Source organism: Eschrichtius robustus, chromosome 1 (assembly GCF_028021215.1).
Source record: "Eschrichtius robustus isolate mEscRob2 chromosome 1, mEscRob2.pri, whole genome shotgun sequence".
NCBI classification, from domain to species: domain Eukaryota; kingdom Metazoa; phylum Chordata; class Mammalia; order Artiodactyla; family Eschrichtiidae; genus Eschrichtius; species Eschrichtius robustus.
This window is the reverse complement of record NC_090824.1, coordinates 82,652,524-82,774,419: the sequence shown is the minus strand read 5'-3', so window position 1 is coordinate 82,774,419 and position 121,896 is coordinate 82,652,524. Positions and strand designations below refer to the sequence as shown.

The 121,896-nt window shown below is 35.4% G+C and overlaps 1 protein-coding gene across 3 annotated transcripts; it reads left to right on the top strand.

Moving 5' to 3' along the window:
* The first annotated feature begins 2,219 nt into the window (after nucleotides 1-2,219).
* AQR (aquarius intron-binding spliceosomal factor) lies at nucleotides 2,220-118,282 on the top strand. Of its 3 annotated transcripts, XM_068548856.1 has the most exons (36): nucleotides 2,220-2,490; nucleotides 4,865-4,921; nucleotides 7,020-7,060; nucleotides 13,228-13,263; nucleotides 17,170-17,290; nucleotides 19,317-19,457; nucleotides 21,170-21,238; nucleotides 22,292-22,392; nucleotides 24,786-24,862; nucleotides 28,048-28,112; nucleotides 29,246-29,362; nucleotides 31,117-31,230; nucleotides 32,724-32,827; nucleotides 38,026-38,128; nucleotides 40,686-40,806; nucleotides 44,081-44,222; nucleotides 47,118-47,296; nucleotides 50,804-50,971; nucleotides 52,336-52,505; nucleotides 55,821-56,062; nucleotides 58,061-58,207; nucleotides 58,997-59,066; nucleotides 61,352-61,462; nucleotides 63,907-64,016; nucleotides 76,096-76,231; nucleotides 78,116-78,325; nucleotides 80,139-80,276; nucleotides 83,769-83,840; nucleotides 85,227-85,414; nucleotides 86,121-86,292; nucleotides 88,260-88,430; nucleotides 91,268-91,353; nucleotides 101,278-101,452; nucleotides 104,781-104,894; nucleotides 107,925-108,287; nucleotides 118,091-118,282. In XM_068548856.1, the coding sequence occupies exons 1-35, from the start codon at nucleotides 2,416-2,418 to the stop codon at nucleotides 108,237-108,239; spliced, it is 4,458 nt and encodes a 1,485-aa protein (XP_068404957.1). In that variant the 5' UTR covers nucleotides 2,220-2,415; the 3' UTR covers nucleotides 108,240-108,287; nucleotides 118,091-118,282. The 3 variants fall into 3 exon arrangements, with proteins under 3 accessions (XP_068404957.1, XP_068404954.1, XP_068404965.1); XM_068548853.1 differs by lacking the exon at nucleotides 118,091-118,282 and having other exon boundaries at nucleotides 107,925-110,255; XM_068548864.1 differs by lacking the exons at nucleotides 2,220-2,490; nucleotides 4,865-4,921; nucleotides 7,020-7,060; ... (4 more) ...; nucleotides 22,292-22,392; nucleotides 118,091-118,282 and adding an exon at nucleotides 24,612-24,692 and having other exon boundaries at nucleotides 107,925-110,255.
* Nucleotides 118,283-121,896: the final 3,614 nt, after the last annotated feature.

Here is a 121,896-nt window from a genome sequence, read left to right as displayed (position 1 = left end):
ATTTAATAAATGTTAATTGGCAAATAAATTGCTCATCACTGCCCAGATCTCATCCTGCTACCTCAGACTGTGTCTCTATATGACGGAACTATCTTTTCCTCTTAAAATCTACTTCTACCTTCTGTCTTCTCTGCTGGTACAGGGTTCCACTATTCTTTCAACTGCTTAGGATGAATTTCTCTTTACTCTGTTTTATCAGTGTCTTCCATGCTTATTCCTTCCTCTTCAATTTTACTGCCAGAACCCAAATTTAGGCATGTTACTTTTGCTTTAGATTTGCAATAGTCTCCCAACTGGTATTCCCATCCCCACTTTACCTATTCCAACCCATCTAACAAACTACTGAAAAGTCATCTTCCAAAAGTAGATTTCCAGTCAGTGGTTTCCCCATTGCCTTCCATGATAAATACAGTCTCCTTTCTCTAGCTTTTAAGGTTTTGACATGTTAAGCCTGATGGCTCACTCCCAACATTCTCCCAGCATGACCTGCTTTCATGGCTTTATCTGTGCTATGACTATACTAGAAATATTGTCCCTGATGTTTTTGATTATCAAAATCTTATCTACCTTTCAAGATTCATCATAAAAGCTATTCAGAAAATCTTATTTTACCTCTTGTTGTATAGACTCCATTTGTAAATAAAGTGTAGTTAGATACTTTATGTATTCAAAATCTGTTGCATTTAAAATTAGGATCATGCAAATTTTCATCTTTAGCTCTATAAATAAACTTTATACAATAACAAGTAGAAGGAAAAAAGGATTCCACGTTTAATTTCTATATCTACAGACACTTTTTTGTTTTTTCCATCACAACTGTTTATTTTCAAACGGGCTATAGATGTTACAAAATTCAAAAGTTTCAAAAGGGTGTAAAATGTAAAATAAGACTTCCCTTGCTCCTGTTCTCCCCTCCCCCAGTTCCTCCTCCCTAGAGGCAACCATGTTACCAGTTTCTTGCCTGTGTTCATCCAGGGAAAGTTTACTAGAGGTACATGTTTAATTTATATATGGATTTGGGAGTGGTAGAGGTATGCATTCAAACTCAGTAATAAGAAAACATGCAATTCAATTTAAAAATGGGCAAACAATTTGAATAGAGGCTTCCACAAAGAAGATATATGGATGGCAAATAAGCACATGAACAGACATTCAACATCATTAGTCATTAGGGAAATACAAATTAAAGCTACAGTGAGATATACCACATAGCTATTAAAATGGCTAAAATTAAAGAGACTGACCATATCAAGTGTGGGTGAGAAGGAAGAGGAACTGGAACTCTCATATACTACTGGTGTGAATATAAAATGGCACAACTACTTTGGAAAACAGGCAGTTTCTTAAAAATTTAAACATACACATACCATATGATCCAGCTATTCCACTCCTAGGTATTTACTTAAGAGAAAGGGAAACACATGTCTACATTAAGACATATATACACGAATGCTCTTAGCAGCATTATTTGTAGTAGTCAAAAACTGGAAACAATTCAATGTTCATCCATAGATGAGCAGACTAACAACCTGTAGTATGTCCATAAAATAGAATACTACTCAGCAATAAAAAAGGCACCAACTATTAATACCTGCATCAACATGGATGAATCTCAAAATCATTATGTTGAGTGAAAGAAGAAAGAAAAAAGGTACATACTGTATTATTTTCATATTTATAAAATTCTATAAAAAGGATACTAGTCTATACATCTATAGCGACAGAAAGCAGATCAGTGATTGCCTGAGAATGGGTGGGTAGAAATGGGATAGGGATGGATTGCAAAAGGGACTAGGAAAATTTTAGGAACATTGGATATGCTTATTATTATGACTTTGGTGATGGTTTCACATATGTATGACTATTTTTAAAAAATCAAATTTTACACCCTGAATATGTGCAATTCATTATATGCTAATTTATATTTCCATGAATCTGTTAAAAAACAGTTAAAATCAAGCCTCGCATTCCCCGTTTAGGTTTTTTTTTCACTAATGCTTTTTATAGGGTTGAAAGAAACTCCAAGTCTCCCTTTCCCTCCCTGACCCTACCACAAGAAAACCTTAACCAACACGATCTACCTGGTCACTGAGACATCAATCCGGTCTCCCTGGGTGTTTTCTCTCAGCTTCCCGCTAGGGGGCAGGAGCGGGGGGAGGTCGAAGCCCTTGCCTCTCTAGCTCAGAGCCAGCGCTTGCGTGCACTTCCGGCCCCGTTCTGTTCCGCTTCTCGAAGAATGTACAAGCTGCGGTGCGCGTTCCTTATGGTCTATAAGCGTTGAGGATATTCTGCTCCGCGGGTTTTTGCGTCTCGGAGTTAGGCAGCCTCAGTCGCTTCTTAGGGGGAAGTGTATTGGGTTCACCGCTGCTCGGAGCGGTCCATTTTTTTCCACTGGAGCGGAAGGAGAGTGCTGCCATGACGGCCCCTGCTCAGCCCAAGAAAATCGTGGCCCCTACGGTGTCCCAGATCAACGCGGAGTTCGTGACTCAGGTGCGCTTGGGCGAGTCTGGTGTGTGTGAAGGGGTGAGGACGCTGAAGCCCCGAGGCCAGGAGGTGGGATTTTTCTTGGGAACGGGAGCACCGAGGAGGCATTCGTTTGTCAGTTCATACACTCAAGTCTTTTTACTAAAGAGTACGTGCTGTGTGCCAGCAACTGTGCTAGCTGTTGGGGAGACCGTGATGAAAGAGGCTCTGCCCTGAGGAGTTCATGTTCCAGGGGAGACAGACACATGAAAAGAAAGCTATTATGCGAGCTTTGCTGTGTTAAGAGTTCGTCGCAGGAGCGATGGATTCACAGAAGGAACACCCCAGTCACCTGAGACGGGCAAGAAGGTTTCATAGCAGAGGTGATACTGAACTGAGGGTCGAAGGAGGGATAGGCTTATTCTTAGCCTTAGAGCAACCTAGATCTTTGAAAGGAATGGTGAGAATCTGACAAGACACCTGCTCCAAATACATGCATCTACGAAGAGAGCAATTCCGTGGTCGGAGAGCGTTCATTTAAAACCTGTTTATTGTGTTGCATGGTGAACCGCGGTTGGCTTTGAATGGGGAAACATAGCCCTGTAGCGCTCAGCAACTTTCCTAATCCTTATTTGTTGCTTTGGGTGTTGGATAAGAGTGCAAGTAGCTCTATGCAGAACTTATTACTCACTTGCTTCTTTCTTCTCTGTGCCCTGTTTCAGCAGATTTGCCAAGGCAGAAGCATAAGAGTCATTTTGAATCCTTCCTTAAAGAGTTCTAATTGCCCTTAGGATAATGACTGGAATCATTCACCTTGTTTTGTGATCTGGCGCATGCTTATATCCAGTTTCCTCTCTTTTTTTCTCCTTTTCTTAGCCATACTGAACTGCATTTATTTGTGCCATGCAATCTTTCACCTCCTGGCACCTCCTTTCAACATTGTTCCCTCTACTTCATTTTTTTCCCTACCTTTTCTTATATGGTTAATTCATTGTCATCCATCTACATTAATTTGGAGAGGTTTTTCTGGACAAGTTAGACTAGAACTCCCTTTTCCCATATGCTTGAATTTTTGTGGTAAAAGTTATTAGTTTCCTCCCCTCAGGGAGCTTACATTTTAGAGGGATGAGTGAGACAAATGAACAGTGTAGTTTCAGACAGTGATTATTGCTATCAGGAAAATGAAACGGCATTGTGGCAGACTGGGTGGGGTTTATGAAGAGCAGTCAGGAGAGTCCTGACTAAGACCCGAATGAGCTAAGACCTGAATGCAAAAAAGGAGCCAGTCTGGGGAAGAGCAGGGAAACAGTCCAGGGAGTAGCAAGTGGAAATGCCTTATGGTGTGTATGTAAAGAAGCCAGGAGAGCGAACTTAAGAAGTAAGAGGGAGGATGGTATGAGATGAGGACAGAGAGTATGTAGGGATCCTACCATTTCCCTGCCCCTCCTCCTCCATTATTTCTGAGTACCTGGCACACCTGACCAGAGAAGGGGCTTTTTAATTATTATTGAATGAGTGAGATGTAGAGGTTAAAATTTAGTTTTAAGAAGATCAGATATCTGAACTCTGTGATCTCACTTTTTTAAATGATGGTTAGCATTTTTTAGCAGTAACATATTTTTAAATTAAGGTATGTACATTGTTTTTTTTAAGACATAATGCTATTGCCACTTAATAGACTACAGTATAGTGTAAATTATAACTTTTATATGTACTGGGAAACCAAAAAATTCATGTGACTTGCTTTATTGAGGTAGTCACTTTATTGTGGTGGTCTGGAACCAAACCTGCAATATCTCTGAGGTACCCCTGTATATGTATTTAAATTCACATTTTTCAGGTAAAACCTGCTTTGCTGAAATCTAACATACTGACTCTTTTATTCTTGGTAATAACCCACTGATAAACTACAATTTTTTTTAGGTTTTGTTTAGGTGTGCCTGAGTGTGTACTAATCACTTAAAGATTATTGTTTTGCAAATCAACATTCCTGAGGATTTTGAATCTGTTTTTTAGTACTGGCTCACCTGTTAACTAATTGTAGTCTAGGGCAGCTCATTTAATCTTTCTAGACCTGGGTTTCATTAGCTCTATGCTGAAGATGTTTGACTGTGGTTATTAACTTCACCCTATTGTTTCCATAGGAGTAGTTTAAAAAGTACATAGTGGCAGGGTGCCATGCAGGGCATTACTGGCATTCAGTGGTTTGGGCCCAAAGATGCTAACTGGTCTGCAAGCCCATATAGTCCCCTTAATAGGTAAATTACTCTATCGCCTCACCCTGCACCAGTAGCGCCCTGTTAAGAAACAGCTTGTCACTGAATGATCTCAGTCTGTTAGGGGTACGAATCTACAGTGGTATGAATCTGTGACTTACTGTTTATACTGTTTACTTTTGCAGTTAGCATGTAAATACTGGGCTCCCCACATCAAGAAAAAATCACCTTTTGATATAAAGGTAAGTATTTTTGGTTTGCCACATCCCTTTTGAATAGGTATGCTCTTTGTATCTTTTTCAAGAGCTAATTCGACAGAAGCTCTTTATAATTTTTTTAAAAGTCAAAATGAATGGTTTTCTAAACTAATAATTACTCATAATAGAAAATTTGGAAAATACAGAAGCTACACATAAGAAAATAAAAATAACTACCCAGAGATAACCTCTACTATCATTTGTTTTATTTCCTTTAAGCTTTTTTAAAAATGTGTGTGGATTTTGCTATTTATAGATTCTTAGATTGTTCTGATTTATCATTATTAGGTGATCATGTAATGAATATCTTTGTAAATACACATCAGTTTTCCTACAGTTTTTTTGACAGTTCATCTAGGATAAAATCTATTGTTTTCTCTTTTAGTTTTAGGCTGATGAACTGAAATAAAGATCTGTAATAATGGTGGAAGAGGTGGGAGTTGTTTAGAGAATTAGATGACTGAGGGCCAATCATATTCAATTAGGGAAGGGACTTAGGATTCAGGTGACACAATTTAGAGTAAATGAAAGGCAGAATTCCTAATGGAGGATTAATTCTCATTGACATAGGTTCTTAAAGAGAGGTCTTATAGAGCTAACATATGCATGCCATTTAACAAGTAGTGAAGACTCACTTTAAGTTTGCCATTGTCAATTGAATTGTGATACTCTAGGCACTCTTATTAAAACTGAACTTAATCCCAAACTTCTCACATTATTTGAGCTTAAATGTTTTATTTATAAATAAATTTTTGTTTTGCCAGCAATCCCATTTTATTCATCAGGAGGATATTCATAAACTTGACATACATTAATTACTCTTAATTATCAGCCAGGTTGCTTTATCTTACTATATGCTGTTTGTGTATGTTTGTGCTTGTATATGTTGGGTCTGGGGGTTTCTAGGGTTATTTTTCATTAATAACAAAAATATCTTTACGACACTACTAGATTGAGTTGAACTTAATTAGATCAAGGTTTTTAGAAATTAAATTTATATTCAGATCATTTTAGTTAATACTAGATGAAGCTATGTATGCCTGTTTAGAAGAATTTTATTATAAGTTGGTATTTAAAGAAGATTATACCCTTCATTTTATTATTTAATTTGGATTTTGATAAACAGAAAAGCAATGACAGAAAATTTCATACAAATTTAAGACTTGCTTGCCTCATTGTCTTCCTCCCTTTACCACCCACAAACATTTATTTGAGAAATATACTTTGAACAGTTAAAAGACATAGTTGCCATAAAATAATATTATACCATGTTAAAGTACTTCATAATTTTAGAGTAAGTTTTTTTTTTAACTACTCTTGTCACTAGCACTGCTATTACTTCTGCTACTGATAACTGTTATTAAAGGCTTACCATGTGCCAGGACCTGTACTGAATTCTTTACATGTGTTGTCTTATAGCAACCCCATGGGGTACTTCTTATTATTAGATCCTTTTTGTATACTGGGAAACTGAGCCTTAGAGCAGTCATGCATTTGCAAAGGTTGTAGTCTTCAGCAGTAAAGGTGGATGGTTTGAACCAGGCTTCCAACCCCAGAACCAGAATTCTTATGTATTATACCATCCTACCCACCCTAACCCAAGTAAATGGAAATTCTGAGGTTTTATCATATGTGCTTGGAAAACAGGATGTAATGATTAGCATTTGCTTCTGTTATGTCTTTGCACTTTCAATTTACTTTCTGGTTTTTGAAAGCACTTAACTTAGGCGGAGCCTGATAACATTTATATACTTTGTTAAGTTTTAAAAAATATCCTGATCTTGTGAATTTTTATTTTCCCTAGAAATGAAATAAATACATCATTTTAATAATTATTTCTAGAATTATTTTTATTTAGATATATTTTATTATTATTTTTTTCTACTACTTTGCTTTCTGTTATTTTACATTTTGAGGGATATAATGGGATTATAAAAAATCTCTTAAGTATTACTTCAATAGCAGTGATATTTGATAGCTTTCCTAAACTACCTTGTTTTGTGTAATCTCAGTAATTGAAAACTCAATTTAGAGTCTGAAAAAAAGTTATTTGAGATATTAAACATTTTTATATTTTTAACAGGTGATTGAAGATATATATGAGAAAGAAATTGTCAAATCAAGGTAGGAATGAGTTTAATTTTCATACATAGGAAGTAGATGGGACTAACTTGGATCTCATCTGAACTTCTAAACTAAATGTAATCATAAACTTGGAACTTTCCTTCCTTTTTTTGATTTGGTCATCAAGGAGATGGTGACTAGAAAAACTATATCTAGCTGCTGAAGAGGCATAAGATATTTTTTTGCCTTTTAATTTTTGGCTCAGATTAGAGGGATTAAGTTCTTTAGGGTTTATTTTGTTTTTGAAGGAATGTGAGGAAGAGTAAATATGGAGATTTTAAAATTTCAGTTCAACTAATACTAATTTTATTTTCTGATAAATCTTTTTGAAAGATTATTTAAAAATTGGAAAAGTAAAATATACATGATAATAATTAAATACAAAATAATTATGTATTTTGTACATAATGTACAAACTATATATATAATAAAAAATAAAAATTATTTTGAACAATACACAGAAAGGGTAAGTTTCAGTACATCTTCTTCCCTGTCCCTTAACTCTCAGTTTCTTTATTTATGTATACATCTGTTCCAGTTCCCTACCCCTTAGATTTTTTTTTTAAACAGCAAAGAGTTTATACTCTACATACCATTCTGCATCATGACTTTTTTTTTTAAACAATGTGTCTTGGGCATATTTCCATATCTGCACCTGTAGACATATATGCCCAATGAGTATTTTAAAAGGTAACTTTTAATATGAAATAGGAACATTTGTGTTATGAATGTCATAGACCTTATAAAATCTCAGATTTTATTTTTTTCATGTGTTTGAGTCTTAGGAGGTAAATTTACTAAATATTGTAAAGGCAGTGTCAAAATAAGAGGCCAGTCGTTTTTTTAAAATTTTTATTTATTTATTTATTTATGTTTGGCTGCGTTGGGTCTTCGTTGCTGCGTCTGGGCTTTCTCCAGTTGTGGCGAGCGGGGGCTGCTCTCCGTTGCAGTGCTCAGGCTTCTCATTGCGGTGGCTTCTTTTGTTGTGGAGCACCGGCTCTAGGCTCGCAGGCTTCAGAAGTTGTGGCACGTGGGCTCAGTAGTTGTGGCTCCCAGGCTCTAGAGCACAGGCTCAGTAGTTGTGGCGCACAGGCTTAGTTGCTCCACGGCATGTGGGATCTTCCCGGATCAGGGCTCGAACCTGTGTCCCCTGCATTGGCAGGCAGATTCTTAACCACCAGACCACCAGGGAAGTCCCTGTGCAAACTATTTTAAGAAACAAGTTTTCAGGCAAAATGAAGACAAGAAGAATCTAAGAATGCAAACAACATAAGTAAAAGCACTTAAAAATAAAAGACTATTTTACTGACATTGATGATTAATGTAAGCATGTGGGATCTTCCCAGACCAGGGCTCGAACCCATGCCCCTGCATTGGCAGGCAGATTCTTAACCACTGCGCCACCAGGGAAGTCCTCTAGTTGTTTTGTTTTAGCAATCGATTCTTGAGCCTGTAGAAGTAGGTAGGGCCAAAGACCATATTAAGGTTTGTTTGTTTGTTTGTTTTAAATTTGAAGAGAAATAGGAAACCAGTGAAGCATGATGGTGGTATTTTAAAATTTTGGAGAGAGCAAGAGGCAGGAAATTAGTTAGGTGAACATTGTTGTAGTCAGATTGAAGATAATGATGGCACGGACTGGCTTGGAAAGTTGAGATAGAGAGGAGTTACCAATCTGAGAGAGATAGAAGTGGTTGGTGGTTGGATGTGGTGAACGCAGGAAGGGAGGAATCAAGGATGACTCCAGAATTTTTGGCAAAGGTTGTCAGGTGATTTGGTGCCATTACTGACTTTTGCTGTTGTTGTTGGTGGTGGGATTGGGTGTAGATCAGTAATCACCTTTGGAAATGTTGAATTCTAGCCACTAAAGAGCTATAGAGAGAGATGTAGAATAAGCAGTTGGGTATTTAAGTGTAGAGTTCTGAAGAGAGGACTGGGTTGAGCCTACTTTGTATCAACCACCATTTCAATGCTAAGCGTGCATCAATGAACATGGCAGATGAAGCCTCTACTCATGAAGCTGTGTTCTAATTCTTATCTAGACAGACAAAATATATACATATATATACAGTATCAGCAGGTAGTAAGTGCTATGAATTAAAGTGGGATTAGGGTATAGCGACAGGACTGCTATTTTAGATTGATGATCAGGCAAAGATCCTCTCTTAGAGTGAAGTAAGTCAGAAAGAGAAAAACAAATATCGTACATTAACACACATATGTGGAATCTAGAAAAATGGTGCAGATGAACGTATTTGCAAAGCAGAAATAGAGACACGTAGAGAACAAATGTACCGACACCAAGGGGAGAAAGCGGGGGTGGGATGAATTGGGAGATTGGGATTGACATATATACACTACTGTGTATAAAATAGATAACTAATGAGAACGGAATGTGTAGTACAAGGAGCTCTACTCAGTGCTCTGTGGTGACCTAAATGGGAAGGAAATCCAAAAAGAAGGGGATATATGTATATGTATAGCTGATTCACTTTGCTGTACAGCAGAAACTAACACAACATTGTAAAGCAACTGTACTCCAATAAAAGAAGAAAAAGATATCACATTTGAGCAGATATGTAACATATGACTTGTTGGTGTGAGTGTGGGTATGGAGGAAATTGCCTGAGGAAAGTTAACTGAAGATGAGTGGGTAGATAAATTCTAGGACCCTTTTTTATTATATATTAAGGATATACCAATCTGGAATTTACCTTGAACCTTCAGAACTAGTTCTCTGCCTCTTTGTAGAACAGGGTTTCACTCCAATGGATTGCTTAGGGTTTTGGGGGTTTTTTATTTAAACCTTTGCTACTAATATTGCTTCCTTGAATATAATTTTTATATAATTAACAACTAAAAGCTGCTGGCGACTTTTAAGTTACGTAGACTTGGCTAAGTCATTTTTAATTGCTGAAAGTAGTAACAGTCGTTGGCGGGGCTCCCTGAATCTTATCACGGCACTCTTAACAGCCATATTCTCATCTTGTACACATTTAAACACTTGAATAAAAGTGAACTGATTGCATTTTGCCCCCAAATCTCTAAGTTCAAAAAAGTTAAATAATGCACCTGTGTAGCACAAAAACTGTAGTGTATATTTAAAAATTTAAATGACCATTTTTTTTTAGACTAGTGCCTTGTGGAAGCTGTTTTGCAGAGTTATATGCTCGTAGCTTCTTCATTATTGGGGAATGGCTTAATGTAAGATTTATTAACTTGTTTGTAGGCTATCAAGATGGGCAGTTTATAGCCATAAGGCACTCTTAATATGATACATTAAGGTTCTTATAATATACATTTTTTTGTACATCATCCCTATTTCCCTAGGAGGCATCTGGGAATTAAATCAATCAGTTCTTATATTCTTATGGTATAAATGATCACTTCTAGAATCTCAAAATTAGATAGATCTTAAAATACCATACCATATTGTTCAATCCCCATTGTAGTATGTGGTATATTACACAAAAGATTCATATTTGCTATCCTTACCATTATCAGATTTGGTGAATTTGTCTTAATGTATTTTTATCTGTTTGATTTTAAAATATTTAAAGTAACAGTAATTGTCATTTCTGGAGTGCTTACTATGTGCCAGATTCTGATCTCAGCACATTGCATATAGCAGCGTATTTATCCTCACAACAATTCTGTGATAGTTACTGTTATCCTCATTTTATGGATGATGAAACTGAGGTATAGAGAGATTAAGTAACTAGCCCAAGGTATTTTACCACAGATACAGACAGCGCCAGGTTGTTAAATCCTTGTTCTCTGGCTCTTATCCAATACTCTGTTCTTAAATAGGCCAGGGTCCATTTGCCCTTTAGGACTCTCTTAACCCACACACTTTGGTATGATTATTAATCCATCCAAGTGATTTTTATACTGAAAGAAAAAAAAGGGATGACTTTTAGAGCAATTTACTTTTGCCAGTGTTTATATTTCTTTTTATTAAAAATGTTTAAACCTTTTTACTATGAAATTAACAGAAAGCACATAAAATGTACAGAAACATTTAGCCTTCTGAATTTTTACCACCACTGAGGTAAAAAAAACCCAACCTTTTGGCATCCCACAAACCCTTATGTGCCCTTTGCTTTACCATTTAAATATGTAAGTATGCAAACGTGAACACTATAGTTTAGTTTTGCTTGGTTTTAAACTTTAAATAAATGGAATCACATGGTATGTACTCTTTTATGGCTGGCTTCCTTTGTTCACAATTATTATTTGATTTTTTAATCATCTATTTAACAATAAATCTGGAGTAGGTAGTTCAGAAGTTCATAATGTGAGGGTCTTTGTCAGCCTTTTAACAAACTTTCTGGCTTTCCCTATGTGGTTGCAAAGGGGCTGCCACAGCTCCAGACCTCATGTTTTCACACAACCATATCCCAAGAGAGATAGCAGAGGGCAATTATAGCAGCAAAAAAACCCCCCTTTGCCTACCCCTCCCCACTCTTTTTTTTTTTTTTCTTCAATCAAATTTAATCATCCAGTTAACAATACAGTTAATAGACCCAATGTATTGTACATAAATTATCCAGCTTTGGGAGGAGTTAATGAAATGCATGTTAAACCCTTGACCAGAGTCAGGCTTTACAAAGCATGCTCTCAGTAAATATTGGTAACTTAATAAAATAACCGTCCCCAAATCCTTTATTTATATTTCTCATTATTTCTTATAACTTTTCATCCTTATCTTTAAAGATTTTCTGGCATAATATCTAGTCTCTAGACCCATTTTTATATCTTATATGTATACCTTTAGTTAAGTTCTTTATCTGTCTCAGGAAGTTTACTGGCAGAAGTGTAAAACCCCCAATTTAATGAATACCACCAAGATCGCTATAAGAGAAGTTGAGTGTTTTTGCATTATCTTGCCCCATCAAAACTGATTTTTCACTTGTCCAGTCATCCATAGGAAAAAAAAATTGACCACTTCACCTCTTTTGTACATGAGGAAACTGGGTCCCAGGGTGTTTAAAGATGTTGCCAAGGTAACACTAAATCATGACTAGAATACTGAACTATCTCGTGAGCCAAGATTTTCTTTCTTTCATCAATGAGGTCCTATATGTGGCTGAAGAAATGAAGGGTGCAGGTATTTGCATAGCAGGCCCTGAATTCTGTTGTCCAACACACATATAAAGTGAAATGCCTGCAGCTGGAGATCTAGAGTGTACCACACAAGCTCTTGTATCCTCTCAGTGGCTTGGCTGGCTGTAGAAGCCAGTGCCTTGGCAGTGTTCTGTCTTTGTGCTATTGCACAGTTAAATCCTTCATTTCATTCTCACTAAAGTTCTCTGACATTGCTTGCTCAGTGAAACTATTTAAGAGATCAGAAATCAGTGGAATAGGATTTTGACAGGATAATGGTCTCTTGGCGTATTATAAATTTATAATGCATACTCATTTAATTTTCAAAGCTGGAGGCTAATATCCAGTGGCATGGTTCTGGTCTGGCTACTTTATTTTCAATATACAAAATGATAAAACTAAATTAGTGGACGTTTGAACCTACCTTTGGAAGGATACCCTGTAACTACTGCATCATTTATCCATATAAAACAAAACACTCTGATTTTTAAAGTGTATAAAGAGATATCTGATATTCCCGCCACAATTTTCTAATATTCTAAACTTAATGTCAAGGCTACAGAAGCCTGATTCCCATGTTTGTGATATAGATACATGTGTCCCTTGTGCTTATAGGAGGGCATGACTTCAGCAGAATGTTTTCATTTGATTATTAAATGGAAGAATGTTAGTCAGTGCTTAAGAAATTGAGACAGGCTAGCTTTTGGCAGTTGTGATCTAATATTATGAATATTGATGAGCACTTGTGTTTTGATTAAAATTACTTGGCTTATTAATCTATGTGTTGTATCCTCGTATGTCATGGTGCTGATTGTGTTTGTTATATGGGTAGGATATAAGTAACTGTTCTTAGACAGTTTTTAAAAGTAAAATAAACTATCTGAAACAAAATACAAACAAAAAATAAAAAGAAAATTTGCTTTTTTCAATGCATAAATAAATATAATTATTCTGATATGTGAGTCAATATTAAAACAAGATTCCAAAATACATCTGCATTAGTAACTCAGAAATGTTTATTTTCTCTATTTAAATATTTTTACTATTTATTTTTATATTTTTAGGTTTGCCATCAGAAAGATAATGCTCTTGGAATTTAGGTGAGTTTAAAGGCTTTACTTGACGAAGTTAAAGATGACAGTGTGACTTAACTTTTAGCTAAGTTTTCTGTACATTTCTGTGAGTGGATAAGAAAATAATTATAAATTTTAAAAGATTTATATTTTTGTGATTGGCTTATTTTGGAATACGTGTATGATAGCCTTTGTTTTCAAAGATGATGTTCCATTATTAGTGTAACTAATATTGTATTTTGAGTTGTTTTTCACTAATTAAGATAGTGTGTGCCGAGCAATTTCTGAACTCTTCTTTGGTTCCTCTAGTGATAATGGGAGTAAATTGGAATGCATTCTGTAGCCATTTTTTCCTTCCAGGCTAACTTGTTATTACTAAGCCAGCATTGTTCTGACCTAAGCCACTGATAAATATTTCAGACAGAAGAGAATATATAATTTTTAGGTTACAATTTAGATTATATTACAACCAGGTGTTGCCAATAGGCTGGAAGTAAAAGCCAAGGTTGCTGTTGATGATAGTAGTATCTGCCATTTATTGAACTTTGTGCTAGGCACATTGTTAAACATTTTACATACAGAGCACTCACAGAAACCCTGCAAAGTCAGTATTATACTCTCCACTTAGTGAAGGAAGAAACTGAGGTCAGAGCAGTTATTTGTTGAAGATAATGCATTTAAGTAATTGGCAGAGCTGGGATGCCAATATCTGATGCCAAAGCTCATGGTTTTTCCACTTCTCCACACTTCTTGAGGTCTAGTCTGCATCAGAAGTCAGTCTCTATTAACAACTGTTTCTCCCTACATACACTGATATGATCCTCACAAAAAATGTTATGATGTAGGTGTTCTTATTATTTTACAGAGAGAAATTGAAGTTTATAGCTATGAATTAACTTGTAAGTAGACTCCTACTATATCCTAAGAACTGTATTGTCACTGAATACTTGATCTCATTTAATCCTCATAATAATCCCAGTAAGAGCTTCCTTATTTTATAGAGAGCACTGAGGCTAGAAATTGGGTCCATCTGGCCCTTAGATTAATATGCCCTTTTCATCATATCATGCCATCTTTCAGAAGAAAAGTAAATAAAAATCAAGAGGATGCTGATATATGATTAGGATAAAACCAGAATTCTATGGTCCTGGCAAATATCAGATACTAAGAGAATTGCAGGAACTGAAGGAGAAAGCAGCAGAACATATTGAAGGCACCAGTGACAGTGAAAGATGTTTAATAACTGAAAAAGGGGGTTGTTACCTTCCAGGAACTTTTTTTTTTTTTTTTTTAGGAACTTTTATGTATAATAATTTCTGGGTGAGAATGCCATTTTCTCTGTGCCAGCCTCCAGACATAATGAGTCTCAAGTTTGTAGTAGAGATAATTGATGGTCTCTTGCTAGAGTGGAAAGTGAGATGGCATGGAGGAGGTGCCTGGGTACAGGAGAGTGATGAAATCAAATCTTTGATGAAATGTGTCAGAGGGACATGTTATTATATAGATTACATTTGCTGCGATTGCCAAAATAGAATCAAGGAATTATTGAACAGTCATTAAGTTTGGGTTAAAGAGATGTAGTTTGGAGTCAGGTGTGTATCATCTGTATATCATGGAGATAACTGCATCATCTTGGGCAAATCATTGACTCTAATATTCTCAGATTCATCATCTGAAAAATGTAAAGAATAGGTTTGGAGTTTGCTGTGTAGTCAGATAATACCCAAGACATTACTGTTAAAAACTGTGGCAAGCCAATGATATCTGTGGGGCATCTGGCAGGAACAAATATAAAGATATTCTGAAAGGATATATATTCCAACTATACTGCAAAAAAAATCCTATAGCTAAAACCCTGGTAAAGATGAGTTCAAACTCCCAATTACAAAGGACATTAAAGCAAGATTTAGTTGAGACAATAAAGAATAGAATTAGATATCCCCCAGAAAATCCCAGGTAATTATATAATTAATACACACTATCAAATCATGTTTGAAATTCTTATAGGCATAAAAGAACACATAGAATATGTGAACAAGAAACAGGACACTAAAGATGGACAGTTTGGGGGAAAATGAAAATAAAAATCATTGAAATTACAAAACTCAATGGGCAAATTAAATAGATTAGACACAGCTAAAGAGGGAATTAGTGAATAGGGGTTTAGATCTGAGGAAATTAACAAATAATAGCAAAGAGAAATAGAGATGGAAAGTATACAAGACAATTAAGATATCTAGATGCTAGAATGAGAAGATCCATTAGGAGTTTCAGAAGAGATTTAGAGAGAATGAGGGAGTATCGTTTTAGAAGAGATGATGGTTAAGAATTTTCTACAGTTGAAACATACGAGTCTTTTAGATTCAGGAAGTATATATAGCAAATTGTGAACAGAGCAACAGTGACAGGGTAAAGATCTTAAAATCTCCTGGAGAAAAAAAGACAGATTACTCAAAGAGGAAGAAGAACAAATTGATTGTAGACTTCTCAATTGTAATGACAGAGAAGATAGTAGTATGAGACTAGTACATAGAAAAAAATTAGAACTATCAACCTAGAAAGAATTCTATCACCAGCTAAACTGCCATGAAATGAAGAGATTTCAGACAGATTCACACTAACAGACTTGGTAATGGAAGTTCTAAAGGGCATAATTCAGGAAAAAATTTAAGCTTGTAAGAAAGGAATGATACGAAGTTTCATGCATTTTATTTATGAAAGAGTAGTCTCTAACTTGGAGCCTTTTGGCCATTGTTTAGGATAAAATACTATTTACCGGTTTCATAGGCTCTTGCAAATTAAGCAAGAATGATTGCTAAAGATAGACCCGTAGAAATACCAACGTGAGCAGACCTTTGAAGCATAAGAGAAAGTAGAAAAATTATATGCTACAGCAGAATCTAAAATGCATAACTCTGTGTGTGCATGTATGTGCCCGTGCACTTGTAACCGATTGAAAAAGTAATACGTGTGGAGTGATTTAAAATGAGAACAAAAAGTTCTTCTTTTTTTTTTTTTTTTTTAAGAGTATTAGTCATTTTATTTTTATTTATTTATGGCTGTGTTGGGTCTTCGTTTCTGTGCGAGGGCTTTCTCTAGTTGTGGCAAGTTGGGGCCACTCTTCATCGCGGTGCGCGGGCCTTTCACTATCGCGGCCTCTCTTGCTGCGGAGCACAGGCTCCAGACGCGCAGGCTCAGTAATTGTGGCTCATGGGCCCAGTTGCTCCGGGGCATGTGGAGTCCTTCTTTTTTGCATTAGTGCTTGAGAGTATTTTACAACCCCGTACAGTAATTAATGTTTATAATTACTCTGAATAAGAAATGGCTAAGCTTTGTTTTAGAAATCAGAAATGCTTATTTTGTTTAGGAATATTTTCACCAAAGTCTTAGAATAAGAATTTTGGCATCTTGAGGTGGAAATGCCAGTTTCCTTGAAAACTGACTTATGTTGAATACCTTGTAAATTAAGTAACAAATCCTCTTTTTGATTGTTAAGTCTCTTAGTTTCCAGAAATCATTTGGTCCTGATGTGAGTTTATGTTAATTTCTCAGATACATTTATCTGTGAAGCTGCCCATCATATCATTTCATTTTAGAGCTGATACTTGTCAGATATTTTTATTTTTTACCCCACGAAATGCCTTAGATAAGGGAATATCCAGTGCTCTAATGGTGATAATTATATATGTCAATAACCTTTGAGGTCTTCCTACTTTGAAAGTTTAAGACTCATTCTCCAAAGCCACATTTGCTACATATGTTTGTAGTAGGTAGCACTGACCTACATTATAGGTAAATTTGTGAAGAATTCTCAAACTATAAATATAGATTTTCAAAAAGTTATAAATAATTAGGCTTTTTCAGGGAAGTGATATATTACAAAGAAGTGGTGGTAACTAATGAAATATTCTATGCCTTTTCATTCTTCCACAGCCAGTATCTTGAAAATTACCTCTGGATGAATTATTCTCCAGAAGTGTCCAGCAAAGCCTATTTAATGTCAATCTGCTGTATGGTGAATGAGAAGTTCAGAGAAAATGTCCCTGCATGGGAGGTAACAGATTTAAATTACTTCATAGCTTTCGTACTGTGCTCACTTAAGCCATTACAAAGTAGCAAACTTTTTACCAATAATAAATAATGTTTTTAGAACAGAACTTTATCCAATAATAAATGTTGAGAAAAAGAATGGATGTATGAAAAATAATATTAGATTTCTTTCAGTTTCAATACTTTCTTTAAACTAATTTACTGTGAATTGAAAAATTATGAATGTGGAGTTATTTTTCTGCTTTGAACTTAAAACAGAGTGGCATGAGTTATAAAGACTTTTACATCAGATAAAGTAAAATTTATATTAAGTAGCACAAATAGATAATGCTCAAATGAGATAATATTTTTCAGTGCCTTGTTTCACAGCAGGGGGTATATATTTGTCGTTTTATGTGAATAAAGTAGTGTTTCCAAAGTCGAGACAGATATATTGTAATTTCAATTTTCTCTTTGTCTCTGATTTGTGATCTGTTTTCCCTTTTTGACATTTCTAATTGACTGTGCTACTGTAGCTACTATAGTAGCACCTCTACTGTAGTAGAGGTCTCAGCTAGTAGAGGTCCAAAATCTTGGCTTTCTTTGGCCACCGTGAAATGGTCAGCTCATCAAAAGAGTTTCTTTCCCTCCAGTCGTACTTTTTTAAATGAAGGAAAGGCATGGATACTTGTCATCTCTTTTGAGGGGATGGTCTCCAAAATGAAAAGGTGTTAACATTCTTTAAGATAAAACCATGGACACTTCACTCAAATATTCATTAAGTGACTATCATCGTATGGCAGATTAGAACCCAGAGTAAACTAAGGGCCTTGTCTTATTGAGAGATCTTAGGGATTTCTTGAAGTTGCTTCGAACTACCAAAGGAAGGGAGAGGGAAGCCAGAGAATGACTTGATCAGTTTGCATGTTATAAAGACCACTTTGGTGATTAGAGCTTGAACCAGAGAAAAGACAGTACAGATAAAGAGAAGAGGTTACACACAGATTTGGAAAGTAGAATTGATTGGACTTGATAATTGAAGTAGCTTTAGCAGGGAGAGGTATTATTTCCAATAACCTTCCAGGCTTGGGCAACTAAATGTAAAAGATGAGAGTGCCATTTACCAAGATAGGTAGAAGAGGGTTGAGGAATACTTTGGAGGGTACAAAATTATTGAATTGAGTTTTGGACTTACTGAGTTTAAATTGCTTTTGGAATATCTAGGTAAAATTGTCTAGTAGACAAAGGAATCTAAGGGTCTAGAGAAACCTGGACTGAAAATGTGTATTTAGAATCATTAGCATATGGTAGGTGAAGTAATGGGAGGGGGAAAAGAAGAATGAGGCTAGAACCCTAGGAACACTGCTCTGTAAAGTGACAAAGGAGGAGGAGCCTTCAGCACATTGAAAAGGGGTTGAGTGTTGGTAGGAGTCCTTTGGACTTGACAGCTGTAACAACTTCAGGGAGTGCTGTGGGTGGAAACCTGTTGTAGAGAAGTAAGTGAAAACAACTAGTGTAGGCCACACATTTGGAGCACATGCCTGTGAAAGAAGGGAGAGGTAACAGAAAGAAACTAGGTGGGGAGGTAGATCACAGAGAGGCTTGAATATATTTACATTATTTACCTTTTTTTTTTTAATGTTATATGTTAAGAGTAAAGAGACAATATAAAGGAAAGGCTGTCTTTGAGATTAGAGTGGGAAGACTTTAGTTTTTGCTAAAGATGTTGTTTCTTTTGTTTAAATTAGAAGAGTTAAAACACTTTAGATCTTTAATAAGAAAAGAAAGCCTAAGCTAATTACCAGCCTAATCCTTGAAGAAAAAATAAAAGAATTGAAGCCATTATTTTATTAGCTGAACGTTTCTGCAACTCTCACATAGTCCTGCCAGAAACCTATATTTGACTTGCTACCGTTAATGAGAAAGCAAATAATCTTTTTGTAATTATTAGGTATTGTTAATGGACTACTAAAAAGTCCACCAGTGTTTGCTTAAAGGAGAAAAAGAGGTGAGCAAGCCATTTCAAAATGAATTTTTATTTTTCTTTTCAGACTTTTAAGAAGAAGCCAGATGACTTTCCATTCTTTTTCAAGTGTATCTTGAAAGCGGCATTAGCTGAAACTGATGGTGAATTTTCACTCCATGAACAGACAGTCTTATTGCTTTTTCTTGATCATTGCTTCAATAGTTTGGTAATTTTACTTTATCTTTTGGGGAAACGTTCAAGTTTTCTTGTTCTTTTCAGTTGAATGTAGATGAGATTACCTCTGTAGCCAACTCTTCATAGTAGTGGGGAATGAGGGTAATACTAACAGCTTGATTTCAACCCCTTCTCAGTAAAATCTTTTTATAAGATCTGTTTGCTTTTTAATAGATTTGGACTTGATCCCTCCTTTTTTCTATCTAGCCTCTAAGTAAAATGATAATAAGAACTGAAATTCTCCAAACGTAGAGCAGCAAAGAGTCTAATATGAACATGGAGTAATGAGATCTGTGTGTGTAAGCTATACACAAAATCATGGTTTCATTACTTCTCAGTCATACTTCATGCATAAGCTGGCAGGTCAGCAGGAGAGTTATGTTTTGAGTTGACTGTTTAAGGGTGGTTATGGATGATCTTTGAAAGTCTCTTGGGTTGTGTATGACACATTTTTCCTTCTTCATAGGATTATCTTCTAAAAAATAAATATTTACAGTAATTACTATTTCATTCGTGCTTCTCTACTGTGGTTATCTGAAGGTATATACCTATTTATTTAAAGATAGGTGCTTCTGAATTGATAGTGCATTTAGACCCATACAGGAGAATGCATGGGGTTTTTTCTTACTCTGAAAACAGTGGTGTTGGTAGATGGATGATTATTATCTGTTTCCATGTAGTACCTCACATGGATCTTGTAAAGACATAAGAAAAAGATTTATGATATGTCACTATTATCTCTGTAACATTTATTAAATTAAAAAAAGCAAATATAAATAGATGTGATTCCTAATCAGCAATTGAACAAAAACAACATTTAATTAGTATTAGTAGTTTGGTGCTAGGTTTAATTAACTTAAAAGCTAGCTTATTATTGAAATACTTTATTTTTTTCAGCTTACCATCAGTTCTCATTATTTGAGGTAGCTATGCTCTATAAAGTAGCTGCGAACACTGAATTAGCTATAAGTGAACCATTGCTCTTGGGGAAAATACAGGGTTAGGTTCATGCAAGCCTCTGGTCACAACAAACTGATCAGCGTATAACTTTGTTTTATGTGTTTCTGTTTAAAGTCACCTTATGTAATACATGTTGTTGATTCATTAACATTGAACTCATGGTCAACAGTGCTGTAACTTAGAACAAACCTTATCTAACACACATATTTCCTCTGTAAGGCACATCACAGCCTTCTTCTGCCCAGGAACACTGGACGACACTTCAGTCCTGTGCTTGGGGCCATTTTAAATAGCAAAATCACCAACAAAAAACACAATAATGTGAAAAAGTAGCACTAAGTAGACCAAAAAAAGATGCTAGTGTATAATATGAGAGCTGAGGCAAGAAGACAGAGCATCACCTTGTCCATCCTCTGCTGGAAATGTGTGTGTTGGGCAGCTCACATTTTTCTCTGCTCTGTGCTGACAATGGATGACAGCAAAAGCATCGGGAATATTGAATTGGGGATTACAAATACATTTTTGCAAGTGGATGAATTCACAGATGTGGAACCTACAAATAACGAGGCTTGACTGTATCTTTTTTAAAAAATATTGAACTTCTTAATAATAAAATATCATTAATTTGAAAGTACGATGGCATGTTTCCCCCCAGGACTTAAAAAGGCAGTACGCGCCTTATGTAAAGACTTAGGTTAAAGTGCTGGTGTGTTTATAAACTTGGTTTCTTCATGCTTTAAACAGGAAGTAGACTTGATACGGAGTCAAGTACAACAGCTTATCTCCCTCCCAATGTGGATGGGCTTACAGCCTGTAAGTATCTAATTTCAGAAACTTACATATATTTATAAGTGGAACATGTGGTTTTAGACTGTGTAGCTTTAATATGGATATAAAATGGTAGCTAAAAATCCCCTTTCCTGCTTACAAAATTTGTCTAATTTACTATGCATTAACTTATCATAGATGTAGTTTTTTCAGTTTTAAAGTTTTTATATGTAAGCTAGTATATGTTTCACCTGATTTCATTATTGTGAGGTGAAATAAGGTAATATCTATTGCGCTCAGAGAGGAGTTAATTTAGTAAAATATTATTGCTCGTATATATGTCTTTGGATGAGACTAAATACAGACTTGAATTTTTTATTTTCCTTGATTGGAATGTACATACAGCTATAGGAGAAGATCAGAATTATGTTTAGTATTAGCAACTTCATTTTTTTCATCAAATTCTTGTTGGATAATATGTGCCAGTATCAAATTAACAGATCTTAGGGAATAAAGTTAAAACTATCAAATTTCAGTATAATACTGTATTCAGAATTCCATTTCCTGCTCGTGGGTGGTTTTGTAGATGCCCAGATATGCAAGCTCATTCATAGGTACCAGTTGATGAAGGTGAAAACAGGCACGTATAAATAATTAATACTAAGTTAAAAATAGATAAGTGCGGTAAGAAAGAATGTGGTGGTGTGGACATTTCCTTATTGTGATAGCTGTTTTATGTTCATTGTTTCAGACCCTTTTTTTGAACTTTAATGCTAAATGTTAATGCTCATATTTTTCAAATTGAAGTCCTTAATTTTAGAAATAAGAAAAAAATTTATTATTGAGCTTAAAATCTTGACTAGAAAAGGCAGTTTCTTTTGTCTTATTTTTTTCTATTAACAAGTGTCCGAATTGAACAGTTCTTTAAAATATAGGTATTCGTTTCTTAGTTTTCAGATTTTGTCATGTTACTTTCTGGTTTTATCCCATTGCTCTATATTATATCCATACATTAGAAAACTACCTAATAGTTGATCTAATCTTTATCCTTGTAAGCTTTGGGGTTACTGATGATTTAATGTCACATCACTCTTTCAGGCACGATTGGAATTAGAATTAAAAAAGACACCTAAACTAAGAAAATTCTGGAACTTGATTAAAAAGAATGATGAAAAGATGGATCCAGAAGCAAGAGAACAGTATGTTGCCAAAGCTTTGTTCCACGTTGGTTTCTTATGCTGAGTTGTGAGTCTTAGATGTTGCTGACTTGATTTGTTGTTTCCTTTACATACTGCTGAACCAAATAAATGATTAAGAAGCACTTAGACTGTCACAGGAATATTTTTCTCAGAGGTCCAAGGGAGAAGCCAAAACATCACCACATTTTTCTCCTTTCCCTTATCTCTGCTCCAGTCATAAGTGTATCACTGGGTCTTCCCCTTGCCTGTTGTCCATCATAGTCTCTGTCGTGGATGGTTCTCAATTTTCTCCACAATCTGCAGGCTGTCAGTCCAACTTATCTTTCTTTTTCTCACTCCTGCACTCTTAACAATGACTAATACACTCCATTTTATACAGTTCATTCATTCCATAAATATTGAGTGTTTATTATTTTGCTGAGTACTATTATAGGTATAAGGGTTGTGGCAGAGAAGAAAATGGAAAGTAATTCCTGCTCTTGTGGAGCTTACATTCTAGTTGGGGAAGGCAGCAAATAACAGATGAATTATATGGTATATTATATGGTGGTCCATGCTAAGGAGAAAAATAAATCAAGTATCACAATTAAGGAAGCAGATGAGGGTTGCAGGGTATTTTAATAGTAATTATTACCAATTGGATAAAAGGCTGGCAGCAAGCATTTATTTCATCAAACAAAGTGCTGTTAGGACACAGGGGAAGAATCTGTTTACTCGTGAGAGATTTGTTCCTCTCTCTCTTTGAGGCTAGCTGATCTAACTGTGCTCTTGCCTTATTTACTCTCTGACTCTTCTAGCAGTGATCCTTTTTCTTTCTTCATCTTTAAGTGCTCTTTTCCACTCACTGTTTTTTCCCTCTGCTTATATGCTTAGGACTCGCTTCCCTTGGGCCTATGATAACTTCTTCTGACTCTATTTTTTCCTCCACTTAGGAGAGTAGTCTGTATACACCTGTAGATAGTAATTGAAGTCATGAGTATGAGTGAGATTATGTAGTGAGTATGTAAACTGTGAAAAGAGGGTTGAGGACAAAAGGAAGTGAAGCTTGGAGTTGTGCTGGTGATTACTGAAAATGAGAAGAACTGAAAAAAGCTGGATATCAGAGAAACAAGTTTGGGAGTAAGGAAGTGAGAGCTCTAAGGACAGGATATTAGGGTCAGAATAGGAATATCCTTTCTTTAACTTCGAACTCCAGTCTCATCTCTTCCATGGTATCTTTCTAACCAGTAGGCTCTTGATTGGGCTAATTACATGATATCTTTGCATTATTTGACTACTTCTAAAAAATTTAAACTCTCTCTTCCCGTTACCTCAATATGATTTAATTCCAAACCGATAGACTATTCATTGTTTTGTAAACATTCCTTCCCTAACTACCCTTTCCACTCTACTCCACTTAATTGAAGGGTAACCTTCTAAATGCTCTTCCACACCAACTACTTTAGGCCACAGTGCTTTCTTCTTCTGAACTCCTAAAACAGACTGTGTTTCTTATTGAAACATCAGTTCTTTTCATAATGATTAGACTATGTATAGTTGTTTAGAGTATAGGTTCTACAATCAGACTTAACTAGGTTTTACACTCACCTGCCGTGTAACTTTGGGCAAGTTACTGCACCTCCTTGAGCCTCAGTGTGAAATCAGGACAGTAGTACCTGTTTCGTAGGACTGTCGTCAGTATGAGATTATTTTGTATGATGTACTTAACACAGCTCACATCCTGGCACAGTAAGTGCTCAGTTAATGTCAGCCAGTTTTATTACTGCTGGCTTGTGCTATTAATTATATTTTATGACTTGTCATTTCAAGTATATTTTAGTCATTCTCCTTCTTTTTATTTCCACCAGGACTGGCATAATCATTTGTAGCCATCCAGTACCTGATGATTGTTTTTTGATTAGTTGGTACATAGTGCATCTTAAATTAGTAATGAGTAAAAAGTTGTTTTTTAAACTAACATTTAATTTTTATAAATTGTAATACTCTATTATGTTTAATAGTTTCAACATATTAAAGTATGTAATTGCTTATCTCATTTTAACTACATACTTAAATGTTAGATTTTTAATGTTTCAAGAGCAGACTGTAAATGAAATTTTGTAAACTTTCTAGTCCTGACCTTTAAATCACAAGTGAAAACTTTTACAGTAAGAAGATAGAGATGCTTTCTTGGCTGGTTTATTAGGCCAGTAATGAGGCTCTTCTTTTCTTCATGTAGTGCTGTATTTACATTCAAAGAAGAAGCTGTGTGTTTAAATTATGGTCCTGATTTCAGAGAGAAATGGAACATTTTGAACAGTGTAAGGAAGGCTGTTCAGCATTTAAATTTTACTTTTGAAATAATTATTTCTCAAAAATAATTTGGTCACTGTTTGTTATCTCTCTGATTTTAGAGCCTATCAAGAAAGAAGATTTCTTTCACAACTCATCCAGAAGTTTATCTCTGTGCTGAAATCAGTCCCACTTTCTGGTAACTATATTCCTCTTCTCAGCTCATTTGTGAAGTTACCATTTAGATGCCCATAACAGTATTTACTAATCTTTAGTCTAAAAACTGCTCTCAGAATGATTTTAAATTATATTGACAAGGGGTTATGTCCTTCCCTTTTCAAATAAGTTACCAGTCTGAGTATTGTGGCTGCCTTAGAAATTCACGTAATTTAGGGGCACCAGCATGGTTATTAAAATGTTCATTTATTTATTTTTGGAGCTTGCTTACAAGCCACAGGTCCTGAACAAGGTTCTGGGACATGGTGAACAAGACAGTCACAGACCCTATCTACATGGCATTTACAATTTGCTGAGTAGTGTCTTCAAGCAATATCAAATATTGTTAGGAGGGGAAGAGGAGAATTATTTTGAGATACGAGCTACAAGGTGAAATGGGAAGGATTTTCCTCCATCGTGGCCCCCATTTATTGATGAAACAAATATAAATATATGCTATGTAGAGTATAAATTTCAAAATATATCATGATTATACTGTATATAGATAGATTGTGTGTGTGTGTGTGTGTGTGTGTGAGAGTGTGAGAAAGACCTGTGTGCCAGGAAGAGCTAATTACATTATTCTGGGTTGGCAAGATCTTTATAAGGATTTATGTATGCTATGTATGATATGTCATTGGTTGTTAATATTTTATTTTCTAACTGGAATATAATCTAAGAACAATGCTGTAGGTGTACCATATTTATATGCAGCAGAGATTATAGCATATATATGAATCAGATTGTAGCTTTGTTTAAACTGAAATACAATTATTTACTTATAAATGTTGCCCCCCCCCCCCGCAAGTAATAGTTTACAACCGAAAATCACACCTGTAATTCAGTGATGAGTAGATACTAATGCTATAAATGCTAATTTATGGTACCTGATTTGGGGCATAATATCAATATTACTACATCAGTATAAAGAAAAAATTGTCGTATGCTTGTAATCTAAGTCACTTAATATTTGTGTATTTAAATCTTTCAGTTAAGAACCTTAAACCTGGAAAGAGGACTTAGATTTGGTTTCCTTGGCACAAATAGTAATAATGAGAACCAGTAATGTCTGTAACAATTAGGGTCATAAAAATTGATGTCATCTTGGGAATTCCTTTGTGGTCCAGTGTGTAGGACTCAGTGCTTTCACTGCCGTGGGCCTTGGTTTGATCCCTGGTTGGGGAGCTAAGATCCCACAAGCCACGCAGCGTGGCCAAAAAAAAAAAATTGATGTCACATAGAAAGGTTTGAAAGTCAAGTAAATACAACAATATAGGGCCTGCAGTAATTTTAATATCCTATAAACTACTAACTGTTGCCATTGTCATAATATATTGTCAGAAAACAAAATTTCTTAGATTGATCTTGAGCTTTAATCAAAATTTGTTAACTTTCTGGCAAAGGAACCAACAAGGTGATGAAAATAGTGTGCCAGTTCAGAGAGGGCATAAAAACAGATAAAATATATAGTTAGGAAACAGAAAACTAATTTATAAGAGAGTAAAAAAGATTGTGTGTAGTTTCATTTTACAGGGTCATTACAGACAACCTGTCCATATCAATTGTTATAAAGGAAATCTGTGTAGTATGGTCTGAGATGTCAGGACTGCTATCAGAAGAAAGGAAAAATACACAATACACATAAAAAGCAAACAATACGGATATATTGGTGTCTGAAACTGAAATAACAGGGCTTCAGCTCTGAAGAATTATGCCTAGTAGGGCCAATTAGTGTAAAAATATGCTGTTTTATCCACCAGAACGCAGAAATTGAGTACCAAGCATCACGTTCTAATCTTAAACAGGCCATTGCCAGTAATTTTCTCAAGCAATAAATAAAAATACAAATACAGCTCTTGTTCACTTTTAAAATTTTGGACAAAATTATTTTCCCTTGACAGTAATAAGAACAAAAGATACAACAGAGGACTGATTTGAATGGATTTAATTTAAAAGTCGCTCCTTTAAATTCTTTAGTTTTAGTGGCTGTGTGACCTAGACTGTGTCTCAGAAAACCTGGATTCCAGTTCTCACCAGCCATTACTTTGTTCTATACTTTCATCAAGTCATTTTCATCTGGTCCTCAGTTTCTTACCTGGAAAATGAAGAGCTAGTACAGATGTTCTCCGAGGTCTTTTCCAGCTGTGAAATTCTATAGTTATGTTATTTTAGGGTTTGGATTATGGGCATGTGTTAGTCACAAAAGTATTCATATTTCTTTCTTCACATAAAGCCTTCTGTTTTCCTGTATGCTACAAGTAAAAAAGTGGATTTATTTAAGCATTTGTAGGATGCCTTCTACAGGTCTAGCACTGGTTTATTCGCTGCTGGGAGTCCTCAGCCTAGGGACCCTGAAATTATCTCCTTTTCAATTGAAACAGTCTTGTCAGGATGGTTTCAGCTGGTAAAATAGCAGAACATTTTCTGACATTAGAAAAAAAAAGACATTTGTATTCTGAAAGCATGTCATGTCACAAGGTTGTAATTCTTTTAAAAACAAAAATGTTTTTAAAAATAGTACATTAATGCTCGTGAGTAACACAAGATAGTGATTTTTAAAATATTTTATTGTTCTATGCGTCATTGACATTTTAATGTCAAAGTTAATACATGTACAGTGAAAAAAAGTCACAAAAATTGTCCCTTTAATTAGTTTGTTTTGTATCTTCCCCACCCATTTTCTGTGCATTCTAAAGATAGATATATATATATATCTCTTTGTGTGTATACAGGTACACATACATGTATGTGTTTATGCATATGAAAGAAGTTCTAGATGTTTAGTATGTGAAGAAAATAAGGAAAGTAGGTCAATAACTGTGATAAAACTGCCTTTCTAGTTTTTCTATTCAAGTTTTTTCAAAATCTAATCATTTGGTACAGATTTTTAAAAATTAACACTTTAAAAATATTTTTGCAGGTCTGATTTTTAAAATGTGTCTCTCATTTAAGCTACATTTTTCATTTTCTCATATTTATAGAACTTACTGTAAGGGTAAGCCCTGCCCTTTTTGAAATATATGTGAGGTCTGTGCTCTGAACCATAGTTAGTCCAATCCTGATGAATGAGACAAATAACCTTGTTTAAATAACTGCCAATTTTAAGATATAGTACCATAGAACACCCTAAGTAAGAAAGTTTTAACATGTTTTCTCTGTTATGTCTAGAACCTGTCACTATGGACAAAGTTCATTACTGTGAAAGATTTATTGAACTTATGATTGATCTAGAGGTAAGAAGTGTACAGTGACTTTTCTGTTACATTATCATTAAGGAGGCTAAGATTAAGCCTATGACTATATATGAAATATTTCTTCATCACCTCAAACTGGCCTTAGTTTGTTTGTACCTATTTCAAAATGTCTTATAGAGAAGAAAGTCAAAAGTGATTGACCCTTGAAGTTTTCAGATGACTGTCAAATGGCTGCATTTGTGTAAAAAACATTATTTAGTGTAGTTATTAAACATGAGTCCGGCAATGGCAATTTATTTTGTGTCACAGTTAATACCCCTACGTAGAGTTTTAAAAAGGGCTGAAGTTATAGATTTATGGCCATCTCTTTAATAATTTCACTTTTCTAAATGTGCCTAATATTATTGATGAAGAAAGATACAGCTGCTTGCTATAGTCAATTTTTAAAATTAAGATTTTTAAAAAAGATTTCATGCTACTAGGTGCAAGATTTGGATACAAAGTTCAGATGCAGAGTTTGTATAGTTCAGATTGAATTCATTTCCTTTCCTTTCCTCTCCTTCTTTAATGCAGGAAATTGAAAGAAAATCCTTTCTGTTCATTCCTTATCAGGAGAGCTAGGGTGGTTTCTAGACAGGAGGATTAGAGTATTGGACTATCAGTCATTCATGAGATCCTCATTGAGATTCCAGCTCTGCCAGTAACTGTAATCTCTGAGGATCTCAGTAACCTCCCCTTTAACATGAGGGTATTTGACTAGATTAGTGGTTTCCCAACTGTGATTGTCATAGTTTCTCAGTATTGTCTTTCTGACTGTCATAGGATGATATGGGAAGAGGAAACTGAGAAAGGAATCTCCATTTAGGGTTTTCCACTCCCTTTTCCCCATTTTTAAACCTGCACACAATACATATTGGGATTTCATATAGGATTTTGTTTGAAAACTAGTGGCCAGGATATCTGAGATTTCTTCCAGTGCTGGATTTTATTTAGAAACATTACCACTGAATTTATTTACAGTATGGACCAGACCCTTTGCTTTGTGCAGAGTGTCTTTTGGGGGGCTGAGGGTACTTTGTATGTGACTAACACTTCTGTGCTATGTATCAGTAGACATCACCTGTAGCTGGGAGAGCATGCAGACTTATTGCTGTGGTGATTATTTTCTCTAGGCCCTACTCCCCACAAGACGCTGGTTTAATACCATCCTGGATGACTCCCATCTTTTGGTTCACTGTTACCTTTCCAGTCTTGTTCGTAGAGAAGAGGATGGCCATCTTTTTTCCCAGGTGAGCACTGGTGGATCTGAACATACTTATTGTTTTCATTTCTAAGTCAATCTTTGCTTTCTTTGCCATGCACCTGGGAGTACTGGGGCATGGTGCAACGTATATTTTGCTAAATATTGAATTGAATGATGTAAATTCCTAATGAGTCATTTTAAAGTAAAACCAAGTCTTAATATACAAAATGGATGCCTTCTTGTATAGGTGGCCTGTACTAATTTTAATTATAACCTTTTTTCTCTTCTGAATATTCATTTTAGTAATGTAAACAGTAAAACAATTAAGCATTATTAAATTTGAGGGGAATAGGTAATTCAAATAAACGTTTTGTTAATCATATGTGATTTTATTATTAGACTAAATTATGTGTGATGTAGTCCCATATACTCATATATATTTTGATTCTATGTCAGTAACCACTGTGGACTATAATAGATGATAAGCATTAATTTCGAGTGAACTATGCCCTAATATCATGGCTCTCTTTGCATAAGACGATGGTGACAGAGGCAGTTGATAGTGTGGAAGTACATATACACTTAGACTGCTGCCTTGAGTTGGAAGGCAAGTGAACTTTGTTTACTGCCTGGGGTAGGAAGACACACTATTAAGGTTTCCCATTTCCTGTAATGTCATCCAGAAGAAAAGTCTTCTAACAAACATCTAACACTCGCCTTTCAGTGAGATCACAGCTGGAGATAAAATTTTCGTGTGTGTATTTGCACACTGTTCTAAGAATCCTTTTATCTTGTATCTGTGAGCATTCCTTTTTTTTCCTATTCTCTTATTAAATTTTACCCAGTGATTTGTTGCATATATTAAAATACATTAAAATCCTAATATGTGGGGGGTGAGGGATAAATTGGGAGATTGGGATTGACATATAGACACTACTATATATAAAATAGATAACTAATAAGAACCTACTATATAGCACAGAGAACTCTACTCAATACTCTGTAATGACCTGTATGGAAAAAGAATCTAAAAAGAGTGAGTATATGTATATGTATAACTGATTCACTTTGCTGTACAGCAGAAACTAGCACAACATTGATAATCAACTATACTCCAATAAAAATTAATTTAAAAAATCCTAATATCTGATCTGCCATAGATTAGAATTAAGAATATTAAAAATTTGGAGCAAATGGAGCCCCAAATTCTGTTGATTCTGTTGATACTGCCAGCACAGGGGGAAAGCAGGCCTTCTTAAAGCACCAGGAACTAAGCCAGAGAAAGCTTGATGGCCATGGAGACCGAAGAGAGGAATGAATAACTTAGCTTTTCCCACCTTGCTGTTTTTTCTAATAGAAGCATAGAGAAGAGTATCTCTAATTGTGAATTGCAAAACCCTCGTCAGAAAATTTTAAGTGGCATAAGACCTCAGGAATTCCCTCTAATGGTATAGTTCTATGTAGATAGATTTTTTTTTTCCATTAAAATGATTGACTTCCTTTGATTAGTTCCTTAATGTCTCTTTAGTATTGGGATTGCAGTTGAAGTTCTTTCCTGTAGAAGTAGACCATGTGTATGAAATAGACTTAACAGTTTGTTCACAAGGCATATACTTTATACTCACATAAATAAAACACGTTTGTATATGTGCTGAAATGTTTGTTGCAATGTTTACATTCCAAAGCTTTTCAGTACCTCTAAGAAGGTATGTGGACTTGTTTATTATTTTTAATACTGTCTATTTTTGCTTTCTTGTTCTCATGTTTACACAGTTTATTAATTTAAATGTATCCTTTCAGCTTTTGGACATGCTTAAGTTCTATACTGGTTTTGAGATTAATGATCAGACTGGAAACGCTCTGACAGAGAATGAGATGACTACGATTCACTATGATAGAATTACTTCTCTACAGGTAATTGAAATGCATTATAGCCTTTGCGTCTGCTGCATGAAGTTGAGTCATAAATAATTTAGGTTTTATATAGTACAAATAGGAAGGATACTAATTTAATAGTGTGTTCATCTTGAATTTTTAAAATATTGCTAATTCTGATGGATTCATGAAAAAGAATGCTTTCTTTTATAGTTCTCAATCTTGAGAATCAGTATATTGATATTTGACACTCAAAAAATATTAGTTACTGGGCCAGTTTAGTGTGTTTAAGTATCAGTTTTATTTTATGAAAGAGTATTTCAACTTGACAAAGTATGTGTAAGTGCTTTGTACATTTTAAAGATAAACACATGTAATGGGACTGAAATTTACAAATGCAGCTCAGATATGCCCCAAAAGTACCTTTGTTTCTATTACTGAGCTCATTTTGCTCTTGAACTCAGTTTTGTCTGGTGGCAGCTTTTACTTCTCAATTTAAAGTAATTCAGTTCTTTACATTTTAAAGAGTCTTTTTCTGGGTAAAGACTCAGCCAAACTTAAGTTCAAATTGTCTTTCATAATCAGCTCAGACATCTTTTCCTGCTTTTCTCAGAACATTAGTGTTTTTGTCCTTCTGCCTCTGCCCTTGAAGTGACCACAGCGGGTGTGGTATGTGGCTGTTCTCATGGCCACCAGCAAGGCACAGTGACTGCTGCCTCGGAGCTGGGTTGTCAGCCTACTGACAAGGCCCCAGCCCTTGTTCTTGTTGGTGCTGGAGTCCCCCTGGGAGCGGACTTGCCTTCGTTTCCCAGCTCAGGCAGCTCACTTTCAGGCTTGGTTTCAGGGTCATTTTGCCATTGCCTGTAGTTGTTTCACGGCAGGCTCATCGATAACCTTGGCAACCTTCTGTGTCATCCAGTACAGAGCACATGAAAACTTGTGGATCTTCCCTGTGCCACATGAGCATCGTGGAGGACTAAGAATGTTATTTCACACACACTTAATCAAGTCAGCATAATGCTGCTCTTTCTGTTTTCTTGCAGCTTACCCCACGTTGGTTGGAGGTGTTACCCTGCGAGGTTCTCTCTTTCCAGAGTTCCAAAGTAAAGCAGGGCACAAGCATACTATGCTGTAGGCCTCTCCTTTGAGATACCTCTTCACTGGGAGTTGCCCTTGAGACTTTCTTATAGTTTTGTTAGGCCAGTTCTTGATCATAAAGTGTTTTGTTTTGTTCTTTCTCTTCTCCTGCCAGTGAAGCTGGCCTTCCTGGCTATTTTCTTGTATATTCAAAATACAGTTTTAGAAATCAAAAACTGAACATTGATTCTTTGTACTCTCCGGCTAGAACAGCCCTGGGTTTTTTCCCCATTGTATCTAATGCTTTTGAATAAGGCAGAGGTCACATATGAGAAGCATATAAGAAAGAGAATTGCAGTAATTAAAAAAAAATTTTTTTCCATTATGCGGTATATAAGTTGTAATTTATTATATTAATATGTAGGCATTAATTAATTAATTCTGTTCTTTTCTAGAGAGCTGCTTTTGCACATTTCCCTGAACTCTATGATTTTGCCCTCTCAAATGTTGCAGAAGTAGATACTCGGGAATCCTTGATCAAGTTTTTTGGACCTCTTAGGTAAGGCAATATGAAAGGACAACTGAATTTTAATTTTCTTTTTTGGTTTTAGTTATTTTTGCACTACTTTAGGTGATGTTACTTGTTGCACTACTGTTTATTGACAACTAGAACTAGTGCTTCTCTCTAGCATTTGTTATCTTTGAGTCACTTAAATATAATTATACATCTTCTCTTTATTTTGGTAAAATTTTTATTTTTTGTAGCATATATTTTTCCTAGATCCTAAATTTTTTTAGAGTAGAATATAAGCTGGTATCCCATCAGTCGTAAATAACATACAACAGAAACCAGTAAATATTCATCCTATGTGATGTTAGAGGTTAGGCATAAGAAAATTTTTGCATGTTTAAAATTTATTAAATTGTAATGTTCTCTGGCATCTCTGTGAGTATACTTTTTTGAAAATAGCAATAATAGCATACATTTATTTACTTTGTGATAGGTACTCTACTAGTATGTAAATAATTAAATCCTCAAAATATTCATGTGAGAGGAGTAGGTACCATTTTACATATAAGGTAGCTGAGGCACAGAAGAGTTGAGTACTTTGACTAAGTCACACAGCAAGTAAGTGGCAAAGATAGGATTTTTTTTTTAATATAAATTTATTTATTTATTTTATTTTATCTTTGGCTTCGTTGGGGCTTCGTTGCTGCGCGCGGGCTTTCTCTAGTTGCGGCGAGTGAGGGCTACTCTTCATTGCAGTGCATAGGCTTCTCATTGCGGTGGCTTCTCGTCGCGGAGCACGGGCTCTAGGCGCATGGGCTTCAGTAGTTGTGCCACACGGGCTCAGTAGTTGTGGCTTACGGGCTCTAGAGCGCAGGCTCAGTATTTGTGGTGCCCGGGCTTAGTTGCTCTGCGGCATGTGGGATCTTCCCAGACCAGGGCTGGAACCCGTGTCCCCTGCATTGGCAGGTGGGTTCTTAAGCACTGCGCCAACAGGGAAGCCCCAAAGATAGGATTTTAACCTAGGTAGTCTGACTTCTGAGCCCTAATTATTTTTTTTTTTTGAGGTATAATTGACATAAAACATTATATTAGTTTCAGGTGTATAACACAATGATTTAATATTTGTGTTTATTGTGAAATTGATCACCACGAGTCTAGGTAGCATTTATCTCCATATATATAGAACTTTTTTGGTCTTGTGGTGAGAACGTCTAAGATCTACTTTCTTTGCAACTTGCAAATATGCAATACACTGTTACTAATTATAGTCACCATGCTGTACAATTGCATACCCATGACTTACTTATTTTATAACTGGAAGTTTGTACATTTTGATCTCCTTTACCATTTCACCCACCTTTGCCTCGGGCAACCACCAATCTGTTCCCTGTTTCTGTAAGCTTGGTTTTTTGAGGGGGGGGGGTTTGTTTTAAAATTCCACATATAAGTGACTCATTAAATTCCACATATAAGTGACCCATACAGTATTTGTCTTTCTCTTTCTGACTTATTTCACTTAGCATAATGGCCTTAGGGTCCATCCATGTTGTTGCAAATGGCAAGATTTCATTCTTTTTTATTCTGAGCCCTAACTTTTGACGACTGTGCTCTGTTATCTCCTCATTTTCCTTAACTCTGGGGAGAATTTATGTGTAGTTAATTGGCTATTTAAACTGAAACGAACTGAGATTGGTTTGGTCATTCATTTTCATATGAGGATATGTAATAACTTATAATAATACACAGGTCTACTTCCTTCTTTTAAATAACGGCATTGAGTTCTGTTGAACAGGTCTACCATACTATTTTTTAATCACTCGCCTGTTGACGGATCTTTAATTTTTAAATTTTTGACTATAACAAACAATTAGACAATGAACATTCTTTTTACTTCTATTTTAAAAATTTTAGTACTGATTCCCAGAAGCAGAATGGCTGTTTCAAAGGGGTTATGTGTTTAAATTTTGTTACATATTGCTAAATTATCTTCCCCAAAAATGCCAATTATACACTTACATCAATAGTGTATGAGGATTTATTTCTCTCCCTTCCAACACTAGGTAAATTCGTTTTTCATTTTTGCCAATCCAAGGACAAAAAAATTCTCATTGTTTTACTTGCATTCTGTGATTATATGTTACTTTCTGGTTGTCATCCTTTGCTATTTTGTATTCCATTGTTTGTCATTTTATTGATTTTTTAAAATAAGGAACCTTTATTCTGGATATTAATATTTTGTCTAGTTCTGTTGCAATTATTTTGTCTCAGTTTCTCCCTTTTAAACTTTGTTTATGGTATATTTTGTTATTACAGATGTTTTAAATTTTTAATCACATCTTTCAATCTTCTTTTTAATAACAATAGCATGTTTTATTTAGAAGGCCTTCTTCACCAAAAGATTACAAAAATATTATATTTTCAAAGCACTTTTGTAGATTTTTTTTCTTACATTTAATTTAATAGCTGTATAGTCTGTCCAGGAAATTTATTTTTGTCCACAGAGCTCCTTTATACTCTTGCAAATCATTGAGGATCACAGAGAACTTTTTTAATGTGGATTATAGCCATTATATTTACTACATTAGAAATTAAAAGTAGAGGAATTTTAAATATTTAATTTATTTTAAAAATCAAGTAAAATCCATTGTATATTTCATACATATTGTTAATGAAAAATATATACTCCAAAATGAAAATAGATACATAGTGAGAAGAGTAGCATTGTTTTACAGTTTTGCAAATCTTTTTAATGTCTGGCTTAATGAAAGACAGTTGGATTTGCAGATCTACTGTTGGTTTCAGTTTGTTGTAAGATGTTATTTTGCCTGAAGTAAATGAAGAAAATCCACTCTTACACAGAGGGAAGTTTATTTTAAAATCTTTTTCAAGTAATTAGGAATATTATTCTTTGATACATATCAAAACTTGACAGTTGGTAGATTTCTTGAAAGTTAGTTTCATTGTGGTATCTGAAACCATGTTAAGGAAGTCTGTGCAATTAAAGTGAATTGATTTTAAAAATGGAGAGGTACACCTTGTTCATGGATGAGAGGACTCAGTTAAGGTGTGGATTCTGCCCAAATTGATCTATAGATATAATTCAGTTCCAGTCAGAGTCCCAGCAAGGATATTTTATAGAAACTGACGAGCTTATTCTAAAACTCATATGGAAAGGCAAAGGAACTAGAATTGTCAAAACCATTTTGAAAAAGAACAAAATTGGAGGATTTCCACTACCTAATTTCAAGACTTACTATATAAAGTTAAAGTCATCAAGACATTGTGGTATTGAAAACAGGGTAGACATTATAGATCACTGGAACAGGGTTGAGTTCAGAAATTGACCACACATATACATATGGTTAGTTGGGTTTTGACTAAGGTGCCAAGGCAACTCTGGAAAAGAGATAATTTCAGCAGTGGTACCGGAACAATTGGACAGCCATATGCAAAGTATGAAACTTGACCCATTCCTCACATCTTACACAAAAATTAACTCCAAAATGAATCATAGACCTAAATATCAAAATGAAAACTTAGGAAATATAGGAGAAAATCTTAGTGATTGTGCTTTGTGCAAAGATTTCTGTAGACACCAGGGCACAGTCTTTAAAGGAAACAACTGATAAATTGGACTTCATCAAAATTAAAAATTTCTATTTGAAAGACATTGTTAAGAGAATGAAAGACAAGCCCCAAACTGGGAGAAAATATTGGCTAAATACATATCTGATGATGGACTGGTATCTGGAAGTCTCAGAACTCAATTATAAGAAAACAACTTAGTAAAAAAATGGCTATAGATTTGAACAGATACTTCACCAAAGAAGATATATAGATTTCAATAAGCCTATAGAAAGATGCCTAACATCATTAGTCATTAGGAAAAGCAAATTTAAATCATAATGAGATATCATTATGTACCTATTAGAATTGTTTATAAAAACAACAGTGTATTAACTCTTGACCGGGATATGGAGCAACTGGAATTCTCATACATTGCTGATGAGAATTCAAAATGGTAGTGCCACTTTGGAAAGATTTGATAGTTTCTTGCACAAACATGCGCTTACTGTGCGATCTAGTGTTCTCACAGACATACCCAAGAGAAATGAAAACTTACATTCACAGAAAAATCTGTACAGAAATATATATAGTGGCTTTATTTATAGTTGTCAAAAACTGGAATATGTAAATATGCTTCAGCTGGTGAGTAAACAAACACATTGTGAAATATCCATATAATGGAATATTACTCAGCAATAAAAAGGAACCAACTACAGATACACACAACAGTGTGGGTGAATCTCAAATGTATTATGCTGAGTGAAAGCAGCCAGCGTCAAAAGGCTACATAACGTATGATTCCATTTATTTGACCTTCTGGAAAAAGCAAATTTATAGAGATTGAAGACACATTAGTGGTTACCAGGGACAGGGATAGAGAGTTTGAGGGGCTTTGGGGGGTAATGAAACTGTATTTGAGTGGTTGAAAGCTGTCAGGTAAGTAGTGGCAAATGCAAGTTTTTCAAATTTTCAGTTTTTCACTCTGAAATTCAAATTTTATCTTTGGCAACATATACTGTCCGTTATTTTCCTTAAGGTTAGGTTTATTTTGTTCAGATTTTTTGCTATTATTCAAGTCTGAATAACTAGTTTGTCAGTCGTTCTGACAAACGTTCTTTTTACACAAGTAAAAATTGTGTGCAAAATGTGTACTTCCCACTCTGTCACACAGATTTTTTAAAAAACAGATACTCAAGTCCAAATTTAATAACCTTAATAATTTTTTACTGTTTCATCAAGGACATTTTTAAACAAAACTGGCGGGGTTTTTTTGTTTGTTTTAATAACTGTGTGTCACAGTGAGGAATGCTGTGACCACTTATTGTACTGGTTGGTGCCACTGCCTTGATCCATGCCACCAGTTTTATCCATTATCGCACTGTCACTGTATATGTAAAGACAGTGAGAAAAAAACTTAATAATGTCTTGGTATTAATATGAAAAAGTATTGTCCTTGTAGCTTCCCTGAAACAATCTTGGGGACCATGAGAGGTTTGCAGAAGACACTTTGAGAATTCTGTATTAGGGGTTTAACTCTTTGCTGATTTCATATATTTGTTGCTTGTGTCATAGGATTATATTTTCTACGTAAAAATTTTTAAGCCATCTGTAAAATTATGTTTCAAAAATGCATTAAGTTGTAATAAAATATTCTGATCTGAATATTCTTTATTCTGCAGTTCAAATACACTCCACCAGGTGGCATCATACCTCTGCTTGTTACCAACTCTTCCTAAAGGTGAAGACACAACTTCTGATAAAGAATTTCTTCTAGAATTGTTGGTAAATATTAATGTTCTTTGAATTTTGCATGTGGTTTTCCCTACTTTTTTGAATCATTCTTAAAGATGTAGGTTGGTACAGATTTTTTTGGGGGCTAAAAAATTGGTAGGTAATGCCTACTTGTTTGGGAACTATATCATCTTTTGATTTTGTCAGATTTCTTTTTCATCTCTTAGATTTCTTTTTTCAAGTCTCTTACCTCTTAAAACTGCTTTATAGCATGGATTTGTTCCATGCAAATATTTACGAGCAACATCTGTGTCAGGCACTGGATTCAAGCACTGGGGATACAGAGATGGCCGACACTGTTCCTGCCTTTAAGAGATCACAGTTATACCTACACACACACATACACACACAGATAATACGTATATATTCATATTTATTTATCTGTTTATTTTTAAGTTATTATTTAAATATAGTACCTTGAATATTAAGCCATACCTTTATCACTAGCGAGCTCAGGAATGTTTAAAACTAGAAAAAGTTATTACTGACTTAGTGGTTTAAGAATTCTAAGGGATTTCTCAATCATTTTGGGAAATGAGTATTAGTTTGAGCATCAACTCTTAAACTAATACTTTTTTGTGTGAGGTTTTATTTTTTTTAGTACAGTTTCAGGTTCATAGCAAAACTGAGGGGAAGGGATAAACTTTATTTTTTAAACTTCCGTGAGATATTTCATAAAGTGGATGAGTATTTAACCATACGCCACTATGAATATCTAGGTTGTTTGCATGCTCACTAGTACAAATAATGATGCAGTCCTAATACATGCCTCTTTGTGCCCACATGTGGACATTTAGGAGAGGTACCCAGAAGTGAAATTATTTGATGTGCTTATTTAAAAGATAAAAGATGCAGCCAAACTGTCCTCCAAAAGCTGTATGTTCCCATCAACAGTGTATTAAAGTATGTCTCCTTAAGCTTTTATCGGCGTTGGACGCTATCAGTCGCCTCAGTTTTGCCAGTCTCATGGGTTAACAAAAAAAACTTGTTTCAATTTTTTGTTTGCTGACTGCTATAAGGTTGAGTTGTCTTTTATATGTTTCAGACATTTTTTATACCTATACAAATGTACACTGCATGGATTTGTAAATACATTTTTTTTACACATATGGAACAATAACGGGCACATGTTTTTGTAACATATTTCAAGCTAATACTTCTAATACAGGTATATAACTGTATAAAATACAGTTCCTTACTGTAGAGAGGAAGATAATATGCTTATTTTGGGGTAGTAACAGGAAACTATTTGTAGCAGGTGTTTTAAGCCTGGTGACAGGTGTTTAAGTGCCATTTGGAGAGAAATCCTTGGGAAGGGTTTTAAATTAACTCAAGTACAGAAAATACTTTTTTATCGATATATTTACTTGCATGAAATGTATGTCTTGGGTCACTATCTTTCCCTTCCTTCTTACAAATCACTTTTTGTTGTCTCTGACTACAAGTGCTTTCTAAAAATTCCTTGTCCTGTTTTCTGATAATGTTAAAATCTTCTCTGGTAAGTCAGGTTTCGGAGATTAATAATAAATCCTTACTATAGAAAGAAATGAGGACTTTTCCAGGAACCTTTCTAATGGAAAATAGGTTTGAGTATAAAGTTGATCCTATCTATGCTTTTTAGGGTCTTATAGCTAAGATTTCATCCTTAAAATTTAAATAGTTAATGTGAAAAGAAAGCAGTTTTAAAAATTTATAGTGCTACAGCATTATCTTTCATTTCCTCCCCCTCTTAAAGGATTTTTTCAGGCTTTGGATTCTTCTAATATCCAACCAAATATGATTAAAAAATTCAACTATGCATATTGTTTAGATGATATCACACTGTCTTCTTTCCTAAAACAATGCTATCTCTACTGAAAAGAATGTGACACATTTTTCAAATATATCATTATTTTAGCATCTCTTAATTAGGTAACTAACTTATTTCTGTATATGAGATAGATCACTGTAGTATTAACAATGGAGGGGTACATAGAGAACATCAAGTACAACTCTCTCGTTTTACAAAGAAGACTGAGGCCAAGTTATTAATAAACTTATCCAGATTATTTAGCTAGTTAGTATAAGAATGAAAACTGTAACCTAGGACTTAGGGCTCCCATTTTTTTTCTTACATTGGTGAATGCTGTGTTGCTGTGGGTTTTAAGGTCTTGGCATGTGCCAGACACTTTGACATTATTTTACAATATTCCACTTCATTTTCATAAGAAACCTAAGAAGGGAGTGGCATTTTAATCTGCTTTACTGAAAAGGAAACTAAAATCAGGGAGGTTGCAGTAACTTGCCCAGCTTTCACATAGCCCATAAGTAGAGGTGCTAGGAGTTGAACTCAGATCTGTCTGATTCCAAAGTCCATCACAATCAGTACCTCTTTCTTCTTTGATTTGTGGAGAACATGAAAAAAGGAAAAAAAAAATACCTTCTTAAGTGGTACAATAACTCAAAGACATGAAACTTCTCATTCCATACTTTGTGTTGAATTTCTCCATAAATTATTTTGATTGAAAAAAGATGCTTCTAACTTTCTTTCTAAACCTGTTTCCTTTAGGTATCGCGTCATGAGCGTCGAATTTCTCAGATTCAGCAGTTGAACCAGATGCCTTTGTATCCAACCGAGAAAATCATATGGGATGAAAATATTGTCCCAACTGAGTACTACTCTGGGGAAGGTATGGTAACGAAGTACAGTATTCAGATGTGACATGAAACTTAGTTTAGAATTCATCATATATAACTGAACATACTCCTATCTGCTATATACATTAGGGTAATTTTCTGGTACCCTCAAGTTCAACTTTAGAAGCTAGAAACTATTCAGTGTTTTGAATGCTTAGCATTAAGGATTTTTATTAAATTTAAGCATTGCCTAATGAATATGGGTTTGTGTGTGTGTGTGTATCATCCTGTATAAAATGTGCCCATAAAGCTGTGTTTTCAGGAGACCTAATAATACAAGAAGTGTAGCTTTCATTATGTCACTCTAACAGGCTTTGGTAGTGTTTTATTTTTCAAAGCCTTTTCTAGAGGCTCTTTTGAATTCCTTGTAGAGCCAGCTAATGACCTCCAAAAGAAAGACATTGTCATTAGTTAAGATAAACCCTTAGTTTTGATCCAGAGTAGTATTGCCTAGTATGTTCATCTACCTCTTTCAACAGATTTGTTTCTAAATGCTCATCCTCTAATGATGAGAATTTGCCACATTTGAGTATATGCCAAAGTGCATTCTGACACATTTTGAAGGCATATTTCAAAAAAAAATTCCTGGAAGATTTTTGAACAACAGTGTCATGATTAGTAGAGATGTGGCAATTTTAAAGAGATCGCCAATGTAGGTATTGGTATATTTATTTAAAAGAAAATTGTTTCTTCAGAGTCATATCCTGGAGCCATAATTCCAATAAACCCAGTACACTAAAATTGTACTAGGTTTCAGAATAATCAGTCTTCATATCTTTCTATATTCTGACAGTGATTAATGCATTGTTTTCTCACTTTTCTAATTTGTTCATACTAAAAGCATTTGTGACCATATATGTATGAATATCACTTAAGAATATTTTGTCTTTTTTTTTTTTTTTAATTTTATTTATTTATTTATTTATTTATGGCTGTGTTGGGTCTTCGTTTCTGTGCGAGGGCTTTCTCTAGTTGCGGCAAGTGGGGGCCACTCTTCATCGCGGTGCGCGGGTCTCTCACTATCGCGGCCTCTCTTGTTGCGGAGCACAGGCTCCAGATGCGCAGGTTCAATAATTGTGGCTCACGGGCCCAGTTGCTCCGCAGCACGTGGGATCTTCCCAGACCAGGGCTCGAACCCGTGTCCCCTGCATTGGCAGGCAGATTCTCAACCACTGCGCCACCAGGGAAGCCCAAGAATATTTTGTCTTTTTAATGAAAAGTTTGTGTCCTTGAAAATGTAAACAGTCTTATGTCTAGCTTTTGGTACTATTCAGTGATGTTGGTCTGAGTTTAAAACATATTTTGCTTAGTATAAAGTGTTGCTTTTCTTTCGCTCCTATGATTAATGAAGTTAAATGAAAAGAATGACTTCTCAAAATTTGTCTTTGCATCTTGTCTTGCCATGGTTCTTCACTGACCATGGGTGAAACTGTGCTTGTGGGGCACGGTATTCAATGCTGTGAGATAGGCAAAGATCAGAGCTAATCCAGCACAATTATGTAAGGTGCTTCCAGCTCCCAAGGAGAGAAAATAAGTGTGGAATTGGGACAGATATTTTAAAAATATAGTATAAGAATTGTAAAGAAAGTCTTTGTAAAGTGTTGCCTTTTTATTGTAAAATAAACACAAATATAGAAAACCCACACAAAATAAAGATAGAGCTTTACTAATTATCTTAAGGGAAATACCCTAAAACCCTTACAATCACCTCGTCAGCTATCCCAGAATCCTCCTATGTATCCCTTCCTACTTACTGCTTTCTTCCTCCTCTGGAAAGTAACCATTTTTTGACTTTTATAGCAATCACTGTCTCACTATTTCTTCATAGTTTTATCACCCAATTGTGCATCCCTAGACACCATAGTCAGTCCTGTACATTTTAAGATGCCTTTTATTTTACAGGTACCCACTGTATCCCTTTCTCTTCTTTCTGTTGAAGACCCTGAGTTGTTTGATCTGTATAGTTTTCCACAGTCTAGATTTTTCTAATTGACTACTCACAGTACAGTTCAACATGTCCCTCTGCTCTTTATTTTTTCTACAAATTGGCTTGATCAGGCGGAGATATTCTCTCTTTGGCAAGATCCTTGTTGGTGGTGTATTCTTTCATCAGGAGGCACATGATGTCTGGTTGTCTTTCTTTTTGTGATATTGCTCTTTAATACCTAGATTTGTTAATTCAGGGAGGGTTACAAAATAGTGATATGTTAATTTTTTTTTTTTTAATATAAGTATGCTATCAAAAGAGATGCTTTCAGCTTCTGGCTTGAAAGAAATTGAACTAGATTATAAGTCAGAGTTTACTAACAAATGATGTGAAATTTTTGTACATTGATGTTTCTTGCTTTTAGGTGCATTGTTTCTTTGGTAAGTATGGATAGGGATGATGAAAATAATATGATTTGCTAGTGAAATGTGTTTGGGGCTTCTTTTTTTTAAAGATTTTTTTGATGTGGACCATTTTTAAAGTCTTTATTGAATTTGTTACAGTATTACTTCTGTTTTATGTTTTGGTTCTTTGGCTGCGAGGCATGTGGGATCTTAGCTACCCGATCAGGTATCAAACCCGCACCCCCTGCACTGGAAGGTGAAGACTTCACCACTGGACCACCAGGGAAGTCCCTGGGGTTCTTCTTTTTTGACCTTTTTGATATTGGTGCTGAGTGCTTGGTTACTTATTATCACAGGGAAATAGTGTTAGGTGAAGGTAATGGAAAGGATGTGGTTCATTAATGTTGTCAGAGAAGGGCAATAACTCCAGGAATAACATACAATCAATGCCTTATCCTTAAAGTCTAGCAAAGGTTCAGAGCACAGTAGTGATCACTGAAGACAGAGTTGTGTAAGGTAATATCCTAATTCAGTTTTCTTGGTAAATTTGGTCATGGGCTATGTTTATGGTAGCATTATTTACTTTGAGATTTGCCAAATACAAATTAGGTGGTAAAGAAGAATTTTTAAACTACTTGTGTTAGTTTTAAGTGTCTTTAAATACTTTTTAGAAGCACTGTTTGCATATGAGTCATTGATGTGCAGATTACGTGTATTAATGAAATTCATCCTTTATTCCCAGTCTTAATAGATGGCATTTGTTAACTTGGTTTCAGTTTCTGTGTGGAAGTAAGAACACGACCTTATCAAATATGCTGTATTTTAGACACCATTAAACTAGATTCTTAACAAATTTGTGCTGCCTTGTTTTAATACATAAAGCAGATGTCTAATTAAAAAAAATAATTCAAATCTGGATGTTATTTTCCTTTTCAGGTTGTCTTGCTCTTCCCAAGTTGAATTTGCAGTTTTTGACTCTTCATGATTACCTCCTAAGGAACTTTAATCTCTTCCGCTTAGAATCAACTTATGAAATTAGGCAGGACATCGAGGATAGTGTCAGCAGAATGAAGCCATGGTTAGTAAATTGGTTCCACTTGCAATGAAGAGATGCAAACAGTGACTGACATACTTCTGTCAGAAACCTCACACGTGTAATTAGAAATAATATATCTGTCGTGAAGATGCCCTTTAAAATATGAGATACTTACTCTTTGAGAAGTTCTTGAATGTGAATTAGATATATCCAAAGTGCTAAAATAGAAAATATGTATCTGGGTCGTTGGAAGTGGGGCTGAGGGTAAGGGAAGAGAGGTCATTGTTCTGGGAAGTGGGGCGGGAGGGAGAAATGTAGGGGGGAGGAGGTTGGGCATTAGAAAAAGGGTAAAGAGGGAAGGGTATGGGCTGGCCAGCAGGCCTGTACTAGGCAGGGCAGTTTAAGTCCTGGGAGAAGCTTATGGTAAAGGGGTATTCTGTTACCCCAGCCGCTCTTGTGGCTGTCACCACTAGTCTCAGTCAGCCTCTCTGAAGGACCTGGCGGGAGATGAGGGGCATAGCTGAACACTGCACAGAGCGGAACATTGGAACATCTTCCCTGCCCTCCATCCATAGGTTGCCCTGAAGAGACTAAATCATCAGCATTTACTTTTAGGGCCTGTTGAGTAGGTTTCGTTATTTGAAGAACTTTTCTGCCTAAACTCAACTTTCCACCTGCTAGCCTCTGTCTGGAACTCCTTTAGCTAAGAAAAGACTTTCATTCTGTTGTAGGCAGCTCTGCATTATAAGATTTGTGAAGGTTCGTTTTGCTTTTTAGACATGACTAACCTTGGGTAAATGCCCTTCATTCACTATTTCATTCTAAGTATGAAATTATTGGAGATAAGTTATATATCACAGTTGACTGTAAATGGGTAAAATAATTCTGTAAAATGAATTTTCATTACATTCTTGTCACACCATGCATACATATGTACAATTATACTGCATTCTATGTGAAAAGCTTAACATATTTTGAGTGTGAACTGATTCAGGTATCTTCCAGGCTTCTCTCCTTACTAATTACAGAGAGCTGCATGGACACTGTGATTATGATGTTTTTTTCACTTCCATATTTTATTTCATACACAGTTCTAATTTTTAATTAATTATTATGTGAAAAGTTATTCTGGGTGAGAGTCTAAAACACAACAAAGTATTTTTGACTTAATAATCAGTTGAATCAGTGGGCAGGCTAGCGCTGTACAATTTGTATACCCACTAGCTGATGGTTTCTGCCCACAGCTTTGCTGAAATTATTGCCCATTGTTTGGACCCCAGGGGAGTGCTTGATTAGAAAGCTCCCTTACAATTTATGGTTACCTTGCACTTATATGCTCAGATTCTGGACCTAATTTTGGTCATTTTGCAAAGTAGGGACTTAGTAACTAGCAGCTCATCAAGTAGAATGCATTTATATTTTACTTAAATGCCAAATAAAGCAGTAATACTTGGAGTTCTTATGGTTTATTAATAAAATAATATTTTTTAATTATTTTCTGCTAGTGGAAGAAAATGTTACTTTTTGGAGATAACTGTTGGTAATAAATTTTTCTAAATTTTCATTCCTAATTGCCTATTATTGGAAACTGTTAAAAAATGAGATCTAAAGGGGTAAGGCTTCCTTCTGTTTCATGTCTTGAAGGTGGAAAAGTAGCAGAGGCATTTTTACTTATTGCGTAGTTCTAATCATTTTTCAGGCTGCTGAAACTACTGAGCAGTGTAAAAGAGGATGTGCTTATAAGGATCAGAAATCTATACTCTTTTAATGCCTCATGTTGCAGGTAGATTTTATAAAGGAGGAAAGAATTGGGGAGAGTAGATTAGTGGTTGCTTGGGAGTAGGAAGGGTTGACTGCATGTAGACAAGAGGGATCTTTTTAAAGTATGATGAAGATGTTCTAAAATTGGATTGTGGTGATGGATGCACAACTTTGTAAATTTACTAAAAGTTATTGTACATTTACAGAATGAATTTAATGGTATATAAACTATATTGTAGTAAAGTTGTGAAAAATGGGGGAGGTGATAGAAAGTTATTACAAAAGCTTTTAGACACAAGGTAATGCCTTTTAGAAATTGTTTTAATACTGACCAAGTCATTGGATTGCAGAACTTTTATTTTTAATTAGTTTCACTCTTTGATGTTATGAAGTTTTATAATTTTTTGTTGTTTACAAAAGCCTTTACTTAGGATATAGATTCTCTTTATCTTTGTAAGCATGTCATTTTTGGCAGTACTTTCCAATTTTGGAGTGTTGCTGCAGTTTTTATATTACAGATTTCCCAAATACACTATTTAATGTAAAAGCTAAAGCACCAATATAAGAAGAAAGAATGAATATTTGCTTGTTAGTGGTTCTGGTTATTACAACTAGCTTGATGATTCCCCACACTCCCATCCATAGCAGTGTCTTTTCAGTGTTTTAAATATTATGCCCGAAAGAAAGCATTTGCATAGATATTGTCATTTGCTTGTTTTTAATTTCTTAAAGTCTAACTTGTTCTAAAACATTTTTGAAGCAACTTATAGAAATATTTATAATACATAAGATAAAATGTAAACAGTTGAGGCTATCCTGATGAAGAGGGGAAGAGGGTAAGAATATAAAATAAAACTGAATGTGCTGGATTATTTCATTCTTTGACACAATGGCTCAGCTCTTACGTACATAGAGTTATATGTTTTTCTGGGGATGTGGGGGACATTCCTCTACTTCCCTTTCTTTTCTGGACCATGTTTGCCTGTTTCATCCTACCATATATACTTCCCAAATATTGAGACTTAGGGGTTTTTTTGAGTTTAGAAATAAGAGTTACTAATGTTAGGGCTTAAATACTAGCTAACCATGTATTCTTAGTTACTAGTTTAACTTGTCCAAAGTTGGGCAAAAGTTATTTTTTGCTTGGGTAATCAGTCTTCTGCTTCTGGTTTCCAGGCAGTCTGAGTATGGCGGGGTGGTATTCGGTGGCTGGGCGCGAATGGCCCAGCCCATCGTGGCGTTCACCGTGGTGGAGGTTGCCAAACCCAGCATAGGCGAGAACTGGCCAACCCGGGTTCGCGCAGACGTCACCATCCATCTGAACGTCAGAGACCACATCAGAGATGAGTGGGAAGGTAACTTTGCCTTTCAAGAAGTGGTCACCTTTTGCTTTTTCAATTTATAGACTTTGGCTTAGAGCATTAGCAGAGCACATTCACCAGATACTGCCCTTGTAAATTTATTAAATTTTATCTTTAAAATTTGTTTTAAAGAATGGCAATTGATTTATAGTTATTACTAGTAAAAATACCAAAGCTCATACAAGAATAATTACATACCTTAATACTCTGATAAAGAGCATAAAATAGCACGTATATCAGTGTTTTGAAAATTGCAGTTGGCAGAGCTGAGAGGAGAGCATTTTAAATCGTAAAATTTAGGAGGATAATGTTTATGAATTTATAGGATCACTATAAAAAGAATAAAATATTTGTGTTCAGAAAAGAAAGGGGGGAAACCCACATATAACTTGCACACATGCAAAGCAAGTAAGGAAAATTGGTATTTTTAAGAGATAAAAGCAGCCAAAGTAAAGTGAATAGGGATGTTATTACAATTTGTGGAAAATACAGATGCAAAATCAAAATTAGACAAACTCAAAGCAACTCAGAAAGAAGCAATAGTTTATTTGTACCAAAGAGAAGAAGTCAGATAAAAAAAATCAGTGAAACCAAATGTATTCAAGGATAAATAATAATTGCAGGAAAGTTATTTTCCCTATTCTTTACTAAGCAAGATTTTAGGGATGGGAGTTCTATGTCACAATTTTATTTAGAGGCAGATATGTTCTAAGTTACTAAGTCAAATGGAGTTAAAACATCAATACCACCTGTGCCAGAAATGACACGTAAACTGATTTTTAATTGGCACTTTTGTATTTTTCTCCCAGCTGTCTATGAGAGCTCTTGCTGCCCCATTATGAGAAACAGGAGCTGGTGGGTTTTATCTCCTTCTACCTTCTTGGCATGCCAGAAGGAAAGGGATGGTCCCTTAATGGATCAGTTTTCAGAAATTATTGCTCTCGATATAGCTGTTTATAACCATAGGGACTGTATGATATATTTATCAAATAATTCTGAAGGAATCCAGCAACAAAGCTGGCCAAATGTTTAACATATGGCCACCATAGTTGGTATAGTTTGTGACAGATTGTTTTTGTGGCTCTTGTATCCTTCAAAATTGTTCAAATCTGGTGCATTACACATCTAGAATAATATGTACCTTTATTATTGCTGAATTGTGAGAAAGTCATTCAGTTGCTGAAGAAGGTTTTACATTTATTGCCCCTTGGAGCTTAAAGAGGTGTTAAAATAAACACCGTTTTATGTAGTGGGTAATGAACTGAAATAACTTATTGGCCACCCCTAGAAGCAATGATGGCTAGAAGTAAAACCTGAAGGGAAAAAAAGACCCTTTGTTTGTAGAAATGTATAGATGACAGATGACAAGCCTGCATTATGGTGTTAAGGAAAAAAAAGGATTTGTTACCCCAAACCCCTTACGAGTCTCTTACCTCCATTACTTTGGAGACTGGTAATCAGAAGGCCATCAAATAGTCTCTCTTGTTTTTTTAAACATAGGCCTCTGGTAGATGAGAAATAGAATGGGTAAATTTTGATGGGCAAGATAGGGAACAGTAGGGTATTGTAGGACAAGCCATTCATCCGGGGCATGGTGGGGAGAAGAGTGTTTCCTGGGAGGCCAGAGCCAAAATGCAGGCCCTTTATTGATTCCAGATAGAGCAACCAAGTAAAAAATGAGAGGGAGGTTCTGTAAATAGCAAGGAATACTGTCCTGTAAAAACAGAAAATTTTTGAAGAATTTAAGCTAAATACTGTAAAACATTGTTGTCACTTCAAGAAGGTGTGAAGCTCGGGCCCTTATCTTCTCCATTACCCCATTTAAAATTAAGGAAACAGAATTAGTGAAACTGAAATGTTGGATTCTGCCCTAGAAGGCACAGCCAGGAGTAAATGCAAATGGTTGAAAGGAGAGTTCAGCTTATTGTAATACAGGTATTTTTAATGTGGATGTAAGACGTCCCACAGCATCCCTCTGTGATGCCAAAAGGTAACATTGGTAGGGATTAAATTACTTCTCAGGCCCACTTCTTTGGCTCTGAGACTGGGAAGTTTTAATGAGTTGTGCAGATCAGAAGTCATATAGGCGGTACAACTCACATAGTAGATCATTTCCCCTTAGTTTGCATTGTTCTCCTGCTTCTTTGCATAGAATTTGTTGGGAAGTAAACAATCAAGTCATAATTATGAATCAGTTACTATTTCTAGCACACTTAAACCCTATTCCATATTGAAACAAACCAGAATGGTGCTAATACTATAAGTAAAGCACTCACATGGCTGATTTGATTTAGTTGTATCTCTTATTACCAAGGTTATGAGCAAGCAGACTGTTTAAATTTGCATTTATACTATACAATGACTAACAGAAGTGACTCGGGGGACTTCCCTGGTGGCACAGAGGTTAAGAATCCGCCTGCCAATGCAGGGGACACGGGTTCCAGCCCTGGTCCGGGAAGATCCCACATGCTGTGGAGCACCTAAGCCTGTGCGCCACAACTACTGGGTCTGCGCTCTAGAGCCTGTGAACCACAACTACTGAGCCCACGTGCCACAACTGCTGAAGCCTGTGTGCCTAGAGCCCGTGCTCTGCAACAAAGAGAGGCCACCACAATTAGAAGCCTGCATACCACAACGAAGAGTAGCCCCCGCTCACTGCAACTAGAGAAAGCCCGCGCGCAGCAACAAAGACCCAACACAGCCAAAAATTAAATAAATAAATAAAGAAAGAAAACTAAAGAAAAAAATGAATCGGGGGAAAAAATTGAAGATTAAGTGGTGTAACATTACGTGCTGTGTGGTCTAATTTTGTGTCCCTCGTCTTCCAGTGTGTACTTTTAATAGAGCTGGGAATCCAGTTGAATCCATTATTTGAGCCAATGACTGAGAAACTACAGACTTTGGCACAAGTCTCCTCCTTCTTGACATTTGCTTATAAAAATTTCAGCATTTGCCAACTGAAGCAATATATAATTCAGCTGTCTTCTCAAGATGCTATCTATAAACAATGCTTTTGTGCCTTGATGAATTATTCTAGACTTGACCTCTTCTGGTGAAATACAGTTAGACTGTTGTTGAAATGACACTGATGGATAATTTAAACTGATGTTAGAAACCTGCTAAATACGCTATGGATGGATTATATGCCAACCATATTTTTGGTTACTTATTAAGAATGTTATAAATAAGAATGATGACAAGCATCCAGTTTTGGAGCTGTAGCATGATCTGGAGGACTTATTCAGTAATGTATATACGGCATAAAAGTTTCTAATTTTAATATAAAGAGAAATTTTTATTTAATTATTGCTGTCAAACATTGAGTATTGAAGGTTATAGGAAAACCCGTAATTGTATTACAAAGCGCATGTAATCATTGATCACCTCTGATATTTTAAATGTTTTTAATACCTTTTCAAAAGATAAGAGGATGAGAATTTGCCAACAGGAGACAAAGCAGTGTCATTCTAATAAGTGAAAATGTCTTTTGTGTTTTACTAGGACTTCGGAAGCATGATGTATGCTTTTTAATCACTGTGCGTCCCACAAAACCTTATGGTACCAAGTTTGACCGGAGGAGACCTTTTATTGAACAGGTTGGCCTGGTTTATGTCAGAGGCTGTGAAATCCAGGGCATGCTGGATGATAAAGGGCGTGTCATTGAAGACGGTATGGTGATCTGTATTTTTGAAAGAGTGTGTATACATAATGATAAATTTCTTTGCCTTTTTTCCTTTTTGTGTCCTAGGTGATTTATTTCAGTTGTTTTATATACTAAATCAACACAAAGAATTATATATAGAAGTGTGTAGGGTACCTACCACCTGGTTTTAGAAATAAATAATATGGTTTCTAAACTTCTGTTTTAGATATTGGACAGGATCTTTTGAAATTGCCTATATTTAAAATTCTTCCTTATATGATACTTTACAATATTGCTTTCAAAAACCTCTAAGCACCTCTTATAGTTGTTCAGTGATATATTTTTCTAATTTTTCCTTTTTAAGTTTTACTGATTTGATTCATGATAGCAGTGGTTCTCAAATGGAAACAGCACTACCCTGTGTTTCAGAATACATGGTGGTATGTCATATGACTGGGGTAGAGGAAGAGGATGGTGAGCTATTGGGGTTTGATGGATGGGGGTCCGGGATGTTGAGTATCTAAGCAGAACTGTCTTCTAGAAGGAACTGTCCTGCCCAAGATGCCAGCATTACCCTATTTAGAAACGCAGTTTGATTTCTTAGACTTAACTGATTGTTTTTTGAAATTCTTTCTTTTGTTGTCCTGACTTTTTTGATAATACTTACTATTAAATTATAACTGCATCTGTGTCCAGTGCTTATTTTACAATTTGTTTATGAAACTTCTCTCAGAACTTGAATCAGCTTCTACTACCCGTGATTTCAAGATCAAATCATTGCTAAGGGGCTGAAAATTAGGCTACTCTTATCACTAGAGTAAAAGAAAATAGGAGAAGAGAATGGAGGACAGGTAGAATAAACATAAGGCCACGTCATGGGACCAGAGTTGGAGGTCTAAGGCAAAAAGAGAGGAGAGAGGGCAAAGGGGCAAGAAAAAGCCTCTGAGCTTTCAGCCATTAGTATATGAAATTTCCTGTTATACTAGTGATGTTACACATGGAATGTGGAAGGACATAAAGAGTAATCAGCCGAGTACCTACTACATGTAAGGCAATAGGAGGAGCTATGAGTAACTGACACAAGTAAAGTTCTTTGACCTCTAAGGATCCTATTCTAGTTGAGGGCATACACAAATAATTGCAATTCATGGCATGGCACCATAAACATCACAAGACTGTTCTGGGAAGAAATAGTGACAGTTTAGAGAAAGGAGAAAATATTTTCAGCTTGGAACTCAAAATGGATGAGTGGAAGGCATTCTATTTGGGGGAATTGCTGGAGTTAAATATGGACACTTTACTCATCATTTCTGGAAAAGGAATTCTGCTAACTTACTATGATATTTGAAAAGAATATATTTCATTTAACAAACTTTAAAAAAATGTCTAGGACCTGAACCCAGACCCAATCTTAGAGGAGAATCAAGGACATTTAGAGTGTTTTTGGATCCAAACCAGTATCAACAAGATATGACCAATACGATACAAAATGGAGCAGAAGATGTGTATGAAACTTTCAATATAATAATGAGGAGAAAACCGAAGGAAAATAACTTTAAGGTAATTTGGGGGCTGTCAACTAAAAGTAGTATTTCATAATTTGAATAACTTTTAAGACATAAATATATAGATCCTAGGTTAAAAAAGATTTGTTAGAATAACGATCACTGCTTTTGTTTAGATTCTAAACAAATCTCTTAAATTCTTAACATATAGATTAAATCTAAAAACTTAAGTAAATTTATTTGCTAAATCTTACTTTTTCTTTTGATGAGTTTGGAAACTTAAAATATAAATTAATCCAGGTGTTATTTTAAAAATCAGCCTCCCTTCTTGCTTTTTGTATATTAGATACTCAGTTTATGCTTCAGTCTGAGATGAAGAAAACTGCTTGTTTGTTTACTGAGACTTCTTTTTTAAATCAAATGTAGGTGTATTTTCAAATTACTTTAAGAGTACAGATGTGGAACCTCAGGGTTCTAAATTACTCTGTGATATTTTGTATTTATACTTTACTCATTAGTGGGAGAAGGGAAGTTTGGGGGCTAGAGAGTTTTACCTTTATAATAACTTTATGGAGAGAAAAGGAGTTTTAGTAAGGAAGAATTTGGAAGTATTATTTGAAACTATATTATAAAACTTAAACATTGAGCAGTTCTAGCATGTGATAACACTAGCTTTTGCACAAATGCCTTTCTTTTCTCTCTCCCCCAAAACAGTGCTTCTTATACATCATCACTTTATTACCGTTTTTAAAAAAAGAAAATCTCATATACAAAGGAATTTATTTTCTATCTCACACTCCACATCCAATCCATCAATCAGTCTAATTACCTCACCACCTCCACCGATGCCATGTGCAGGACACCTTCATGTCTCACATGCCTGCTTCTCTTCTTGACTGCTCCTCCCCTTCTACTCTTCTCCACATAGTGACTGAATGTGAATTATACCTTGGTACCCCTGTTCACACCCTTTAGTGGTCTCCCATCGCAGTAGAAAGTTGTTACCGTAATCCAAAAGTCCAATTATTATCTGTCCTCTGGCTGCCTCTCCAACACCATTTTCTAACACTTTTTCCTTCTTCACTCCATGCCAATCACACTGACACTTTTGCTCCTCTTTAATAATGCAGGCTTCCGTACGTGGTATTTCCGCTTACCTAGACAGTCTTCTCCCAGGTATCTACATGGTTTTTTCTTTCACTTTACATGGGCAGCTCTGTTTAAATGTCACCTCCTAAGAGAAGTCCTCTCTGACAACCTTATCTAAAGTAGCATTTCCCTTTCTCATCGTTCCTTATCCAATTATCTTTATTTTTCCTCACAGCTTTTATTATACCTGATGATTATATATTTGTTAGTTATCTGACTTTAGAAGGACTTTATATTTGTTATTTCTCTGGCATTAGAATGCAAACTTATGCTGGCAGGGCCTCTGTTTGGTCTGTCTCTGTTTTATTGCTCAGTAATGAGTGAATTTCAGTTAGTTTACTAAAAGAAAAATAGTTCCTTTCTTATAGTCATTTCTTTCACCATTTTATTTAATGTCTGTTGTGTGTCTAGTATTGTAATAAGTTATATGGAGCTAATAAAGATGAGTAAGACACAGCTTATACCTTTAGGGAGCTTAGACTACTAATAAGAGAAGTTAGAAATATAAACAGGTAACTACTGTGAAAGGTTTGCAGTCATAAGAAGGATGCATGGAAGTTCAAAAGAGGCATTCAGTTTCTGATTCAAGGAAGAGAGGGAATGATTAACTTGCCTATGTTGGGAAAAGGAAGAACACTCTTTTGGTATCTTTGGTGTTTCACTGTATAGCTGGGCAACATCCCTCATCTATTTCCTTCTCTCTTTCAGTATCCTGTCCTAACCCGGATACTCTACCTCTTGCCTAAGTAGTTGCATTAAATAGCCTCCTGTGTCTCTACTCTTATTCTCCTCATAGTCAGTCACCTGTTTTACATTCACTTCTACTGATCATTTCACTCTGCTTCTCAAAACATTTCTGTGACTATCCATTAATGGTGGAATAAGCTCTTCCACAAATCTTTTACTTGAACTAAATTGAAATGCCACTGTCCTGCTTGAAACCTTTCCTAATGTCAAAAGTCTCCACTACATCCATTTCTCACCCACTTTGAACTGTATTCCTATTGTATTTTGTAATATTCTTTACAATTTGCCACTTTCTGCTGCTTTGTATCATTGTGAAAGACATATTGTATCTCCCTACTAGAATCGTAATTACCTTAGGGAGTAGAGCCCTCATCTGGGGGCTCCATTATGTGAACATACTCATTTATCTGTCCATCTTTCCATTTACCTATCCTGTATTTAAGCTGTTCTAGATCCCTGCTCTCATTGGAAATTGTATTCTGATGGGGTTTAGACAAATGATAAACAAGTAACCAGTTCTCTAATGACTAAGAGAATTTTAGGTAGAGGTAAGTGCAAGAAAATAAAATAAGGCAATATAAGTGTGATTAACATACACTATCCTGTTATTTTATTACCTTGTTAGATGTATAGCATTTATGATATAAAAATGTCTGGTTTGGTTATTTTATTCTTTGAAATTAATAGCCTAGCCTTCTGATTTCCATATGTGGCATAGATCACTTTGTTGAAATAATTATTGGAAAGTTTAAGAATTTGCCTTAGCTTTTAGCAATTACTCTTGACAATGTATACATTAACTGCTATAATGACCTTTTATTGTAGTTCTGATTCTTTCATTCTGAAATTTTGACGTTTCATTTTTATCATTGTTCACTTTATTTTTTATTTCTTTTTTCTAGCAATGTTAATTTTAGTATTTCTAAATCGTGGTGTGTTTCACAATCGAGGCATACATTAATGTGCCTCTGGTTGTATGTGGTCTTAGCATTGAGGAACTATGGGCTATAAAGAGGAGAAAACTCCAGTAATTTCTAAGAGGAAGCATTTTTTTAAGGGTTTGCTCTATAGTGGTCTATAATTATAGACCACATCAGGTCTATAATGTGTAGACCTGATCAGATTTTCATCCTGCTCAACAGAAGTCAAGTGGTAAACTCATCTATGACATTCTGTCTAAATGAACTACTAATGGATAAACTGTTCTTGCTAAGTTTGGTCTTTTGTTTAACTCAGTGTATGGTATCAGCTGAAAATATAGCTGTTGATTCAGTCTAGCCAAGCACCTGTCAGCAGAAAATAGCTTCTTGCCCTGAAACACTCAGGAATTCTGGTTAGTGCAGCCCGCTCGGCATTCCATTGAAGTGCAAATGTTTGAGATGTCTTCTCCACAAAATCCGTTCGGCATTCCATTGAAGTGCAAATGTTTGAGATGTCTTCTCCACAAAATCCGTTTTTGTCCTCTTACTGACAGGCTGTGCTGGAGACGATTCGGAACCTGATGAATACTGATTGTGTGGTACCTGACTGGCTGCATGACATCATTTTAGGTTACGGGGATCCAAGTAGTGCACATTATTCCAAAATGCCCAATCAGATCGCCACCCTTGATTTCAATGATACGTTTTTCTCCATTGAGCATTTAAAAACCAGCTTTCCCGGTCATAATGTTAAAGTAACTGTGGATGACCCAGCTCTACAGATACCCCCTTTCAGGTAAAGTCAAAACTGGATATACTCCTTTTAAGCTTTCTGTAGTCAGTCTGAGTTAGGCCATCAGGACTGTAGCTAAAGTAAGTTTTGAGCATCATATCTGGGTTATGTTTGGGTAGTCTTTACCCTCACCATATAATCACTGGGATAAATTTATGTTATTTGACTCTGTTTCTAATTCTTTGTGTAGTAGCTATTTTAAGACCACAGTGAAAGTAGCCTCATGTCTTACAAGGGTTCAGTAAATGCTTTTTGTCTGAAGAGTACTATATAAACGTAGTTGTAGTGTTTGACTGAAGAAATATGTGCTAATGAATACACATAGCCATGTGATTTTGAACTTTCTTTTGTTTTAGGAAAAAATTCTCTTTTTTTCTTTTAACCCTGATTGCTTTTACAAATTTTAAATATTCATAATATAGTTATACTCAAAGGAGCTTTGGTTTAATTTGAGTAGAAAAAGAACAAAGTACCTGAAGTGCTGATTGCTTCATGAATTCCGTCATATGGATTAGTGGCGAAGCACTAAGTATACCTTGGTGGTAGCAGAGGACTTAATTACTTTCTTAGTTGCGAATTAGAACGTTTTTAGTTAACTGTTATATATAAATATAATAATTCTGCATATTTAAAAGCATGTATGCTTTATAACTCCCAAACCTAGTCTTCCTCCGTACTTTCCTCATCTTGTTAATGGCAAAATCATCTTGAAATCTCAGCAATGTTTTGTAATCTTTCTGTTCCCATAACTCCTGCTGTGTCTTACACATTCTGCCTTAAAGGTACATTTTTTTTCAAATGTCAGTCCTGACTGCTACCTCTCTAAACCCTCAACACTTCAGTCTTTATAATGGCAATGTCTTTGCTCCCTCTGTCTCCTTGCTTAAACCCATTACATGCCTTACTGCTAGAGTCATTCCACTGTCTAACTAAAAATTTGATTTTTCCTGTTGCTTATCAGAATAAGAGCTGACCATTTAGCTTCTTTGGTTCTTAGCTTTTTTTTTTTTTCTTTTTTTTTTTTTTTTTGGTATTGTCTGTTTTTTCAGAATGTGAACAAAGACTGGAAAAAGTACAGAGAGAGAATTAATTTTTTAGTTTAATTTTAGGGTATTCATCGACTTCCTCAGGTACCTATGGGAAGTTGCCTCCTGAGGTTTCCCTGACCCCAGGCTAAGAACTTCTGCCTTAAAGGCTTGATATTCCAAAGGTGTCAGAACAAGGCTCCAGCCTTTCTCTCTAGCCTTATTTTCTCTATTGTATCCTACACTTCAGCGGAACTGGCTCCTTCTTTCTTCCTGGAATGTCTTTTGAAATTCATTTTAGATGCCACCTTTCCCATAAAGCCTTTTCTGATTAAATGAAGGACAGTGTGTAAGGCACTTTACAGTGCATGTGCCGTAAGTATATAAATTTTCTTTTGTGAACATGCTAAGTGAAAGAAGCCAGACAGAAGAAAACAAATATTGTATGATTCCATTTACATGAAATGTCCAGAATAGGACAATATAAAGACAGACTGATTGCCAGAGGCTGGGTTTAGGTTGGAATACAGAGTGACTACTTAATTGCATTGGGTTTCCTTTGGACTGATTGAAATATTCTGGCATTAGAGAGTAGTGATGACTATACAACATTGTGAATGTACTAAAACCCATTGAATTGAACCTTTAAAATGGTAAATTTTATATTATGTGAGTATTACTCCAATTAAAAAATAGTTAATTATTTCCCCTAAAAAAAACAAAGTAAATATATAAATAAGTGTTTCTTCTTTGATTCTCCTTTAATCAGATGACTTTTTCTTAATCTAAACACCCTTAACTACATTTTAATGCTTTTAAATATACTTTTTTCAAAATTTATATGCAGATAGTAAGTTCCTTTAAACTATAAATGCTTCTTACTCATCTGATTATCCTCTGTACAATGTCATGCACAAGATAGGTGCTTGGTAAATTGTTGTTAATTGTAAAGATGAACAAGGTTTTGGTCTTATAGGATAACTTTTCCAGTAAGAAGTGGAAAGGGGAAGAAAAGGAAAGATGCAGAGAAGGAAGATGAAGACACTGAAGAGGCAAAAACCTTAATTGTTGAACCTCATGTTATTCCTAATAGAGGTCCTTATCCTTACAACCAGCCCAAACGGTAATTTCACTATTTCTGCTAATTGTAATAATGAATAATAGTTTGCTATTTCAAGTGGATTAGTAATATTTAAAAATTTTTCTGATTTTAAAAATTATTTAGAAACTTCTGTTTCTGGACCCTGTTTACTTCTCTTCTGTTAGTTTTGGCCATTTGTAGTAATATTTTTGGCCACTCTGTAGTAATATTTCAAAAAGAAACACTTTCAGGTACTATGAGAAATAAATATTAGCAGTCTACCTTAATGTGAGCACAGGGTTCTTACTTCATGACCATGTGTTGCATTTAGCAGCTACCCTTGTGCTTGTGTGCCATGACTAATAAAGTGGCATTGTATTTGGTGTTAGATTTGGAACTAGAATTTTGACACTCCTGTTAAGATCTGGGCTGGGCTAAACATATTGAAAAATAACTGTAGTCTTTTCTTTCCACAAAATTCATTCAGTTTTAATTGGTCTGTGGAGGGGCGGAGGTAAAGAGAGTCATTCAGAAGAGATTGGGTCAGCCATGTAGGATGTAAAGTTCTTGAGATCTGCTGTGCAACATTGGGCTTATAGTTAACAACACTGTACTGTACATTTAAAATTTGTTAAGAGGGTATATCTTATTTTATGTACTTTTTACTGCACACACACCCACAGAAAGGGCTGGATTGGGAGAAGGAAGAAATTGGGAAACAAGGGGCAAATATAGAGCAAATGTTCAGACCTCTGGTCATTGTTGTCTAAATTCTTACTAACGTCATCCATCTTTATTTTTAACAAACTTCTTATCAACTCTTATTTGCAGGAATACAATTCAGTTCACTCATACACAGATAGAGGCCATCCGTGCTGGAATGCAGCCTGGGCTAACTATGGTAAGAGAGTTACTGTTCTGCAAGTTCTTAAATGGATTCAGACTAGAAGTGTCAGATTTTCAGAGTGTATTCTGTTTTAAGCCCAAAAACCCAACTGAATTAAGTGTTTATAAGTAATTGTGGCATCTTATGTGTATGGACGCTACTCATTTCAACGTTCATAAATAAAGTTTTGTTAGAACCTCGCTGTGGCCATTCATTTATGTATTGCCTATAGCCATTTTTGTGCTACCACAGCAGAGTTTAAGTACTTGCAGCAGAGACTGTATGGGCCACAAAGAGTAAAATGTTTACTTGCTGGCCCTGTACAGAAAAAGTCTGTCGACAATGATTTAGAAATGTGTTTAATTTCCAAGTATTTGAAGGTTTTCCTGTTGTCTTCCAGTTACTGATTTCTGGTCTAAGTCCATTATGGTCAGAGAACATACTTTCTATGATTTCAATTTTTTAAAATTTATTAAGGTTTGTTTTATGGCCCAGGATATGATCTATTGGTGAATATTCCGTGTGCACTTGAAAAGAATGTGTGTTCTGTTGTCTTGGGTGGAGTGTCCTGTTTATGTCAATGAGATCCATTTGGTTGATGCTGTTATCCAGTACTTCTCTATCGCTGATGGTATTCCACCTACTGTTGCTGTTACTGACTGAGAGAGGAGTATTGAAGTCTCCAACTATTATTGTGAATTTGTTTCTCCTTTCAGTTCTGTACATTTTTGCTTCATGTATTTTAAAGCTTTATGGATATGTACATACACTTTCAGGGTTGTTGTGTCTTCTTGGTGAACTGACACTTTTGTCATGTATAATGTCTATCTTCATCACTGGTAATTTTCTTTACTCTAAAGTCTACTTTGATATTAATATAGCCACCACAGCTTTCTTTTGATTAGTGTTTACATGATATATCTTTTCCCATCAGTTTACTTCTAACCTACTTATTATATTTGAAGTGAGTTCCTTATAGACATCATATAGTTGGTGCATGTTTTTTTTTCTCCATTCTGACAAGTCTCTGCTTTTAATTGGTGTGTTCAGTCCATTTACACTTAATGTACTTATTAATGTGTTTGGGTTTAGGCCTACCATTTTATTATTTGTTTTATGTTTGTTCCCTTTTTTGTGTGTTCCTGTTTCCCTTTTCCTGCCTTCTTCTGAGTTATTTGGATAGTTTTTAGTGTATCATTTATATTTATCTATTTTGTTCTTTTAGCATATCTCTTGTATAGGTTTTTCTTAATGGCTGCTCTAGAGAATTACAGTGTACATACTTACCTTCTCACAGCCTACTTAGAATCAGTATTCTGTCTCTTAAATTGATTGGAGGATCCTTGCTTCTGTATAGGTCCCTTTACCTTCCCCTTTTATGTTGTAGTTGTCATATGTTTTACCTGTAAATACACTGAAAATACCATCAGGCAATATTAGAATTTTTTCTTGCAGACATCAAACATATTTTAAAGAACTCCAGAGGAGAAGAATAGTCTGTTATATTTACCATTTGTCCTTTATTCCTGATATCTCAAGTATCCTCTGGTATCATTTCCTTTGTCTGAAGGATTTCTTTTACCAGTTTTAAGAGCAGATCAGCTAGCAATGAATTACCTTTATTTTCCTTCATATGAGAATGTCTCTAATTCATCTTCATTCTTTAAAGATATTTTCACTGGACAAAGAATATTGCATTGATAGTTTTCTCCTTTCAGCACTTTAAAAATGTTATTCCACTTCCTTTTGGCTTCCACGGTTCTGATGAGAAGTCCACAGTCATTTGAAACATCTTTTTGCTATATGTAATATATCATTTTTCTCTGGTTGCTATTAAGATTTTTTTTCTCTGTCTTTTCCAACCATTTAATTATTATGTGTCTGGCCTTAGATTTCTTTGGGATTATTCTGTTTATGGTTAAATGAGCTTCTTGAATCTGCGATTTATGTCTTTTGCCAGATTTGGGAAATTTTCAGCCATTATTTCTTTAAATACTTTTTCTACACTGCATGCTTTTCCCCCTCTTTCTAGGATTTGAAAGATATGTTATACCTTTTAATATTGCCTCATAGATTCACAAGGCTGTGTGTATTATTTTTTTTATCTTTTTTTTATGCTTGTAGTTCAGGTTGGGTGATTTCTATTGATTTGTCTTCAAGTTCACTAACTCTGTCTTGTCCATTCTGCATTGAACTTACCCAGCGAATTTTTTAATTTATTTTACCTTTCAGTTTTAAAATCTCCATTTTCTAGCAATGTGATAACTTAGTAGTTTGCTATGTGTTCATCTGCTTTTTAGGTTGTGGGCCCACCAGGTACAGGAAAAACAGATGTGGCAGTCCAAATCATATCCAACATCTACCACAATTTCCCAGAGCAGAGGACTCTGATTGTTACTCATTCCAATCAGGTAAGAGAGAGAGTGTGTACGCACGCGTGCGTGCACGCACGTGCACACATGCATGTATGAGGTGGACATGCGTGTATGGAGCGGGAGATGCATGAAAGCACAATGGAGATTTCTGCTTATATGATAACCTGATTATGAGCTCACAGAATACCAGGAAAGGCTGATGAGCATAGTGTTTGTTTATCACTGGTCATAACCAGCCCATATTGAGAAAAATATAAAAACATTCTTTTATTTCGAATAGAGGCAGTCCAAATGTGGAAAAGCTGAGCAGAATATTTGGATATGTGGTAATTGCCTTTTTCTCCCATCATCCATGCTTACTTTGAGATCAAAAGCATTACCCCTTACTAGTAGTATTTTTCTACTAGTAGAATGGATATTCCTAAAAGACTAAATCCAGATCATATTAATACTGGATTGAATTTTAAATCCTTATAAAATATGCATATGAATATGTATATTACATGGAAGGACAATTTTAGGTTGCAGGTCTAACACATAAGGCATTTATAAATAGCTAAAACAAGCAAAACAAACTCCTTTCTTGTAAATAATGGATGAAAAATGGTCTTTACATCTGTATGTGTGCTGAGGTAATTATTCTGAAGCTGTCACTACCATAGAAATGAAAAAGAACAAATGATATTAACTCATGTAAAATGTGACAGGGAGCTAGCTCTCAGAACATTCTGAAACATGTTATGAAACTCACATGGTAGTCTAAATCTCCAAAGGTACTTGTTTTCTCTGAATACGTGTTAACAATAGTGATTTCAGTTGACCAGTTCTTTAAAAAAGTTGGTCTACAAAGAAACACTTCATTTTTTAGAAGGCTAAATGTTATTTACAGTTATTCATCAACTTAATCTCAGGATTTTAAAATTAATAGTATCCAATTCATTCACTTACGTTTTTATTTCTTTAAAGTTTATAAGTAACTGGCCTGGTGTACTAAAATTGTGCACAAGAGAGGGTTAAGACTTTATCTTGATAAAAGAAACAAACTGTGTGAAGACTTTTTTCTTCTATTTAATAAAATTCAGTCTGTAATAATTTTACCTATTTGCAGATTCTTAGAATGAATAAGGAATTATTCAGTGTTGTTTTAACATAATATTTTTTAGTAAATTTTGTCATAACTTGATAATGACTTTCTATAGTATCCTCTACTTATGACTGTCTTGTGTAGCACAATTATAGAGAAGGTTATTTTGCAAAAATAGCCAAAGACTTCTTTGCTCCTTTGATAATCAGACCATCCTCTTTAACGCAAACTGACGTTGATTTTTCACAACTCTTGTTTACCAGATCTTGGTTCCCATCTATAATTCAAGCAGTTCTCCAACATCACTTTAATTCACGATGAAATCTTGCAGTTTTTTCTGAGATTGCAATGTGCTAGTATCTTTTGTCCCCTAAATCTATGTGGTTCGTGAGTTTGGATAGGAAAGGTTTGGACAGTGAGTAATGCCATGTGGTCTGATCTATTGCATCTCAAGTTTTAGATGGAAAATATCAAGAGTTTAGATTGTGTGAATTTTTTTCCTGAAGATTTATGTTTATCTCATCAGTTTCTGAGCTCTAATTGCTAGAATTTTGATAACAAAGAATATCTGTATACCTTATGTAGCCTGGATGTTTACAAGACTGGATGTTGACCTCACGGGGCGGGGTTAAACTAATGGTAAATTGGGAGAAATATTTGAGTGGGGGCTAATTTTTAAATGTCATCTTATTAGCATATCTTTCCATGCAATGAAACTTTTGCCTTTCTGCAAAACTTTATAATTGCAGATGTTCAGATAGTAAATACTAGGATTTCAGGGAGCCCCAAATACGAACATTTTCATAGGTAAGTGGCTTTCATCAGAACAGTTTGCGATGAGTGCTCTGCTTCTTATTGTATAGAGAGCTAATTTAGACTTTAAGTCTGAGATTTGAATGATGCACTTTACCTTTCCTCTCTGTGATCCTTTTGAAGTATTCTACCCACACATCTCCTAAGAGGACTTCTCCAACCACAAAAACTTTTCAGTTTTCTGCAACTCATGGAAATTCTGTTAAATAAAATGAGACTTAATGTGATAGTTAATTATTTTAGTAATTTTTACTACTTGAGAGAAATACATACTGAGCCAAAGCCTTCTCTTTTCATAAATTATCAGAGATGTAATGGATAGATGGTTTTTATGATTTCCAGTTACTAATTTGACCAAGTACACGTATGTAGCAATATCAGAAATCAATAAAAATACTATTTTGTTTAAATTATAAATGGCCTTAATATAAGATGTTTCCTTCTGTGTTTTGACTTTGATTCTTATCTGACTGGGCAAGGCTCATTCGTTTCTATCCTTCTGATTGTTAGTTTTTGTTACTTTTAAAGGAGCCTACTGATTCTATAAAATTCTCCATCATTCTTTTTTTTTTTTATTTTCCAGGCCCTGAACCAGTTGTTTGAGAAAATCATGGCTTTAGACATTGACGAGCGTCACCTCCTGCGTCTTGGTCATGGAGAAGAAGAGCTGGAGACGGAGAAAGATTTCAGCAGGTGAGCAAATGGGGATTAGTTTTGAAACGGTATACAAAGAATTTTTAACCTTCTCCTCTTTTTCTTTAATAAAGAACAGGAAAGGAGAGCAATGAATAATCCAACTGAATTCTGAAGGGTTCTAGTGTAACCTACTTAGGCTATACTAATTGAACCCAGAGTCTGTTCAGGATTTCCCTCTGCTCCAGTTCTACATGTTTATGCCATTTTTTTCCTCATACAGTTATTTCAGTGAAGAGAGTTATCTTTTCGTCTTTTTTAAATTGCAGATATCCATTTGCTTTCTATTTATTGAAGTAATTTTTAATGTTGCCAAACCCAAACTGTATGTTACGCAATTCCTTTTCACATTTCATCTACACATTTAATTTGCATTTATTTTAGGCACCAATGAGCTGGATTCATTTAATGAAATGCAGTTGGAGATTAATGATAGTATAAGCTTTGGGGTTGTAAGTATTATTTCAGGAACTTATTGCCAGTTTAGCTGGACTTTAAGCTTAATATTACATATTGTAAGGTGACTAAAACTTTAGAAGTCAAATTTCTTCTGCTGTTAGTATTTTGGTTTTTTTCCTTTAAAGTTGCTTTATGTTAGCTCATTTCATTTATATTTAAATTCATTTTTAAAGCATAATTTCAGTCAATAGGTGTAATTAACAGCTGTACATAATAAATACAGCCTTTGACTACTGAACATTACTTTTGACTGAATAGATTATAGACATCAGAAGAGCTAAAAGAGTGTTAACTTACTATGTTGCATTTATTTTGAGTCCTTGTATTAAAGAGATCACCCAACAGTTTTTTTTTTAACCTCTTTATTGGAGTATAATTGCTTTACAGTGTTGTGTTAGTTTCTGCTGTATAACAAAGTGAATCAGCTATATGTATACATATATCCCCATATGCCCTCCCTCTTGCGTCTCCCTCGCACCCTCCCTATCTCACCCCTCTAGGTGGTCACAAAGCACCAAGCTGATCTCCCTGTGCTATGCAGCTGCTTCCCACTAGCTATCTGTTTTACATTTGGTAGTGTATATTTGTCAATGCTACTCTTTCACTTCATCCCAGCTTACCCTTCCCCCTCCCCATGTCCTCAAGTCCATTCTCTACGTCTGCATCTTTATTCCTGTCCTGCCCCTAGGTTCATTAGAACCGTTTTTCTTTTTTTTTTTTTTTTTTTTTTTGGATTGCATATGTATGTGTGTTAGCATACAGTATTTGTTTTTCTCTTTCTGACTTCACTCTGACTTCTTTATGACAGACTCTGGGTCCATCCCCCTCACTACAAATAACTCAATTTCATTTCTTTTTATGGCTGGGTAATATTCCATTATATATATATCTGGCACATCTTCTTTATCCATTCATCTGTCGATGGACACTTAGGTTGCTTCCATATCCTGGCTATTGTAAATAGTGCTGCAATGAACATTGTGGTACTTGTCTCTTTTTGAATTATGGTTTTCTCAGGATATATGCCCAGTAGTGGGATTGCTAGGTCATATGCCAGTTCTATTTTTAGTTTTTTAAGGAACCTCCATAGTGGCTGTATCAATTTACATTCCCACCAACAGTGGGAAGGGGGTTCCCTTTTCTCCACACCCTTTCCAGCATTTATTGTTTGCAGATTTTTTGATGATGGCCATTCTGACCAGTGTGAGATGATACCTCATTGTGGTTTTGATTTGCATTTCTCTAATGATTAGTGATGTTGAGCATCCTTTCATGTGTTTGTTGGCAATCTGTGTATCTTCTTGGGAGAAATGTCTATCTAGATCTTCTGCCTATTTTTGGACTGGGTTGTTTGTTTTTTTGATATCTAGCTGCATGAGCTGCTTGTAAATTTTGTAGATTAATCCTTTGTCAGTTGCTTCATTTGCAAATATTTTCTCCCATTCTGAGGGTTGTCTTTTCGTCTTGCTTATGGTTTCCTTTGCAGTGCAAAAGCTTTTAAGTTTCATTAGGTCCCATTTGTTTACTTTTGTTTTTATTTCCATTTCTCTAGGAGGTGGGTCAAAAAGGGTCTTGCTGTGATTTATGTCATAGAGTGTTCTGCCTATGTTTTCCTCTAAGAGTTTTATAGTGTCTGGCCTTACATTTAGGTCTTTAATCCATTTTGAGTTTATTTTTGTGTATGGTGTTAGGAAGTGTTCTAATTTCATGCTTTCACATGTAGCTGTCCAGTTTTCCCACCACCACTATTGAAGAGGTTGTCTTTTCTCCATTGTATATTCTTGCATCCTTTATCAAAGATAAGGTGACCATATGTGTGTGAGTTTATCTCTGGGCTTGCTATCCTGTTCCATTGATCTGTATTTCTGTTTTTGTGCCAGTACCATACTGTCTTGATTACTGTAGCTTTGTAATATAGTCTGAAGTCAGGGAGCCTGATTCCTCCAGCTCCGTTTTTCTTTCTCAAGATTGCTTTGGCTATTCGGGGTGTTTTGTGTTTCCATACAAATGGTGAAATTTTTTGTTCTAGTTCTGTGAAAAACGCCAGTGGTAGTTTGATAGTGATTGCATTGAATCTGTAGATTGCTTTGAGTAGTATAGTCATTTTCATAATGTTGATTTTTCCAATCCAAGAACATGGTATATCTCTCCATCTGTTGGTATCATCTTTAATTTCTTTCATCAGTGTCTTATAGTTTTCTGCATACAGGTCTTTTCTCTCCTTAGGTAGGTTTATTCCTAGGTATTTTATTCTTTTGGTTGCAATGGTAAATGGGAGTGTTTCCTTAATTTCTCTTTCAGATTTTTTATCATTAGTGTGTAAGAATTGAAGAGATTTCTGTGCATTCATTTTGTATCCTGCTGCTGTACCAAATTCATTGATTAGCTCTAGTAGTTTTCTGGGAGCATCTTTAGGATTCTCTATGTATAGTATCATGTCATCTGCAAACAGTGACAGTTTTACTTCTTTTCCAATTTGGATTCCTTTTATTTCTTTTTCTTCTCTGATTGCTGTGGCTAAAACTTCCAAAACTATATTAAGTAATAGTGGTGAGAGTGGGCAACCTTGTCTTGTTCCTGATATTAGAGGAAATGGTTTCAGTTTTTCACCATTGAGAATGATGTTGGCTGTGGGTTTGTCATTTATGGACTTTATTATGTTGAGGTAGGTTCCATTTCTACCTCCTTTCTGGAGAGTTTTTATCATAAATGGGTGTTGAATTTTGTCAAAAGCCTTTTCTGCATCTACTGAGATTATCATATGGTTTTTTATCCTTCAACTTGTTAATATGGTGTATCACATTGATTGATTTGCATATATTGAAGAATCCTTGCATTCCTGGGGTAAACCCCACTCGATCATGGTGTATGGTCCTTTTAATGTGCTGTTGGATTGTGTTTGCTAGTATTTTGTTGAGGATTTTTGCATCTGTGTTCATCAATGATACTGGCCTGTAGTTTTCTTTTTTTGTGAAATCTTTGTCTAGATTTGATATCAGGGTGATGGTGGCCTCATAGAATGAGTTTTGGAGTGTTCCTCCCTCTGCTATATTTTGGAAGAGTTTGAGAAGGATAGGTATTAGGTCTTCTCTAAATGTTTGATAGAATTCGCCTATGAAACCATCTGGTCCTGTGCTTTTGTTTGTTGGAAGATTTTTAATCACAGTTTCAGTTTCAGTGCTTGTGATTGGTCTGTTTATATTTTCTATTTCTTCCTGGTTCAGTCTCAGAAGGTTGTGCTTTTCTAAGAATGTGTCCATTTCTTCCAGGTTGTCCATTTTACTGGCATATAGTGGCTTGTAGTAATCTCTCATGAACCTTTGTATTTCTGCAGTATCAGTTGTTACTTCTCCTTTTTCATTTCTAATTCTGTTGATTTGAGTCTTCTCCCTTTTTTTCTTGATGAGTCTGGCTAATGGTTTATCAATTTTTTTTATCTTCCCAAAGAACCAGCTTTTAGTTTTATTGAGCTTTGCTATTGTTTCCTTCATTTCTTTTTCATTTACTTCTGATCTGATCTTTATGATTTCTTTCATTCTGCTAACTTTGGGGTTTTTTTGTTCTTTCTCTGATTGCTTTAGGTGTAAGGTTAGGTTGTTTATTTGAGTTGTTTCTTGTTTCTTGAGGTAGGATTGTATTGCTATAAACTTCCCTCTTAGAACTGCTTTTGCTGCGTCCCATAGGTTTTGGGTCGTTGTGTTTTCAGTGTCATTTGTTTCTAGGTATTTTTTGATTTCCACTTTGGTTTCTTCAGTGATCTCTTGGTTATTTAGTAGTGTTTGTTTAGCCTCTGTGTGTTTGTAGTTTTTACAGTTTTTTTCCTGTAATTGATATCTTGTCTCATAGCATTGTGGTCGGAAAAGATACTTGATACGATTTCAGTTTTCTTAAATTTACCAAGGCTTGATTTGTGACCCAGGATATGGTCTATCCTGGAGAATGTTCCATAACCACTTGAGAAGAAAGTGTATTCTGTTGTTTTTGGATGGAATGTCCTATAAATATCAGTTAAGTCCATCTTGTTTAATGTGTCCTTTAAACCTTGTGTTTCCCTATTTATTTTCATTTTGGATGATCTGTGCACTGGTGAAAGTGGGGTGTTAAAGTCCCCTACTTTTTTGTGTTACTGTCGATTTCTTCTTTAATGGCTGTTAGCATTTGCCTTATATAGTGAGGTGCTCCTATGTTGGGTGCATAAATATTTACAATTGTTATATCATCTTCTTGGATTGATCCCTTGATCATTATGTAGTGTCCTTCTTTGTCTCTTGTAATAGTGTTTAAAGTCTGTATTTTCTGATATGAGAATTGCTACTCCAGCTTTCTTTTGATTTCCATTTGCATGGAATATCTTTTTCCATCCCCTCACTTTCAGGCTGTATGTGTCCCTAGGTCTGAAGTGAGTCCCTAGTAGACAGCATATGTACGGGTCTTGTTTTTGTATCCATTCAGCCAGTCTATGTCTTTTTGTTGGAGTATTTAATCCATTTACATTTAAGGTAATTATTGATATGTATGTTCCTATTACCATTTTCTTAATTGTTTTGGGTTTGTTTTTGTAGGTCTTTTCCTTCTCTTGTGTTTCCTGCCTAAAGAAGTTCCTTTAGTGTTTGTTGTAAGGCTGGTTTGGCAGTGCTGAATTCTCTTGGTTTTTGCTTGTCTGTAGAGGTTTTAATTTCTCCATTGAATCTGAATGAGATCCTTGCTGGGTAGAGTAATCTTGGTTGTAGGTTTTTCCCTTTCATCACTTTAAATATGTCCTGCCACTCCCTTCTGGTTTGCAGAGTTTCTGCTGAAACATCAGCTGTTAACCTTTATGGGGATTCCCTTGTATATTATTTGTTGCTTTTCCCTTGCTGCTTTTAATATTTTTTTCTTTGTATTTAGTTTTTGATAGTTTGATTAATATGTGTCTTGGCATGTTTCTCCTGGGATTTATCCTGTATGGGACTCTCTGTGCTTCCTGGACTTGACTGACTATTTCCTTTCCCATGTTAGGGAAATTTTCAACTATAGTCTCTTCAGATATTTTCTCAGGCCCTTTCTTTTTGTCTTCTTCTTCTGGGACCCATATAATTCGAATGTTGTTGCTTTTAATGTTGTCCCAGAGGTCTCTGAGACTGTCCTCAATTCCTTTCATTCTTTCTTCTTTATTCTGCTCTGTGGTAGTTAATTTCCATTATTTTATCTTCCAGGTCACTTATCCATTCTTCTGCCTCAGTTATTCTGCTATTGATTCCTTCTAGAGAATTTTTAATTTCATTTATCCTGCTGTTCATCATTGTTTGTTTGCTCTTTAGTTTTTCTAAGTGCTTTTTAAACGTTTCTTGTATTTTCTCCATTCTGTTTCCAAGATTTTGGATCATCTTTCCTATCATTACTCTGAATTCTTTTTCAGGTAGACTGCCTATTTCCACTTCATTTATTTGGTCTGATGGGTTTTTACCTTGCTCCTTCATCTGCTGCATATTTCTCTGTCTTCTTATTTTGTTTAACTTACTGTGTTTGGGGTCTCCTTTTCGCAGGCTGCAGGTTCATAGTTCCTGTTGTTTTTGGTGTCTGCCCCCAGTGGCTGAGGTTGGTTCAGTGGCTTGTGGAGGGGCCTGGTGCCTATGTTCTGGTGGGTGGGGCTGGATTTTGTCTTTCTGGAGGGCAGGGCCGTGTCCATTCGTGTGCTTTGGGGTGTCTATGAACTTAGTATGATTTTAGGCAGCCTTTCTGCTAATGGGTGGGGTTGTGTTCCTGTCTTGCTAGTTGTGTGGTATGGGGCATCCAGCACTGGAGTTAGCTGGCCGTTGGGTGGAGCTGGGTCTTAGCGTTGAGACGGAGATCTGTGGGAGAACTCTTGCCGATTCATATTACATGGGGCTGGGAGGCCTCTGGTGGTCCAATGTCCTGATCTCGGCTCTCCCACCTCAGAGGCTCAGGCCTGACACCAGGCCAGAGCACGAAGACCCTGTCAGCCACATGGCTCAGAATAAAATGGAGGAAAAAAGAAAGGAAGAAAGGAAAAAATAAATAAATAAATAAAAATATTTTTTAAAGTTATTAACATAAAGAAAATAATAAAAATTAAAAATAAAAAAGAGAGCAACCAAACCAGTAAACAAATCCACTAATGATAACAAGCACTAAACACTAAACTAAGATAAACATAAAAATCAGAAACAGATCAGTCGCAGACAGCAAACCCCTAGTCTACAGTTGCTCCCAAAGTCCACTGCCACAATTTTGGGACGATTCGTTGTCTATTCAGGTATTCCGGAGAGGCAGGGTACATCAAGTTGATTGTGGGGATTTAATCTGCTGCTCCTGAGGCTTCATGGAAAAATTTCCCTTTCTCTTCTTTGTTTGCACAGCTCTTGGGGTTCAACTTTAATTTTGGCCCACCTCAGCGTGTAGGTCGCCCTCAGGCATCTGTTCACCGCCCAGACAGGAGGGGGTTAAAGGAGTGACTGATTAGGGGGCTCTTGCTTATTCAGGCTTGGGGGAGGGAGAGGTGTGCTAATTATAATTGGATATGGGGTGAGCCTGAGGCGGCAGAGGCTGGCGTGACGTTGCGACAGCCTGGGTGCGCCATGTGGTCTCCTGGGGAAGTTATCCCTGGATCACGGGACCCTGGCAGTGGTGGGCTGCACAGGCTCCCAGGGGTTGGGAGGGGGAGGCGGGTGTGGACAGTGACCTGTGCTTGCACACAGGCTTCTTGGTGGCTGCAGGAGCAGCCTTAGTGTTTCATGCCCGTCTCTGGTGTCTGCGCTTATAGCCGCGGTGCACGCCCGTTTCTGGAGCTCATTTAGGCGGTGCTCTGAATCCCCTCTCCTCGCGCACCCCGAAACAGTGGTCTCTTGCCTCTTAGGCAGCTCCAGACTTTTCCCCGGACTCCCTCCCGGCTTGCTGTGGGGCACTAGCCCCCTTCAGGCTGTGTTCACGCAGCCAACCCCAGTCCTCTCCCTGAGATCTGACCTCCGAAGCTCGAGCCTCAGCTCCCAGCCCCCACCCTCCCCAGCAGGTGAGCAGACAAGCCTCTCAGGCTGGTGAGTGCTGGTCAGCACCGATCCTCTGTGCAGGAATCTCCGCTTTGCCCTCTGCACCCCTGTGGCTGTGCTCTCCTCCGTGGCTCCAAAGCTTCCCCCCACCGCCGCCACGTGCCGTCTCTGCCAGTGAAGGGGCTTCCTAGTGTGTGGAAACTTTTCCTCCTTCACAGCTCCCTCCCAGAGGTGCAGGTCCTGTCCCTATTCTTTTGTCTCTGTTTTTCCTTTTTTCTTTTGCCCTACCCAGGTATGGGGGTATTTTCTTGCCTTTTGGGAAGTCTGAGTTCTTCTGCCAGTGTTCAGTAGGTGTTCTGTAGGAGTTGTTCCACGTGTAGATGTATATTTGATGTATTTGTGGGGAGGAAGGTGATCTCCACGTCTTACTCCTCTGCCATCTTGAAGGTCCCCCTCCCAAAATTTTTTAGCTTTTGAAAAGTCAGAGGGCAAGATCAACACACATTAATTTATTTAGGGCTGTAGATTCTTAATTTTGGATCAGCTTGTAATGCTTCCCTGAATTCTTCCCATGGGTATTTCTTCTTATTAAACCTAACTTACACCAGTGGGCTCAACTGTAAAATCTACCAATCCATAATTCATTGAATGTATGGGTGCTCATGGAATGCTAAATAGTGTAATTATAAGTGTGGTGCAGTTCAATTTCTGGTATTTAAAGATATTATAATAGAAAAGCAGCAGAATTTTTAAAATGATTTCAGGTACTACCAAGTTTCTCAGGAAAAAAGTACTTTTTGCTTTCTGATAGGCAAGTCAAGCTCCAGATCTTGTTAATAATGTGTGTGCTTGTTTGATTGTGCATTTATTTCATATTTCTCTCTTTGTCATAATTAAAAAGAAAAATAGTGAATATTTTTTCACAATAAAATTAATATCACTTTCCCTAAAGAAAAATTTTTGTATCTAGTAAGATAGCAGAGAGGGAGTGATCACTCATAATGCTACTTCTCCCAAACAAGTTTTTATTAGTCTCTTTTTCAATAATCATCTGTAACTATGCTATTATTTATAATTGTGTACAGGCATACCGCAGAGACTTTGCAGATTCCGTTCCAGACCATCATAATCAAGTGCCTATCACAATAAAGCGAGTCACATGGATTTTTTGGCTTCCCAGTGCATATAAAAGTATTGTTTACACTATACTATAGTCTACTAAGTATGCAATAGCATTATGTCTAAAAAAACAATGTACATGCCTTAGTTAGAAAATACTCTATTACTAAAAAATGCTAGGCATCATCTGAGCCTTCAACAGGCTGTAATCTTTGCTTGTGGAGGGTCTTGCCTCAACGTTGATAGCTGCTGACTGATCAGGGTGGTGGTTGCTGAAGGTTGGGGGGGCTATGGCAACTTACTAAAATGAGACAGCAATGAAATTTGCCATGTGGATTGAATCTTCCTTTCTCGAATGATTTCTCTGTAGCAGGCAATGCTGCTTGGTAGTATTTTACCCACAATAGAACTTCTTTCAAAATTAGAGTCAATCCTACCAAACTCTGCTGCTACTTTGTCAACTAAATTTATGTAATATTCTAAATCCTTTGTGGTTATTTCAACATTCTTCATGTCATCTTCAGCAGGAATAGATTCCATCTCAAGAAACTTCTTTCTTTGCTCTCCCATAAGAGGCAACTCCTCATCTGTTAAAGTGTTATCTTGAGATTGAGGCAATTCAGTCCCATCTTCAGGTTCTACTTCTGATTCTAGTTCTCTTGCTACTTCTACCACAACTACAGTTTTTTTTCCTCCACTGAAGTCTTAATCCCCTGAAAGTCATCCAGGAGGGTTAGGATCAACTTCTTCCAAACTCCTGTTAATTTTGATATCTTGACCTCTTCCAGTGAATCACGAATGTCCTTAATGGCATCTAAAATGGTGAATCCTTTCCAGAAGATTTTCAGTTTATTTTGCCCAGAACCATCAGAGGAATCACTGTCTATGGCAGCTATAGTCTTACAAAATGTATTTCTTAAGTAGTAAGACTTGAAAGTCGAATGACTCCTTGATGCATCGGCTGCTGAACAGGTGTTGTGTTAGCAGGCCTGAAAACAACATGAATCTCATTGTACATCTCCTTCAGAGTTCTTGGGTACCAGGTGCATTGTCGATGAGCAGTAATATTTTGAAAGGAATCTTTTTTCCTGAGCAGTAGGTGCAAACAGTGGGCTTAAAATATTCAGTAGGCCATGTTGTAAACAGATGTGCTGTCATCCAGGCTTTGTTCCATTAACACAGCGCAAGCAGAGTAGATTTAGCATAAGTCTTAAGGGCCCTAGGATTTCTGGAATGGTGAATGAGCATTGGCTTCAACTTAGAGTCACCAGCAGCATCAGCCCCTAACAAGAAAGTCAGCCTGTCCTTTGAACCTTTGAAGCCGGGCACTGACTTCTCCTCTCTAGCTATGGAAGTCCTAGATGGCATCTTCTTCCAGTAGGAGGCTGTATTTTTTCTACACTGAAAATCTGTTGTTTAGTGTAGCCATCTTCATTATCACAGCTAGATCTTTTGTATAACATGCTGCAGCTTCTACATCAGCACTTGCTGCTTCACGCTGCACTTTTACGTTTTGGAGACAGCTTCTTTCCTAAAACCTCATGAACCAACCTTGGCTAGATTCAGACTCTTCTGCTGCTGCTCCCTCACCTGTCTCAACCTTACTAGAATTAAAGAGAGTGAGTTACAGCCTTGCTTTGTCTGGATTAGGCTTTGGCTTAAAAGAATGTTGTGGCTAGTTTGATCTTCTGTCCAAACCACTAAAGCTTTTTTCATATCAGCAATAAGGCTGTTTTACTTTCTTATCATTTCGTGTGTTCACTGTAGTAGCACTTTTTTAAAAAAATTCATTTATTTATTTATGGCTGCGTTGGGTCTTTGGTGCTGCGTGCGGCCTTTTCTCTAGTTGCGGCGAGCGGGGGCTACTCTTCATTGTGGTGCGTGGGCTTCTCATTGCGGTGGCTTCTCTTGTTGTGGAGCACGGGCTCTAGGTGCGTGGGCTTCAGTAGTCGTGGCTCGCAGGCCCTAGAGCACAGGCTCAGTACTTGTAGTGCACAGGCTTGGTTGGTTGCTCCGCGGCACGTGGGATCTTCCCGGACCCGGGCTCGAACGCGCGTCCCCTGCATTGGCAGGCGGATTTTTAACCACTGCGCCACCAGGGAAGTCCCTGGAATAGCAATTTTAATTCCCTTCAAGAACTTTTCCTTTGCGTTCACAACTTCACTAACTGTTTGGTGCAAGAGACCTAGCTTTTGGCCTGTCTCAGCTTTCAACATGCCTTCCTCACTAACCTTAATCATTTCTAGCTTTTGATTTGAAGTGAGACATGCAACTGAACACTGAGAGGCCATTGTAGGGTTATTAATTGGCCTTAACTTGAATATTGTTGTGTCTCAGGGAATAAGGAGGCCTGAGGAGAGGGAGAAATATGGGGGAATGGCCAATTGATGGAGCAAATCAGAACACACACACAACATTTATCAGTTAAGTTTGCCATCTTACATGGTCATGGTTTGTGGCACCCCAAAACAATTACAATAGTAATATCAAAGATTACGTATCACAGATAGCAAATGTAATAATAATGAAAATGTTTGAAATAGTTCAAGAATTTCCAAAATGTGACACAGAGACATGAAGTTAGCAAATGCTTTTGGAAAAAACAGCACTGATAGACTTGCTCAATGCAGGGTTACCACAAACCTTCAATTTGTAAAAAATGCAGTATCTGCAAAGTGCAATAAAGTGAAGCACAATAAAATGAGGTGTTCCTGTTCCTTGCTCTTTAAAATTAATTAGTAGACTTTTTTTTAGTATAGTTTTAGATTTACAGAATAATTGAGCAAATATTACATAGAATTCCATTGTATGTTGCTTTTTTTTTTTTTTTTTAATTAGCGTTAAAGGATTGAAGGAGGCACTTTTTATGGTGGAAAGAGCATACATAGGCTTTGGGATCCAATTCTGGTTCCACTTTTTTTCTTAACTACCTATCTCTGGGCCGGGTACTCTCCAAATTTTAGTTTTCTTACTCATTCAGCAAACATTTATGAACATACTTGGTCCAGATGCCAAGCTCCATGCTCTATGCCAAAGAATGATCAAATAAATTTTAAAATTACTTTTCAAAACCTTTAGAGCTAATCTACTTTTATGATGGTGCTATTCAGAGTAGCCAATCTGTAAACTATATTCTGGTCTGTTATGAGATGCACTAGCACCTGAATGCACTGTAGTGTTTCCTTTTTTGTGAAGGTCTTTTTATGAAGAAAAAAAAAAAAAAAAAAGCTGAACCAGAGGTGTGTTTAGTAATGTAGTTGATTTTCCTGTCTCACAGACCACTAACACATTTGCAGATCAGCCCTGATCCATAGGGTACATTTCAAGTAGCTTTAGTATAAAATAACTCAAGAACTGTCACTTATAGTAAATATAAACTTATGTTTTCTACCGTTCTTTTTTTCTCTTGGCCATTTATCGTTTCTATTATGATTTTCTTAAATATTTTGCTGACAGTTTCCTTGCAAGTCTCTTCATTATGTAATTTTGCCTTTTTGCTTAATTGAAATTTTTAGGTATGGAAGAGTTAATTATGTCCTAGCTCGAAGAATAGAACTTTTAGAAGAAGTCAAACGATTGCAGAAGAGTCTAGGGGTTCCAGGAGATGCTTCATATACTTGTGAAACTGCAGGCTATTTCTTCTTATATCAGGTAAGAGATTAAGGGTTTTTAAATCATACTTTATTGTAATATGGTCTTCAGTTGGAAACTGGGATGGGTTCTGGAGATCCTTTCTTGAAAGCTTACTTTTTTGTTGAGTAGATTAAAATATATGCTATTGCCAAAGCTATGTTTGTGAGTGTTAAATGTTTGTATTTCCTGTTATCTTCACTTTTGTTTGCTAAATAACTTTGCTTGATGACTTATTCAGTGAAAGGCCAGTGTTGCTACTTTAAAATCTTTTTTCTTTTTTTTTTTTTCTTGCTATTGACAAAGTTTCTAGTCTCTCTCTCTTTTTTTTTTTTTTGGTTTTGTTTTCATTACTATAGAACTATAACCAAACAGTCTAGCTACCCAGTGGTAACAAATACAGTTCTTTAACTTACTTTTGCTCTGCATATTAATCAAGTAATGAAGAAAAACATACTTTCTTTTTAAATTTCTAGAAGTACATTTTGTTTTAGAATTAATTTCAAAGTAGGAGTTTAAGTTAAACATTCTTTGACTTCAATTTAGAGGCATGTTTTTGCTTTTGTTTGGGGGTGTGAAAATTAATGAGAAATGTAAAGCCAAATAAAATAAATAAAAATAAACTTTAAAAGTCAACTGGTTTACTAATAATTTTAAATGGATTAAACATAAATAATGAAGATTTTTGTATAACTGTATTTGTTCTCTTTGTTCTAATGCTATTTGTATATTTTAGGTATAAATCATAACACTGAAATTGTAAAATGTATATGAAAAAAAGAGTTTATGCTCATTATAAGCAGATAAACCAGTTGAGTCCGTTCAGAATGAGCTGATTTCATGGTTCCTTGTGAAACACAGGACATATGCATGATCTTGCAAAGTTGTCTGCATTAGACTCAGACTGTTAAGAACTTTGAATAATGGAATAAAGATCATGGTTAAATGCATGTTTGTCACAACATAAAAATCACTAGGCTCTCAGTGAAAACTAGTTTTAAAAGTAATAGAAATAATATATAAATTATAGAACCTTAGGTAATAAATTTGAGAAATATGAACTTGAGGCCTCACAAGGCCTCACAATTTTGAACACATTGGGAAAGTTGTTTAAAAAGGGAATTCTCAAGCTCTGTCCCCAGAGACTTTGTTTTAGTAAGGTGTGGCATCCAGGTATCTACATTTTTATTTAGCTTTTTAGATATTCTGCCTAAGGACCACACTTTGAGAAACACTGAAATTATAACAGAGAAACTGAGAGAATTACAAAAATGGAGATTAAGCAGGAACTGAGTAGAGCCATAGTTAACATTTATAGCAGGAGGTAATTGAACTACCTATGTCACAAAAGTCATAAAATGAGCTTTCAAATATATACGCAGCTTAACCAGAAGTTCTTTATAAGTATACTAAAGAGAATTGGAAAAATTATGAAGGTCTAGGATAAGGGTTGACAAGTGCTAAATTGATTAAAAAGCTACTAGAGCTGAACTTAACCATATATGGAGAGAAACTGAAATAGTGAAAAAATGAGGAATTTCTTTGTCCAGAGAGGTTTTTTTTTTTTGATCATCAATCATAAATTGTTTTGAATATGCATAGAAAATCTGAAACGTCTGAGATAAAGTCCCATGAGATGATCCTGAGGTTCTTTCTCATCCCATCTGTACATTTTTTATCAAAGAGGTTTTTTTCCTACAGTCTTAAAGGTTACTTTTATAAAAGAAGGGCAGTGTATCAGTGACTTGGATAAGAAATAGTCCTGTTGGGTCAAAGATTGCTTTTCTTTTCCTTTTCCTTTTCTTTTACCTACCAAATCTTATTTTTACTCAATTCGTTTTTTATTTTATTATTTAAAACATAAGAGCTGGCAAATTTAACCTCAAGTCTCTTTTTTTCTTACAGGTAATGTCTCGTTGGGAAGAGTATATCAGCAAAGTGAAAAATAAAGGTAACACGTTGCCAGATGTCACTGAAGTCTCCACTTTCTTCCCTTTTCATGAGTATTTTGCAAATGCCCCTCAACCCATTTTTAAAGGCCGATCTTATGAAGAAGACATGGAAATTGCTGAAGGATGTTTCAGGCATATTAAGAAAATCTTTACTCAGCTTGAGGTAAGGGTTCTCAAGTTCTTTTAACTTTCCTTTAAAGGTTTTAAGCTTAGTTTGTTGTTTTTTTTTTAAATGTAGTAAGTGGAATATTCAAACCTAGCAAACCAGATTATTACTTTTAAGTGAGATTATTGGAAGCATTTATTTTTCTAGTTGAAGAAATAAGTAAAAATTAAGATATGAATTGAATCCCCATTTTTCTGGCTTTTCTGGTGTGGAAGTCTTAGTGTTTAAGAAAGGAATGCTTTCATTAGGAGATTTAACAATGGTTCTTTGATTTGCAATTTGGCCATTCTAAGTTCTTTATGCCTTTGATCTGTAAACAAAAAATGAGGTTGCTATGTTAGCCAGGATGACTGTTCCTGATTATTAAGGTGAAATAAGAATCGCCACTATATAAAGGGGACAGAGAAGAATATGTTTGGAACCCAGGGAGCCCCGGGATGCTTCATAGTTTTCTCATTCCTTATTGGAAACATCATTGGAAGACTACAGCAGTGCTGTAAAAAGATTGCATTCAGGCTCAGATTCCTCAGTAAGAACGTTTAGGATTACTTCAGATAAAAAGGACAGAGACCGTGTCTTTTTTAAAGTCTTTGTACCTTTTAGATATGATTTTATTCCTACAACGATACCTGGCACATAATAGATGTTCAGAAAACACTGATGTATGGTGTGAGTAGGTGGATAGAAATGGATGGATGGTAGGTACAGAATAATAAATATATAATGTATATACATATGTAGTATATATGTAGTATGATAATGATAAATAAAATTTTAAAACCTGCAAAACAGTATTATAGTATGTTTATGATTACATAAATAGAATGTAAAAGGATAAAAACATAATTTATAATAGCTGTCTGGGGAGAGAGTGGGAAGAAGGATATATGCAGGGTACCTCCACCTGTACCTGTGATGCTTTAATTATTTTTAAAAAAACAAAAACAAATGTTTGAAAGTCTGAAGTAACTATGATATAATGTTCCGATTTGATAAAACTTGATATTAGGTGCTCTGCATGGACTTGTTTGCTCCTCACATCCACCTGTTGTCCGTTCCCCTCCTCTCCTCTATGGGGGATCCTCTGCCATGGTCAGGGCTGAGACTGGTCCCTGGAGTTTTAATTTTCCAGCCTCTCATGTCAGCTGACTTTTGTCTGGGTTTAGCCAATGAGAAATGTGGCAAAAATAGAATAAAGAGAGAAGCCAGGATATTTCTGCACCAGCTCTCTCGGCCTGAGGTTTCGTCTCTTCCGTGGCTCCAGTTTCTGCTGACCTGGCCCACCGCAGTTCCAGCTTATTCTGGTACCCCAGCTTCTGGGCTCTGATAACACTTCCTCCTCATTATCCTTCCTAGCCTAGGAATGGTCATAATTTCCTGCTGTTGCCAATCTCTGGGTTACTTTGCCATTCCCTGGTTGGCTTTTCTGCTCCTCCATCACCTGTATAACGAGCTCCCTGCAATAAATTCCCTTTGTTATGAATGCTTGAAGTAGTTTCTGTTTTCCTGGAGAGACCTTGAGTAATATAGACACAATGGTGATTGATATTTTATTCAGTATTTTTGTTGATACTGTAAATATTTTATCTTACACCAAAAAAAACAGTCCAAATTGTAGCTTGACTGTCAGTTATTATTTGAACTCAATTAGTACCTTATTAATCATGGACAGAATTACGATTCTTTAGGCTTAGTTTATGAGATATTTATATTAATTTCTCATATTGTCTCATAAACTGGATTGTATGAATATATGCATGAACTGTTTATTTTCCTAAAATAGTATCTCATTGTTCCCCCACTTCCATAGGAGTTTAGAGCCTCCGAGCTGCTTCGAAGTGGACTAGACAGATCTAAATACCTTTTGGTGAAAGAAGCCAAAATCATTGCTATGACCTGTACTCACGCTGCCTTAAAACGACATGATTTAGTCAAGTTAGGCTTCAAGGTAAAGACTTATATTTTAGTTCCTTAATTCATCTATGCAGCTGTTAGTTCTCTTCCCTTCCCCTGCCCCTCCCCTCCTTTCCTCTCCCCTCCCTTCCCCTCCCCTCCCTTCCTCTCCCCTCCCTTCCCCTCCCCTCCCCTTCCCTTCCCTTCCCTAGGCCATTTCCCTTGGACATCTGCTTCTTACTGAATTTTGCATTTATAGTTACTTTAAAATGTCTCTTTTATAAGTGATGATAACCTCCCATGTTTATATGATTAGTAAACTCTATATCTAATTTTTCTAAATTTAGTTATCAGACATATGTCCTTTAAGTAACATTATAACCATATGATTGTCTAACTAACTTCTAATACTTGTTAAGGTACATTAATTTATTTTCACTACGTTAAAAAAAATCTCCAAACAGAAGTAAAAGCTTTATACAAATAATATTTGACAACGTTTTTCACCTATTAGAAATCCGTACACTTGTTTACCTTTTAAGCACACATCCACTCCCAGTTATTTGTTCATTCAGTAAATAAAAAGCCATCTATGTGAGGATGTGTAATACAGTTATTTAGACTGTCAAAGGAGGTATTTAAATGACTTCATCTTAAGATAAGGACTGGAGAGCTAAAGGGCAAGACAGCCTGTTACTTGTTACTCAGTTGAAATGGAATGTAATAATTGAGCAGTAAATTTGAATTTGCAGACACTTTGTAACTTTGCTATTGATACTGACTAAACTCTGATTTTAACGCACATCATTTAACTTCCCTGCAACTGTTTTATCTGTCATTACTTATAGTGTTTGTGTACTGGTTTGAATTTAAAGTTAGCAAAGCATTTGTTGTTGATGAAAATAACTGACAATTTTTAAATGTTATGAGCTCACTGGAAGATAAATGCTAAATAAATTCAAGGTGAATAGAATTATTGTTATCTTGGATGAAAGTTTCCTCATTTGCAAGGTAGGACAAATATGATAATTTATTAAAAGGTAGTGTGAACTTACCTAGTGGTGTGAATTTACCTTTTGCAAATTAGTGAGAATTTTTCACCTAAGTATTTTTTTCTTGGGGCTGACACATAAAATATACTTTGGATTGATATTAAATTATATCAGTTTAATAATACAGGGAAATGCAGTTTAAGTAGAGCATTTTATGCTTTCATGCAGCTGTTCACATGCATATTCTACAAAACATTACTTGTAGCTTATCACATTTTCATTGATCATTTTCTTACATTGTGCTATATACATCTAAAGATAGTTAACATGAGTGCTGATAGTATCCCTTACATCTTTTATATTTTTAATTTTGAAGTTTTATTTTTATCAAACTAACACATGCATCTGATGTAAGAGCTTAAAAACTTTGTAGCTCTACTTAACGTTAAAAAAAGGCAGTCCCCTACTCCCCTGTTGTTCTCTAATTAATCTTTCAACTCTTCTAGTATTTCCTTTGTCCTTTCATTTATATCAATAAAGAATGTTAAATTTCCATTAGGCATATGTTTTGATTCTGTGCTGTCCCCAAGGAAACATGCAAGCACATTTGTGTACTCTTTTCCTTCCTTAAAACACCCAGTATAGTTGTGTCATAATTTTGCTTTGTGATTAAAATCTCCTTTTTAACAGAATCTATAGATATATTTTTGTAAGTTAAATCACATTAGATTTGCAGAATTATTTCTCAGGAAAGAGGCTCTTTAAGCTGTCGTCTTTGAGCTGCTCCCACTCTGTTTTCCACATTGTGTCTATCACCTTCAGAGTCCACGTGGGAACTTCTGAGAAAACATGGCTTTTTGAACCCCTCCTTCTCCCAGGTTCCCACCAGGATGACCTAATTAATCATTGTAATAGGGAAATTTAGCATTAGATAGAGCTAGAGAAGACACCCATCCACATGCCTAAAACTTTCAGGTAGTTTCGATAGAAACAGTGCAGAACTGAACCTTAACTTTATCATGTACAGTGGAAATCCAGCTCAGCTACCAGTCTTGAACAAATATAAGCATATTTTGGTAAAATGAGTAGCACAGAAATTAGAGGATATATGAACAATTAGTGTAAAAGAGTTAATTAAGTATTAAGAGCAAATATGCTCCCCCTACCTTCCACTTCCTTGGAAAACAAAATAAGGGGAGGAAACTTTGAAAATAGAAAACAAAGGAGCTCTAATTGTACTTAGTGAAAGTCTCAAAGAAAGTATTTTACCAATAAAACAAGGAATAGGATATTATACTATCATAAGTAGCAATCAGAATTAGAAGTGGAAGGGAAAAGATAAAACCTGTTGAGAATAAATCTAGAAGAAAATTGGGCACATAGAAGAGGAGGTACATGAAAGAAAGAATGAAATTTCCTTAGGTTGGAGAAAGACTTGATTTTTCATTATTTTACAAATGTGCAGTGCCTAACATTCCTGGAAACTGGGCTAGAGGGAAGATTCAGGCATCAAACAAGTACATAAATATACAGACAGAATTATAGATTGTGATGTGCCGTGAGACAAAGGCACAGAGTACTGTGAAACCCGTTTTAGATTGAGAGGTCAGAGTAAGGCATGGATAAAGTGGGTTTTAAGCTGATACTTTAAAAATGAGGAAGAGCCAAGCAGACAAAAAGTGAAGAGAAAGTAGCATGTTCAGAGGGCCTGAGGCATGAATGGTTTTACCATTTCTGAGAAAATGAAATAGGTCAATGTAGTTGAAGCTTAGTGAGTAAGGAGGAAGGTGACATGTAAAGTATGAGAGGAAGGCAGGGGCCAGATTGAATACAGGCCCTAGTTAACACATCTCTTACAGTCCACATTAAGAGTCCTTTTTTCCTAGGACAGGTGGAAACCAATGAAGGGTTAGAAACCAGGTGACGTGTTGTGATGACTGTTATATGAGTGGTTTAGGGGAGGCAAGACAGGAAGGAGAGGGACTAGTAAAGAGATTGCTGGCAGTAGTCAGAGTAGCAGCTTGGATTAGAGTGGCGGTGGTAGTAGAAATGTAGAAAAACGAACAGATTCTAGAGGGAGTTTTGAAGGTAAAATTGACATGCTTTGGTGACGGATTGAATGCTGGGGGTGGGGAACAAAAGGAGATTGTTGAGTGCCAAGTGGGATTCATAAGGGAAAAAAATTACTGCAAAATACTACCTAGGATAAGAGTACCAGTGGAAATGACCTCATATATAATCATAGGTTGATTCTTGCTTATATAGAACTTCAAAACTGAACTGAAAATAACTAAATTGATAATCGCAATCCAGGAAATGATAATAAACGAGGCTTCCTTAATGTAGAGTTGTATGTTTAGGGCACTTCCTTAAAGTTAAAGACTTGAATTGGAGAAGCAGTAGCATACTGGTAAAGAAGATCATGAGATTTCTGTTTGAATAATTTGTTGTTATTTTGATCTGAATTATTTGGGATGCTTATTACAGTCATGGTGGTAGCTGTTTGGCTTTCAGGCTCTCTTTTTGACAAGCTCTCTTTTTTCTCCCTTTCCCAGTATGACAACATTTTAATGGAAGAGGCTGCTCAGATTCTGGAGATAGAAACTTTTATACCTCTTCTTCTACAGGTAAGATACTGAGATTGAGACAAAGAAAGTAGAGTTTTGGGCTCCCCTGGTGGCGCAGTGGTTGCGAATCCGCCTGCCAATGCAGGGGACACGGGTTCGAGCCCTGGTCCGGGAAGATCCCGCATGCCACGGAGCAGCTAAGCCCGTGTGGCACAGCTGCTGAAGCCCGTGCGCCTAGAGCCTGTGCTCTGCAACAAGAGAAGCAACCGCAATGAGAAGCCCGCTCACCGCAACAAAGAGTAGCCCCTGCTTGCTGCAACTGCAACTAGAGAAAGCCTGCGTGCAGCAACGAAGACCCAACATAGCCAAAAATAAATTTATAAAAGAAAAAGTAGAGTTTTAAGAATTCTGGGGGGTAGCATCAGAAAACTACACAGTTTGGGGGTGCTAATTGCTATGATTATGTGTTCTCCTTAACTTCATTATGTTTGGTATTCTATTTTAAGCATGTAAACTTCCTTTAATCTATTCACTGGTTATTGAGTAGTTTGTATTGTTTGGGAGCACTATTTAAAAATTCATAGTTATCTCTCAGTTTTGAAAAGACTTAGTAATTTTAATCAAGAAAATTACATTGTTAGGCAGTTTGGAGGGAAGGTGAGCTCCTTTTTCATTTCTTTTGTTTAGAGTTGTTTCTGGAATTGTTTTTGATCCCTGGGTGCATTGCTTTTCTTTATTTTGTGCCTGAATTTTTTTAGATAAATGATGATGTTTAAGCATGTTTTCTTATTGTACAATAGTCTTTACTGTGGAGCGTAAAAAACAAAATGTGGAATTCCTAATTGAAGAATAGAGGCTACTCTAATTTATAGATAAATTGGGTTCTGGAAGTTGTTTTATAAAGCCAAGTTATTTGGGACTTGTACTTTATCAGAATGTGTTACAAGGAACAAGGAGACAGGTAGAGTAGGAAGCTGAAGTGTTAGTGTAGGAAATGAAAGAAGGTATAATTTCTACTGCTTTGGGGGGTTCACAAATTCACAAGCTGGCTCTTGGCGTAATTGTGATACAAGGTATTTACGTTGACGTCTTTCCGTGTCCCTGCTTGGGCATCTGTTTCTTTCTGTGCACCCTTTGCCTAACTATGACCTAAGTCTCCCAGACCCCGTTGGGTTACCCTGCATAGTAAAGTTACGGTAATTCCGTGCTTGCCTCTCAGTCCCTGCATCCTCCCTCACGCACTGTCAGCCAAGAGCAATGGTACCCCATGCAAGTTGCTCTATAAATTTGCCAGATTCTGTCCTGTGGAACTGGGGAAGAGCAGGAATTCATAAGCTGTTAAAGCCATCTTGTGAAGAGCGAAAGAATCTTGTGCAATCAATTGGGGATTAACAGGGTGGGTAAGATATTAGAATGCTTTGCCATTTCCTCGCTTTTTATTCCTAGAATCCTCAGGATGGTTTTAGCCGACTAAAACGTTGGATTATGATTGGTGATCATCACCAGTTACCTCCAGTCATTAAGAACATGGCCTTTCAGAAGTACTCCAACATGGAGCAGTCCCTCTTCACTCGCTTCGTCAGAGTTGGAGTTCCGACTGTGGACCTCGATGCCCAAGGGAGGGCCAGAGCAAGGTAAAGGAGACAGGGCAACGGGGGGCAGGGAGGGCGGACGTTAGGGATATTCCTGTTCATTTAAGGGCATCATTTCGATGATCCAGGTATTCGATAACATCTTCTGTGTAGACTCTTATCTGTTATCCAGGAACTCGGAGGCAAATCTGCAAATTGGAAAGTGCCTTTGTGACCTTCAGCATGGGGTGTGAATTGACCAAAGTATATCCTTCATTTTATTCATTGAGACTAATTTAAGTGACCTGTAAACTAAGAGCTGCTTTTCACTGTCACCTCCCTTTTCTTCGTGCCCCCAAAAGATGTGCGATTAATATCATTTTGAAATCTAAAGCTAGAGGTGGACAAGAGGAGAGCACACTGATTCTTACTTCATAAAAGGTACAGGTCCCCTCTCATAGTTACCTCAAAAATTTTTTCACTGTGCAGACTCTTCCCTGATTCTTTTTATTTCAGGAATAAAGGTAGCATTTACCTCAGAGAGCGTAATGGAGCTATCATTTCTTGTCATACCGTCAGTCTTCTGACTTGGTTACTTGCAGGGAGACAGAGGTTGCAAGAGCATTATTGCTAAAAAGAAGAGCACAACGTGGATAACGTGGAAATTAACAGGAAGAGCCCCCATCCCTTAGAAACCCCCTTATATATATTAGAAGGGGATTTACAATGCTAATATTTCCGGTTTTGGGGGGGGATTTGTCTTTCAAAGCTTGTGCAACCTCTACAACTGGCGATACAAGAATCTAGGAAACTTACCCCACGTGCAGCTCTTGCCGGAGTTTAGTACAGCGAATGCTGGCTTGCTTTATGACTTCCAGCTCGTTAATGTTGAAGATTTTCAGGGACTGGGAGAATCTGAGCCTAACCCTTACTTTTATCAGGTAAGAAAAAACAGGAAACTTTTAAGTTTATTTTGCATTTTCCTGGCCGAATTACTACCTAAATCAGTATTACTGAACCACTTGGACAAACCATTAAATAAAGCAAAGTTAGATCTCTACCTCACACACAACACACAAATTTCCATTTCAGATGGACTAAAGATATATACGCCAAAGAAAAGAAACTTACATAAACATGCTAAAAAAAGAAGAAAATAATGATGGATATATAATGTTGGGGTGAGAAAGGTCTTTTTAAGCTCATTACCAAAATCAAAAATCATAAAGAAAAATATTGCTTGATTGAGAGCAAAATTTATTTTCAGCCTTTAAAAAACAACAGGTTGAAGTCTGGATGTGTATAGAACTCTTTAAAATCACTTGTAAAAGAATCAACCCCCCAACAGAAAAATGCAATAAGGACTAGAATATGCAATTCACAAAAAAAAGATAAAGATTTGTAGCAAGTATAAATCACTGGAATGTATTTTCACCTCTGTTGGGTTAGGTTTGGGAAACTATATTCATGCAATGCTCGTAGGAAAGTAATTTGGTGAACATATTGTTAGTATGTATTAAAAGCAGTACTCTCACTTCTAGGAATTTATCCTTAAAAAAAAAAAAACGGACAAATTTGCCAAGACTTATATGCTAAAATGTTCATCACATCTTTTTTGTATTGCAAATTATTTTTGAAAGGAGAAACAACCTAAATGTCTTATCAGTAGGCATTAATTACACTTTTACCTATTCCGTGTAATACTGAATAGCCACTAAGAGTAACATTATAACTTGCTTTACTGACAGGGAGAATGTCTATGCTACATTAATGAAAAAATCAGCTTGCAAAGTGTGTCTATAGTATCCCGTTTTGCTTTTTAAAAAGCAAAACATACATATAGAAATATGTACAGATAATCTCTACAGAAAGATCTGGCAGCATATGCACCAAAAGATCTGTTCTTTTATCTGTATTAGCTGATGCTAATAGATAAATGTAGTTTGTTATCAATATAGAAAACGGAAAGATTTACACAGCCATGTGGCTCCTGTCTTCCAAAGAACGAGAAAATTTAGATGAAGAGTTAACCGAAGCTGTGTGTCACCAGAATACAAGTGATTTTTCTGAAGGTCTTCCTGTAATTTTCCTGTTGCCTTTACATGAAATCCAGCTTCTTGTCTTTGTTGATTTTCATGTTATGTTTGTATTCTCATTTTACTTTCTTCTCTCATCTGTTAACTTTCAGTTTAGTCTCTGTTGAACTGGACTAAGCAGCCTTGTGTATCCTTTCTCACTCTCAAGTAGTGTATTTAAGTCTTGGTTTTAAACTCCTTCCCATCCATCTTTACCTAGACCCTCTAAGGTCACAGCAGGCCAGAATGATCAATTTGAGGCCACATCCTCTTCCCATCTAAAGTGGTCTGGTAGAGGTGGCAGCCATTAGTAAGAGAACAAACATAATACACACACAAAAAAACTAAGAAGTATGAAGGAAAAAGGAAAAACATTGTGTAAAAATTGAGAGCCAACTACAGTACTGCTGGATGTATATGTTAGACTGGATTTTCTGCTGGCTTCTAAGATAGTTACCTTGCTTCTTTATGTTAATATTTCTTTCCCTAACTATAGTTGCAGTACACTGTAACAGGATATTATTGGTCTGTACTGTGACTCTTGTGGTCCCAGAAATACTAAGCCTTTAAGTTGGTAACTTTTATTTTATGAGTGTTCCATGTATAGCAGATATATTGCAAATGTTAAAGGGAAGTAATTACCACATACTCTGTTTTTATTTATCATTGTTGATTTAGGATAAGTTACTGCTCAGTTTTATGAGAGGTATTCACTTGTCCAAGATATTAACTGTTCACTTCTTGAGGTGTGATAAATGAACAAATTGTGCTAGTTAACTGTTTTTTCTATAAAGGGAAATAAATGCACAATCTGATTAATGCTTTCATTACAGAATCTTGGAGAGGCAGAATATGTAGTGGCACTTTTTATGTACATGTGCTTACTTGGTTACCCTGCTGACAAGATTAGCATTCTAACAACATATAATGGACAAAAACATCTTATTCGTGACATCATCAATAGACGATGCGGGAGCAATCCATTGATAGGAAGACCAAATAAGGTAATTTTACAAGTATAATACGTTCTCTTATTCATGTTGTTGGCAAGATGGAAAGATTTATATTTATTATGAGTTATTTATGTTGTTCTACCTTGTCTCTTTGCTATCTCCTTTTAAAATATGTGAGAAAATGAAATAATAGGAACTCTATAAATTATTCTCTGGCAATTCTGTCTGACAGTGTTATTGGTTTGCTGTGAACGTCTGTCTCAACTATCACATTGACGATTTTTGTTGACAGTAATCAGAAATAAACGTTTCTGAAACTTTTTGTTGGTTAAAATGATATCTAATGAAACTATTTATGTCCTTTATAGTAGAAATAGGAATTGTAGCATTTTTTTATTTTGTTTGTTTTACAGAGGTATAACTTGTACTGCTTCTTATTGCATGTATGTGTAGGGGGGTGTTTGTTTTTTCTTGGGGACAAAGGAAAATCGTAAAGTACATTCAGACCTTAGGATTTTTTTTATACTTCTTTATGTGATATGACGGAGTAACAGCAAATAAAAATGAAGATGCTTGATTTTGTCAATACAGGTTTGAAAAATTAGAAAGAACAAAACATAAATATAGTATTAGTAATGATGCAGTTAGGGCTTTGGTTGTGAACATAGCTATATAAAAGCTCTTTTACCTTTTCTTGGAAATCACAAGTAAGAGAAAAATGGGAGGAAGAAAAAACAAATTCCATTTTTAGCGAGAGGACATGTGACTAAGATCAAGAAGGAAAAAATGGGAAGAGAATTTAGGGGACCAGTCTTGAAAGTGCCAGCAAAAACGCACTTTCTGAAAGTGGTGGCATACTTCGAAGTATAAGAGCCACATCCCTATTATTCAACAACGGATATGGGTATTGGGGTGAGCAGAAGCCTTCCTGGTTCCAGACTGATTCAAAGAAGAGTACAGATGAGCTGTATTTGAAAAAAAATACACCGTCTCTATAGTAACAGTGGAAAAGAGAACCATCTGTTGTTAAAATCACTGAGCCTTTAGGAGAAAGTTCGGCTCACCCTCACCTAACCTCTTGTGCATAGCTAATCTGAGAAACCCGCCTAATCAGCGGTAAAATAGAGGAGAAAGGGAAACTAGCACAAGCTCAATTTATGAATGAGGGAAAGAGCATCCGAACAAACTAATTGACAAGATAACATACTCCAGAAAACACGTTGGCCTAGAACAGATGAAAATTTTGAATGCATATTTGGGTATGAATTTTAAAATACTTAATGAAGTACCCATTTCTGTGAGGGCAGGCTACAAAACAGAGAAATTGAAGAACCCAGGAAGAGATGAAATGTGAACTGGCAGAAAATAAAACAAAGAAACGGAGACAAAATTAAAAGGAATGGGGAGGAACAGACACTGTAGAACACTCCATAAGGGATATAGAGAGTGAAAATGAGAAAGTAATAACTTTGAAATATAGGAAGTTTAGAAATAGAAGAACCTCAGTGTCTGAGTCCTTTTATTTATGAGTAACAGAAAAACTTAAACAATAAGGAAAGTTACTCTCTCTCATAACAAGAAGATGAAAGTAGTGTGGCTCCAGGTTAGGTTACAGTGTGACTCAGTGATGTCATGAAAGACCGAGGTTCATTTCATCTTTCTGCTCTGCTGTCCTCAGTCTGTGAGCCCAGTTCTCAGACAAGCTCTCCACATGGTCAGGATGACAACAGAATTTCCAGGTATAATAGCCACACATAAGAGCAAAGGACTATATCCAGAATATATGAACTCCTATAAAAGTCATTGTAAAATATAGACAACCCAGTACAGAATTGGCAAATGAATTGGGCAGCATACAAATGGACAATAAGCACATGAAAAAATGCTTACCATCACTAGTTGTCAGGGAAAATGCAATTAAAACTACAGTGATGGACCACTACACATCCGATAGAATGGCTAAAGTTATAGAGATTGACAGTATGCCAAGTGTTGGCAAGGATGTGGAGCAACTAGAACTCTGGAACTGGAACGGTGCTGGTGAATGTGAGTACAGCAACTTTGGAAGACAGGTTGACGGTTTCTTAAAAACACCCACACGGTCCAACAGTTTTACCCCCAGATATTTATCCAAGAGCAATAAAAACATATTTACACAAAAATATTTATACATGAATATTCATTGCAGCTTTATTCAAAATAGCCCTAAACTAGAAACAACCCAAATTCCGTGAACAAGGGAGTGAATAAACAAATTGTAGTATATTCGTTCAGTGGAATACTATTCACCGGTAAAAAAGGTATGAACTTCTAATTTATGATTCCATTTTTATGGAATTCTAGAACTGGCAACAAAATAATCTATAGTGACAGAAAGCTGATGAGTGGTTGCCTGGGGCCCCCAGCAGATACAGATTTGATGACAAAAGGGACTGAGGTAGTGGAAATTCTGATTGTGGTAGTGGTTATTTGGGAGTATATATTGTCAAAATTTATCAAATTGTACATTTAAAATGTTGCTGGGCGTCAAATTGGGATATCAGGTATATAATTAGCTGAACAACAGTCCCTGCTTTCATGGAGCTGAGTAGTCTAGTAGGGGGAAGATTGTTACTTCCACAAATATAATAGTTACTTAGGTATCTGCAGAGTTAAAGATTTGAGTGCTGTAAATGTGAACAACATAGGGACATAGCCTAATCTGGTTACCATGGTTTATTTCATAGTGTTCATTGACTTGTTTTTTCAATTCCAAGTATATAGTCATGTTCTTTTGGGATTGATTATTTTAAGGGTAAGATTTTTATTTCTAGCACTTTATTTAAATGATCTCTCTAGAGTTTTTGCTTTTGAAAATATACCATATTCCCCCTTTTTCTTTGCCTCAGGTGACAACCGTTGACAGATTTCAAGGTCAACAGAATGATTATATTCTTCTTTCTCTAGTACGAACCAGGGCAGTGGGCCATCTGAGGTATGCAAGGAAACATTTTCATAATAGTGTTGAACTTTACCGTGTGCTTTAATTTTGAGCTTCTGTGGCTAAGTAGTTTTAAATTTTATGTTGAAAGTGTAATTAATTGTTATGGCAACTTTTGGTGCTTTTTGTTGGACTGTAGCAGTATCATATTCTTTGCATAGTTAGTTAATCATTGCCATTGCTTCTGAATGTTTTGAATCTTAAATGTTTTAGTAATTTTAACTTTTTTTACTATTCAGGAACAGTCAGAGATAGCATTTAATCATAATATATATATATATATATATGTATGTATATATATGTTTTGAATCTTAAATGTTTTAGTAATTTTAACTTTTTTTACTATTCAGGAACAGTCAGAGATAGCATTTAATCATAATATATATATATATATGTATGTATGTATATATATGTTTTGAATCTTAAATGTTTTAGTAATTTTAACTTTTTTTACTATTCAGGAACAGTCAGAGATAGCATTTAATCATAATATATATATATATGTATGTATGTATATATATGTTTTGAATCTTAAATGTTTTAGTAATTTTAACTTTTTTTACTATTCAGGAACAGTCAGAGATAGCATTTAATCATAATATATATATATATATGTATGTATATATATGTTTTGAATCTTAAATGTTTTAGTAATTTTAACTTTTCTTACTATTCAGGAACAGTCAGAGATAGCATTTAATCATTATATATATATATATATATATATATATATGTATGTATATATATGTTTTGAATCTTAAATGTTTTAGTAATTTTAACTTTTTTTACTATTCAGGAACAGTCAGAGATAGCATTTAATCATTATATATATATATATATATATATATATATATATGTATGTATGTATATATATGTTTTGAATCTTAAATGTTTTAGTAATTTTAACTTTTTTTACTATTCAGGAACAGTCAGAGATAGCATTTAATCATAATATATATATATATATATATATATGTATGTATGTATATATATATGTTTTGAATCTTAAATGTTTTAGTAATTTTAACTTTTTTTACTATTCAGGAACAGTCAGAGATAGCATTTAATCATTATATATATATATATGTATGTATGTATATATATGTTTTGAATCTTAAATGTTTTAGTAATTTTAACTTTTTTTACTATTCAGGAACAGTCAGAGATAGCATTTAATCATTATATATATATATATATATATATGTATGTATATATATGTTTTGAATCTTAAATGTTTTAGTAATTTTAACTTTTTTTACTATTCAGGAACAGTCAGAGATAGCATTTAATCATAATATATATATATATGTATGTATGTATATATATGTTTTGAATCTTAAATGTTTTAGTAATTTTAACTTTTTTTACTATTCAGGAACAGTCAGAGATAGCATTTAATCATTATATATATATATATATATATATATGTTTTGAATCTTAAATGTTTTAGTAATTTTAACTTTTTTTACTATTCAGGAACAGTCAGAGATAGATAGCATTTAATCATTATATATATATATATATATATATATATATATATATATATATGTATGTATATATATGTTTTGAATCTTAAATGTTTTAGTAATTTTAACTTTTTTTACTATTCAGGAACAGTCAGAGATAGCATTTAATCATTATATATATATATATATATATATATATGTATGTATGTATATATATGTTTTGAATCTTAAATGTTTTAGTAATTTTAACTTTTTTTACTATTCAGGAACAGTCAGAGATAGCATTTAATCATAATATATATATATATGTATGTATGTATATATATGTTTTGAATCTTAAATGTTTTAGTAATTTTAACTTTTTTTACTATTCAGGAACAGTCAGAGATAGCATTTAATCATAATATATATATATATATGTATGTATATATATGTTTTGAATCTTAAATGTTTTAGTAATTTTAACTTTTTTTACTATTCAGGAACAGTCAGAGATAGCATTTAATCATAATATATATATATATGTATGTATGTATATATATGTTTTGAATCTTAAATGTTTTAGTAATTTTAACTTTTTTTACTATTCAGGAACAGTCAGAGATAGATAGCATTTAATCATAATATATATATATATATATATATATATGTATGTATATATATGTTTTGAATCTTAAATGTTTTAGTAATTTTAACTTTTTTTACTATTCAGGAACAGTCAGAGATAGCATTTAATCATAATATATATATATATGTATGTATGTATATATATGTTTTGAATCTTAAATGTTTTAGTAATTTTAACTTTTTTTACTATTCAGGAACAGTCAGAGATAGCATTTAATCATAATATATATATATATGTATGTATGTATATATATGTTTTGAATCTTAAATGTTTTAGTAATTTTAACTTTTTTTACTATTCAGGAACAGTCAGAGATAGCATTTAATCATAATATATATATATATATATATGTATGTATATATATGTTTTGAATCTTAAATGTTTTAGTAATTTTAACTTTTTTTACTATTCAGGAACAGTCAGAGATAGCATTTAATCATAATATATATATATATATGTATGTATGTATATATATGTTTTGAATCTTAAATGTTTTAGTAATTTTAACTTTTTTTACTATTCAGGAACAGTCAGAGATAGCATTTAATCATAATATATATATATATGTATGTATGTATATATATGTTTTGAATCTTAAATGTTTTAGTAATTTTAACTTTTTTTACTATTCAGGAACAGTCAGAGATAGCATTTAATCATAATATATATATATATATGTATGTATATATATGTTTTGAATCTTAAATGTTTTAGTAATTTTAACTTTTCTTACTATTCAGGAACAGTCAGAGATAGCATTTAATCATTATATATATATATATATATATATATATATATATGTATGTATATATATGTTTTGAATCTTAAATGTTTTAGTAATTTTAACTTTTTTTACTATTCAGGAACAGTCAGAGATAGCATTTAATCATTATATATATATATATATATATATATATATATGTATGTATGTATGTATATATATGTTTTGAATCTTAAATGTTTTAGTAATTTTAACTTTTTTTACTATTCAGGAACAGTCAGAGATAGCATTTAATCATAATATATATATATATATATATGTATGTATGTATATATATATGTTTTGAATCTTAAATGTTTTAGTAATTTTAACTTTTTTTACTATTCAGGAACAGTCAGAGATAGCATTTAATCATTATATATATATATATGTATGTATGTATATATATGTTTTGAATCTTAAATGTTTTAGTAATTTTAACTTTTTTTACTATTCAGGAACAGTCAGAGATAGCATTTAATCATTATATATATATATATATATATATGTATGTATATATATGTTTTGAATCTTAAATGTTTTAGTAATTTTAACTTTTTTTACTATTCAGGAACAGTCAGAGATAGCATTTAATCATAATATATATATATATGTATGTATGTATATATATGTTTTGAATCTTAAATGTTTTAGTAATTTTAACTTTTTTTACTATTCAGGAACAGTCAGAGATAGCATTTAATCATTATATATATATATATATATATATGTTTTGAATCTTAAATGTTTTAGTAATTTTAACTTTTTTTACTATTCAGGAACAGTCAGAGATAGCATTTAATCATTATATATATATATATATATATATATATGTTTTGAATCTTAAATGTTTTAGTAATTTTAACTTTTTTTACTATTCAGGAACAGTCAGAGATAGATAGCATTTAATCATTATATATATATATATATATATATATATATATGTATGTATATATATGTTTTGAATCTTAAATGTTTTAGTAATTTTAACTTTTTTTACTATTCAGGAACAGTCAGAGATAGCATTTAATCATAATATATATATATATATGTATGTATATATATGTTTTGAATCTTAAATGTTTTAGTAATTTTAACTTTTTTTACTATTCAGGAACAGTCAGAGATAGCATTTAATCATAATATATATATATATGTATGTATGTATATATATGTTTTGAATCTTAAATGTTTTAGTAATTTTAACTTTTTTTACTATTCAGGAACAGTCAGAGATAGATAGCATTTAATCATTATATATATATATATATATATATATATATATATGTATGTATATATATGTTTTGAATCTTAAATGTTTTAGTAATTTTAACTTTTTTTACTATTCAGGAACAGTCAGAGATAGCATTTAATCATAATATATATATATATGTATGTATGTATATATATGTTTTGAATCTTAAATGTTTTAGTAATTTTAACTTTTTTTACTATTCAGGAACAGTCAGAGATAGCATTTAATCATAATATATATATATATGTATGTATGTATATATATGTTTTGAATCTTAAATGTTTTAGTAATTTTAACTTTTTTTACTATTCAGGAACAGTCAGAGATAGCATTTAATCATAATATATATATATATATATATGTATGTATATATATGTTTTGAATCTTAAATGTTTTAGTAATTTTAACTTTTTTTACTATTCAGGAACAGTCAGAGATAGCATTTAATCATAATATATATATATATGTATGTATGTATATATATGTTTTGAATCTTAAATGTTTTAGTAATTTTAACTTTTTTTACTATTCAGGAACAGTCAGAGATAGCATTTAATCATAATATATATATATATATATGTATGTATATATATGTTTTGAATCTTAAATGTTTTAGTAATTTTAACTTTTTTTACTATTCAGGAACAGTCAGAGATAGCATTTAATCATAATATATATATATATATATGTATGTATATATATGTTTTGAATCTTAAATGTTTTAGTAATTTTAACTTTTTTTACTATTCAGGAACAGTCAGAGATAGCATTTAATCATAATATATATATATATATATATATATGTATGTATATATATGTTTTGAATCTTAAATGTTTTAGTAATTTTAACTTTTTTTACTATTCAGGAACAGTCAGAGATAGCATTTAATCATAATATATATATATATATATGTATGTATATATATGTTTTGAATCTTAAATGTTTTAGTAATTTTAACTTTTTTTACTATTCAGGAACAGTCAGAGATAGCATTTAATCATTATATATATATATATATATATATATGTTTTGAATCTTAAATGTTTTAGTAATTTTAACTTTTTTTACTATTCAGGAACAGTCAGAGATAGCATTTAATCATAATATATATATATATATATATATGTTTTGAATCTTAAATGTTTTAGTAATTTTAACTTTTTTTACTATTCAGGAACAGTCAGAGATAGCATTTAATCATATTATATATATATATATATATATATATATATATATATGTTTTGAATCTTAAATGTTTTAGTAATTTTAACTTTTTTTACTATTCAGGAACAGTCAGAGATAGCATTTAATCATTATATATATATATATATATATATATATATATATATGTATGTATATGTATGTATATATATATATATATATATATATATGTATGTATGTATGTATCTCCTATGTCTGTTTGAAACTTAATGGCAGAAATTAAAGGAGGTAAAGTGGTAAAAAAGTCTAAGAGTAAACTTTTCATTGCACAGGATTTCTCACTTTTCCCTACACCGTCTTTTAGCTTCAGTGTTAGGATAAAGGAACCATTTGTTCTCCCAGGATTAAGAATTGTCAAAACAAACAGTAATATATTTTTATCATGTATTGTGATGTATTTATGTGCTGGAGATTTATGGGAATAATGTCTCCTTGTTAAAAAGCAGCCATTTAGTTCTATATAGACCTTCATCTCATATGACTTACTAGCAAAACTGTAAGGAGAGTTCATTTTATTGTTTTATTTGATGGATATAAAAAGAAAATTCTGCAAGCTCTCATAATGTTGTCATTCAGTCAAGATCTATTTGGTGCTTAACCCAGAGTGATCAGGTTCCATTAGACCGATAACTTTTATGTAAGAGTAAACAATGATGTAATGTTTCAAGAAATTGTTTCAGTACTATAGCATTCTAAAATGCAGTGTGTTTTTACTTAAGTGTCAAAACACGTTTTGGAGACTAACTTTTCTAAAAAGCGGTTCCATTTCCACGTTGAAATTTATAGCTGCTGCTGCATAGGGTATCATTATGATTTACATAATTAAAATCTCTTACCCAAACTCACAGTATGAATACGTGAATACTGCTTCCTCCCCTTCCCACCTTTCTCCTTACTCGGTAGTGCTTTTGTCTTTTTCACATTCCCATGACTTTATTTCTATGCTGTTTTTTACCTGACTTCTGGAAACTTAAAAAAAAAATGAAGAGAAAGATGATGATAATAAAATGCTTATAAATGAAGGCTTAAAAAAGAACCTGATTTCATTGTTGTCTTACATATCTAAATTTTCTTTATCCAGATAAATTAGTCTTCCTTGTATTTGCCAACTTCCCTTTTGGAAGTCTAGCTTCTTCTTCGGGGGCTGCTGGTGATGGTGGTAGTGTTATTAAAGCACAGAGGGGAGAAAGTCAATTGACCTATGATTTACGATTCAACCATCCAGGTAGGTTAGGTATCTTAGCTAGAATTTTATCAAACTCCTCATAGAATTTTTTGGTTTGTAGATACACTCTTTCATATCTTTCTTTTTCTAGGAAGTAGTAAAATATTTTGTTTTTCAAGTTTCAAGATACCAAGGAAACCTACTTTCTTCCATATTTCTCTTCTTAATAATAGCTTTATTGGGATATAATTCACATACCATACAATTCACCTATTTTAAGTGTACAGTTCAATGATTTTTAGTATATTCCTAGTTATGCAGCTATCTTCACGCTTTTAGAACATTTTTATCACCCCATCACGATTTTAGAACATTTTTATCACCCTATACCTGTCAGCAGTTATTCCCCTCCCCTCTCCCCTAAGCCCTTGGCAACCACTATTCTACTATATGTCTATAGCTTTGCCTATTCTGGACACTTCATATAAATGAAATCACTTAGCATAATGTGTTCAAGATTCATCCATGTCGTAGCATGTCTCAGTACTTCATTACTTTTAATTGCTAAATAATATTTCATTATTTTCTGTGTGAATTTTTTACTTTTTATTTACCCATTCATCAGTTGGTGGACACTTGGGTTGTCTCTACTTTTTGGCTATTAGGACTAATGCTGTTGTGAACATTCATGCACAAGTTTTGTGTGGAAGTATGTTTTCCGTTCTCTTGGGTGTAGACCTTGGAGTGGAATTGCTGGGTCATATAGTAACTCTATGTTTAACCCTTTAAGAAACTGCTAAGCCGTTTTCCCAAGTGCCTGACTTTCTTCTTTTACCCACATCTTTTTTTTTCATCCAGGATAGACTAATCAGGTGATTGTTTAGGAGCCAGGCTATTCAGCGTCCAGCGTCCGTGCCAGAGACCTGCTTTAGGACACTGTGGAGCTGTTTAGAAGCTAGAATAGTGAGACATTTCTGGTTCCTTTTCCAACATTCGTTGTTCTTGTCCCTACTGACTTGAATAGACCAGCTACAAATAGAAATGCTTGTGACTTGTTCAGAGCAAAGCAGTGGAACTGTAACTTTCCTGTGTTGTCTCCTTGTAGGGGCTCTATCAGAGTGATGGCTTGTTGTTTAACAGTGTTGTTTCTGTCCAGCCGTCTTCTGGGGACTATGAAAGAAGGTGGTAGTTCTCATTGCCCTGGTTTCAAGATACAGCTCCAAGGAACCCTGGCTTTTCATGCTGCCACCCTTTACTTTTTTTGCCTGGTAGTTTGTTATGTTTATAGTGTTTGGTCATTCATTTAACAGAGATGTTCCCAGATCCTCCTATTATTTGGCAACGCGATGGGTGCTTGATATATAGTCGTAAATCTAACATTCGTTATCTCTGTCCCCATGGAGCTTAGAATCCAGTGGAGGAGACATTAAACATGTCCTTGGAAAATACCTACATTGGATTCTGCAGAAGATTTTAGTCGAACTCTCTTCATGTACAGTGGAGATCGAGCTTAGTAGAGCCACTTAACTGGCCTACAGTACTAAGGACTGGAGGGAAAAGTTCCTCAGAGGAACAGGTTCATTGTCACTGCTCTGCCTAGAGATAGAGCCTTCTGGATGAGAAAGGGAGAACTGAATATCATAATACAGGGATTACCATGAAAACAACGGCTTAGGTCACCTCCTTCCACCATGCCCTCCCCACCTTTTTCCCTGACAACATTGTTTTAACAGTGTTTTTATTAAGTTTATAATACTTAGGTGAGAACTCATGCTAAGTATTTCCAGCATTGTACATCCAGTTATTAGTTTTGGAACCACCCACCTATAGCGTGACCCCTCGGGCTTCTAAGGGACGTGGAGGAAGTAAAAGCAATTTGGCCTGCAGTAACCTAGAGGGTGACATTTCCTTCGTGAGTCCAGGGTGTCACAAATGTAGAAATTCCTCAAAGCTACTGAAAATGGGTATGCTTTCTCCTCATACCTAAATGAACTTCTCTTAGTTTGGGTTGCTGGGAGGCAGGGATACCCCCTCAACATAACTGCTATTATATATGATGTTGCACAGTCCCTCCTGATGAGGGACACTAGATCCTTATCAAGGCCATAAAACACAATAGAAAATGAGGCTGAATTAGAGGTATTCCCCAAATATCTTGCATTATGCAGAGACAAAGAAAAGCCATTTGATAAATATTCCAATTCCCGATTCTCTGTCTGGTTATTATATGATCTTTGTAACATTTGATCTCTGTAACACTCTTTAACACTTTCTTTCAGGAGTTAGGGATGACTGTACCAGGTTTTATTATTATTCATGAAAGTCTTCTCTTTTGTAGAATACTCGCAAATTTAAATAGCCGTCTAAGAACATCTCAAGAAAACAAGCTGTCCTCTGTATTTGAAACCAAAACTATATTTTCTTACTAAAACACATTCTAACTAATAGTGAAGTGAAATTAAACTTACATAGCCACTCTTTTATAATTTTTTTTTTCTTTTTACACACAGCCACTCTTTTGTAATTTTTTTTTTCTTTTTTACATGGTCCTTGTTGGTTATCTGTTTTAAATATAGCAGTGTGTACATGTCCATCCCAAACTCCCAATCTATCCTTCCCCACCCCACTTCCCCTCTGGTAACCGTAAGTTCATTCTCTGTTTCTGTTTTGTAAATAAGTTCATTTGATTCAGGTAAATTCAGATAAAGTTTTAAGAACATATTCTTTCTGAAAGATAAAGAAAACTTCCATCGTTCATCAGATAGCCAGCTACATGTATAGCTGGATCATGCATTTTGGCATTTTTATTACTGTTATGTGAACACTGAGACCTATTATAGTCCAGCCATTGGGCGTAGGTACTAGAGTAAATGCGTGAATAAGAGATGGTATTATTATGTTATATCATTCGTCATACTGTATTTCTGTTTGTATTTGTAATTATTATTATAAATAAGTATAAAACAGTACGATAAAAGAGTTACCTAGGAAGTAAAATTTGACCCATTAACCTTGACAGAGCATGGGAATTTGGTAGGTGAAATGGAGCAAGGGCTGGTTTGAACTGATTCAGTGGTGGTGATACAGTAAATTGGTAACTGACAACCGAACTATATCGTAATACTAGTATAGCAACTTAAACCTTTTTAATCAGTCATTGGTTATTTTGTGATTCTCCCCACCCTCTCCCCGCAAAAAAAAAACGTAGAAGTTGGTAATAAAGCATTAACTTCTTACTTGGTTAACTAGTTACATGGCATTGATTAACTTAATGTTTATTCTGTTAAGTTTTCAAGAAGCTTAACTCTTTATTGCCACAGCTTAACAGGAATATTTACTGGAATATGTTTTAAAAATAAAAGGCTGCATAAATATATTGCTAATCTTGATATGTTTTAATTCATGTCGTTTGTTTCTCAAAGGGATGTCCGTCGCTTAGTGGTGGCCATGTCTAGAGCCAGACTTGGACTTTATATCTTCGCCAGAGTATCCCTCTTCCAAAACTGTTTTGAACTAACTCCAGCTTTCAGCCAGCTCACAGCCCGCCCACTTCATTTGCATATAATTCCAACAGAACCTTTCCCAACCAGTAGGAAGGTAAGACCACAGGTGACCACGTTAGCAAAGAGCATCATCACATAAATCATCTGAACACTGGTTTAGAGTGCTGCTTATGCTAAGGAACTGAATTAAGATTTTCTATGTAAAAATAAGGACACCAGCTAACATTTACTGAGTACTCACCACATATCAGGCAACTTCTCTGATCCAATTTCCAACATATGGAAAATGGGGTTAATAAGAAAACCTATTGAACAGGTTACCAATAGGAAATAAAATAATGTATGTCAAAGCTAATAGCCTGATACATGGTGGGTACTCAATAAATGTTACATTACATACGTTATCTTATTTCATCTCAGTAACAGCCCTGTTCAGTAGGTTTTCTTATTAACCTCACTTTCCATATGTTGGAAACTGTGGATCCGAGAAGTTAAGTAGTTAAGCCACGCATCTGAGTAGATGGAGAGTCCAAGATTTAAAAACGCAGGCAGCCTGACTCCAGAGTCCATGTTAATCATCATCATACTATACTGCCTCTCTTCAGCTTTGTAAGGAGAACTTAGCTAATTACTTGATAACAGTAATAACTGGTTTAGCTCTTGGAGAACCCTCAAAGAAGCTTGCATTCTGGGAGAAGGTGTCAGGGAACAGCACAAACACTTAACTCAGAGAAGTGCCACTCTCTCCTCATCCCTGCTACCCATCTCCTATCTCCCCTTCTTTCTTCCCTTTCCCACCCTCAGCTCCCAGAGGTAACATTATCTCTTCAGTTTCTGGCTTAGCCTTACTTTTGCACAAAGGAGCAGGTAACTTTATTTTCTTACGTTGTTTTCTTTCTTACATGAAGGTCAGCATACTACAGACTTTTGGGCTTGTGTGTGTTTTTAATTTAATGAAATGTCTTAGTGGTCCATTGAATTTTAAATAAAACTGTCTTAAACGTTCACAGTATACTTCTTTTCCCCACCTCTCTTTCTTCTATTTTTTAAAAAATTAAAATTTATTTTTTTTATTTTTTCATTTTTTGGCCGCACTGTGTGGCTTGCAGGATCTTAGTTCCCTGACCAGGGATTGAACCCGGGCCCTCGGCAGTGAGAGCATGGAGTCCTAACCACTGGACTGCCAGGGTATTCCCCCCCACCCCTCTTTTAAAAAAAAAAATAAAGTTAAATTCTGTGCGTTTGTTTTGTAATAATGTTAAGAACTTTTTTTTAATTGTTTTTTTTTTTTTCCCTTTAAATAAAAGAAATGCTGCTGTGGAGGAATAGAAGGGAAAGGATGGAACGATACAATGGGGTGGGGCCATGTGCAGCCTTGAGTGTCAGGCTCTGAGGTCTGGACACAGTCCTATAGCTGTGAGGTTCTCAGTCTTTTGTGGACTGATTATTAAACAGGCACATTGCTGATGAGAGGTCTGGGACAGAGGCTAGGTATCTTCAGGTTTAACACACTCTCCAGGTGCTTCCTAGCCAAGGGCTGCAGACACACCTGGAGGCAATACCAAGGAACAGAAGGTTTGGAAAGCGGTGCTCTAGGCAGTACCATGGACTCAAGCCCTGGGGGCTGAAGGCTGGGAACATCTCCCCATCCTCCGCTCAGGAGACAGTGTGAGGGGTGAGGAGGACTGAGCAGCCCTGAATCTCAGGAGAGGCTGCTTCCAGCAAAGCCGCCAGATAATATGCAAATACAAACAAAGAGAAAGACTTCCATGCTTTAAAGGCAATATTCCATAGTTGTAACAGCATGGCAGTCTTTGCACACAGAAGTTGTGACCGTTACAGAAAGTGGCCACCATCCAAAGAACACCTGCTTATGTGCAATACCACCGTCCTGCTTAATTCTGAGAAATGCTATTTAACGTACTAAATATTTCTAACTTTATGTGCTTTAAATAATTTGTCACTTTAAGGTAAAATCCTTTTTCTTGATATGTTTTTTACCTCTATGATTTTCTGAATTGTACAGTAAAAAAGGATGAGACTTTATAAAAATTTTACAATTGACTTTAAATAGGAAAGTTCTTAATCTTTATTCTCAGATGGTTTAGACGAAGTGCAGATTTTCTGTTTTCTTCATTTGCTTTACCACTTTACCTACACCGATAGAGTGGTGTTTCTCAGATTGTTGTCAGAAGCTACTGCCTCAGAATCACCTCGTTCTCCCTCAGACCTACTGAATGGAAATCACTGGGGGCTACAGCCCAGGCCTCTGTTATTTAACACTTTCCCCACATGGTTCTGATGGATACTACAAAGTTTACACCTTAGACTACTATTTGCCAACATTTTTGACCATACGCTTTATTAGTAAAGAAAAAAAAAAATCTTGCAGGAATTCACTGGCGATCCAGTGGTTAGGACTTCACGCTTCCACAGCAGGGGGCATAGGTTTGATCCCTGGTTGGGGAACTAAGATCCCACAAGCAGCATGGCATGGCTGAAAAAAGAAAACTGGCAAATATTAACTCTCATGACTAACAAACAGTCTATATATTAAGTAATAATAAATGATAGCTTCTTATTTTTTAGGAAAGCATAAACGGGAAGAATAATTTTAATATTTTCTTTGTGAATAGCCTTGAGAATTGCCTTTGGAGCATATGTGGTATTGGAGACCACTACTTTAGACCATGTTGATTTTTTTTTCTGTTCAAATCATTGCTTATTTCTTATAAATTCTTCTACGTTAGTTAGTAGACCAAAACTCATGTTTTACTTGCCAACTTGAAATTATATTAAAAGCTAGTGACTCTTAGCTCTCTCCTCATCTCTACCTTTTCTAAATTTAAATTGAATCACTTCTCTTCATGAAATCCTTATTTGACTCTAACAAACACTTACATGTTAATGTCCTCTTACTATTCTTATTTCCTCCAAACCCTAATAGTCAAATAGTGTTCATACATAAGATGGAGACATGGGATTCTGTTGAAGTGTTAGCTTTCAGTGTCTTTCACTCTATACTTAACTTTCTTTTTCTTTTTTTTTTAAATTTATTTTATTGATGTATAGTTGATTTACAATGCTGCATTAGTTTCTGATGTACAGGAAAGTGATTGAGTTATACAAATATACACTCTTTCATACTCTTTTCCATTATGGTTTATCACAGGATATTGAATATAGCTCCCTGTGCTATACAGTAGGACCTTGTTGTTTATCCATTCTATACGTAACAGTTTGCATCTGCTAATCCCAAACTCCCAATCCATACCTCCCTTACCCACCCCCTCCTTGGCAACCACAAGTCTGTTCTCTATGTCTCTGAGTCTGTTTCTGTCTCGCAGATAAGTTCGTTTGTGTCATATTTTAGATTCCACATATAAATGATTATACTTAACTTTCTTTTTGCCGTCTTCTAGAATGGAGAGAGACCATCTCATGAAGTACAGATAATAAAGAATATGCCCCAGATGGCAAACTTTGTATACAACATGTATATGCATTTGATACAGACCACACATCATTATCATCAGGTAAGTTTTCTCAAAATTGACTCTTACTCTTCTTGCTGTAGAATCTTCTCTGTCGCCGAATAAATCTTTAACGTACTTGATTCCTTGCGGGAAACCAGCTAAACCAAAGTAGATTACTATCCATGTAACATCCATATTTTAAAAACATCTTTTGTAGATATAATTTGGCATACAATAAATTCCACATATCTAAAGTATACAATTTGATATGTTCTGATATTTGTATATATCCATGAAACCATCACCGTAATCGAGATGATGAACATGTCCATTATCCCCAAAAGTTTTCCATGTACACCTTGATAATCCCTCTCGTCCCTCACCAGTTCCTTTTCCACCTTCTCCAGGAAACCAAGGATCTACTTTATGTCACAATAGATTAGTCTCCATCTTTTAGACATTTATGTAAATAGACTCATACAGCATGTACTTTTTTTTCCTACGTTTATTCAGCATTATTTTGATATTCATTTATGTTTCAGAATGTATCAGTAGTCCTTTTCCTTTTATTGCTGAATAAGTAATCCATTATACAGATTACCAAGTTTACCCATTCATCCACTGATGGACATTTGGGTTGTTTCCAATTTTGGCTACTACAAATAAAGCTACTATGAACGTTCTCCTGCAAGTCTTTGTACTTTCTCTTGGGTAAATTTCTAGGAGTGGAATGGTTGGATAGTATGGTAAGTATGTATTCAACTTCTTTTAAGAAACTGCCCACCTGTCTTACAAAGTGGTTGTACCATTTTATATTCCCACCAGCAATGTATGAGAGCTCACACACACTTACTACGTTTGGTCTTTTTATTTTAGCATTCCAGTAGGTGTGTAATGGTCTCGTTGTGGTTTTGATTGGCACTTCTCTGATAACAGTTGAAGTTGACCATCTTTTCATGTGGTTATTTACCATCTGCATATCTTTGAGGATGTGTCTGTTTAGGCCTCTCACTCACTTTTTCGGGTTGTTGTATTATTATTGAGTTTTGAGAGTTTTAAAATTTATTCTGACTACAAGTTCCTCATCAGATGTTTGTTTTACGAATAATTTCTCCTAGTCTGTGACTTGTTTTTTCATTTTTAAGTGTCTTTCAGAAAACAACAGTTTTAAATTTTGACAAAGTCCCAGTGTATCAAGTTGTTCTTTTGTGATTCATGCTTTCTATGTTCTAAAAGAACTTAGCCTGACCCAAAATTCAAGTTTTTTTTTTTTCTAATGTTTTCTTCTAGAAGTTTTATAGTTTAATTTGCTATTTAGAGGTATGGTACATTGTGGGTTAATTTTTTTTTATATGGTGCAAGGTAAGGTTGCATTTTACTCATTTGCGTGTGGATATCCAGTTGTTCCAGCACCATTTCCTGAAAAGGCTGTTTTTTCCCTCTGTTGACTTGCCTTGTCATTTTTTTTTTTTTTTTTGAGATTAAAAAAGCAGTTTTTCAAATTGACATGTAATTGACATATAATTTTATATTAGTTTCAGGTGTATAAAATAATGATTCGCTATTTCTATATATTGCAAAACAATCACCACAATAAATCTGATTAACATCCTTCACCACACAGTTACACATTTTTTTTCCTTTTTTTTAAAAATTAATTTACTTTATTTATTTGTGGCTGTGTTGTGTCTTCGTTTCTGTGCGAGGGCTTTCTCTAGTTGCGGCAAGCAGGGGCCACTCTTCGTCGCGGTGCACGGGCCTCTCACTATCGCGGCCTCTCTTGTTGCGGAGCACAGGCTCCAGACGCGCAGGCTCAGTAGTTGTGGCTCACGGGCCTAGTTGCTCCGCGGCATGTGGGATCTTCCCAGACCAGGGCTCGAACCCGTGTCCCCTGCATTGGCAGGCAGATTCTCAACCACTGCACCACCAGGGAAGCCCTTTTTTTCTTATGTTGAGAACTTCTAGGATCTCACCTTGTTGTCTCAGTAGAAAAATCAATTGGCCACGTATGTGAGAGTCTACTTCTGGGCTTCCTATTCTGTTCTTTTGATCTTTGCATCTTTCCTTTTTGCCTTTATTACACTACCTTTATTAGAGTTTCTTTATCGTAAATCTTGAAATTAAATAATGTGTGTCCTTCAGTTTTGTTATTTTTCATAATGGTTTTGGCTGTTCTAGTTCCTTTGCTTTTCTGTATAAATTTTAGAATCAGCTTGTCTATTTCAACCCCCCCAGAAAAAGCATGTTGAGGTTTTGATTAGGATTTTGGAGTATTACTGCTTAAGATCAATTTGGGGAAATTAACATCTTAACAATATTGAGTCTTCTTTCCATGAATATGATCTCTCTCTCCACTTCTTTAGGTCTTCTTTGAATTCTCTCCTCAGTGTTTGGCAGTTTTCAGCATACAGGCTTTATACATATATTGTTAGTTTTATTGCTAAGTATTTCATATTTTTGTGCTGCCATTGTGACTACTACTTTAAAACTTTTTCAGTTTCCAACAAGAGAAACAGTTCCTGAAGAGAGAAGCCCAGCTTTAGCTCCAGGCTGCCATGGGGTAAAAGGGAAACCAGGCATATAGAGCTGCTCCAGTGTTCTGGTTAAGTGGGACAGAAGCCTTGTGCCCTGCTGCTCTCTCCCTGCCATGGCCTTGTCTCAAGGCTTGGTTCCTTCTCACCCCTCACAGGGCTCCTTGATTGAAATTGGTCCTTTCTTGAGTTGGTGTGGCAGTCAGTCCTAATCAGCCACTGTTTTTCCAGAGTGTTACAATAAATTCCTTTGCTAAAAAATTTAATAGCTTTTGATATTGTTTTTCTCCCTGAGGATGTAATATATGATCTCATCATTATTATCTGATATCTATGCAGGCATATTCCATGGAGTCAGTAAAACTTAGGCCATTATCATCAGAGTTGTTACATCTGTAATATAAAATGGCCAGCAGTGTTTTGGAGAATTCTAGAGTGACAGTATCAATTAGGAAGATAATGTTAATGGGAGAACTTAACTTTATAAGCCAGTGTCTTTTTATTTGGATTCACTGATGTCTTCTCTCTCTCTCTCTTTCTTTTTTTTTTTTTTCTTTAGACTTTATTACAGCTACCACCTGCTATGGTAGAAGAAGGTGAAGAAGTTCAAAGTCAGGAAACAGAATTGGAAACAGAAGAAGAGGCCACGCCTGCTCAAGCTGACATTGTACCTAGTCTAACAGATGCCAGCTCCAGTCAAGAAACCTCAGCCTCTGAGACTGAGACCATCCCCAATCACACAGGAGCCAGTTCCAGTTCAGAGGCCATCCCTACTGAATCCGAGATCACTGCTACTGTGGCAGAACCTGTAGCTGTACCAGCGGAGAATAACACCCCTCAAGATGCCACATCCGCCCCCAGAGAAACCAAGTAGCCAAACTGTAGCCCTTCTTAGGGAGGACATTTCATTGATAAAGTCTAGGTAAAGTTACCTTTTGTATTTTACATACGCTTCTGCCGTTTTAACGGCACTAATTAATATTCAGTCCTTATTTTTGTTAGCTGATCTCAGTGTTTGTCTTCTTGTATATATGAAAAAAGAATGTGTGTGAACAACTCCAGTTTTATTTGTTCAGTCAGAAGAGTAAATAACCATTCCTTTGATATTTTGATTATTAAATAACTATATCTGTAATCATACCTACATTAAAAGAATTTTCTACGGAGTAATAGTTCACATTTTTAGTGAACTTCTCTAAAGAAAAGGCCAAAATATACTGGAATTAACTGCAAATGACCTCAAGCAAGTGTCCAAATTGGGGAGGGAATCATTTCTTCTACCATAATGTAAGATGCTCAAGTCATGTTTCTTTCTGTCCCTCCTTTCTTTGCTGTCTTCCTTGGTGGAAAGGCATCAACACCATAGGATGTAAGTTGCTCCAGTCCATTAAAGAAGACATGCATTTCCTTCCCCCAAATCTCAGAATGTGTAAAATCACCTAGAATGTCTCTTTATTTTGGGGGCCACTCCAGGCCTAATGAATCAGAATCTCAGGGTTAGAGCCTAGGAACCTGCATCTTTATTTTTGCAGGTGCTACACAATTAATGTTTGAGTTGCTGGCCGAATGATATCAGATAAGGCTGGTGAGGCTGGGCCAAGATTTGTCATTCATCTAAGCAAGAAGGATCTGGCAGATCCATTTGGGCAGGAACACAGGTCCAGGGTCCGGGCAGTGAAAATCAGTGAACTTAATTAATTCCTGTATTCAGGATGGATTTCTTCCAATGCAGAGCTTCTGAGTTTTCTGCCCTGTTTAGTTCTCTTGATAGATAACCAGCCATAAGGAGACCTTAAGGTAAAATGTGCTCCAGATTTGAGAAGGCATCTGTACTAGGACCTTGCTACTCAGGTATGGCTTGCAAATCAGCAGCATCAGTGTTGCATTGAAATTTGTAAGAAATGCAAAAGTTTGGGCTCTACCCCACGTTTGTTAAATCTCAATCTGCATTGCAGCAAAGTCCCCAGGTGATTCATATGCACTTGGTAGTTTTAGAAGCGCTGTACTGAGATTACTGTGCTGTCCTCACATGAATGAGAGGTAGAATGGTGATCCTATGATGGTAGAGTTTACAGTGAGTATGACTGTTTTCTGACAGTGGACCTCTGCTTATAAGTCCCTGGGCATGGTGACCAGAGAAGAGATGAATATGTGTATGTGGGGAGGGTGAACTTGCCCACTAGTTCTCTTCCCCATTCCCACATCTGCTAGAGTGGCTAAGGGGAGCATTTCCCCAAATCTAGCGCATCTACCTTTAGGCTTGACCGTGTCCAACGAACTTTTGAAGAATTAAGCAAGAATTGCACACTGCCAGTGACAAGACCAGTGCTTCTCATCTTGATATTTTGAAGCAATGATAAATTCATAAGGAAATTAAACCCAGAAAGTCAAGTCAGTGATATTTTTGAGTGACTAATGTTTGCTTAGGTTTACCAGTCTGTGGTGGGTATAATTTAGACCCCTGTCTTACAGTGCTCCTTGCAGCATCAACAATTGTGTTGGGTGCGGAAGGGGAAGATGAAAGTGATGGGATAATAAGGGGAGTGAAATGCCAAGGAAACGAACGTAGGAAACCTAGGTCTGTTTGTTATCAGAGTTAGGATGGAGCCAAATGGTCTGCTACATAATTTCTCTGAGTATAAGAATTTGAAAGCAGGTGTTACGGGCATCTGTATGAGGACTTGCACTCAGAATTATTTTCATTTGTGAATATACAGTATCAGGCTAAACAAGAGGGAAAGAAGCTTTACCATATTACTGTCGTCTTTCCTGGAAAAGACTGATTTTTCCCTCTACCCTTTAGAGGAAATGAATCATGATACCTGCAACCAAAGTAAGCAAAACTGCTGTGCTGCTTTCTCCTTAAATAAACCATTTTCCTAACACTGTATATCACTCTGTCTAGCTGGGTGACTGAACTTTTTTCTCTGCTGCTTGATTTTCTATCACACTGAAAAGAAAATTTTAACTGGAAGATGAATAATTCCTTTGCCTTTGTCAAATTAAGAAAGGGATGATGAAAGTGGGACTTGCATTATTTTAAATTGTTTATTCACTGGAAAGGCCAGTGAACTGCAGTTGACTATAGAATTGTGGAATTTTTAAAGGAACTTAAGAGATCTTTTCTAATCTTAGATAACGAGGAAACTGAATCAGATGGTCTTAACCAGGGTGGCAACTGTGGGAGAGAGACTGGGGTAGAATCCAATCTATAGTCCAGGGCAGTTTTGTGCCTTTTTTTTTTTTTTTTTTTAAATCAACCACACATGAGTAATTGCTTCATAAATTCAAAATTTTTCTATTTAATTTGGGATTACTACAGACACAGTTATTCTAGCCAGGTGACCATTTCAGATTAGTGTTCCCATTGCTCTCCATCCTGTTTTTCAGATCTGAATATGTCATGATTTTGGAGTTTATTTTTAAAAGCAAACCAGAAAGACACATGCCAAGAGAAAGAGCATGAAATGAAGCAATTCAAGTATTTAGACTTTTTTTCACAGAACGCTGAGTTAAGAAAGTACATTACCAGCAGTTGAGAATAAATAGCTCTATTGATTTGGGCAAATGAATGAGAAGATCTAAATATTATCAGGTCTCTTGAAGTTAGTGTGATGATAAAAGTTGATATTTTGCTAGATACTGAGAGAAATGGTATAAATGGGCCATTTGTGCTCCTATAAAAAATGAAGTTTTTATGATCAGGGGACAACATGATATTGTAAAACAGACTTTGGACTCATCCAGACCTGACTCAAATTTTACGTAATTTGCTCATCAGCATTTGGTTTGACCTTGACAAGTGTTAATAACCTCTCTAAGTCCCAGTTTTATCTACAAAATGGGGGAAAGATCTCTTTGTTTGTTAATGGGGTAATGTTTATGAAAACATCTGGCACCTGGGTGCTCGGTAAATACCAGTCCCACCCTCTCCATTTTCCCCCAAATCTTTGAGACAGTGTAAGATATTGCCAGCCAGTCCTCTGACTTGAGTGCGTAGCTACGCCCCTATCCAGGGAGCATGGAGGAGGATTAAGAAGGGAACACATGGTGGCAGTTGACTTTTGAAGATCAAGGGTCAAATTTACTGATTGGAAACCTTGAAATCAGCCCATGGCAGCATTGAGATTTGGTCTCTGCTGAGATTAAAATTTCTAGCAGAACAGCCTACCCAGATGGAGATAGTAGGTACCATTGTGCTTGGGATATATTGATAACATCAATTCCGTATCCTGTACTCCCCCACTCCAAGATCATCTATATTATTGCACTTACCTAGCTTGAATGTGCTTTTTCCTTTTTATCTTGCAGTCACTCACATGGTATTTTAGAGATGTTTCTTCAATTAAAATAAGATAAAAAAGATTTTTTAAAAAACGCTGACCCTTTTGCATGCACCAGAAGAGCAGTTAAAAACAAGCAGTGCCTTGCTTCCTGTGAAAAATGCTTGGCAGTTAGCCTTTGTAATTATGAAGCAATCATGTTAATAGATGTTTAAGAATAATACAACTGGAGCTGTACAGAGCCAAGGATGGAAACGAGCACATGAGACCATTTTTTCTTTATCCATTGCTGTTCTTCAGTGCCCGAGAAGGGGTTTTAATTCAGCGGTAGCCAGAAGCTTTGGACACTTTTTTTCTTCGTAGGGACAATCCTGAGCTCAGTCCCCTGGAACGTGACTCAGAATGCAGCACAGTTACAGCTGACTGCCAGCTTTATTGCCAGCTCTACCTTTTGGCTTACACTTAACTTCGTTAGCTACTTAAACTTTTGCACTTACATATAAAAGATGGCTAATCCCAGTATTTCTCAACATATGTTACAAAACCACCCGTCTTCAAAAATACTTTGAAAAACATGTTCCATGGTCAAATAAGTTCGAGGAACACGATTAATTATCATTCCCCATTTGCAGAATAACAATGCATTGTTAGCTAATTAAAGGTTCTTTCCTGCAGGAAAAAATCATGTTAACTTTGTTTAATCTAGCATTTGATTATCCCAAGCTTATTTGACCATAGAACTCTTTCTTTCTTTTTCTTTTTCTTTTTTTTAAAAATAAGACATTCTAGAGAACTAGTTCCTCAGAACAGTTTGGGAGCCAATATTTTTACGTTAGTAAATGAACTTTGATTCCCCCTTAGAAAATTAAGGGGATAAGAATATACCAGCCCCAATATGCTACTTTGTCATAAGGATTATTTTGAGCTAAAGGCAGTTGAGAAACAGCAGATACAGGAAGTATTCTCTGTCCTTGTGCTTCTGCCTAAAAGCAGGGCATAAGTTTCCCTTTGTAAAGATGACATAAATTTCCATTTGTAAAGGTGTCCCCTCTCTCCTGTACCAGGAAGAAGACACCAACCCTTATCAACGGACACAGAGATGATGCTATGAAATGAGTCTGCATAAACAAACCTTACTAAAATGACCCTCATCTTCCATTAATTTCCCCGAGTATTTACTTTCCCACAATTTACCACCCCTAAAAGCCCAAACTCCCCCCCTTTTTTTTTTTGCCTATTTACTTCTCCATAATTTATTGTCCTTTGTTAAAATGGTATATAAGCTTCAAAGCCTAACAGCTTCGTGGGGGGGGAGTTTTTACTTTTCTGTGTAGGCCCCTGGAAGTAAAGTTAAAAACATCAATTAAATTTGCATGCTGTTTCTCCTATTAATTTGTCTTTTGACAGTTTAATTCACAGGCCCCAGGTACAGACCTAAGAAGGTAAAGTCTTCCCTCCCCTACAAAAATAAGACTTTAATACACCGTTTTTCCGTAAGTAACCAGAGGCTAAAGTAACACAGCTGAAGAAGAATGTAGAGGTGAAGTGATTTGGACAGAATGTCATATTATAGTGTAATTCGTTGAGTGTCACATGGTATTAATAGCAACATCCTGAAAATACAAATGAATACAAGTTTGATCAATGTACCATGACATTTGTTCGTGTGAGCCTTCTAAGAAAAGGTCACTGAGCATTCTCTGTTTACATTTTAATTTGAGAGTCCAGGATTTCACACTAACCTTTTCTCATTTCTTACTGTGCAGTAAAAGAACAGTCCATATTTCCAGTGTGTCTTGTTTTCTCAGTTCTCTAAATGTTTGTTTTCTTTAAAAGTCTGTTTCAAAAAGGGAAAAGATTTAGTATGGTAAACAGGGGTGGACAAGAAATAATAGAAGAAAAAATGGTCCCCACCATCCTCTTTCTCTCTATCTTTGACTTACATCATACTATTACCCAACACTCTTCTTGCAGTAAATCTAAGTGCAAGAACCTCAATGGTAGCTGCTTCTCCTTGGGAGATACCTTGTTTAGTATAAATGGCTCTTTTGAGAAACTGATTTTATTGACCTTTTTAAAAAAGTCAAGAGTTCTTGATAGGAAGTGGTCATATAAAATATTATCTTTTTCTACTCTCATTCATTGGTTCATTTTGAGGGGAGTTTTCTTCTGGTTTTTAGTTCAGTTATTTACAATAAATGTGGTTACTGTTATTATGGTATTTTCATTACCCCTTTTCTTCTAGTAGCACTTTCCAGTGCTGATTTCTTCTAATCCCAGACTTCCCCAAGAATAGTAGTGGAACAAGAATAGAGCTAGTTAATTTGCATTTTATTTTGCTGGTTGACTACTTTTCACAGAAGTGAATTGAATTAAAAGTAGTAAAAAGTTGGAAGATGTCTTTGAAACTATCTAATTCTTGTGCATTCATAGACTGAGTACCTACTGTATGTCAGGCAACAATGCCATAGTTCATAGGTGAGAACACTGAGGCATTGGGTGGTTTGCCTAGGAGACTATGGTTAGTTGAACTGGGACCAGAACCACCATCTGACATTCAGGCAAATCCCTTGCCTTGCTGTTCTTTAAACTTATTTGCTTGAAACAAATCAAAGTAGAAGGAGCCACACTTAATATTTCACAGATGAGCAAGGCAAGCCTACTAAAGAATTCCTCTCAGGCTTAGAATACCAGAGAGGAGACCGGGTTGCCAAAATCAGGATAGGAAATAAGAGGTCTATGAAAAAATATGCTTTAATGTTACAGTGTTTATACTTACAGGTGAAAGCCAAATTAATACTTGTTTTGGATTGAAAAAGGTATGAGAAACATATAATGGGGAGAGGCTATAGTAAGTAGTATTTAAGTGCCAAAATGCAAATTATCCTAAAGCTGTTTTAGTTTTAGACCAAGTCAGAACAGGTTAAATAACAACAGTTTTAAAAGAATGTAATATATGATAAGGGAAAAGTTAGAATTTACCAAGACCTGCACTTTAAATTACCATTATAGGCAAACCTCAGAGATATTGTGGGTTCATTCCAGACCACTGCAACAAATTGAATATCACAATAAAGAGAGTCACTAATTTTTTCAGTTTCCCGGTGCATATAAAAGTTATTTTTATACTATACTGTAGCCTATTAAGTATGCTAAATAGTATTATGTCTAAAAAAGCATGCATACCTTAATTTAAAAATACTTCATTGCAAAAAAAAAAAAATGCTGGGCTTCCCTGGTGGCGCAGTGGTTGAGAATCTGCCTGCTAGTGCAGGGGACACGGGTTTGAGCCCTGGTCTGGGAGGATCCCACATGCCGCGGAGCAGCTGGGCCCGTGAGCCACAACTACTGAGCCTGCGCGTCTGGAGCCTGTGCTCCGCAACAAGAGAGGCCACGATAGTGAGAGGCCCGCGCGCCGCGATGAAGAGTGGCCCCCGCTTGCCGCAACTAGAGAAAGCCCTAGCACAGAAACGAAGACCCAACATAGCAATCAATCAATCAATCAATCAATCAATCAATAAATCTTAAAAAAAAAAAAAAAAAAAGCTAACCATCATCTGAGCCTTCAACAAGTTATAATCTTCTTGCAGTAATAACACACAGGATCACTGCTCACAGATCACCGTAATAAATATAACAATAATGAAAAAGTTTGAAATATTGTAAGAATTACCAAAATGTGACACAGAGACTCAAAGTGAGTAAATGCCAATGGGGAAATGGCGCTGATAGACTTAACTTGACACAAGGTTGCTTCAAACCTTCAATGCATTAAAAACATAGTATCTACAAAACGCAGTAAAGTGAAGTGCAATAAAATGAGGAATGCCTGGTTCAGCCTTCCAGTTTAACTACCTGCCGCACACCCAACGTTAGCACGTTTGGGAGCTGAAAAGAACATCTGTGTGAGCTCAAGTTCCCAGGAGCGAATGTCTGTTTCTAAAACAACTCAAAGCAAGATGCTCTTACGCAATTACGGAAATCAGTTGCGGTTTTTCAGAGGTGGCCATTGCAACTCTTGGTCTAGTTGGGCTCACTAAATGAATGGGCTCATCTGAGCAAGTAGAGAATGTGTTTCCTCTGCAGAAATACAGTCGTAGCTTTGGTGAAAAGACTCATGAATGTCAACTGTCATTGACACTTGAGAAATTAAATTGGTCAAGTGGTTCTCTTAAATTGACATGGTACTATGAATATTGGGCATGGGTAGTTTGGCCTGCTTTTGAGCTACATAAAAATGGAATCATACAAAATGTGCTTTTTTTGGTCTGCCTTCTCAAATAGATCGTAATGACATGAGGTAGGGATCAAGATTAACTGAGCACTATTTATTAGATCGTTCTTTCCCTCAACACACTATACTGTAATCTTTGTCATAAATCAAGTAATTGTATATGTGTGGGTCTGTTTCTGGAATTGTTTCATTGGTATATTTTTCTTTTCTTGTGCCAACATTTAACTGTTTTAATTACTGTAGCTTTACATTAAACCTTGACATCTGGTTGTGTATTCTCCCTTAGCTATATTCTTCAAGATATTGGCCACTCTTAATCTGTGTATACACTTTAGAATCATCCTGTCAATTCTAAAAAAAAGCAAAAAAAGACTTGCTTGGATTTTTATTGGGATTGTATTGATTCTATAGATCAATTTGGAGGAAAATTGATGTCTTTATCATTTAGGAATATGGTGTTTCTTTCCATTTATTTAAGCCTTCTTTAATCTCAATGTTTTGTAGTCTTCTAGATAAAGGTTTTGGCCGTCTTTTGTTAAATTTATTCGTATTTGATTTTTTTATGCTACTATAAATGGTACTTTTAAAACTACATTTTATTATGTTTTGTCATTATTTGTTACTGGTATATAGAAATACAGTATCTTTCTTGTATGTTGCCCTGGTATGTAGCGATCTTGTTGAATTCACTTATTATAGTATGACAGTAGATTATTTTGGGTTATCTACATACATAATTATGTCATATGTGAATAATGGTAGTTTTATTTCTTCTTCTTTGATCATTATACTTCTTATTTCCTTTTTAATCTTTGTGCCTTTTACTTCCCTTTTCTGCTTATTGGCTTATTGAAGACCTCCAGTACAGTGTTGAATGGAGGCAATCAAAATGAGTATCTTTGTTTCCTCCCAATCTTAGGGACAAACATTTTAATATTTCACCTATTGCTATAGGTCTTTGTGACACCCTGTACCAGATTTTGAGAGTTTCCATCTATGCCTAGTTTGCCAAGTGTTGTTGTTGTCATTGTTTTTAACATGAATGGATGTTGAAATCTCACAAATACTTTTTCAGTGTATCCTCAACATGATTATATGCTTTTTCTCCTTTATTCTGTTAATGTGGTGAATTGCATTGGTTTATTTTTCAACCTTTTTTTTTTTCTTTTTTAATTTAGTTTTGGCTGTGTTGGGTCTTCGTTGCTGCGTGTGGGCTTTCTCTAGTTGTGGCGAGGGGGGGCTGCTCTTTGTTGTGGTGCGCGGGCTTCTCATTGCGGTGGCTTCTCTTGTTGCAGAGCACGGGTTCTAGGCACGCGGGCTTCAGTAGATGTGGCACACGGGCTCAGCAGTTGTGGCTCGCGGGCTCTAGAGAGCAGGCTCAGTAGTTGTGGCACACGTGGTTAGTTGCTCCGCGGCATGTGGGATCTTCCCAGGCCAGGGCTCGAACCTGTGTCCCCTGCCTTGGCAGGCAGATTCTTAACCACCAAGGAAGTCCCTTGGTTTATTTTTCTATTGATTTTTTTTTTTCTTCTCGTCATGGGCCAAAATTGCTACTCTTTACATGCCGAATAACTTTTTAGTTGAATACTGGAAATTAAAAATGCTATGTTGTTGAATGTTTGGATTTTGTTGTCTTCCTTTAAAGACTGTTGAAGTCTATTTTAGCAGGCAGTGACTTGTGGGTATTAGTTGACCTTTTTGATGTTTGTTTTTAAGCTTTGTTACACAGGTGTAGAGTACTTTACTCTAGGACTAGTTTGGCTCTGTCACTAAATTGTGACCTTTCTGTGGTCACTGCCCCAGGTGTTCAATGAGGTGTCTCTACTCGAGCTGGTAGAAATGTAAACCTTGATTTTCATGTGAGCTCTGGGAAATGTTTAGCTTATAGCTCCCAGGTAGTTGTTATTCGATTGACTTCATGGAGTTTCACACTGTGCATGTATAGATTAGTATTCGGCCAAAGACTTGAGGGGACCCCTCTTCAGACTTCTGGAGTTCTTCCTATGCATAACTCTCTCCTTTCATAGACTCTGCCCCCAAATTCCACCCAGCTCAGCCTCCTCACGTTTTAGTTCCTAAAGTTGGTGAGACTGCTGGGCTTCTACTTAGGCTCTCCTTCCCTGTGCTGCTGTTTGGAAATTACCTCTCGGCAAAAAGCCAAGGCAATCACAGGGCTCACCTTGTTTTGTTTTGTTTCCTTTCTTTCAGGGATCAAAGACCTTTGCTGCCTGTTGTTCAACGTCTGAAAATAGTTGCTTTGTATATTTTGTCCAGTTTTCTAGTTGATTATAGTGGGATGACGAGTTACTATTTCATGAGCAGAAGCAGAGGTTCTCACATTGATTGGTTTTTCAAATATTAAAGTGACCTCACATTCCTAATAATTTTAAAATAATTGCTGTATTAAGTTACTAATATTTTTATTAGGATTCTTGCATCTGTGAGAATTATAGAGATTGGTCTATAATTATTAAGATGATGATATTACTTTTATCAGATTGGGTATCAAGATTATGCTGACCTCATAAATTGAGTTGAAAGTATTCTCTCCTTCTTCTTTTACCGGAAGAGATTTTGAAAAAGTGGTGTTATTCCTTTTTTTAGCATTTGGAACAATTTACCAGTGAAGTCATCTAAGCCTGGAGATCTTTTTGTGAGGTTTTAAATTTCAGATTTAATTTATTTAATGGTATAAGACTATTCTGTTTCTTGTTGGTTTTGGTAAGTTGTGTTTTTATAGGAATTGTCCATTTAAGCTGAATTTTAAAATTTATATGGGCAGAAGTAATGTATAATAACTTTTCAGCACAGCTTTAGCTATATCGCGCACATCCCATATCATGTTTTCATTAACAACCAGTTCAAGATGTTTCCTAATTTCCATTGGGACTTTTTCAAACACATTTTTTCATTTTCTTTGAAAATGTTTTGGAACTTAATAGAGGTGGTGGTTATACAAACTTGTGAATGCACTAAATACCACTTAATTGTTCTCTTTAAAATGGTTAACTTTATGTTATGTGAATTTCACCTCAATTTAAAAAAAAAAAACAAAAATGCCTTTTAAGAAGTGGGTTTCTTAATTTCCAGGCATTTGGGCATCTTTCTTATCTTTTTGTTATTAACTTCTAGCTTTGTTCCACCATGGTCAGAGAACATACTCTGTATGATGAAAATCCCTTGAAATTTGTCAGGACTTTTATGGTACATGTTTCACATGCACTTGAAAAGATTGTGTATTCTGTAGAAGTTAGGTACCATCATATGTATATACACACACGTATAAATTAGTGTTAATAAATTGTTAATTATTTTGTTCAAATCCCTTATATTCTCACTTTTTTTTTTTGTCTGCTTGTTCTATCAGTTACTGAGAGAGGTGTGTTTTTAAAAAACATCTGAGTGTGTTATAGGCTTATTTCTTCTTTTAGTTCTATCAGGTTTTGCTTTGTGTATTTTGAGACCATGTTATTAAAAGCATACAAACATAGAATTATTATACCTTCTTGATGGATGGATTGTTTTCAATTATTTAGAAATGTCTCTCTTTAAGTCTAGGTATGCTTCTTGCCTTAAAGGCTACCCTGTCTAACATTAATATAGCTATACCAGCTTTCATTTGGTTGCTTTTTGCATGGCATATTTTTTCCATTCTCCTACTTAAACTTTCCAGGTCCTTATATTTAGGGTTTTCCTGTTGTAAGTAACATATTCTTAGGTTTAGGATTTGACTTTACCTATTTATAAGTAATAAGTTGACGACACAAGGCTTCTGGGTGAGAAGCGGAAGACTGCAGCACTCACACAACAGCAAGGAGCGTGGGCATCAGCATGTTTGTTTGCATCAGTTCCTCTTGCACCCCAAGTCCCACAGAGGTGACATGGAGGGCCCTAATGCGTCCCTGCATAGTCATGGGTTGCGTTATAGGAAAGGAACACTGGGGAATCCCCCACTTTTACCGTAAGCAGCAAGCAAACCTGTTTGTTGTCCCAGAGGGAGGCGTGTCCTCACCCCTCAGGGTTTCTTGCTGCAAACTCAGCCCTCTTGCGGAAATGACCTGAGTGAAGAGCAGCCTTGTATTCTTGACACACCCACCAAGAGCGTGTTGGGATACCCTGAACTTATTTATTTCTCCTTGTAATTCTGTCAATTTTTGTTTGATGTATTTTGAGACTATTTTATTAAAAATATACATATTTAGAATCATCACACCTTCCTGATCAGCAGACTTTTTTATCATGAAGAATGTCCCTCTTTAACTCTAGTAATGCTTCTTGCCTTAAAGTCTACCTTCCCTTATATTAATTTTAACTACACCAAGTTTTCCTTGGGTTAGATTTTTCATGCTGTATCTTTTTCCATCCCTACTCAGTCTTTCTGTGTCCTTATATTTAATTTTTTTCTTTTGTAAGCAACATATATAATTAATATAATAATCTTTGTCTTTAGAGTAGATCATTTTAGTTTTATATAATTGATATGTTTGGGTTTATTTTAACTATTTTACTCTCCTTTGTTTTATGTTCACTTTTTCTCATCTTTCTTGCCTTTCTTTGGATATATAATGTATTCGTTATTATTTTATTTTTCCCATTTCTTTTAGTTTGTTAATAACACTTCTTTTTTTTTTTTTTTTTTTGGCCACACTGCTCAGCTTGTGGGATTTTAGTTCCCCAACCAAGGATTGAACCCGGGCCCTTGGCAGTGAAATCACCAAGTCCTAACCACTGGACCCCCAGGGAATTCCCAATAATACATTCTTTTACCTGTTATCTTCAAAAGTACAACAGGCATTCTTGACTTATTACAGTCTACTAAGAATTAATACCTGTTCTACCTCTCACATGATACTAATACTTTGTAATTCTCATTTTATTAAACCCCTCCTACTTTGTTATTATTGTTATACATTTTATTTCTACATAAATTTTTGTAGAAATTTTTCTATACTCCAATAAAAACATTATTATTGTTTTGCAAGTTAATATTTATTTTGATTAACCCATACATTTCCCCTTTCCATTGCTCTTCTTTCCTTCATATATCTTTATTTTTCATCTGGAAAATTTTCTTTCCTTATGAAGAATTAAATCCCTTTAGTATTTCCTTTAGTGTAAGTGTGCTACTGACAAATTTCTCTCAGTTTTTGTTTATCTATTTCACCTTTGTTTTTGAAGGATATTTTCCCATGTATCTAAACTGTCAATTATTTTCTTTGAGCACATAAAAAATATCATTTTATTTTCTTCTACTTCCATCTCTCTTTGGAAAAGTCAGGTGTCAGTCTTTTGCTGCTTCTTTCAAAATACCTCTTTTCTCTAGCTGTTTTTTTACAATTTCTAGCTTTGTTGTTGATTTTTAGCAGTTTGCCTAGGATGTGCCAGGGTGTGCAGTCTGGTGGTTTTCTATTCATCTACCTTCCACCCCACTAATCCTATCTTCTGCTCTGCTCTATTTGCTGTTAAAGCTACCTGTTGAGTGCTACTATTAGTTTTTGCGTTTTCCACCTCCATAATTTTCACTTTATTCTCTTTTAACACATTCCATTTCTCTGTCTTGTAATCTGTTTTCTTGAACATATGAATCACAGTCATTTCAGTGTGTCTGATAACTCCAGTATCTGGATTACCTGTCTGTGTTTCTGTTGCCTGTTTTTCTCTCAGTCCTGTTTCTTGCTATGCCTGGCAGTACTTTAATGAATGTCTGACATTGTATGTGAAACATTGCACAGGCTCTGGGTGATGTTTTCTCCTTCCAGAGAGGATTTATCCTCTGCTCTCACAGGCAGCCTGGAAGCAGATCACCTCAATCCAGTTGGGGCCACACCTCTCCCAGGCTGGTGTGCTGTCTTTGGGAAGGTCAGTCTAGTTCTGGCTCACTCTTATTCCTAGGGTGTAACCATCTAGACATCCCAGCTGAGGGCCTGAGATATTCTGGGGGGATCAGTCCTTTTGGGTAGGTTCCAAATTCAGGTTTTGTCTCCATAGCCTTATGAAATTGCCAAATATTCTGC

Excerpts from the sequence above, each read along its gene's own strand:
- AQR (XM_068548856.1), top strand. The coding sequence starts at position 2,416 with ATGACGGCCCCTGCTCAGCCCAAGAAAATCGTGGCCCCTACGGTGTCC. Across the intron at positions 13,264-17,169 it reads ATAATGCTCTTGGAATTTAG|CCAGTATCTTGAAAATTACC; the intron begins GTGAGTTTAAAG and ends ATTCTTCCACAG. Across the intron at positions 19,458-21,169 it reads ATCATTGCTTCAATAGTTTG|GAAGTAGACTTGATACGGAG; the intron begins GTAATTTTACTT and ends TGCTTTAAACAG.